The sequence below is a fragment of the Myotis yumanensis genome, unplaced genomic scaffold (genome assembly GCF_028538775.1).
Source record: "Myotis yumanensis isolate MYYU_CA2020_CCGP unplaced genomic scaffold, mMyoYum1.0.hap1 SCAF_2, whole genome shotgun sequence".
In the NCBI taxonomy this organism is placed as follows: domain Eukaryota; kingdom Metazoa; phylum Chordata; class Mammalia; order Chiroptera; family Vespertilionidae; genus Myotis; species Myotis yumanensis.
Window position 1 is genome coordinate 146815605 of NW_027223753.1, and position 144179 is coordinate 146959783.

Below are 144179 nucleotides of genomic sequence, written 5' to 3' on the forward strand. Positions count from 1 at the left end.
CACCATTCTTGTTGTGTTTATGCAAACATCAGGAATCTTAATTTGGCTTTTTGATAGCCATGGAGGAATTTTAAAAAGAAAAATCCTATTTCAATAAAAATTGTTAAAGCTAAAATGATTTCTTCCCCTTCCACCAGTTAAAATATGCCCAGTACAGGCCTCTAGCAACGGTGGAATAGAAGTGCAGTCCGTCTCATGATTGAGCCGGAAGTTCCAAGACAAAGGGGGGAATGAAAGGGCGAAGGCTACGCCCTCCACCTTCCCCCAGGGTAAGGGCTACGTCCTCCATCTTATCTTGGCCACGTGTTGGGCAAGGAGCTTCTTCACGGAAGTCTAAGACTCTGCTAGCCACACCCAGGAACGGGACATCGACTTGTGCCTGGCCAATCGGCAAAGCACAGTCCTTTCTCCTCCCTTACTCCAACCCCCCCCTATATAACCGGTCTCTGGGAGGGGTTCGGTCTCTCTTGGCCACTTGGCTAGCCGATGTGTCAGTGGGTCTGGTGGATGGAGAGCTCAAGCTAGCTTGAATACAGATTCTTATGCTTTTACATCGAATTGGCTCCCTGATGTGGTTTCTTGGGAATCTTGTAATCTGGGCACAACAATGCTAATAGTATTTATAACCATGTCAACACAGGATTTTAAGCACAATTAATTAGAATACTTTTATAACTTTGCTTTTTGTCAAAATAGTCATGTAAATATGGATCAAATTTTGATAATATTATTGAGGAATAGGGAAAGCCATAATAATATACCCATGAGAACTTAGCATAGTGAAATATGAAGTAAAAAAATAGGCTTATTGAAACAAAGGTATTTTACTTTCTGACTAAAGAGTAAATTGCACAGAGCTTCAAGGAGAATATTTTTGAAATCAAGTATGTGTATTTTTTTTCCTGAGGAATTAAGAGCAATTTTGGAAATAGATTTAATTTTATTGTATTTTTTTTTCATTAAAATTACCTATTAGTATTTTTATATTCAAACGAACTGCAATTTAAATATTCTTTAGTAATTTTATTAAGCTATTAATCATATGGATTTTGGTGTTCAGCCCATAAAATAGTAACTGAAAGCTTTTTTATAGGTATCCCTGGTTTATGCTTTGAGAGAAATAGATTTTTGGGGGATACTCTATATAGGTTGTATGTATGTTCTTTAGGAAAGGCATGGAAAAATTCAGTCATTGTTCCACAGTGATGGATGTTTCAACCAATATATCTAAGATTTAGAAGCTGGGTCCTTTCTTCATATTTATAACTTAACACACTCAGTCTTTAGTGACAAGAAATTACAGCAATATTTATATTCAGACTGCTTGATTTCTGGTGTCTATCAAATATTTAAAAAATTATCTTTGTTGGTTCTTAAATCAGAAGCAGTGTGGGCAAATGATCTGATAGTCTGCACAAGCTGAGTAAAATTGTTCCTTTTGTACTATTATTTATACTTAGATTTGTCCTTTCCACGTCAAGAATAGGTTGATATTTAGCAGTTGGTTTTCTTAATACTGTGGTGGTATGTGATGGTGCTAGCAATATTGTACTCCATTTAAGAAATTTCATTTATTTTTTGTATCAGAAACAAACAAACATGAATGACTGTGTTCCATCTTTCTAAAATTTGTGAAACTTAAACCCCCAATACTATATATATATATATATATTTATTCTTCTTATTATCCTATTAATCACCAGGTCTAAAATTCAATACTCATCTTTTTTTCCATTTATATATATATATATATATTTTTTCCATATTATATATATATTATATATATAGTAATATATATATAATATGCAGTATATATACATAAATATATATATATTTTTCCATATTATATATATATATATTATATATATATAATTACAACTGGTAAATATTGATATTATTGCTTTTAAACCTCAAAGCTATAAAGATATCATCTGTTTTCTTTATTCAGTGAGACTGTTTAAGCCATCAAAAATCGTACACCTATGGAAGAAGACAGTGGGGGGAGTAAGGGCAAAGGGTCGGGTGGGAACCGGATGGAGGGGAGCTATGGGGGGAAAAAGAGGAACAACTATAATAATCTGAACAATAAAGATTTAATAATAAAAAATAAATAAAGTAAGCCATCAAGTCCTGGCCAAGTGGCTCAGTTGGTTGAGTGTCATCCCATACACCCAAAGGTTGCTGGTTTCATCCCCAGTCAAGGTACATACAAGGAGGCAGCTGATCGCTGTTTCTCTTTCACATTGCTATTTCTTTTCCCCTCTCTCCTTTCCTCTCTAAAATCAGTGGAAAATCATATGCTTTGGTGAGGATTAAAAACATAATGATAAAATAAAATAAGCCATCAGTACAGTATATCTAAATAAGAAGCCATAAAAATAAAAATTTTACTTCTTGCTAGAAAATTTAGGATTAAAGGAAGCCAACCAGGAAGGTTTATAGACATTGAACCTTTATAGACTGACCCTAAAAATGCCACTGGGTAAAGACAGCTGCTTCTAGCTCTCTAAAGTCAGCTTAAAGAGTTTGTACTTGGTATCAAATATTAATTCTTATAGCTGTTGTTGTCTGTGATTGTAAATGGAAAAAAAGATGAGTATTGAATTTTAGACCTGGTGATTAATAGGATAATAAGGAGAATAAATCAGAAAATCGAAAGAGTATGTTTGTAGTCTGTTGTAACTTAGGCTCCTCCAAGAAGCAGAGCCTGAAATAAATATTTCATGCAAGTAGTTGATTTGGGGAATAGGGAAAAGGTAAAACGTGAAAGGATGGAGAGCTAATGCAAGGCTGTGTTGTTGAGTGGCTGTCCCTACAGGCAACTGGGGCTTGTCCTCATGGGGATGCTTTAAGAAACCATGTAGAAGGCCCTTCAGAATTGTTGACAGAGACACAGAAAAGAGGAGCAACATGACTCATACCGGCTAAAATTAACTCTGGAAGGTATTAATGTTTTCTTCTTCAGGATTCTTGCTAGAAACAGAGAATCCAAGCAAGACAGACACACAATACAGCTGAGATGAGGTGCCATTAAGAACACCTGTCCATAGCTTACAGTTGACTCAGCATTGGCCAGAGCTAAAATGTGGGCTGATGGGATATGAGAGGGAAATGGCATATGTCTAATGTGATGCCTATCTTGACAAATATTCAATTAGGTGCATCACTTGTTCTCTCTTAGCACCTGTTTCCACATCTTAAAAGAGGCAGGGCTAACCTACCCTGCCTGTTTCCTGGAGTGATCATCAAGGATTTGTGAAAGAACTTGGAAGCTATTTAAAGGACTACAAAACTGAAAGTTGTTGAGGATGTTCTAGAAATACAGGAAAAGCAGAGAACCACAAAGTCACTGAAAGAATCTAGAAGGCCATGATAAGCACCTATATGTTATGTGACAGCTCTGAAGCAACCAGAAAGGAAGACAAGCACAACTGAAGACAAATAGCATATCTAGAATCTTGGAAAATGTGTGACTTTAACAGATCAAATTATCTACTATCTGGGATATTAGGAGATTGTTTCTTTTTAGAAATAAGTATTTATTAAACTGATTTAGCAAATGTCTATTATATAAAGACCATTATGCCTACTCTGCCTCCCAGACCAATTTAGGATATTCTATATTTTATTGTATTTTTTATTGATTTAGAGAGAGAGCAACATTGATTCGTTGTCTACTTATTTATGCATTCATTGGTTGCTTTTTGTATATGCCCTGACCAAGATTGAACCTGTAACCTTGGGATGAGGCTCTAACCAACTGAGCTATCTGATCAGGGCAAGATCTTCTACATTTTAGTCTTATCCATCTACCTCTCAGCTTTGGAGCTCAAATTCATTGTCTTTGGCAATGTTTTGAAAATTGAAATACTCCAGTTAGATTATTAATTTTAGCCTTATTTGATATCTGAGGATTCAGCCAGTAGCTACTCTCCCATCCTCAAGTTATATGACATTGATACTTTTATTTCTTCAGAACTTTGCAAATTTAGTAAGTGTTAAGCACCAAGATTACTTTGAATTCTCCTCTGAGCCTTGTGCACATGCAAGGTTAACAATATTACATATGCCATATCTCCTCCCAGCAACTTGAAGATATTGTGAAGGAACTTTGTAGAGGAGAGACCAAACTGGTACTTGAAGTGCTAACAGATTTCAAAGCCAAGAGCTGAACCTCGGTAGGCAGTGGCCCCATGGACTTCCCTAATCTAGGGTCATAATGACTCATCCTACTTCTTTTCAGGTACCCTCTTCTGGAGTGGTAGTGACAACATTACAAGGGAAAGGTCCATAACCTAAAACTTCCTCTAGTCTTCAGCAGTGGTATAAATGTTGTAGTAACTTTCTCTGTGACATAAACTTCAGAGCATCCCTTATCTCCCAGCCTTAATTCTATGTTTACTTTAGCTTGCACAATTTATGCATAATAAATATCTTTGTGTGTATATAGTATTTCATACCCAAACCTCAAAAATGTTCAAAGACTATCTAGTTCTTCTGTTTTGAGATTCTGTGAAAATCTGTTCTCCCCATGGGTATATTTTTGGACCTTAGCTATTTCCTTAAACAAACATTAGAATGTCTATGATGTACGAGGAATTGTGTGGTGCTAGGAATTCAGAGGTAAAAGCTGGGATTGCCTACATCTTTAAAGGAAGTCCCAGTTTGATCCTATTTCATAATGGATCGTGTTCAATAATAATAAAAGTTGGCATGGGTGACTTTGGGGGTCCTGCAAGGGGGACAAGAAATTGACTTCTAGCCCTAACTGGTTTGGCTCAGTGGAGAGAGCGTTGACCTGCGGACTGAGGGGTCCCAGGTTCGATTCCGGCCAAGGGCATGTACCTGGGTTGCAGGCACATCCCCAGTGGGAGGTGTGCAGGAGGCAGCTGATCGATGTTTCTCTCCCATCGATGTTTCTTAACTCTCTATCCTTCTCCCTTCCTCTCTGTAAAAAATCAATAAAATATATTAAAAAAAAAAAAAGAAATTGACTTCTAGTGGGTAGTAAAAGATTCATCACTGATGACTCCTGAGTAGAAGAAGGAGGGCAAGAAAGATATGGGAAAGAAGAGGGAGAAGTTCCCCAGTATACCCTGCCCTCTTCTCCAAGTGTTTCCATGTGGCAGGAGGATACGGTAATGCATGAGGGCTAGAAAGCTAGGCAGGGCCACACTATCAAGAGCTTTGTGTGCCCTGTTAAGGTGTGGATGGCATTCTTTGATCCAGACCAAAGAGCCTATTGAAGCCCTGTTGAAAAGTCCATTGTCTTCATGAAGTACCTTTTGTTTAATTTTTGTTTCCATGTGTTCAACAAGCAAATATTAACTACCTGATATGTAGTAGGCACAATGCTAGTTGTTGGAAATACAGAGGTGGGAGAAGCATGGTTCCTAGTATCTATCTTACATATGTATGTATGTATGTGTGTGTGTGTGAGAGAGATAGAAGGAAACACTTAGTAATTATAATAACAATGTGTGATAATCCTATCTAATAAAAGAATAATATACAAATTAACCATCACTCCATGACAAAGATGGCGGTGCCCATAGTGGCCGGGGCGGAACACTGGTGGCATTGCCCAGCAACATGAGCCCAGCGCCCATGCCCTGGCCGAGAGGCAGGAGGGGAGGGGCTTATGGGATGCTGGGCTCACCTCGCCTCTGGCGACGTGAGCCCAGCATCTGCACCCGGGCTGCGCAGCAGGAGGGGAGGGGCCCCAGCTGTGCAGTGGGAGGGGAGGGGCCTTGGGCAAGAGGCCAGGGTGAGGGACACTGACATCATTGCAGGCTGGGCTGAAGGACCCCCCACCCCCTGTGCTCGAATTTCATGCACCGGGCCTCAATCTACACTAATAAAAGAGAAACATGGTAATTGGCGTACGACTGCTACCCTTCCCATTGGCTAATCAGCGTATCCTTATGCAAATTAACTGTCAGCCAAGATGGCGGCCAGCAGCCAGGCAGCTGGAAGCCAGCAGGAGGCTTGCTTGCTGTGGACTCCAACGTCCCCGCCTCACTAGCTGGCCTCTGAGCTTCAGTTGGAAACATAGTAACATTTATAGAAGATAAACAAAACTCCAGAAAGCTCCTGTCAGTCAGCCGGGATCTCAGAGCTGGAGTCGCAACATTGTTTCGAATACAGAAAATAAAGGCCAGAAACCTGCTTTCAGCCGAGCCTCAGAGAGAAAGCCGGCTCTCAGCTCCAGTGACAGCCATAGAAGGTAAATAAATGCCAGAATAAAAAAAAAAGAAAAAAAGGAGAGGTTTGGAGCTTCAGTTGCCCACCAGCCTGAAAACAGCCCTCAGCCCCTCACCCAGACTGGCCAGGCACCCCAGTGGGGACCCCCACCCTGAAGCAACAAGATGGCGGCTAATTTGCATACTGAAGGCAGGTGGCAGCAGGCAAGGCTGTCTGTGGTCTGGGGCCCGGATCTGTGACCCTGCCGGGCGGGATCAGCGGAGCCGCGAGGCCTCCCGGCACCGGGATCAGCGTGACAGGGGGCAGCGCCCAAATGCCCTGATTGCCCTGTGGCTCTGTGTGTGACAGGGGCAGTGCCCCAACCCCCTGATCAGCCCTGCGGCTCTGTGTGTGATGGGGGCAGTGCCCCAACCCCCTGATCAGCCCTGCGGCTCTGTGGGGGATAGAGGGCGGCGCCCCAACCCCCTGATCAGCCCTGCGGCTCTGTGGGTGATAGAGGGCGGCGCCCCAACCCCCTGGTTGCCCTGCGGCTCTGTGTGTGACAGTGGCGGGGCCCCAACCCCCCCACGGGCCCTGCTCTATGTGAGACGGGGTAGAGCCATACCTCCCCATCAGCCCTGCCCTGAGTGTGACAGGGTGTGGCGCCTCAACTACCCCCCCCCCCCCACGGGCCCTGCTCTGTATGTGACAGGGGGGAGCTCCTCAACCCCCTGATTGGCCCTGCTCTGTGTGTGACAGGGGGCAGCTCCCCAACCCCCTGATCAGCCCTGCTCTGTGCATGACAGGGGGGAGCTCCCAAAACCCCTGATTGACCCTGCTCTGTGCATGACAAGGGGGAGCTCCCCGAGGTTGGGAAAGATGGCGGCGATATAGGCAGACGCGTCCCAGGTCTTGTCCCGGAGCAAACGGAGTAAGCAGCTGAAACTAATAACACCCACCCCGAATTGGCAAATTTACTCAGCTGGTGAGACGGCTTGCAGCCTGGAAGGGCAGACCTCCCCTGGAAAGGTTAAAAACCAGGGATCTGGGCAGGAAAGTTTGCCAGACCTGAGCCCAGAGGGTCGGAGGGAGACCGCATGGCAGACAGCCGCGTCTCTTGGGACAGACACAGACCCTGACCAGGGTAAGGAGTTCCGCGGGTTTGCTGGCGCCAGGAGATTTGAGATTTGGATTTTGTGATTGCGGAGAACTGAGACTAAAGGGGGCATCCTGAGGAACTGATCAGACCATGCAGTGCCCATAAGAGAGGAGCGTTTCCCAGACCATGCAGTGCTGGTAAGAGGAGCGTTTCCCAGACCGGTAAGAGGAGCGTTTCCGCGGCCGGCCGGCGTTTGTCTGTTTCTTTGTTTTCACTGAACCCTGCTCATAGGACAGTTCGGATACAGACACTCACCTGTGCTGAAGAGAGGGTGAAGGTGCAGACGAGGGGAATCTGGGGAGAGGCTGAGGAAAGAGGGGGAGCCGGAGGAGGTGGCAGCGAATTGAGTGCTGAGACCCCCCTGGGCCCAGGACTGGGGCAGCCATTCCTCCAGAGGGTGGAATTCCTCCCTCCAGCCCCCCAGGCAAGGAGCACAGCCACACCCAGATTCCACCCTGTATGAGATAAAGGACTAAAACAAGCTGATTAGTCCCTGGGAGTTACCAGGGTCTGGCCTATAGAGGGATTTTCAGTCCCACCAACAACACAGAGCAGGGTAAGGATTAAAAAAGGATAGAGAAGCTGTATAGCCTCAGAGGCCAACCCAAAAACACTGCCACCCAGAGGTTGAGCCACAAACTGACTCTTAGGGGAATACAAATTAAGGCAGACTGGATCACAAATACGGCCTGCTTTAAAATCGGGACTGTGATTTGCAACACGGAGGAACAGTGTAATGCAGGCAGATTCAACACTCTCCTAAATACCTGGCAGGACTAAGGCGAACCAGGCTGAAGAGTGGAAGAGCCGAAGGACCATCACTACTGCAAATTTTTTCTTTTTCTTTTTCTTTTTAATTTTTTCACCTTTTTACTAAGAAATCAATTTTTTTTTTCTCTTTTTCTTCTTTTTCCATCACCTGATTTTACCCTTTCAATTACCACATTTTTGTTTTTGACCAGTATTGTTGCTCCTACCATTTTGCCATTTTTTGAAGTGCCATTTTATTTTCTCTTTATTTTCTTTTGGGATTAGTGTTCTCCATTCTATTTTCATCGTTCCTTTAGCATTAATTTTCCCTATCTCAATTCCACCTCTTTGCTAAAACCCTCTTCCTTACTTTTCCCCTTTTGGTGTCCTGTTTCTCTTACCCTATTTAAGGGTAAGACTTTGGTCCAGACTTTCCCAATTCCCTCTTTTTACCCCCTGTCTAATTCCACCCTACTTATATATCCTACTTCCAATCTACTGCTCTAAATCCTTATACACCTATTCTTTATCCTTCTTCACTTTCCAACCATTTTTTTTTCTCTCTTATCTTTCTATTGTTTTCTTGATTGTCGAATATATTGGGCTTTTTTTTTTTTTTTTTTTTTTTTAATTTGTTTGTTTGTTTTGTTTTGTGTTTTTTCTTCTTTTTTAGGACTGGTTGTGAGGTTGTTTTTCTTTTTCTTTTTCTTTTTCTTTTTTTTTTCTGCTGGTTTTTCCCTTCCCTCCCCCACCCCACCCCAGTTATTTTTGTGCTTCTGTTTTCCCTTACCCCTCTGGATATTATTGGTGGTTTGTAGTTTGCATTCATCTCCAGGGATCTGTTGCTGGAATTTGTTGAGATTAGTGGCAGTTCTATTGGAGTTTGCTCCTCATACGGGGAGTCTCTTCCCCACTTCTACTTCATTCTCTTTTTTCGCTCTCTTTTTTTCCCCCCTCTTTTTTCCCAATTCTATTTTTGCACTCCTTTTTTGTTTGTTTTTTTCTTATTTTTCTTTTCTGTTCTCTCTTTTATCTTCTTCTCTTCTTTCTCCCTTATCCCCTAATTCTCTTAATTCGGGTGGTCACCTTTATTTGGAGTTATTAATATTGTGAATATACTTGTGTTCAGTGCCTGGTACGTTGTGCCTTGCTCTGTTGTATTTTGTGCCTTTAAATCAACGCAGCAGATCCAAGCAACAGCAGCCCCCTGATCACCGCAGCCTCCTGATCACCACAGCCTCCTGATCACCACACCCTCTGTCTGTGGAACAGCAACTGTACGTGAAGCCTCCCCCCACCAGCCAGAAGAGCCAACACAGCTGTGAACAACACCCACCAGAGGAGCTGCTGCCAACTGGAAAGCAGCTGCTACCGCAACCGTCTGAGCAGCAACCACAACCCAAGGAGCCCCTGCCACCCAGGGAGCAGCCACTGAACACCTCAACATCTACATATGTCAGCGAGATCAAACATGGGTAGGCAAAGAAACCCCCAAAGGAAAGAAAAGGAGGACTCGCCAGAAAAGCAGCTAAGTGAGACAGAGATATGCAACATGACGGAAAAAGAATTCAGAATAAGGTTCCTAGAGTACATGCACCACATGTTCAAGAAGCAAGAAGAAACAGATGAAAAACTCAACTACTTATGCAAGAAGCTAGAAGAAACAGATGAAAAAATCAACAACTTAAGTAAGTCCCAAGAAGAAATGAAGAGTGACATAGCTTCAATAAAAAACTCCATTGAAAGTATCAACAGTAGACTGGGAGAAGCAGAGGACCGAATTAGTGAATTAGAAGACAAGGAAGCAAAACACACTCAAACTGTACGGCAAATGGAGAAAAAAATTAAAAGACAGGAGGAGAGCCTAAGGGAGCTTTGGGACAACATGAAACGAAACAACATACGAATATTAGGGGTGCCAGAACAACAGAAAGATGAACATGGATTAGAAAACCTATTCGAAGAAATAATATCAGAAAACTTCCCTGAGGTGGGGAAGAAAAAAGTCACACAAGCCCAGAGAGTCCCAAACAAGGTGAACCCGAAAAGACCCACACCAAGACACATCATAATTACCATGGCAAATGTTCAGGATAAAGAGAGAATCTTACAGGCTGCAAGAGAGAGACGGAAAGTAACATACAAGGGATCTCCCATTAGATTATCAAATGATTTCTCAACAGAAACATATCAGGCCAGAAAAGAATGGACGGAAATCTACAAAGTGATGCAAAGCAAAGGACTGAATCCAAGAATACTCTATCCAGCAAGACTATCATTCAAAATTGAAGGGGAAATAAGAAGCTTCACAGACAAAAAAGGGCTAAGGGAGTTTATCACCACCAAGCCAGCCATGCAAGAAATGCTAAAGGGACTGGTGTAAAAAGAAGAAATATCAAGCTCAGAAAGAAAACAGCCACACACACACACACAAAAAGAAATGGCTACAAACAAATACCTTTCAATAATAACTTTAAATGTAAATGGACTAAATGCTCCAACCAAAAGACATCGAGTGGCTGAATGGATAAAAAAACATGACCCATACATCTGCTGTCTACAAGAGACCCACCTCATTAGAAGGGACTCACACAGACTGAAAGTGAAGGGATGGAAAAATATCTTTCACGCAAATGGAAAGGAAAAGAAAGCTGGGGTAGCAATACTTATATCTGACAAAGTACATCTCAAAGTGAAGGCCATAACCAGAGATAAGGAAGGCCACTTCATAATACTAAAGGGATCAATACAACAAGAAGATATAACCCTGGTAAACATATATGCACCCAATGCAGGAGCACCCACATACATAAGAAAACTTCTGGAAGAAATCAGGGGAGAGATCGACAACAATACAATCATAGTAGGGGACTTTAATACACCACTGACATCACTGGATAAATCCGCTAGACAAAAACTCAGCAAAGAAACAGCAATCCTAAATGACTCACTAGATCAGATGGACTTAATTGACATCTTCAGAACACTTCACCCCACAGCTGCGGAATATACATTCCTCTCAGGTGCTCATGGGACATATTCAAAAATAGACCACATATTGGGTCACAAGCAAAGTCTCCACAAATTCAAGAAGATTGAAATCATAAAAAGCTTCTTCACAGACCACGATGGCATAATGTTAGAAATAAACTACAATAAAAACAACCCAAAATACTCAAACACTTGGAAGCTGAATAGCATGTTATTAAATATTGATTGGGTTACCGATGACATCAAAGAAGAAATTAAAAACATCCTGGACACTAATGACAATGAAAACACAACAATCCAAAACCTCTGGGACACAATGAAAGCAGTCCTGAGAGGGAAGTTTATAGCTCTACAGGCCTATCTCAAAAAACAAGAAAAAATGGTAGTCAATCATCTAACTCTACAACTCAAAGAATTAGAAAGAGAGCAACAAGAAAACCCCAGAGTGAGCAGAAGGAAGGAGATAATAAAGATTAGAGCAGAAATCAATGAAATAGAGACCAAAAAAACAATACAGAAAATCAATGAAACCAAGAGCTGGTTCTTTGAAAGGATAAACAAGATTGACAAACCCCTAGCCAGGCTCACCAAGAAGCAAAGAGAGAGGTCCCAAATAAACCAAATCAGAAATGATAGAGGCGAAATAACAACAGACCCCACAGAAATACAAATGATTGTTAAACAATACTACGAGCAACTCTACTCCAACAAACTGGACAACCTGGAGGAAATGGACAAATTCCTAGAAAAATACAACATTCCAAAACTCAATCAGGAAGAATCTAAAAACCTCAATAGGCCAATAACTATGGAAGAAATTGAAGCAGTCATCAGAAAGCTTCCAGCAAACAAAAGCCCAGGGCCAGACGGCTTCACAGGGGAGTTCTACCAAACATTCAAGGAAGAACTAAAACCTACCCTCCTCAGACTACTACAAAAAATTCAAGAGGAAGGAACGCTTCCAAGCTCATTCTATGAAGCCAGCATCACCCTAATACCAAAACCAGGTAAAGACATCACAATGAAAGAGAATTACAGGCCAATATCCCTCATGAACATAGATGCCAAAATCCTCAACAAAATCTTAGCAAATCGGATCCAGCAGTACATCAGAAGGATCATACACCATGACCAAGTAGGATTCATCCCAGAGATGCAAGGATGGTACAACATCCGTAAATCAATAAATGTGATACATCACATAAACAAATTGAAAGAAAAAAACCACATGGTCATATCAATTGATGCAGAAAAAGCATTCGACAAAATCCAACACCCATTTTTGATAAAAACTCTCAGAAAGGTGGGAATAGAAGGATCATACCTCAACATAATAAAAGCCATATATGACAGGCCCACAGCCAACATCATACTCAATGGACAAAAACTAACACCATTTCCCCTAAGAACAGGAACAAGACAGGGATGCCCACTCTCACCACTCCTGTTCAACATAGTACTGGAAGTATTAGCCATTGCAATTAGGCAAGAAGAAGAAATAAAAGGCATCCAAATTGGAAAAGAGGAAGTAAAACTGTCCTTATTTGCAGATGACATGATATTATACATACAAAACCCTAGAGACTCCATCAAAAAGCTACTAGACTTAATACATGAATTTGGCAAGGTAGCAGGATACAAAATTAACCCCAAGAAATCTGAGGCATTTCTATACACCAATAGTGAACTTTCAGAAAGGGAGATCAGAAAAACAATCCCATTTACCATCGCACCAAAAAAATTAAGATACCTAGGAATAAACTTAACTAAAGAGGTTAAAGACCTCTACTCAGAAAACTACAGGACGTTGAAAAAAGAGATAGAGGAAGACATAAACAGATGGAAGAACATACCATGTTCTTGGATTGGTAGAATCAACATCATTAAAATGTCCATACTACCCAAAGCAATCTATACATTCAACGCACTTCCCATTAAAATACCAATGGCCTTCTTCAAAGATCTAGAACGAACTCTCCAAAAATTCATCTGGAATAAAAAAAGACCCCGAATAGCTGCAACGATCCTGAGAAAGAACAAAGTAGGTGGGATCTCAATGCCAGATATCAAGCTGTATTACAAAGCCACTGTTCTCAAAACTGCCTGGTACTGGCACAAGAACAGACATATAGATCAGTGGAATAGAATAGAGAGTCCAGAAATTAGCCCGAACCAATATGCTCAATTAATTTTTGACAAAGGAGGCATGAACATACAATGGAGCCAAGATAGTCTCTTCAATAAATGGTGTTGGGAAAATTGGACAGACATATGCAAGAAAATGAAACTAGACCACCAACTTACACCATACACAAGAATAAACTCAAAATGGATAAAGGACTTAAATGTACGACAGGAAACCATAAAAATTCTAGAAGAATACAAAGGCAACAAAATCTCAGACATATGCCAAAACAATTTCTTCACTGATACAGCTCCTAGGGCAGTTGAAACTAAAGAGAAAATGAACAAATGGGACTACATCAAAATAAAAAGCTTCTGCACAGCAAAAGAAACCATCAACAAAACAACAAGAAAACCCACCTCGTGGGAAAACATATTTGCCAACGTCATATCTGATAAGGGCTTAATCTCCAAAATTTATAGGGAACTCATACAACTTAACAAAAAGAAGATAAACAATCCAATCAAAAAATGGGCAAAGGATCTAAATAGACACCTTTCAAAAGAGGACATTCAGAAAGCCAAGAGACATATGAAAACATGCTCAAAGTCACTAATCATCCGAGAGATGCAAATCAAAACAACAATGAGGTACCATCTCACACCTGTCAGAATGGCCATCATCAACAAATCAACAAACGACAAGTGCTGGAGAGGATGTGGAGAAAAAGGAACACTTGTGCACTGCTGGTGGGAATGCAGACTGGTGCAGCCACTATGGAAGGCAGTATGGAGGTTCCTCAAAAAATTGGAAATGGAACTCCCATTTGACCCTGTGATCCCACTACTAGGAATATATCCCAAGAAACCAGAAACACCAATCAGAAAGGATATATGCACCCAGATGTTCATAGCAGCACAATTCACCATAGCTAAGATCTGGAAACAGCCTAAGTGCCCATCAGTAGATGAATGGATTAGAAAACTGTGGTACATCTACACGATGGAATACTATGCTGCTGTTAAAAAGAAGGAACTCCTACCATTTGCAACATCATGGATGGAACTGGAGAGCATTATGCTAAGTGAAACAAGCCAGTCAATGAAGGAAAAATACCACATGATCTCACTCATTCATGGATAATAAAGACCATTACAAACTTTTGAACAATAATAGATACAGAGGCAGAGCTGCCTCAAACTGATTGTCAAACTGCAGTGGGAAGGCCAGAGAGAGTTGGGGGGCAGGAGGGAGGGGAGTAAGAGATCAACCGAAGGACTTGTATGCATGCATATAAGCATAACTAATGGACATAAGACACTGGGGGGTAAGGGAGGGTAGTGGTTTGTCAAGGGCGGGGGGGGGGGGGGAACGGATACTTATGTAATACCCTTTGTAATACTTTAAGAGGAAAAAAAAAAAAAAAAAAAAAAAAAAGAAAAAAAAAAAAAAAAAAAAAGAAAAAAAAAAAAAGGGGGAGCTCCCCAAACCCCTGATGGGCCCTGCTCTGTGTGTGACAGAGTATGGAGCCCCAACCCCCCTGATGGTCCCTGCTCTGTGTGTGACAGGGGGCAGCGCCCCAACCCCCTGATGGTCCCTGCTCTGTGTGTGACAGGGGGCAGCGCCCCAACCCCCTCATGGGCCCTGCTCTGTGCATGACAGGGGGTGGCGCCGCAACTTCCTTATCGACCCTGCCTTGAGTGTGACAGAGGGCGGTGCCCCAACCCCCCAATCGGCCCTTCCCTGAGCGTGACTGAGGGTGGCATCACAACCTCCCCATCCACCCTGCTCTGTGCATGGCAGGGGGCGGCGCCCCAACTCCCCAATCGGCCCTGCTCTGAGCCCGACCAGGGGCTGCACCTAGGGATTGGGCCTGCCCTCTGCCACCCAGGAGCAGGCCTAAGCCAGCAGGTTGTTATCTCCCGAGGGGTCCCAGACTGAGAGAGGGCACAGGATGGGCTGAGGGACCCCCTCTCCCCCCCGAGTGCACAAATTTTTGTGCACCGGGCCTCTAGTATATATATAAAAGCCTAAGTGACCATTATGACTGGTTGCTATGATGCGCACTAACCACCAGGGGCAGATGCTCAATACAGGAGCTGCCTCCTGGTGGTCAGTGCACTCCCACAGCCAACCTCCCGTGGTCCCCCTCCTCCCGCTCTGGCTGGCCCTGATCAACCCTATGGGGACTGGGTCAGACGGGCCCCGATCAGCCCTGATCGCTGGCCAGGCCGAGGGACCCCACCCATGCACGAATTCATGCACCGGGCCTCTAGTGATTATATCAAAGAGAGGTATTGTTAAACTTTCCCCCCACAGAGAGTTCCAGGAAGTGCTTACAAAGAAGACTTATCTGAAGCCCAGTTTGTTAAGCTTGGGTGTTCTAGCAAACAACTTCAATGAGAATTGTAAATGTGGAATTGTGTAGAGTTAGGGTTTTCTTTCATAGAACCTTCATCACCCACAGCAACCAGAAGCACACCCCCTCTTTTATTTTACCACTCGGCAGCAAACTAGAAAGGTTTGCTCTAAACATGAAGGTCATAGAGCAGTCCACTCCAGGAAGTGCCTAAATCATGCTGATGGTGAAAGCTGGCACCCATAGTATGGAAACCAGGGTGCTCTGCTTCCATAGGTAAACGTCTAGTTGCTCCATTATACTATCTGCTAATGGGCATTTTGATTTCTCGACTTGAAAATCTGCACTAACTCAGATCTGGGAGGAGTTTACTTTGAAACAAGCAGTGCTAATGACATCATTGGTTTCCTTTATCAGTTACTAGGTAGTTAACTAAACACACCTCAATGTCTGACTCCTACAGCATTTATCACCCCTCTCCTCACTTCACAATTCAACCTCCAGCTTATGGACTTAATGTTCCAATGAAGGCATAAATTTCTAAGTAAGGTAGGAATTTCTTTCTAAGTTGTTCCTACCTAGTAGTTAAATTTGGGCATGAATGAGTAAAAAAATATTGATTTTCCTTATTATCTTATTGTTCTGTTAAGAAAAAAAATTGTGACTGGTTATTTCAATTTATTTCATGTGAATATCTATAGTATATATGGCCAAAATGCTTAATAATGATTATTATTATTTCAGACTATTGATGTAAAAGACAAAATCTTTTCCTAATCATATCATATTATGGTATCTATAATAACTGTACCAAAAGTTTGGAGGTTCTTAAGGTAAAGTCCATGGAGAAGGCTCTGTCTAGTTTTAGCATGTGGCCCAACAGTGTGCTCTCTCAGTTGGCTTGTGCTGGGGAAGAGACTAATTCCTGGATTTAGTTTTCCTCCAGACACTTAGAGAAGGCCACAGCTGATGAATATTTTTATCAGTAACTTGGGATCCTGGGCAGCTCCTCCTTGCTGTGGTCAGTAGCCATTGTACATTGTATAGTAAGGCACAAAAGGTGTTTTTCTTCCTAAAGGGTGTCAATCAACTAAAAATTTAGAACATGGAAACGTTGTAAACAGTTCTGTAACAGCACTTTCATCTTTAAGGCTTTGAATAGATCTCTCTAACTGACTTCTAGCTCTCAACATGCAAACATTTCCCCTCCATCTACTGGAAATAAATACCTCTTCTCTAAGAGGCTCCTTAGTAGTTGCTGAGGGGCGACCAAAGAGTCCTGACTTATTTTAAGCTCTGGAAAGACCAAATTGCCTACTCAGGAAAAACTTCCAGTCTTTCTTACAGGGGAGACTGGCCCTTGGGTACACTTTCTAGGTTTCTGACCAGACTTTCAGGGAAAACTAAGGTCCAACTTTATTCTACTTAATTAGAACTAAGAACATAATGTCATTCTAAAAATTCTGCTATTGTGTTTTGTGGTGTTTTCTTTTTTTGTTTGTTTGTTTTTAATTTTGGGTCCTCCTTTTCCATACAATACTATCTTTCTGACACATGCACACCTTTCATTGGTATTCAGTTGTGGTATTTATGAATAAAAAAAATCCCTGTGATTTAGCCTAAATTAAAAGTTCCCAATACATATTTTAGGTCCTTGTTGACTCCATGATCTTTAAAACTATCTGGGTTTCTTTCTTTGGAGATAGACCTTGCCCTTGAAGGCTTTGTTCACTCTGAACATTCATTTCCAGCAGGTCTCTGTGATAGCTCACTCTACTGAATCCCTCGCTGCTGAAGAATAAACTGTGGCCAGCAGGTAGATTCTGATCATGTCTTTAGTTTCAGGATTTTTCTCTGTAAAACTCTTAAATGCCTCTTCAGATGCTTCTTTTTAAATTCTGGGTCATGGGAGATGCTCTTTCTTTGTTCTTGATCTTAGAATCTTGTAGTCTTTAATTGTACATCATTCTTTATCAGCCATTTAAACTAGTAATCCCCAACCAAGAAGATATTAAGATACAAAATGGAGATATAAAAATGCATGCTTACGAATTTATTACTTCTCCATGACCACCCAGGTTCTGTCCTACACACCATCTTTGACAAATGGGGTTATTTTCATCTGATTTAACCTAAATTAGAGGCACTGCAGACAATACTTTTGGAAGAGAAAAACCTTCTTGCTTTCTCTTTCTGTTCTGTCCTCTAGCTCCCTTAGCTGTAATCACTAGAATGTCCTGTCAATTATATAAAATCAATGTCACTAAAACTGACTTTGGTGATATTTCTATCTATAGGGGAGGTCTCTAGGGAGAGTCTTAACAGAATATTCAGTAGCTTTCCAGGTGTGTCCTTCCTTCCATGTGTTGATTCATCAAAATATGCTTATAGAGGGTACATCTGGAATGTACCTGATATAAACCATTTGCTCCTAAGTGTCCTTGGTTAGGGAAGATTTGTGATTCATTAGCTGGCTGTAAATGGCTCAAATTATTTGGTCTTGTTTAATTATTTTGTCTCAGTTTCCCTTATTCCATTTGTTAAGGAATTTCCCTAGCTTCTTACTATCCTGCATCATTAGGAATTTTTTTTCTTTTCTTTCTTTTTATTTTAGGGCTCAGGTATGAATTTCTATGTTACAAGATCTGTATATGTCACTGTGTGCCCACCACCCAAAAGGAAATTATTTCTTTTCTTGGAAAATATCACAGCCTTATAAAAAATCCAGTACTTTATTGAACGTTCTATTCCAAATTATATATTTAAACTTTACATATTGTTTTGGGACTATCTTAGTCATATATTTTTCTTTTAAACCTATTATGGTTAAACTGGGCCTTCCCCTTCATGCTGTCCCAGACCAACTCTTATTTCAGTCTGCACTTAAAATACTTTTTAAAACATTTTTCCATATTTAAACAGACTTTCTTAATTCATGTATTCTTTGAACCATTTCATTTAAGCATCTGACCTCTAAAGAATTTGTTATACCTTTTAATAGCTGTGTTATCTTTTTTAAAAAAACCAAACCATTTCATGATCATTTACCTAAAATTATGTAAGCCATTTTTACCACAAATTTTTCTTTAAAAATATGTTTTTATTGAATCTAGAGAAAGAGGGAAGGGAGAGGGAGAGAAATATTCATGTGAGAGAGAAACATGGATCAGCTGTCTCCTATACACACCCCAACTGCGGATCAAGCCCACAACCTGGGCATAAAAATTTTGATATAATTACAAAGTCTCTTCAAGCTATCTTCTAAGTCATGTAGGCAACAAGTTAAAGTAGCCAGGAAAGCTTTTTCATTAGTTTAAAAAATTATAAATGCAAATTAATACAAGACAAAGATGCCCCTCTTTTATTAGCAAAATATTTTAGATATCTAATGCCAGTGATCTTGAGGAGTGACAGCCACTTCCAAACATGGCTAGCAGCTATCTATATTACAAAAACCATTTTTGAAAGCAATAGCTTAGGAAATATAGATCATGTATAATTCTAGAGTCAATTTCAAATTCATAAATTGCTAAGATACAGTATAAAAAGTACCCTATTTTCAGTTTTAGTAGATTACTGGAAAGACCATCTCCTCGTGGGTGTAATGGAATAATTTCTAAGGGCTAAGATATTATTGGTTGTTAACTTTTTTCCTCCAAAATATATCATTTGCCTATGGGATCTGTAGACAATAAAATATGAATATTTCATATTCCCGAGTCTTTTATTCCTTTTGATTATATGGCAAAATGCTTTTGGCAATTTCTAAAACTCCATCTGGTAATTATTAGTAAGGGGGCCTCATTTCTGAATTCCAAGGCTCTTATAATCATGAAAACTTATTGTATATGTATGTATATCAAAAATTGTTCTAAATACTTTTATATACATTAATTTGTTGAATCTTCCAAACCCTCCAAAGGTTTTATCCCCTTTTCTGTCCAGTGCCACAGACCTAACAGCTAGGACCTGTATCCCAATAATTGTATTCATTACTGGTTTTCTCAACAAGATCAATTATGGTATATGTATAGCCCTCTGCCTAGATATTACCAGATATAGATAATTATGGTCTGTACTATACTCTCTCAATTGCTATCATTATTTCTGGAGAGTTAGCTAAGATTAGCTTTCATCTACACAGTTATAGATTTAATATTTGTCCATGAGTGATAGTATATTAAAAATATTTAACAACCTTTAAGGCTGTGGCATTAGCCAATGAGTGGAGACACCACCCAATCAAATGCACCCAGCATTAAAAACTAGAAAGATCAAATGGATATAAAGTAACTGGATATCAATTCACTCCATAACTAACTTGTCCAGGAATATCTGTGTGATTCAAGAAAACTAGCAGCTAATTTTGTCACTAGCTATGTACATCATGTTTAAAGATTGTCTATGGAAACAACTTTAAGGAATTTGCCAAGAAAACCATAATTACAATTGCAAAGCAAGTTCTTTTTACATCATACATTGTTTAATCTGCGCCCAGAAATTAGGGAGCCTCACTCCACCTGGGCTTTCAGTTCTCCTTAGACATTTTTTGTTCTATCACTTTTAGCTTAAAGAACCATTTTTTAAAAAATAGGAAGAAGCAAACAAAATAAGAATTCTACTGTCTGTTAGGTGTTAAACACATGCTAAGCAGTGGAGCCCATCCTTCTTCAGTACAAGTTCCAAATATGGCTTTGCAAAGCCTCTCTCATGCTCAACTCTTCTCATTAGCTTACCTCAAACTAGAATTAGTCTTTACTGACATTTTAAGTAAACCTGTGACTATCCTAATTTTGAATTAATCCTTGATAATACTTTTTAAGTTTGGTTATTCTCTTTTTAGGCCGACGCTTTATCCACTGAGCCAAACCAGCTAGGGCGGTTATTCTCTTTTTAAAACCTGAGTTTAGAGAAACTTTTTAGTCATAAAGCTTTCTTTGTCTTTTCTATCCTTTTCGGGAGGGAGGATGTAGAGAGGATTATTTGTGATACTATTGTTTGTGTTGAATTTGAGAGACTCCATCCATTATGTCACTTTTCATTTTAGGGACATTTACCATGAAATCATAGCTAAATCCTTGGGAAAGTTTAGAAGTTAGGTTTTTTTTTCTAAAGTCTATAGCAATGACTCTCTGTGCTCAATGGGTTGTTTTGCAAATAACATGATATTTTTTTATAAGCCCAATAAACAGCCAATTTTATTCTTCTTTTCAGGAGAGTGGCATTGTACTGTGGTTAATTTATGAGACAAATGCACTGCCTACCGCACTAAGAGGGCATCTTTGTACTGTGGTAAATTTAAAGACAGGTGGCATCCGTACTGTGAGAGGCAGTACCTTGAACATTAGTCGTACGCCTTGTCAAGCAAGAATTCTAATGAATGAATTTATAGAGCTTTTGTAGAGTAGGGCCTTTTATTTTTTTCATCCACATCCTCTACATCATTTATCTAGTGTTAGGTACCTGGAATGAATAGCTCCCTTTTGATAGTGAACATTCAGAAATTGCCAAAACCGGTTTGGCTCAGTGGATAGAGCATTGGCCTGCGGACTGAAAGGTCCCAGGTTTGATTCCGGTCAAGGGCATGTACCTGGGTTGCGGGCACATCCCCAGTAGGAGATGTGCAGGAGGCAGCTGATCAATGTTTCCCTCTCATCGATGTTTCTAACTCTCTATCTCTCTCCCTTCCTCTCTGTAAAAAATCAATAAAATATATTAAAAAAAAAAAGAAAGAAATGAGTCTTTTCTAGAACTCTGCCTGGTTACAAATTCTTGGTGCAACTCCTTTGAATTATAAACCGAAGTGTTCATTGCTTTTTCTTTATAGCTTTGACACAAGTAAAGATTTTATATTTGGAGGGGGGGGGGCGTATATACTAGTATATTCCTTTCATTACAGCTATGTATCCTAAAATACTAAAATATAATTCACACATTGCACCCTTACTGTATTAGTTATCTATTGTGTAGTAAATTAACCCACAATGCAGTACCTTAAAACAACAAAGCTTAGCTCATGGTTTCTGTAGGTCAGGAATATGCATACAGCTTAAGTGAGCACCGTGGCTCAAGGCCTTTCAAGAGGCTGTAGTCAGCAAGGGCTGCGGTCTCATCTGAAGGGTTGATAGAAGATTCACTTCAAGTTCACATGCATGGTTGTTAAAAGGATAAAGTCCCTTGTAGGCTGTTGGTCTTGAGAGAAAAAGGGAAAAAGGTCTCCTTCTATTCTGTGCTATGTGGGCCTCTGCATTGGCCATCTCACAGCATGGCATCTGGCTCCCTCAGCACAAGAGAGCAAGTGAACCCCAACAATGGAAATCATGTTTTTATAATCTAATCCTGGAAGAGGTATCTCATCACTTCTGCTGTAGTCTGCATTTGATAGGAGTGAGTCACTAGTCCTGGCCAGTGTGGTTCAGTTGGTTGGAGCATTGTCCCATGCACCAAAGATAGCAGATTCGATACCGAGTCAAGATGCATGTGGGAGGCAACCAATCTGTTTCTCACTCTCCGCCCCCGCTCTCTGTCTTGTCAATTAAAAAAAAATCAAAAAGAGAAGTGAGTCACTAGATGTTGCTTAGATTCAAGGAGGATAGAATTACATAAGTGTGTCAGTTTTAGGAGGCAGATCACTGGGGCCATCATACAGGTGGCCTCTGACCCCTACCAGGTGGAGCACACGTGTGTGCATATACGTGCCTGTGTTAAAAAAGGGGGGGTGGTTTCAGTCAGCCATGAGCTTACTCCAATAACTCATAAGAGGCCAAGAATGATAAATGTCACAATAGGAGACATGACATTGCTATGGGAGTGTAAACGAAAGTAGTTTGGAGGAGGATCTCAGGAAGCTTTATGGAAGACATTGGGTTTATGTGTGACTTTGAAAGATGGAAAGGGCTTTGACGGGTGGTGTCGACATAAGGCTCATCCCAGGTGAAAGAAACAGCATGGGCTGAGCACAGGACACAGTCAAGAGACAGGCAAGTGACTATGACCAGAATCCTGGGGTGTATGAAGACTAGTGCTGAAGGGTAGAAATTTTTAAAAAGATAACCTGAAACCAGATTTTGATATCTTAAATTTTATTTTGAAAAAAAAATTGAAATCTGTGGGTAACATGAATTTATTGGCTATTTGAGGAGGAGAATAAACGGGTCAAAGAGTATACCTGGGCCATGTTATCTGTCTTCCATGACATGTGGTATGAGGTTGATAGCAGGTGCTTTATACTAAGGCATTGTGACTTGCTATGAATTTGAAATAAATTATCCAATTCCTTGCCCCTCAACCTACTGACATCTAAAATGTACATTAGTACACATTTTATAGAATTATTGCTGGCATTGAATAAAGACATGTTTGTAATGTACTTAGCATTTCTGTCATAATGCCAACACTTGAGTGACATCTGTTAATTACAAAGTGAAACATAAGAGAGCTTCTTGTGTGTGTGTGGTGAAAGGAGTCTTTCTGAATACTCAGGCCATCTTTGTGGGTAACAAAAAGAACTTTCTAAGATTAATATTTTGTTGTTGACTTTGTTTACTTTATATGTCTGGGTTTGAATGCCCACTTAGAAGGCAGGAGCATCCAGAAACCACAGCTAACCTAAAATGTGGGGATGAAATGGTCACATCTGGAAATGCCCAAAAGATAATTGGCTCCTCAGCCTTTTGACCCTCATATAGCATGGAGTAGGAGGAGGATTGGCTTTGGAACAGGACTCTGTCTATTGCTTAAGTATCTTTGTGACTTCAAGCATTTCATTTACTCTCGGAACCTCCATTTTCTCATTTTATTTATTTATTTATTTATTTATTTTTTAAATAATTTTTATTTCTTGAAGTATTACAAAGAGTATTACATATGTCTCCTTTTTTCCCCCCTTGACATTCCCCCGGCCCCTACCCCCCAATGTCTTGTGTCCATTGATTATTCTTATATGCATGCATATAAGTCCTTCGGTTGATCTCTTAATCCCCCCCGCAAACCCTCCCCAGGCTTCCCACTGTAGTTTGACAGTCTGTTCAATGTTGCTCTGCCTCTGCATCTACCCCTGTTCATCAGTCTATACTGGTCCCCATTATCTGTCCCAACCTCACTGGAGCAGTCCCAACCTCACTGGGGCCGTCCCGACCTCACCTGGGTTGTTTCAACCTCACTGGGGCCGTCCCTACCTCACCGGGGCCGTCACAACCTCACCAGGGCAGTCTCGACCTCACTAGGGCCGTCTCGATCTTTCTGGAGGCATCCTGACCTCACCGGGGCCATCCCGGCCTCACTGGGGCTGTTTCGACCTCACTAGGGCCGTCCCGACCTCACTGGGGCTGTCCCAGCCTCACCAGGGAGACACGAAGTTTGGCCCTCTGTCCCCTGCCAGGCGGCTCCCCACCAGACAAAATCTCCAGGCGTTCCTTTTGGCTGAACATCCAGGATGCCTGCTTGGACTACACCCTCCACCAAGTGCACAAACTGCCTGTCTGCCGTCCCCCAGCATCCCACTCGAGACTGGAACCGGTGGGCGTGCTTGTGCACCTGCTGGTACAGCGGTTCCACATCGCCGGCCCAGCCAGGCCCAGCCCCGGCCTGCCCCAAACCCGACTTCACCCCCCGAGTGCGTCCCTCCTGGATGCTAGGAGCTGAAATCTGCAGCCTGCTGGGTTGGGCTCTGTACTTGGTGCCTCTGCACATCCTACTCAGTCTCAATGCTCTTCTTTCTATGAGAGGAGTTGAAATCTGCAGTTTGTTGGGTTGGGCTCTGTATTTGGTGTCTCTGTGCATCCTACTCAGTCTCAATGTTCTTCTTTCTTTCCTTCCAGTTGTAGAGCTTCCACTGGGCCAGCTTTCCCATGGTTCTGTATGATAGCTGTTTGTCCTATAGTTGGTAGTTTTGATGTTGTTGTGGGAGGCAGCACGCACAGGTCTCTTCCTTACACCGCCATCCTGGTTCTACTGGGTCTGCTTCTTGAGTGTGTCTCCCATGGGTGCGAGCAGTTGAAGTCTGCAATTTGTTGGGTTAGGCTGCAAAAGCGCAGGTGGGTCTTTTTGTGCACCTGGCACAGCTTGGAAGGGGATGTAAATTGATTAGGGCTGGGTCTCAGGGAGTCACCATGGCGGAGCAAATAGCACTGGCTGCGTCTCCACGGCCCCTCGCCTCTCCGGGACACCGGGGCTTTGCGTCCTCCAGTGCTGGCGAGCAGCTGTGTGACAGAGCCTCCCTCACTTTCTGATGGCTGCAAGGCCATGCCGCCTCTCCCCGTAGGGTCTGGTGCCTCATGATCCCGCCTGAACCAGCTCAGTGGATTTGAGAGTTTGTAAAAGCACAGGCATTTCCTCTTGTGCCTCTGGCACAGCTTGGATGGGGATGTAAATTGAGTAGGGCGGGGTCTCAGGGAGTCGCCAGCACGGAGGAAATAGCAATGGCGGCATGTCTGTGGCCCCTCGCCTCCCCGGGACACCAGGACTTCACGTCCCCCAGTGCCAGCTAGCAGCCACGCGTCAGAGCTTCCCTCGCTTTCCGGCCGCTGCAAGGCCCTGCTGCCTCTCCCCGTGGGATCTGGGGCCTCAGAGACCCGCCCTGAGCAAGCCCAGAGGATTCGAGGGTTCGTAACCGCTTCTGATTGAAAAAAAACCGCGCATCCAGTTGCAGCCCGCCTGGCGTGTGACTGTGTACATCTGTTTTTGGCGCCTCCGTAGCTCCCACTCAGACTCACTGCGCTTCTTTCTTTTCTTCCAGTTGTAGATCTCCCACTGGGCCAACTTCCACATGGTTCTGAGTGGTGGTTGTTTGCCTCATAGTTGGTAGTTTCAATGATGTTGTGAGAGGACAGTACGCACAGGTCTACTCCCTATACCACCATCTTGGTTCTCCATTTTCTCATTTTAAATGGATATCAAATAGGAACTTAAATGAAGACTATTATAGTGCATCTCCACAGAGAAGGCTCTCTTAACTCCTCATATTTTTTCTTTTTTTATATAAATATATTTTATTGATTTTTTACAGAGAGTAAGGGAGAGGAATAGAGAGTTAGAAACATCGATGAGAGAGAAACATCGACCAGCTGCCTCCTGCACACTCCCTACTGGGGATGTGCCCACAACCAAGGTACATGCCTTTGACCGGAATCGAACCTGGGACCTTTCAGTCCAAAGGCCAACACTCTATCCATTGAGCCAAACCAGTTAGGGCAACTCCTCATCTTTTTTAATGTAATTTCCTTGTGTGTGTGTGTGTGTGTGTGTGTGTGTGTGTGTGATAAATGAACCCAGTTTATTTTTTATTATTATTGATTTTAGAGAGAGGAAGGGGAAGAGAGACAGAGACAGACAGACAGAGAGAAACATCAATGTGAAAGAGAAATATCGATCAGCTGCCTCCTGCATGAGCCCTGACTGGAGATCAAACCCACAACCTGGGTATGGGCCCTAATCTGGAATCAAACCCCCAACCTTCTGGTGTATGGGACAATGTTCCAACCAACTGAGACACACTGGCCAGTGCAACTCCTCATCTTTTTAAGACTTGCTCTATAGATGTTCTAATTGAATTTTTCTTTTCTATGGTTTATACTCCATTAGCCCTGCAATCTAGAGAAGAGAGAGGGATTTCTGAGAAGGGAAAATCTCTGTCACCCCACCCCCCATAGATTTTCCTAAAGAGAGAACATGATGTATAATTGATGAGTTTATTATAATCATATTTTTTAATTCTGCCTACTTAGCATCACCTTATTTCTTCTTTTACTGTTTACCTTTGGTCAATATAATAAAATACATCAACCCCCATCTTCCTCCCTAAACTGAGTTGGCAGTATTTTTTAAAATTGAAAACTACGTGTTCCTCTGTACCTGTTCTTATCTAATTTCTTTTTTTTAAATATATTTTATTGATTTTTTACAGAGAGGAAGGGAGAAGGATAGAGAGTTAGAAACATTGTTGAGAGAGAAACATCCATCAGCTGCCTCCTGCACACCCCCTACTGGGGATGTGTCCGCAACCAAGGTACATGCCCTTGACTGGAATTGAACCTGGGACCCTTCAGTCTGCAGACTGACATTCTATCCACTGAGCCAAACCAGTCAGGGCCTTATCTAATTTCTTATACTTAACCTCTGCAAGTTAGAAGGATGACCATCAGGGGACATACTCCTGTTCCCTAACCAATTTAAAATCAGTATCTGTCAAGGACAGCTGTGTCCTGACATATGGTATATGCAGAGCATGTTACATATTACACATTTTACTAGAACAGGAGCATGGTGGGAAAATTTGAAAGCTTGGCTGAAGGAATAGATAAGAATTAAGCATCTGAAATCTGTGCCTCTGAAGATGCACGTGGAGGGACTGTACAGTGCACAGGGGAATAATCTCTTTGTTGCATGCCTTTGACTAGGGCTTGTGCTACAGTTGAAGGAAGGGGACAGACCCACAGCTTCTATAGAATCATTTCAAGGAGTGGCTGAGAGCTTCTTGCTCTCCCCAGGTGGTTCTGAGAATTCCCATTTCTTTCCTTTTGAACACAGGAATGCTCCTGGGGATTGCTTGAAGATTAACCTTCTGGCAATACTTCCCTCCAGCCTTTCTCTGTTTCCCTAAGTAGGTCCACACTCAGTAATGCAAATCTTTGGTCCCTGGAAAGTCATTGTGAACTTGGACTAGTTTTCCAGCCTCAGAAAGCATACTTCCACTTTAACAAGCAATGACTAATTCTTTCTGAAATTGGTTTCAAACTGTAGACATGTTGTATTGTTTAGGAAGGCTGATTATGGAAATGAGACCAGCCTTCTCTCTTTGACCTCAGAATTGTGTAGCCCATTACAAAAACTCCTAGCTGTTCTTAGGGAAAGAACTGTCCAGATGATATAAACAGGAGCCTACTTGCTTCAGTGACTCAAGTGTTGTTTGATCTCCAACTCCAAATGCACATGGTAGAGAGTAAGTGAGGTAGGGAGGGGGTATGGGAAGCTTTTCTTCTTCCATTCTTTTTAAGAGGATATGCACTTAATGTTCTTAATTAAAAGGACTTCTTTTTAATTTCCTCATAGAATTTTAAATAATAAATACTAATTATTTACTAAGTATTAATAAATACTTTAGGGATGTTGGTTTACCATGCATTTCATCTTGGGTTGCATTAAGTGCTGATTGGGAATAGTGGGCCTTTCTATCACAGTTTTATCTTTTTGGGAAAGAGAAAACCCAAAGCCTATTGAAATCTAAGTATGCTCTACCTGTTCTTCCCTGTCCTCATGACCAACCTCACTGTGAAAATATAAATTTCTTCTAATGTAACCACATCAATAGCTAAACATTGTTCTTAGAGATTTACAAACTGGCAAATTATATTACTAATCTAATTACATGTAAGCTAAGCTAGCAGCTCTGTAGTTATCAAGATTAATGTGACAACAAGGAAAAGAAATCTGTTGTTTTAGTCTTTTTTCAAAATAAGCTCAAGATGTTAAGTAGTTTTTGTAAAAAGACCTAGGAAGTATATAATAGCTTAAGTGAAAATGAGAGCAATTGGTGGAGTCAGGGCTTAGAAATCTTAAGATCGTTAGTTCAGTGGGAGGAGGGAAAGGATGTGATTGTTAGAATGATAGAGTGTTGTGTCAGGGTAGGATACTCTTGTTTTTAATGATATGATCTCGTTTTTATAATTTAAAAAGTTTGATAAAGTATCAATTGACATATAACATCATGTTAGTTGCAGGTGCATAACACACTAACTTGAAGTTTGTACATACTGCAAAATGAACATTTGTCATACATAGTTACACTTTTTTTTCTTGTAATGATAACATTTAAGGGGTAAGATATTCTGAGTTTGAAATTTCAGGGGTGGAACAGTTCTAGATGATAAGAGCAGGAATTCATCTATGAGGTGATAGGTTGAGTGAGGAAGTGACTAGTTTTGGAGTTCTTTTTTTTATTGAATTTATTGGGTCGACATTGGTTTACAAAACCATACAGGTTTCAAGCACACAACTTAAGAAAACATCATCTGCACACTGCATCGTGCACCCATTACCCCAAGCAAAGTCTCTTTCCATCCCCATTTATGCCCTCTTTGTCCACCTCCACCTACCCTCCCCCTTTTCTCTCGGGCTAACACCACACTTTTGTCTGTGTCTATTTGTTATTTATATGAGAGGTGTGTTTGTTTGTTTGTTGGGTTTTTGTGTGTGTTGTTTTTTTTTTAGTTCTTGATGTTTTTCCTCAAGAGTTTTGGGTTTGTCATCATATGGGCATCAAAGTCACTGAACAGTGGGGATGGAGCGGGAGACTGAGTTTTTGGTGCTAGTTTTAACAATCTATGGGATGTGGTTAGGATTTGGTAGATAATTGAGTGAGGAGCATAGGACAGACAAGACAGATAACCCAAGCCACAAGGCAGTCATTAAAAAACATTTCATATCTAATAAAGATGTAAAGAATACTATATCCCAAACCTATATGCCCCATCTATCTTAAATACAGCTGACATTCCCTTGGTTCTCTCCTGTGTAGAGACAAGGCACTTCAGAAGGAATTCAGGTTCTCATAGTGAGATCTAGAAGCCCTAGCGATACAGAAATGATGTAAAAGGACATTGCCAGCTTTATTTCCAGGTTCCAGTGTGAGAGGATATAGGAAAACTAGTCACCCTTTCTTAAGAAAAGGGAAAAGGGGAAATGGTGCATGGGGCTGAATCATGTTTCAGTTGAGGCTGACAGGTGGCAGGAATCTAAGCAGGTTATGGGTAAGGAGCAGTTTCTTGTCGAATGATGTTTTCAGGGGCACATGGATGAGATTTGAGAGTTGCTGAGGAAATAGGAGGCTTGTTTGAAGAGAAGCAGCACAGACCTGGGAAAGGATGTATAAGAAAAGATAAGTGTCTTGGTCACAGAGTGAAATGCCAGCATTTGCAGAGATGTGAAAGTGGGAAGGAACAGCTCAAGGCTTTTGAGGATAACCTGCCAGGAGGTTTGATTGCATTTCTTTGTGTCTTAAAGAAGAGTCTACAGGCAGCTGCTTAGCCAAAGACTTAGGTGCAAATTATTTATTAAAGTAGTGCTCCCAGGAGAAACCAATTAGGAAGTGGGGGAAGCCAGTGTGATGAGTGGGATGGGAACATCACCCAGCTGAGCCAATAACAAGCAGACAGTTGTTTGCTTGGGCTTCTGGGACACAAACTTCTCATAAAAAGATGCTGGCTGGGAATCCTGTTCTTTCTATCCAGAGTTTGAAGGTGCATAGATGTCAGGCCTGAGACTTTATTACCAAGAGTGTGAAGCCGACTGTATGTCAAGCAAACCCAGGGAAGGCAAAGCTGAGATGAGACCTGGTGAGATGAGTCTTGGATCAAACTGACCTGAAGCTAGAGTCTTTTCAGGTATGTTACTTAGAAAACTTCCTTTGCCATTTAAGCCAGTTTGTTCTTGGATTTTGTTGTGTTGCTTGCAACAGAATTGTAAATTCTCAAACACTTTAAGAATCCTGTGTATTTATCTAAATATGCTTTAATTTTGGGTTTGAGAGAAATAAAAAATGAGTGATAACACAAATATTTAGGTTTATCTTCTAACACATCTGAAATTTTTCATGGTATTATCCCATTGGAAAGGAAAGGAGATTATACATTTATAAATATTTCTTCTAAGTTATATCTTCTGATCTTGGAGTAAGTCTTAAAAATTTGAATGTGAAGAGACCTAGGGCCTCCAAACTTATTTTCCTCATTGAATTTAACTTTTTATTTTATTTTAACTTTTTAATCCTCACCGGTGGATATTTTTCCACTGATTATTTTAGAGAGTGGAAAAGAAAGGGAAAGACAGAAAGAAATATTGATGTGAGAGAAACACATCAATTGGTTGCCTCCTGTATGAGCCCTGATCAGGGCCCGGGTGGGGATGGAGCCTGCAACCGAGGTATATGCCCTTGACCAGAATTGAATCTGGGACCCCTCGGTCAACAGGCCAATGCTCTATCCACTGAGCCAAACCAGCTAGGGCTAGCTTTTTCTTTTATATGCAAAACAAGTTTATACCCTAAATGTGCTTTATAGATTGCATTTCTAATTCTTGTACATTCTTGTGCTTTTAGTGCTGCGTGCTCTGACATAGTTCTGCAAGTTGTCTCTGAGGAGTTTTTTACCATCCTTTGTCTTGCCTGTGAATTCCAGAGATGTGACAGCAGAAATAGGTGATTGAATTCCAAGTCTACTGTTGCTCTGTTTCCTCACTTTATTCATTTCCTTTTCTGACGATTCCAAGCACATCTGCTGTTTTCTGAGGCGTTTGCTTTCTCCTACAGTTATCTTCTTGCAGTTTTTTTTAAAAGATACTTCCTATTCAACTCACAATTCTTTCCCCATAGTATTCTCCCACCACAACCTGAAGTCAGCTCTATGTCCCTCCCCTGCCCTCAATTGTTCCAATGCATACACATTTGGTAACCTGAAGTGTCAGAAGTGACGTGTGCTCACGTGTTAGTAGTAAAGAAGACACACAGAAGGAGAGCTGTGTTTTAAAAAATATATGTGGTGATTGGCTTTCAGCAGTATCTCTGCTCGTGCTTAGCAAGCTCTATAGTGTTATTAGTTCTCTTTAGAAATCTTAATGCCTGTTTCATTTCCTTAGACCTGCAATCTTATTTTCATCTTATTCTTTCATTTATTTTGTTGGCATATGTTGTATTTTTTATTTGGCTGTAATTTAAGAAATTTTTATTAAGGAATAATTTTAGAATTTCAGAAAAATTGCAAGATTGTAAAACAGTTGCTATTTACTTTTACCCAGCTTTCTTTATGTTAACATCTTACATAAACGTGGTTCATATGTCAAAACTGAGAAATCAGCAATGGTAAAATCCTGTTAACTAAACTATAAATTTTATTTGGATTTCACTAGTTTTTCTACTGATTTCTATTTTTCTATTTCACCCAAGCCAGAATACCACACATTGCATTTAGTACTTGTCTCTTTAGTTTTCACTAATCTGCAACAACTTCTCAGTCTTCCCTTAGCTTTGGTAATCTTGACAGTTTTGTGGTGTAACAATCAGATTCTTTGCAGACTCTCTCTCAAGTTGGGTTCCTCTGTTGTTTGTCTCCTGATTAGATTGGCATGGTGGGTTTTGTGGGAGAGCCCCACACAAGTGAAATGCCTCATCACATTGGGGTACCTGACAGCAACACGTAATGTGAACCTTGATCACTTGGTTAAGGTGAAATCTGCCTGTTTTTCCAATGTAAAGTTACTATTTCCCCCCTTTTCATACTCCATTTGTTGGACGTGAGTGACTAAGTCCAGCTCACACCCCATGGGGATGGGAATTAAGTTCTACCTCCTAAAGTGGGGTGGTATATATTGTATGTACACATATTCTTTGGTAAGGAAAAATATTTAACAATTTGTAATACTCACCAAGGATATGTTTATTGATTTTAGAAAGAGAGGAAGGGGGAGAAAGAGAGAAACATCAATGTGAGAAAGAAACATCCATAAGTTGCCTCCCATATGAGCCCCAACTGGAGATGGAACCCACAACCACCCACAATCTAGGTATATGTCCTGACTGGGAATCAAACCCACAACCTTTTTGATTATGGGATGACACTCCAACCACCCAAGCCACCCAGACAAGGCTGCTTATTTGACCATTTATATGAGTACGGACTCAGAGTTTTAAAAATTCTTTGGGTTATAATCTGATATTATAATTAATTTTGCTTCTTAACATTTCCAGCTTTGGCCTTTAGAGGCTCTTTGAGATTGATGCCTGTGTACTGTTGACATCCCCCTACTTTTTTATTCTAATTATTACTTTCTTTCTCCCCTTGATCACCCTCCAAATTTGTACTCCCAGACCACTCATATTTACCTAGACTAGAGCAAATATATATTTCTAGGGAAATTCTAGGCTAAAATGATTTTTAAATATTATTTTATCTGCAGTTTTTATATTTATTTATAGGAAAAGTAAGTCTTACATAGACATAGAGCAGTTACATATTTTATAAATTGCTTTCAGGAGAAAAGTATCTGAAAAATACAAAATTCCTCAGAAGTATCAGTTAATACACTGTGTTATTTTCATCAATCATATTCTTTTGGAGTTAATAGCATATTGTTTTCTTCTTAATCGTTGGGGGAAAATCAGCTGTCTTAATTAATTTTTTTGAAATTTCTTGGCAAGTCAGTATAATTCATTTGGATTATCAAGAGAAACTTTACAGTATAATGGTCTGAATCTTGATTCTCAAAAGTTGTTAATCACTAATAATTAACTGCATCCCACATCCATATTGGCAGTGAGAATGAATTTGCTGTGTGTTATGATTGTGAATTTGATTTCTCATCTCAGCAGATATAGAATTGGATGCCTTTCTGCTGCATCTCAAGACTGATTGGAAAGCTTGAGAGACCATTAAAACTTTGGATTTGGGAAAGATGTGAATACTTGGCATATTGTAATTATTCGACTCTATGTCATCTGCCCCCGTATATAAGTTTCTTGACAACAGAACTTTTCTAAATGCAACATTTAACATGCACATTCAGTTATATTTTTTAACAAAATGAAGTTTTGGAAACTGTATGCTAATATGCCCACACATAAAGAATATTTCTTGCGTTAGTTTGCCATTCACCAAAATCCACTATAGATTTGGTAGAAGGTTATAGCTTACAGATCTTCTAAGTTGTTTTAAAGAAATATGGAGTTGGGAACACTTATAGAATTCTAATGTTTATTTTCCTCTGTTTACTAAATGGGACCAGTCTGAGTTTCTGTGCATAGTATATATACTTGAAAAATGTTTTCACTTATAGCAAAGAGGAATTTTTTTCAGTTATTTGATTTGCAAGTGGTAGAGAACAACACCTGGGAGGCTTTTCTCTCTTTGTTTCCTAATAAGCCTGCAATCACTTGTAAGTCCCTTGGGGCAGCCATTGTATAAGCTGTCTCTTGAGTAGTCCCAAGCACTGACACAAATCAACAAATAATTAAAGACACATGCAAATGTGCCCACTAAATTTGGATCTGTGGTTAAAACTTAATTGTTATTTAGTGAGTGGCAAAACATTTCAGGTGATGACTAACACTCTGCAAATGTCAAGTAATATCAAATATCGAGCATTATTTGCTCAGATATCTAAAGGAGAAAATGGAAATCCAAGCAAAGAAAAGGTCCTGCCAAATTGGCCTGTGCCAAGATTATTAATGAAATGCAACTCAGTCCTTAATGTTACCTTAAACAGATCTCCACTTTTTTTCTTATCTCTCTGCCTAGATTTAATATATATATTTTTGGAAATGGGTACCAGGAGGAGTGTATCTTTCATTGTTGGTCTCTTACACAGTTTGAGAACTAAAAGCTGAGTAGAAAAACAGTACATGATATGCATTTGATATAGGGTTAACTAAGGCCTGGCATAAATTTGATAACTTCTGTTTTAATCTAAAGAGATGTCTCTGTCCCCAAACTAGCTCATTCTATATAATGGAGAAAATGATGACACACTGCTGTTTTGGTAAGTGTACATGTCACTTGGTGTGAACAGAAGAGTGTAGATGTGTGCTATCATTGCCTGTGTCAGTCACCTGCCTAGAGGCACTTGTTCTCATTCTGCCTTTCCCCTACTCTGCTGAGCGTCACAAAAAGCTACATCTCCCTGACCCCCATGCCTTCAGTTTCTATGTAAGGTTAGCCAATAGGAGGCACCTGCAGAAAACTGGAAGGCAGGAAGGGAGAAACCAGGTTACTTTCCCCTTCTTACTTCCTGAGGCATCCCATCTGCATCCCTCAGGAGTTCACCTCCTTCCATACAGCCCTGACCTATAACACCACCTTCTTCCTTACCTGTTAGCCCTAAGGGTTATAGCCCCATCTTGTTAACTGCTAATCACTGGATTGCCTTACTCACCCTTGTTGTTTCCCATCACCCATGTAACCATTTTCCTGTAATTTCCTCTTTATAAAAGACCTATGGTTGTTGCTGTTTCCTGGATGGATCTTATAGACTATTTGCTACGTGAATAGACAGGTGTCAGTATGAGCAGTAGTCCCTCTTAATGTTTTGCCCAGATCCAGTTTGCTGTGCAGGTGCACCCGACTTCCAGCTGCTGTGACTGTTGGTTGATAATGGTTCGTGGATGCCCTCTTCAGAGCACATTCTTGCCTGGAGATGCCTGGAAAGTTGTGTGTCCTACCTAGACTGGCTCATGTCTAATGACTGACTAATTTGAGGATAGATGACTTAACCCCTTACCTCAAGGATGAACAAGTTTGTGGTGCCATTTTCATGCTCCAGAGTTCCTTGTGCCCTTAGTTGTACACCAGACTTCAATCAATGTTTGGTTGGCTCCTTTCCCTTGCCTTGCTCCATCCTACTTCCCTCACGTGCTTACGGCTTCCCTCAGAATCTGCGTCCCTGGCTTTGCTTCTAGGGAACCTGACCTATGAAAATATGTTTTACAGAAGAAATGGAGAAAATGTGTTACTCTGGTGAGATGGTTAAATGGAAATTGTGAAGAGAGCTTTAGTTACAGTTCTATTTGGTGATGGTAAGAATGAAAATAAAGCAATAGCTGAAAGTCTTTAAGAAATCTACACTTGTTGGGGGAACTGATTGTTCTAATACTAGAAAAACAGCACCTTATAAAAGTAAGATTTAGAAAGGTTCGATGTCGTAGGAAATAGATGATATTGTGCTTTTTTATTAGTTGACTGTGAAGCCCCAAAAGTTTTCAAGAGTAAAAATACCTGGGAGTGATTAGAAATGTAAGTCTGATCCAAGACTAAAATAATAAACTCTAATTAGAGAATTATATGAAGGCAGTTTTTCTCAGACTTGAGTAATATATACTTCTTATTTTTCAGAAAAAAATCTCTTTGTACCCAAAGTATTGGTGTAAATAATTTTTTAGTACAAAATGACTTTTTTTTTTTGAGCCACTGGTGCTACCTTCCAGGTGGTATGCCGTTTGGCCTTCAGTTGATAAAAGCATGTCACTTACATAAGTCTGCCCCTTTCCTTATTAACATGAAACACAATTGTCTAACTTGATGTTGAACAAAGGCAACATTGACACTGAAATTGTGTAGCAGCTCTTGAAAATGATCAACCATGATATCCAGGATATGGGTCCTTTTATTACAAAAGTGAAAATAAAGTTCCTAAATGACTTTTAGATCATGAAGAATACATCCTTGTACCAGCTGAGGGTGGGAGTGTGGTATAGGCAAAGGAAGGTGGAAGGATGAAACCTTGAGAGTGGCTGTCTCAGGCTCTGCTTTCAGGGAAACAAAGGCTGGTGCAGTGAGCAGGGATGAGGTTCAGGAGGAATAAAACAAGGAACAAAAGCAGGTCAACCCAGAGATGGATTATTGATTAGGTCACCGCCTTTAGTGACTGTTCAATTCTTTGGGACCTCCTGAGGAACATCAAAAAATGTGTTTCAGAACCATGAGCATTTATCCATCCTCTCCAGACCTACTATAGATGTTACTTCTCTTATATTTCTGGATTGTGTGTGTGCATGTAGAAATAGAGAGAATTCCTGTGGGTATTTCACTTCCCACTTCAGAACCTCTAGGTTAGTGGTTCTCAACCTTGGCTGCACATTAGAATCACCTGGGAATCTTTTTAAAATCCTGATTTCTGAGCCCCATCCTCCAGAAATTCTGTTTCTTTGTTATGGGGTGGGGCCACAACGGCAGCAGCAGGCAAGCAAGCTACCAAGGACAGGGGTGTAAGAGTGAGCACCTTCTGCCAACCCAGAACCTCTTGGGTGGGGCCACAACATTAGTAACAAAGAAACAGAATTTCCGGAGGATGAGGCCCAGAAATCAGGATTTTAAAAAGATTCCCAGGTGATTCTAATGTGCAGCCAAGGTTGAGAACCACTACTATAGGTGATGGTATAGTCCCAAGGCAAGGTGCCCCAGTCTTAATGCAGTTAGCTGCTTGAAGCCTTTGCAGAGCTAGTTGCTGGAGGAGGGCCAGAACAAGAGGTTTACAAAGTGGATTAAAGTTGTGCCCAATGGGTATCCACAGGCTAATGTGTTAGGGTTAAGGATAGCCACAGAGTGGTGAGAAAGTGGATCTGGAATAAGGTCTGGCTCTTGGTCACATTGAAACTAATCTCGGTGACCTTGGGCAGGTCAGCTCTAATTTACTAGTGTGGAAATTAAAGCTCAGGATGTTTAGGAACTGATTCCCATCATACCCCTTTGATGGGTTAAAATGGCTTTATACCAGCCGTTCCCTTTTATTCCCCTCCTCCAACGAAATCCTCCTTAATTTGCCAGGCACAACTCAAATGTTATCTTTGAAGGACTGTGGATGGCTTCACAGAGCAGTTATCACTTTCTTCAAGTGTCCATCATTCCTATCAGAAGTCTAGCATGTCCCTTGTTTAATGTATTAATCATATATCCTTTCATTTCTGCTGAATAAAAATGCACGGGACACATTTTTTGTCTTTTCCCCCAAAACACTATCAGATTGGCAATCAAACTGTTGAACTAGCAAGCGCCTATGAAAATGCATGATACAGAGAAAGAGATGAAGGGAGGAGGAAAAGGTGGGGTGGGCAGCCATAAAGACACATTCCACATTCTTGTGAGCTCCCACTCTTTATCACTATGAGCAAGGCAAATCCATGGCCCTGTCTGCCTTTTAGGTGAGGAAAAAAACATGTTTTCTCTACTTCCACATCCTTAGGTTTGATTTTTGCCATTCTATGGATTCTTTCCCCTTTTGAATATTTATTGATATTCATTGCTTCTAAGTTTTAAATAGAAGAGAATGATGGAGGTGACGGAGGTTGGCAGAAGAGGACCTTGCCCAGCTTCAGATGCCTTAGGGATGGGCTTGGCTGTACCCACGTCTCCTCTCCATGTCTCCTCTCAGAAGAAAAGCAGGGAAGACAGTAGAAAGTAAGGAGAGGTTGATAGAATGTGAAACAATATTTGTGTACCTACAATATAGCTAGGTATTTTACTTCATCAAGTTGTTGTGAGGATTAAAGAGACGGTTTGTATCCACTGCTACTCCCAATCTCCATTTTACTGGTGCAGAAACGGCTTAAAGACTCTATTATCAAAGTCATATAAGTAGTAAATGTTGGGGCTAAAAGTAAAAATCCCATCTGAATCCAGAGGCCAGGCTCTTGGCTGCTTGCTGCTAAAACACCTAACAGCAGTCTTGACGAGACTCAGGTGACCCCACTATAAAAGGAGCCTGCTGCTCCAGTTGGGACTTCCCTCCCTGCTCATCTGAATACAAAGGTTGCTATGCCTACCAAGAAAGATGCCAGGCTCTGTGCCAAACTTTTTCCAGCTCTTCAGAAGAACAAATGCTCTTATTCTCCCAGACGGGTTGGAAATGGTGCTTTGTACTCCCGTTAAGTCTTTCATCCGAGGCTCTCGCCTTTGAAATTAGATTAAAGGTGGCTCATCGAGTGTATGCCAGGAGCGCATTCTCTTGCCCCTCTGCCCTCAGAAGAGCCGTGAGTTTGGAACTGAGTCCTCAGCGTTCCATAAAAGTGCAGTGCACACTGATTGAGTGTATTCCGTAGCTCTGGAGACAAGGACGTTGGCACTTGAAAAATCCTCACCTATGAGAGCGAGTACATGGCCTCCTATTATATTGAATGGGGGTTATAGTCTCTTGGAGCTTAAGTGTGTGCCCAGGGTACATATTAGTGCACTTCCTTAGAGCTGTTAACCTCTCCTTTGCCACTTGACTGCTTCGGTTGTTCTTCCCAGGTAGTCAGTATTCCCTGCAGAGGCTGCAGGTACAGAGGAAGCACTTAGTCCTAACTGCTGCTCCCTCTCTGTGTGGTCTTAGGCAACTCTGTTGACCTCTGCTTTGGCTTATCTGTCACATGAGAGGATAAGGCTGGCTAGCATTCCAAGAGGCTTTCTACCTCGAGAATTCCAACCTGTTTGGATAGGCAAGCTATTAGATAAACTATAGGTTGAGTTGTTAAATAAACTAAGGCGATTTACTTATGACGGTAACTTTCTCTCCTGGAAAGCAGGGAGCTTGCCTCTGAGATAATGAAGCCCTGCTAGAGACCACAGGAGATATATAAATCAGATGAGTAATTAAACCAATTAGGGATTGTTAGCCTATGTACATTTTGTACCAAATCCTTTTTATTAGAATAAAATACAGAATTAGAAGTTTAATGGATATTTGGCCTCATTTCAAGTACTATTTACCAAACCAGATAGCTAGTTGGCTTGTTTTGAATGACCTACAATAAGCTTGTTTTCATGGGAGAAAAGAATCTTGATGCTTCCTCGAAACCTTTGGAAAATACATCAGCTGACTGTTGGCTTTTCTTGATATTTTAAAAGGGCATATAATAAGCTTAAATGTGATAGTTTTCTTAAAGTTTGTTGTTTGTTTTTAAACTAGAATGCTATACTTTGCATTTTCTTTTCTCTTGATCTTCAAACATCTGTCCCTTAAAACTACCTCCATTCAAAAGCCTGATCTATTTGTGTGGTTTGCTTGTGGTTGATGTTTATTTGGATAATCTGAGATAGCAGAAGAGGAATATATTTAATCATCTAACCTTTACAGTAAGGAACATTTGAAATGTCAGCATTTTATTTCAGGAACAGGTGAGCAATTGCGCTATAAGGCTTTTATTTATTTATTTACACCCTGCATCTTTCTGAAGAAGAATTTGAAACAGCTTATAATAAAGAGTAATATAATAAGAATAAATATGAAAGAGGAAACAGAGTCAACATTCCAACCACAAGAGTCAACATTATGGCTAAGATGGACTATAAACCTCTAAGATTCTTGGACATGTGATAAGGCAAGAACCAAATTATACCATCTTTAATCTTCAAAAAAGGAAGCAAGTTCTTATGGTTCAAAACCCAGATCTCTCAGATAACACATTATAGATGGGATGTTGGTTTAATCCATTCAACAAATATTTAAGCACCTATTATGTAGCCAGATCTGTGTCAGGTGCTAGAGGCAAACCTGTAGGTATGAGTGTTGTTCTTATGAAGCTCACATTCTATAAAGGTGATAAATACTAAATCTATTGATATATAACCTAGTATACTTTTCTTTTGTATCACTCATTGAAACATTTACAACTCCTAAATTCCCTTAATTGCCTTTGCCTTAGTAGACTCTGCCCCTTTCTCCCCAATTTGAGACCTGAAAGATGAGTCCGCATAATCCAGATGAAGAGAACAGAGGAGAATTTGGCGGGAGCACTAAGGGAGTCACTGTGCCCGGAGGAGAAAAGGAAAGAGGACAGTACAGAGGAGATGGAAAGGCAGGTGGTGATGGTTATGTCTGCAGTTCATCAATGCACTGGTCAAACTTTATTTTATTAAAGGAAGAATGTGGGTTTAATAGATAGCTTTTGTTGCTTGATGGATACTGGTCTTTGATTTTAAAATTACTATGCTCAGTGAATTACATATTTTAAGTCATCTTATTTTTTCAAATAAAACTTGGCAAACCTATATTGGGTCCCAAAAAACACCTTTGTGGGTTTTGTTTGTTTGTTTTGGTATGTAATTGGTCCATGAAATTGAAAGAGCTTGGAAACATTGGTTTGCATAGGACCCTCAACAAATGTGACTGGAAAAACCTGAGAATAATAAAGGTTTCGATTTGAAGTATGATCTAATGACAGAATTTCCTCATGGGACTCAGGTAATGTCCTCTACGCACATAAACCATAGCTGTGCTGGACAGTTATTCAGATTGAACAATGTACTAGGGCAGTCTGCTTACGGAGTGAGTGATATCCAGTCCTTGTTAATCTCATTAAATCATGTACCCTGGTATAATGCATAGTCTGCCTGGAAGAAGGGGAGCCTTTTTTCTTTTTCTTTTCTTTTTTACAGGGAGGCACTGTGGACACTGTCAACACACATCATCTTCCAGTGATGTAGCTTGATCCTAGGATAGAGCTTAACATGCAATTAGAGTTTCTGTGACATTTTTTCAACCAGGTTTATTTTTCAATGAGTATAAACTATTCTCCCATACCCTCTAGTAGGGTTTAAAGCAATAGCTGCTGTTAATTGATGATGGATCTATATGTTTAGAAATTAAGCTGCCAAGTGGAAATGTGAATATCAGTACTAGTAAGAAAAAAGAAGATATCTTCATGTCCCAGTCATGAGGCAGGTACTTTATTATTTTACACTAGAGGCCCGGTGCACAAAATTCATGCATGGGATGGGGGTTCCCCTCAGCCCAGCCTGCACCCTCTCCAATCTGGGACATCCCTCTCACAATCCTGAACTGCTGGCTCCTAATCACTCATCTGCCTGCCTGCCTGGTTGCCCCTAACTGCCCCTCCCCCCGCCGGCCTGATCACCCCTCACTGCCTCTGCATGCTGGCCTGATCACCCCTAACTGACCCCCCTGCTGGCCTGGTCACCCTCACCCAAACATGGTAATTAACCATACCTCCGCTACACTTCCCATTGGCTAATCAGGGTGATATGCAAATTAACTGCCAACCAAGATGGCGGCCAGCAGCCAGGCAGCTGAAGCGAACAGGAGGCTTGCTTGCTCCAGTGATGGAGGAAGCCAAGGTTCCCCGCCTGCTGCAGCCCGGCTCTGAGCTCCAGTCTAAGCAACAATGTTGCAATTATAGAAGCTAAACAAACCCCAGGTACCTGCTTTTAGCCAGCCGGCCTCGGAGCTGGAGCCGCAACAAAGTTTAAATTACAGAAGGTAAATAAATCCCAGAATAAAAAAAAAAAGAAAAAAAAGGAGAGACTGAGAGCTTCAGTTGCAGGCTTGGCCCACCTAAAAACAGCCCTCAGCCCCTCATCTAGGCTGGCCAGGCACCCCAGTGGGGACCCCCACCCTGAAGTGGGTGCGAGCAGCCTGAAAACAGCCATCAGCCCCTCACCCAGGCTGGCCAGGCACCCAAGCAGGACCCCCACCCTGATCCGGGACACTATTCAGGGCAAATCAGCCGGCCCCCACCCGTGCACCAGGCCTCTATCCTATATAGTAAAAGGGTAATATGCAAACTGATCCTAACAGCAGACGACTGGGAATGACTGGTCACTATGACACACACTGACCACCAGGGGGCAGATGCTCAATGCAAGAACTGCCCTCTGGTGGTCAGTGAGCTCCCACATGGAGGAGCTCTGCTCAGCCACAAGCCAGGCTGATGGCTGCCAGTACAGCGGTGGTGGTGGGAGCCTCTCCTGCCTCCTCAGCAGCACTAAGGATGTCAGACTTCAGCTTAGGTCTGCTCCCTGCTGGCAAGTGGACATCCCCTGAGGACTTCAGGGTGGCCAAAGGGATGAGGGCACTCACAGTCTCTCTACTAGGTGATTTGTCTCAGTATAAACTAAGCATAGTATTCTACCTCACATACTATGGTAGCCATGAAAATACTTGGGTCTCCTGCTGTAGGGAACATAATTGACTGGCATTGCAGCTCCTCTGGATCTGCTAATTCATTCACAGTGATGCCATGCTTCCCATAGCTGAGCACAGTTGGGGTATTAATGCAGGACCTTTGCTGCAACAGGAATGACTACTATGGATGGGTGACTTTGGCATAAGGACTTGTCATCAGATTGACTAAAACTTTCCTAGAACCTCACCAGACTGAAGTTCTTCCCACCACATCCTCCTTCCTCCCCTGTCACCTTCACATATCAGACCTTCATCAAAGCCTGAAGGTCCTCCTTGCCTTCTCCAGCTTTCTCCTCCTTTCCTTCATGAGTATGTCCCCCAATAAATCTGCAATAATCCTGTCTTGCCATCTGCTCCTCAGAAGTACACAAACTAATACACACATTTAGCAAGTGACCAAAAAGGGTGATAAAACCTGGTCATGTAAGCTTGGTTCAAGGGCTCCTGTCCCTTAGATACTTGAAGTTCCTTGCATGACAGGCTTACTAGAGGCAGACACTGAAATATTCTAGTGCTAACCACTCTTGTGGGTATGGGCTTCTATTATGCTCCTGTTCATACAAGAGCAGATGTGCTAGTGTTTCACCAAGGAATACATATTTTGAGCAGCTCCTATGCTAGTTAGAAAATCCTCCAATGCTGATGGAATTAGCTATTATTGAAGTACTTGGCAGTTGCTGCTTCTATAGCACAGATGCCTGGAGAGCATGCACTGAACAGGGTTTTTCAAATATTAACTAACCACCCCTGGGGAGTAAATTAAAATCAGTGCAAATACAGATCATATGGTCCATGCTTAAGTGTTTTAAAGTAAATTACAGTGGAATGTGAACTTTACCGACATCGGTAAATGTATCATATCTAATGATTGCATAATGGTCAATTACATGAATATTCCACTTATTGGAATCAATTCTGCAAGAGTGTTTTTGGTTCCTAACTTTTAAGCATTAGTTTTAGATTTAGCAAAGTATTTCTGTATACTTTGGGCACAATCCAACTCTTCATAGAATATATTTTAAAGTAGAATCATTGGGTCAGAATAAATGCCCAGTTTTAAAGTTTTTTATATTCATTGCCAAAAAGTCATTTAGGAAGTTTGTTCCAGTTTCTAGTCCAACTATTATTATATGAGTAGGCTTATTTCTTTTTCATTTGTTTTCTGCATTGTGAAATTATGTGTAAAATATAAACATTTAATCCAAAAACAATTTTAAAAAACACACCTTTGAGTCCTTCATCCAGGATATGAGATAGAACTTAAAGTCTTTCTGTATTTGCTGCTTCTCGGCTTTCCTCTCCATACCTTCCTTCCCTCCCACAGGGGACAAAAACAAAGCCAGTTCTGTGAGGGATTCCAGGAAAAAAGAAACTCAAAGTCTCTGGGTTTTAGGCTTCTGCTTCCTGGGAGTTTCCAAGAGGACGTTCTGGGGTGTTTAGTGGGTGAGGCCATGCATGCGTTCCAGGAAATTGGAAGCTCACAAAGTGGATGAGTCTGGGAGGTTGTAGTGGAAAACAGGTACTAAGCTTGTGAACAGCGGGAGGGAAGTGAATTGTGCTGGGTTTCTTGCCTCTAAGTTCACTGTGGCATTATTACAGCTCGAAGAACTAAATCAAAGGAAAAAAATTTGGTGGGATGAAATAAATGTCCATAGCCGATTCAGGCAGCAAGACCTGGAGGAAAGAGCAGGAAATTTATCAGCAAGTTGTCAAGATTACCACACTTCTTTCTGGGCTGGACTCCCCAGGGCGTTCATTCAGGTGTTAAAAAAACAAAACAAAACTATAACACCTTAGCTGGTTTGGCTCAGTGCATAGAGCATTGGCCCATGGACTGAAGGGTCATGGATTTGATTCTGGTCAAGGGCATGTACCTTGGTTGCTGGCTTGATCCCTGCCCTGGTCAGGCCATGTAGGAGGCAACCAATCAATGTGTCTCTTTCACATTGATGTTTCTCCCTCTGTGTCTTTCCTCTTCCCTTTCAATCTCTCTAAAAAATCAATGGAAAACATCATTGGGTGAGGATTAACAACAACAACAACAAAACCTATACCAGTCATATGTCCTGCAGCATATCCATCTACTCACACTTCTCCAATCTGGTCTAGTTTCCAACTAGCAAGTAGCATCTCATAAAATCTGTTCACTATCCTCCTAGGACTCCCTTCATTTGGAATTCATGTTCCTGTGCCATGTCTTTTTAAAAATTAATTTATTTTTAAATTATAGTTGACATACAATATTATATTAGCTTCAGATGTATAAGAGTGATTTTACATTAATGTACCATAGGAAGTGACCATCATGACAAGTCTAATAACAATCTGTCACCATTCAAACTTATTATATTATTGACTATATTCTCTATGCTGTACATTACATCCATGTGATTTATTTTATAACTGGAATTTTTTTTTTTACCTCTTCATCCCTTCATCTTTTTTACCTGTCTTCCCACTCGCTCCCCACTGGCAACCATCAGTGTGTTCTCTGTATATGAGTCTATTTCTGTTTTGTTTTTTTTTTGTTCATTTATTTTGTATTTTAGATTCAACATATAAGTGAAATTATATGGTGTTTGTCTTTTTCAATCTGATTAATTTCCCTTAGAATTATACTCTACATACATCCATGTTGTCACAAATGGCAAGATTTTTTTCTTTTTTTTATGACTAACTAGAGGCCTGGTGCACAAAAATTTGCGCACTGGGGGGGGGGGGGTCCCTCAGGCCAGCCTATGCCCTCTTGCAGTCTGGGACCCCTCGGAAGATGTCCACCTGCTGCCTTAGGCCCACTCCCTGGGGGATTGGGCCCAGGCTGGCAGTCAGACATCCCTCTGACAGCCCGGCAGCCCTCGGGGGATGTCCACTTACCAACAGGGAGCAGACCTAAGTTGCAGTCGGACATCCTTAGCACTGCTGAGGAGGCAGGAGAGGCTCCTGCCACCACCACTGTGCTGGCAGCCATCAGCCTGGCTTGTGGCTGAGCAGAGCTCCCCCTGTGGGAATGCACTGACCACCAGGAGACAGCTCCTGCATTGAGCATCTGCCCCCTGGTGGTCAGTGTGTGTCATAGTGACCAGTCATTACCAGTCTTTCTGCTATTAGGGTCAATTTGCACATTACCCTTTGATTATATAGGATAGAGGCCTGGTGCATGGGTGAGGGCCAGCTGGTTTGCCCTGAAGGGTGTCCTGGATCAGGGTGGAGGTCCCGTTGGGGTGCCTGGCCAGTCTGGGTGAGGGCCTGATGGGTGTTTGCAGCTGGTCACACCCCCTTCAGGGTGGAGGTCCCCATTGGGATGCCTGGCCAGCCTGGGTGAGGGGCTGATGGCTGTTCTCAGGCTGGCCATACCCCCTTTAGGGTGGGGGATCCCCACTGGGGTGCCTGGCCAGTCTGAGTGAGGGGCTGAGGGCTGTTTTCAGGCTGGCCAAGCACCCTGGCAACAGAAGCTCCCAGCCTCTTCTTTTTTTCTTTTTTTTTTTTTATTCTGGGATTTATTTACCTTCTGGAATTGAAACTTTGTAGCCTTGAATGGAGCTCAGAGCCGGCCAGGGTGGGTGGGAAGGTTGGCTTCCTCCATCGCCAGGGGCAACCCAAGCCTCCTGCTTGCTCCAGCTCCGTGGCCACGACCAGCTGAAAGCAGGTATCTGGGGTTTATTTATCTTCTATAATTGAAACTTTGTTGCCTTTTGCAGAGGCCACAGCCAGCCAGAGCAGGCGGGAAGCTTGGTTTCCTCCATCACTGGAGCAACCAAGCCTCCTGTTTGCTCCAGCTCCGTGGCTGCCGGCCACCATCTTGGTTGGATAAATTTGCATATAGTCGCTCTGATTGGCTGGCAGGGATGGCTTACGGTGTAGGGAAGGTACAGCAATTTGCATGTTTGTCTTTTATTAGTGTAGATATTTCATTGACTTCTTTATCCATTTATCTATTTTGGGGCACCTAAGTTACTTCCATATTTTGGCCATTGTAAAATATGCTGCACTAGCCTTGGTCAGATGACTCAGTTGGTATCTCTTTGTTGTCTTTTTTTTTATAATTGCCACTTTGACAAGTGTGAGGTGTATCTCATTGTGATTTTGGTTTGCATTTTCCTGATTAGTGATGTTAAACATCTTTTCATGTGTCTTTTGGCCATTTGAATGTCTTATTTAGAGAAATAATTCTATTCAGGTCCTCTGCCCATTTTTTAATTGTGTTGTTTGCTTTTGTTGAGTTGCATGAGTTCTTTATATGTTTTGCATATTAATCCCTTATTAGATGTACCATTTGCAAATAACTTCTTCCATTTAATAGGTTTCCATTATGTTTTCCTGATGGTTTCCTATGCTGTTTGATGTATTTTTCTTGGTTTATGCTTTTATTTTGGTGGAGAACATTTCAAGTAGAGTCTTAAAAAAGAATCTTTTTTCCCATGGTGTTCTGAAAGTGTGGTGTCTGTATGGGTATTCCTATCTACTTCTTCCTGTTCATTAAGCTTTTTTGAGTAATAGCTTCCTCTCATTCTGGGAAATTTTTGAATAATTTTCTTTTGTTTCTGTTTCCTCTTTATCCCCCTAGGTTTTCTGGAGTTGTTATCCAGTTTTCTTATACTTTTTCCCTCTTATTTTCTGCCTCTTTGTCTTTATGCTCTACTTTCTAGGAGATGTCTTTCACTTTATCTTCTAACCCTCTAATGACTTCACTTCTACTGTTCTCAATTCCAAAATCTCTTTTCTGTTCTCTTAATTTTGTATAGCATACTGTTATTATTTTATGGATGCAGAATATTTTTATTTCTCTGAAATAAACATGGCCCAACTGTGGGCCATGTTTATTTCTCGCACATGGGGAGGGGGAGAGAGTCTGACTAAGTCCCTTTTTTCCATGGTTTATAAAGGCTTCAGTTCTTTGTGCCTTGACTTCCCCTCTGATTGGTCACTATCCTCTCTGATTTGGTCACAATAGCAACTTCAGAGCTCAAACCTCAAGTGAGGTTCCCTCCTTCTTCTCCCTTATTGTTTCCCTTATTATTATAATATAATAATATTTTTATTATTATCTTCAGAGAATACAAATATTATTATTTGTATTTCAGTGAGTCTTAATTGATCTTTCTAATCTCCTACCCCCTGACACCTGCATTATTTACTCCAAAGTGCTTTTTTGTGAGGGAGATCAGTGTTAATTTCTATTATTCATGATAGGAGCTTTCCACAGATATTTGGTAATACCGGAATAGTTGCTTAATATTAAAAATCAGAGGGGGTCTACAAAGCTCATCAGAGCTCTGAGAGCTTGAACTGTGGGCCATGTTTATCAACTGAGTTCATATCACAATAGGGTGATCTAGATTGGGGGTAGTTGATTCTATAGTTGATTCTAACTTAATTCTGACTCTTACTTCAACTCTAATATTTGTTGGGATCATCAAATACCTTGCTTTTAGTTTCTCTAAAGAACAAGCTTCCAGATTTCTCTCAGTGTTGGAAGGGTAAATTGCCTAGCAAAGTTGAGTAGGCATAGGAATCTGGAAGTTTAGCTTCTTAAAGAGTAAAGTAGAGCCTGACTATATTTTTTTTAAATCTTTGACTGCTGAGAGCTTCCAAGACCCAGTTTATTCCTTCTCTTTCTGCCCCCTATTTGAGCAAGTTGATAAAAAAGCCAGGGCACTCCTCCTTTGGCATCAGAGGGAAGTTCAAACCCTTCCAGGAATGAATTCTTCTATAATTCCATCCCCTCTAATGATGATGAAAACTAGAGTCAGTCACTCACACTCTCTCTTAAGACACTCAAGCTAATTCTAGACCAGTGTGGGTGCTCTCCTCCTGATGTAATACAATATTTTCTTCTCCATGTGTGCATGGTGTCATCAGTCTAGACATCCAACCTGTCTGCTTGGGCTGGTATAGCAAATTACCATTGATGAGGTGTTTTAAATAGCAAATATTTACTTGTCACTATCCTGGAAGTTGGGAAGTCCAAAATGAATCCAGTGTTTGGTGAGGGTACTCTTCCTGTTTTGCAGATGGCCTTCTTCTCATTGTATCCTCACATGACAGCATGCTCTCTTCTTCTAAGGGCCCTAATCCTATTATGAGGCCCCATTTCCCAACACCATTACACTCTGTATTTGGGTTTCAGCATATGAATGGGAGTGGGGGTGCACAAACATGTAGTCTACAGCAAGGCAGGTACACAGCATTTGCATTGGATGGGTATAAGAAATAGTTTTCACAGAAGATTTTTAAAGCTAGTCTTCCTTGCACCACCTGTTTCAAAGGCAGTTCCTTTGACTTTTGAACACTCTGTGGTATAAAATAGTTGGCTCTCACATTTTCCCAGTACCAGCTAGAGAATAGTTTTCTTAAGTATACTAAATCAGTTAGTATTTACCCATCTTTCTCTAGTTCCCAAAATTAGAAGCATGCTTTTAATTTACTTTGATTGATTTCAGAGAGGAAGAGATAGAAACACCAATGATGAGAGAGAATCATTGATCGGCTGCCTCCTGCATGCCCCCCATTGTGGAGGAGCCTGCAACCTGGGCATGTGCCCTTGACTGGAATTGAACCTGGGACCCTTCAGTCTGCAGGCTGATGCTCTATCCACTGAGTCAAACCAGCTAGGGCTCAATCTACTTTCTTAATCCAGAAGTCCTGGATGGCTAATTTCATACCTTGTCAACAATGGTGTTTCATTTTTATTTATTGCTTAATTTCTGAAATATACACTGTATGTAGTTCTAATTGCTCTGACAACTCAGATTATCCATGTTATTAGATTCTGAACTGCTCTACTGTACCTATGACTAGAAAGCCTAAAGTACAATTTCATGATTTGTAGCAAATTCATAAATTCAGCCATTTGGTTTTTGCTAAAATCGCTTCCTACTTTTAGTAGCATTTCATTGAAATGCAGATGGAAGGCTTCTACCAATATTCCAAAAACAAGATAAAAATGAAAATGAATCATCTATACCTATCTCTACTCCATCTGTGTGAGGCAAATGAAAATAAAATGGGAAAATTGAATTGGAACCTGCGGTGTTTCTCTGGGCAGGATGGTTCCCGGGTCCTTGTCCAGGTGGAGATGAAGAATGAAACCACGGACAAAAGGTGGTATAGTAAAAGGTGTAAATTTATTGAGAAACAAGCACAGACTCGCACATGTGGAGGGGGAGAGAGTCCGACTAAGTCCCTTTTTTCCACGGTTTATAAAGGCTGCAGTTCTCTGTGCCTTGACTTCCCCTCTGATTGGTCACTATCCTCTCTGATTTGGTCACAATAGCAACTTCAGAGCTCAAACCTCAAGTGAGGTTCCCTCCTTCTTCTCCCTTACTGTTTTCCTATTCCCTTTGGGCTTTCTTCTTTCCTCTCTGAATTAGGGAATTCCTTCTCTTTAATCTGTAAATGTATATTTTCTGCAGCTCCCAGCTCCCTTAGTCTATGGAAATATACCTTCTGCTGCTCTGTAGCCCTGTGCTTTTCCATGGACCCCTTAATTCCTCAAATTTCCTAAACCTGCCTATTTCACCCCTAAAAAATCCCTTTCAAAAATACAATAGATTTATGGGTGTCTAGTCAAAATAAGAGCCACTTCTCTTCTTGGTTATAAAAATTTGATCCAACTTTTGAACAAATTTAACAATGATTTAAAATTCTTGGCTATTACTGCTAGATTTAAATGAAGATTTCAAAATTCAATTGTTAATTTGAAAATAATGATTTCATCAAATAGTATCCCTGTTTTTTTTCCCAAGTTGATTTACAGGTTAGTGATTTTTTTATTAAAAATATAATTCAAAGTTATTTTCAAAATAAAACCATATAGGTGAAAATTATCCCCTCCTTTTCATAAATACCAGAGTCCTTGTCTTCCCTTTTAGAGGCAAAGGACCAGATTAAAATTTTTATGTATGTCTTAAAAATGGTCTGCGTGAATATGTGCAAGTATGTGAGCTTTTTAATATGAACAAAGCAGAGGAAAAGGGAACTTAAGAGAAGGGGAACGTTTTGAAGACAACAGGATGGCTGGTGAGCTGGGAAGACCCCAGACTGATTTGGCTCAGTGGATAGAGCATCGGCCGGTGGACTGAAGAGTCCCAGGTTCAATTTGGTCAAGGGCATGTACCTCCATTGCAGGGTATACTGGATCAAGATTTAAACAATAAAGCTGAGGGGGTGCCAATTTAAATTCACAGGAGAGATTAAAAATGGTGGCAGAGTAAGTGGATGCTGAGTGGACATCCTCCCAGGAACAAAATGGTACTACAACTAAAATACAGAAAATCTTCCTGAAAAATCAATGGAAAACTCAGAAGAGAAGCCTGACACCCAAGGACTGAAAGTAGTGACCACATAGAAACTAGTAGAAGGGGCGAAGGTGTGAAAGGGCTGGCCAGGCGCCCACAGAGAGCAACTGAAGTCCTGGAGAGATACCTCAGCTGTGAGGGGTTGCCACTGAGAATTCTGAGATATAATCCCCAAGCTGGGCCCCCCAGCAGAGAGCACCAAAACTGAGGAGGGTACCCACATAATATCTGGCTGTGAAAAGCAGCGGTGTGCTGTCTGCCAGGGAGTAACAGCTGAAAATTCAGGCACCCTCTTAAAGGGCCAATGCACAAAATTCCTTGTGGAGCCACACACCTTGTCCTCTGGCAGAAGGAGGGTGAAGTGGACTGGAGCTGTGAAGGCAGAAACCAGGACTGAGGACTTGGGGGACAGAGCTCTGAAGGCAGACACCCCAAGTTTCCTGAGCTGATTCATTCCCTCACACAGTGGAGGGAATTTACATCTTTCCCGCATCAACATCTGCATTGCCTGGGGGGGGAAGACAGTTGACACACCCTATTGGAAAACACCTTGCCCTGAGGCCACTTAAGAGAATAAAAATAACAATCAGCCTCTAGGCAGAAGCAACTTCCCCACCTGTTGAAAAAAACTCCTGCCACACCTGAGGATGATTGCCTGGGGGCAATTCAATTCAGAATGCTATCAGTCTGTAGGCAGAGGCAGTCCCTGGAGGCTTGAGTCTTTGCCTGTTCTAACTAGTCAGCAACAGCCTTTAACACTGTCCTGCACTAAAGATTGAGAGGTATAGAGGATCTACCTAATACATAGTCACAAACCCAAACAGAAAGCCAAAATGAGGAGACAAAGAAACAACTACCAAATGAAAGAACTAGAGAATTCTCCAGAAGAACAGATAAATGAGGCAGAGATAAGAAATTTATCTGAATCATAGTTCAGAGTAATGATGGTAAAGATGCTCAACAGCATGAAAAAAAATATAGTAACTATGAAAAGAACAGTCTGAGATAACGAATGACATAACACATTGGAAGAAATACACAGATTAGAGGAAGCTGAGGACGGAATCAGTGAATTAGAAGACAGAGTTGAAAATATGACTCAATCAGAAAACCAGAAAGAAGAACAGTTAAAAAACAGGAGGACAGCTTAAGGGAGCTGTGGGACAATGTGAAACATAACAATATTAGAATAGCAGGTGTGCCAGTAGAGGCAGAAAAGGAGAAAGGCATAGAGAAGGTGTTTGAAGAAATAATGGCAGAAAACTTCCCTCACCAGATAAAGGAAAAAGTCACACAAGTTCAGGAGGCATAGAGAACCCCAAACAATAAGAACCCAAATAGGCCCATGCCCAGACACATCATATTAAAATGTCAAAAATTAAAGACAGCCCTAGCCGTTTTGGCTCATTGGATAGAGCATCAGCCTGGGTACTGAAGAGTCTCAGGTTTGATTCTGGTCAAGGGTATGTACCTTGGTTGCAGGCACATCCCCTGTAGGGGGTGTGAAGGAGGCAGATGATGAATGCTTCTCTCTCATCAATGTTTCTAACTCTCTATCCATTGCCCTTCCTCTCTGTAAAAAAATCAATAAAAAATATATAAAAAAAATTAAAGACAAAGGCAGGAAGAGAAAAGAAAACTGTTACCTACAAAGGAGTTCCCATAAGGCTGATACCTGATTTCTTGTCAGAAACTCTACAGGCCAGAAGGGAATGGCATGAAGTATTCAAGGTAATGGAAAGCAAGGAGCTGAGACCAAGATTACTATATTCAGCAGGCTATCATTCATAATACTAACAAGTGCATACTATTGCTGCTGTTCAGTATCTTATTTCAATTAACTATATATGTCTATACTATATATTTCTAAGATTATGCCATACTAGAGGCCTGGTGCACAAAATTCATGCACTCGGGGGGTGAGGGGGAATAGGTCCCTCAGCCCAGCCTGCACCCTCTCACAGTCTGGGAGCCCTCGGGGGATGTCTGACTGATGGCTAAGGCCCACTCCCCACAGGAAGCGGGCCTAAGCCGTTAGTTGGACATCCTTAGCACTGCCACAGAGGCAGGAGAGGCTCCCTGTGGGAGCACACTGACCACCAGAGGGCAGCTCCTGCATCGAACATCTGCCCCCTAGTGTTCAGTGCACATCATACTGACTGGTCATTCTACTGTTTGGTAGATTTGCATATTAGGCTTTTATTATATAGGATTAGCACATTTATATTCCCCCTATATTTTTATTGTGTGTGGAAATGAAATAAAGACAGGGAATTTCACAAAATCTTATATAATAAAAGCCTAATATGCAAATTGTCTCTTCAACCAGGAGTTCGACTGCTCACTATGATGTGCGCTGACCACCAGGGGGTGGCGTGAAACATGGCAGGCATTGGCAATACGGCACTGGCAGTGGGCAGCAGTGGAGGCGCTGCTGGCCCTGATGGACCCTGATGAGAGCAGGACTGTGGTGGGATGGTGGAGCGGGTGAGCAGGTGGCGCCAGGCCATGGCAGTGTGAGCTGGGCCCAATCACCGTGCAGATGGTGACCAGTAGCAACGGCAGGGGATGGGGCCGCCCTCTGGCTCCCAGGCACTGAGGGAACCAGACAGGAGCCCAATCGCCCTGCCGATCACCCCGCCGATTGCCCCACAGACAGCAACCAGCAGCAGCAGTAGAGGGCAGGGCCACCACCTGGCTCTCTGGTGCTGAGGGAGCTGGGCAGGGGCCTGATGACACAGGTGGAAGAGGACACAGGGGGGCCCAGGTGCTGCCCAGAGGTCAGCTGAGACCTGCCCTTCCACACCAGATGCTCATACTTCAATTGCCAGCCAGGCCTAGGGACCACACCCATGCACAAATTTCATGCACCGGGCTTCTAGTACCTATATATAAGTGAATCAGCACAAAAGCCCATCAGGTTACCACCTGGTGAGCCAAGTAGTAGAATATCCTTAACCATTCATGTTCCCTCCAAAATTACTACTATCTCTCTCTCCCTCAAAGGCAACCTCTCTGAACGTTTATGGTTACCATTTTCCCACTTTGCTTTAGTTTTGCTACCTAAGTATGCATCCTTAAAAGCCTTATAGTTTAGTTTTGCCTGTTTAGAATTTCAGGTCATTGGAATCATTCAGTATGAATTGTTTCATGTCTGGTTTGCTCAATGCTTTCTACTCTACTCTTTGTCCCACCTATCTTGTTTTTTCTCTTCCAAAATTTTCCCCTTTCTGGTCTTTACTGCAAATCATTGTTCTATTTTTTTTTCCTCTACTACTTGGAATTTACACGTTCTTTTGCAGTTATTTTACAGATTAATCAGAAGATTATGACATATATTTTTCGTTCTTAAAGCTTTTTATTAATTGATATTTTACCCTCTTCATGGAAAAGGCAAGGATCTTAGACTCTTTTAACACTACGGTGTCGGGTGAATTTCCCGCCAAAATATAAGATGGCACGGGCAATTATTTAGGTTTCCCGCGCAAAATCAGAATTAGTTTAAAATGCCTATATCTTTTGAAGTATGGGTTCGATTGAAATGAAATTTTCGGTTTCTTGTGTAAAAAATGAAAATTTATTCAATCACAGACATTTTTTTATCTATTCAGTACATAAATAATTCGATATATATAAACTAAATACGAAAAACCCAAAAAATACTTATTACCTAAAAATATACACATATTTTTAAAGTTTAAAATAAAATTTTCATAATAAATCAAAACAAATAGAAATTAATAGTTTTTTAGCGTATGATATTTTTCAAAACACGCCCCTTTATGTAGAGGTATATTGCAAAATTTGCACATGTAGCGTGTCTCACTGCGCAATTTATGAACGGAACATACGCGACACCTTCTCAAAACGTTTTTCTTTTTTCCACTTCCGACAATTGCCTGTAACGTATGCTTTCTCATGTCCATCGATAGCCTGCATGGTGGATCAGATGTAGGTGGTTTAACCCGCATTCCAGAAGTAGACGGTACTGGTTGAAGGTCTGGAACAATGTCCATGTCCTCTGGAATATCATCCGTCAACCAGTGGATAGCTGTTTGTTTCAAAAACATTTTAAAACCCATTTTTCTTTGCCTCACTGATTTGTAAACTGCATAAGAATTAAATAATGCGCAATTTATCATATACATTGCCAACCTTTTTGTCCATTTGACCATCCTCCGCAATATCGAATAATATGAAAGGTATTGGTCGGCCCGGTCAACACCTTTCATATGTTTATTGTAGTCAATGAGTGCATTCGGTTTGACAATTTTCTTTTTTGATGTTCTGTCAATATTCTGACTTTCTTCCATCTCCGCAGAATGAATCGAAGAAATCAGGTATACAGGCTTTTTTGATTGCCACACTTGTAACAATATATCATTTTTCCTTATAAATTTTGTTTCACCTTTTTTCAAAGAAATTGTTTGAAAATCTTTAGGTATACCTCGATTTTTCCGGATTGTTCCACATATTCTGAATTTGTTTTTCATAAGTGCTTCACAATTTGCGACGCTATTATAATAATTGTCCATATATATATGGTACCACGAATCAGTGTATGGAGACACTACTGTTTGTATCGTTTCCAATAATCGCTTTCCTTCGCCGCAATAAATTTCCATGTTACAGATATATCCTGTATCACTTTCGCACAACAAACGAACCAATATTCCATATTTAACGATCTTGCCAGCATTATATACCCTAAAGAATAATCTTCCCCTCCAAGGTACGATCCCTTCATCTAGTGATAATTGCTGATGAGGTTTGTAAATATTTATAAATTTAGGCACAAAATAATCTAGTACTGGTCTCACTTTGCAAAGTCTATCTGATTCATTTACGATATCCGCATTATTATTGAAGTGCCAAGCTTTCCATATCTGTCGGAACCTGTCTCTCGTCATCGTTTTACCAAAATATGGCGTCTCCGTCCATGGCTCCGTGGTCCAATAGTCATCTCTTCTATCTTTGCGCACCTGTCCCATGAGAACAATTAACCCTAAAAACTTCTTCATCTCTTGAGGGGTTATATCTTTCCACTTTAGGCTTTTTTTTTGAAAGTTTGAAATTATTCCTATTTTGATTATAATACCTGTTTGACTCCTCTACAAGAAATTCAAAAAAATCATCTCCGATAAATAATTTCACGGCATCTTCTATATTATTTATAACAGCATCTGTGTTTAATCCTTGATGCCCTAAAAAATCTTCTAAGACCGGTGGATTATCAACATGCGACCATTCTTCTGTCCCGCCTTCTATATCTGACTCTGAGTCAGAGCTGGAGCTCGAAATTCTTCGTCGCCTCAATGTCCTGGGACGCACCATTACTTCATCATCACTAGAATCTTCATCACTTGTACTCGCATTTTCAAGATCGCTATCACAAGAATAATTGGACAACTTGTCTGCACAAAACTCATCATCACTATAGTCTGAATGCTGCGACATTCTAGGTTAAAGCAAATAAAAATAATACTAACTGAAAATAGCGGTACTCCGATAGATATCTGATATAAAAAAATAATTATTATGCGAACACTTTGCGGAACGATTTTATTTTATTTGGTTAAAAAATTCTATATGAATGTCTTTATCACAATATATTTAAATATTTAAACACGTAATAATATTCACAAAACTCAAAACTAAAGACGTCCGGACACAAGAAGTATTTCTCAATAACTATTCTCTTTGCATGGTGAGATATCCAGGGATATCGGTTATAAAATGAGAAAACAATACATTGGTACCCTAACGGTATTGTACTCGACCAGTGCCATAAAGTGTTCTCTACTTACAAGGGATTTTTATGATACCTATTACCCCAATGGGTATGAAACGGTTCGCATACGCAGGTAGGTATCTTTGTGAACGGCAAACAAACAAATATTTGGTAATACGCAGTTACAATCAGCCCGAGTTTACACGTTTCCCGCACTCCACCGCAAATCTATATGAACCATGAACCGAGTTAAGAGGGCTCCCGAGGAGTACGCGCAATTCACGCGAGCCGACTTAACTCGTTTCCTGCAATCCAAGTGTTAAGTACCTCAATTCCTTTTATTTCCCCTCTAAACTTTTAAGCCATCATTGTATGTCCTTTAATCCTGCTTATATTTTAAACATTATCATAGTAATCATCATCATTGTTAGTTCACTATTTAAATTTGCTTCATAGTCACCTTTTAATTACTCTTGATTTCTTTCTGAATCTCAGCTTTCACGTGGTATAATTTTCCTTCTGCCTACAAAGCATGCCTTTCGTGTTCCTTTTAGTGCTTATCTACTGAATATAAATTCTGTTTGGAGTGCCTTCAAATTGTTTATTTCACTTTATTCTTAAAATATATTTTTGCTAGCTTTATAATTCTAGGTTGAGTGTTATTTCCTTTCAGCACTTTGAAGATATTTTTTTCTTATCTTCTGGCTTCTATTGACTATTGAAAAGTTAGCTGTCTGCCTAATTGCTGCTCTTTTGAAAGCAATCTGCCTTTTATGTTACTTCTGACCCGTTTAAGATTTTCTCTCTTTTCTGGTTTTTAACATTTTAGGATGAGGTACTTGGTTGTTTTCTCTTTATATGTATCTTCTGGTTCTAATGTTTCCTGTTTTTCCTCTCTTTGCTTCATTCTGGATAGTTCTTTCTGACCAATCAATAGTCCAGGCTACTGATTGTTTAGCTGCCTAAACAGCTGTTAAATCAATCTATTAAATTGTTGCTTATTTAACTTATAGTTTCCGTTTGGTATTTTATTATGGTTTTCAATTTTCTACCAAAATTCTCAATCACTTCTTGTCTCCTTGAACAAAATAAGTATGATTATTTTAAAAACTTCAACGTCAGAAGTGCTTGTGAATTTTATTTTCAGTTATTTCTGCTTGTTTGTTTGTTGCTTTGTCTCTGAGTTCCTGGTTATTTTTTACTGTGTGCCAGACATTGCATTTTCAAAGATGTTGCAGAAATAATTTTTAGCTTGAAATAACATCTACTCACAAACAGGACTTGTGTATGTGTGTTGTTTGGGGTGGGGGGGGGTGCATATGTAGTAATAATACTCAGTGATCACCTTGATCTAATTTCTTCCACAGCATGTAGAAGAGTACAAATGCTACACAGGATGTGATGGTAATGCCTCTTTTGAAAGATACTAAAGTACCTCCTAGGGTATTTAGAGATACATACAATCAGATTTCAATATGATCTGTGCTAGTACTTTATTTAACACTTTCTCTGTACCAGGTAGTATTTTAAGTGCTTATTAAATAAGATAATTTTTACAGTAATGATTATGAGATGGATATTATTATTGTCCCTGTGTTACAGATGTAAAACTGAGGCAGAGAGAAGTTGGTTATGTGGCTTTAAATGGAACAGCTGAGCTTTGGATCCAAGTAATCTGGTTCCAGAGTCTCTGATGCTAACTGTCATGGTAGAGTGAGAATATGCTTTAGGGGGAAAATGCCGGTTATTGTTTATGCCAATTCCTCTGAGCTCCCTTAGCTCAGTTTCTGGCTGCTAAATGTATTGAACCAAGGGGCAAACACCCTTAATGTGATTATTTAAATTAAGTTTTTGTCCAGAGGCAAGTTTTGTGAATTGTCACCAGGCTAAATTAATGAAATTGGTTTGGTAAGAGATGATACTGTTGAGAGAAATTTAGACTTTGAGTACTGTGTTATTCTGAGAAATAGAAAATTTTGGAATTATGTGGGGAAGGGCAGTTAAGAGCGGTGCCAGTACATTCGACTTTGTCTAATTATAAATTTAAGAATGCTTATCTATCTGTCATTTTGGCAGTGGTGCTAGATGATAACAAGAAATCACAATAGGATTATTATATGGAGGAAGAGACTCACTGGGAGAGACCCCAATTTTGTAAACTCACTGCTGTGGTTCAGAATTGGGAGGGAGCAAAATTGTGGGTTGATTGTGTGGTCTCTACAGACTACTTAGTACTAAAAGCAGCAAGTATGGAGAAACTGCATCTTGGAACTCAGAATCTCAGCTGATTCATGTGTGAGATTTGTTTATTGTGTTCTTTTCACAATGACTGCTCAGCCTGCTTCAGCTTGAACAGTTGGCTCAGTACCCAGAGAGTGTTTGATTCGCTAACTTAGGAAGCAAAATATCATATACTATAGCGGAAATTTACCCTGGATAAATGTAGATCATTTAGTCAAATTGCTATATTCTCAACATGTTAAGGCTTCCTTGGGAGAAAATGCCTTAAGAGCTTTCTTAGAAACACAAGTAAACAGCACTTATTTTTTAGGAAACCTGAAAAGCATGACCTAACTTATGATTCAGGACCAGCCAACATGACCTTGGAGGGAAAGATGCAATAAAAAAGAAAATGACCAGAGTAAGGCATGAAACCAGTCCTATAGAGGGCTTTTATGAGTCAGGACTCCTGGTTGCAAGTGACAGAAACCAGATTCAAATCAGTTTCATCACAGCCATCAAGAGAGTGGGGAGGGGGACAAATGACTGTCTTGGGCTGACTACATTGCACATCAGTATCAATTTAAACTTGTTGGCTGGAGAGAGTTCCAAAATGTTTTCAGCAGGCCTAAATTTACTTTGGAGAGTTCTGAATTTAAATGGGGGGAAAAAGGAATGCGTTATTGGCTCATGATGTTGAAGAGAATAGGCATGACACTAAGGCATGACATTTGACTGGGTCCAGAGGCAAAAAAATTACCACCGCTGCCCTTGCACCATACAAATTGCCTCTGCCCTCTGCTCTATCTTTGTGGACTTATTAACTCCTACTGCATGTGTGCTTTTCCTGTGGCACTAGGGGAGAAAGATTCAGGTATCTTTCACTCTTTCTCGGTTAGTCAGGTCTGGGATAATTATTATATTGGTTATCTACTGCTACATGACAAATCATCCCAAAACTCAGCAGTTTAAAAACAAACATTATCTCAGTTTCTGTGCATTAGGCATCTGGAAGATGTTTAGCTGGATGGTATGGCTCAGGGTCTCTCATGGGATTGCAGCTAAAGTGTTGGCCAGAGCCATGGTCATCTAAAGGGGCTGGAGAAACTGCTTACAAGCTCATTCACCTGGTTGTTGGTTGAAGGCTTCAGTTCCTTTTTAAAAATATATATTTTTATTGATTTCAGAGAGGAAGGGAAAGAGAGATAGGAACATCAATGATGAGAGAGAATCATTGATCGGCTGCTTCCTGCATGCCCACTACTGGGGATCAAGCCTGCAATCAGGCATGTGCGTTGACCAAAAATCAAACTGTGACCTTCTGGTTCATAGGTCAATGCTCAACAACTGAGCCATGCTGGCCAGTCAGGGCTTCAGTTCCTTGCCTTATAGCCCACTTTCTCCACCCCCAAGGCTGTTCACACAACATGAAGCTGGTTTCCCCCAGAGTGAGTGATCAGAGAGCGAGAGAAACCAAAACAGAATTGCAGTTCCTTTTATAACCTAATCTCAGAAGTAAAGTATTTTTTCTGCTATATTCTATTGGTTCTACAGACCAACCCTGGTGTAGTGTAGGAGAGGATTATACAAGGTCACTGAGGGCCATCCTAGAGTCTGGCTGCTGCAGGTACTATAATAGGCAGAACTCAAAGGTGGTCTCACATTCTTGCTTCCTGGCATACACACTCTTTATAACCCCCTCCGCTTGCATGTGGACTGGGTGTGTGGATATGATTGGCTAGCCACAGCCTTGATGAGATTACACTGTATGACAAAGGTGAAGAGATTTTGCAGTTTTGAGGTCATCAAAAAGGAGATTATTCTGGGTGGGCCTGACCTAACCAGTGAGTCCCTTAACAGAGGCTCAGAAATGTGAAGCGGTGACACTCTCCTGCTGGCCTTAAAGAAGCACACTGCCACATTGTGGAGAGGGCCATGTACCAGGGAGTGGTGGGTGGCTTCTAGTTGCTGAGGAACTCAGCTGCAAGAAACCAGATTCTGCCAGTAGTCAGTTGATACAGGGGGGTCCGCGGGGGTGAGGCCGAACGGAGTCCTAACGAAGCATGCCCGACTCCGGGGACGGTTCAGTGACGCAAATCCAACTTTATTGTGTGAGTGCAGCAGTATATATAACATTCCAGACCAATCAGAAGTTTACAACATCCATAGGGCAACCAATAGTAGGAAAGACCAGGGTACTATGTGGGGGCTCCAGGGGGTCTTCTCAGGCGGGCGATGCCACTTCCTGGTGTGCCGAGGAAGCCTGTATAGGCGGAGTGTGCTCACGCCATTGCATCTGCCGCAGCACTGAGATAAATCTCCTGAGCTCTTCCCACATCTCCCCCTTCTTTTCTTATTAGCGCCTGCTGGACGTGTATGATCATGGCTTGCTGAGCACTTAGCTTATTGAACATGTTGTATAAACAGCGAAATAATACTATTCCTATGGCAAATCCTACTATCATGACTCCCCAAATGAGGAGGTTGGCTGGGTTTAACCAGGAGATTAGACAGCTGAGGGCATCACTTAAGAAACTAAACTCAACGGGTTTCACTCAGGTATTACTGCATGAGGTGCTAGGTATATCTACCCTTGTCCCGGGGCAGTCCCATTATCTAGAGTCCACTTAAGGAGGTTAGGGCTACTGCTATCAGCCCATACTGTCCAGTTCTATGGCAATGAGACCGGTTCCGCTCCATCACAGGGTAAGCCCACAAAGCAGTCAGACACTTGGACAGCGGGGAATTGTAGGCTGTTGGCGCTGACAGGCATGAGCACCCTTGGATGAGGTATGGCCGCCCATACATGTTGTGCTCGCGCCTGAGAGTTCACTGTTATGAAGGCACACATTAATAGGAATAATGTCCCTTCTGACGCATTGCCTTCTGGTGCCATGCGTGCAGCTTGATCCTGTAGGTTCTTGAGGGCCTGTCGGTGTCTTGGTTGCCTCCGCTGTCAGGGCTGGTTGTCCTCTATGGTCAGGTCCTCCATTTCCTCTACCGGGGGTGATGGTGGTGGTGGTGACGGTCTACGGCTCATCGCTGGTGGTGCAGGGTTTGATGTTACGGGCAGGAATCCATGCGGGATTTTTCTCACCTTCTGGAAAAATACAAGCAGACCCTCTCCCTTGGGTTAAGAGTGGATCGGGGCCCTTCCAGGCTCCGGTTAGTGGATCTTTCCATCGGACCAAGGGGAGAGGTGTTGGTACGTCCCTGAGACCTCCCCAATGTTTGAAAATGGGAGGAAATGTTAGAATGCACTGTTATAAAGGAGCAGTGGAAGCCGGGGACCTGGATGGTTGGATAAGAAATAAGACACTGTGCTGGCTTAACTTCTTATTTGTATTGAACCTTAATTCTTGCTGTTTTTCTGAATATTCTGGTTTAGCTTAAGAAGTGTCCAGCTACCCTGTCCTGCCAGGCTTGGAGACTGAAACTTCACTTTCTTTCAACATTTCTCTTTTCCTTCTCATCACATACATAACCTTCACAAATTTTACACTTTCAAATTAGCCTTCAAACCTTCTTTCTATGTCCTTCAAAAATGCATAACCATGCCTCAGACCTTCCATTAAGTATTTCTCTTACTTTCAAGAAAGTATATATACTAAGAGCTGGTGAATTAAAACACATCTAGCAATCAATGTTTCAGTATTGTATGCTATTTTAAAATACTTAGATGTTTATCATTTAACCCAGCAATGCTTCATTTTGGAAAATTATGTATAGTTATATGAGGTTGGAGAAAATGCAGGGGAGGGAGGAAGCAGGTCGCACAGCCTGTTCCCAATTTAATTTAACTAGAACTTTAAACTTTTAGCTGGCAAGTTAAACATTCAGCATTTCTTTAGATTAATAAAAGTAGGTGCTTCCTTTCTCGTGTAATCTTAAGTATATTGTATTAGTCTAATTTAGTATTGGAAGGGTTAAAGAGAAGAAAACTGGACAGAGATAAGTTTGTCTGCCAGCAGCTAGGGTCCTCGCATACCTTAGATAAGCAAAAATCAACAAAGAACTCTCTCTCCCTGCTTTCCATGGCAACCTCCATGGCAACGGCCCCCCCCCCTTTTTTTTTTTTTTTTTTTTTTTTTTTTTTTTTACTTGGGGGCCGATGGGCAGTTAAACTTTTTGTTCGCTCTGCTAGGGGAGCGAGGGAGTGACTCCGGCAGGAAGCCTCCTGGTGAGACTTCCCTGCTTTCACCTCGCTAGAGGTTTTTTCTCTCTCAGTTTCAGCCTTCCTTGAGCTTTGAGAAACTTCTTTTGTCTTATCGAAAACAGCCCAGGAATCTGTGGGGGCAGAGGGCTCTGGAGGGGAATAGGGAGGTAAAGGGTCTTCTGTTCCCCCGCCCGCACCGCCGGTGGCGGAGAGCCAGGGGTTAAATTCTAAAAGAATTTCCCATAATTTCTATAATTCTTTTTCCGTAACTTTTACTCGTCTACTCTGTAACAGCGCATGGAGTGCCCGAGCCTGAGGGGCTCGGACTGAGGGGGGAAGGTTACCCATTGTTACAGAGGTGCACTCACCCGACCTTAGGCTTGCCTGCCGACTTTCCTTTTGATCCGGGAGTCCCTGTTCGTGGCGCCAGCTGATACAGGGGGGTCCGCGGGGGTGAGGCCGAACGGAGTCCTAACGAAGCATGCCCGACTCCGGGGACGGTTCAGTGACGCAAATCCAACTTTATTGTGTGAGTGCAGCAGTATATATAACATTCCAGACCAATCAGAAGTTTACAACATCCATAGGGCAACCAATAGTAGGAAAGACCAGGGTACTATGTGGGGGCTCCAGGGGGTCTTCTCAGGCGGGCGATGCCACTTCCTGGTGTGCCGAGGAAGCTTGTGCAGGCGGAGTGTGCTCACGCCATTGCATCTGCCGCAGCACTGAGATAAATCTCCTGAGCTCTTCCCACAGTCAGTGAGCTTCGAAGGGGACTCCAGGCCTCAGACGAGGGAGCAGCCCTGTTCACACCTGCACTGCAGCCTGAACACAACATTCAATTAGGCTGTGTCTGGACACCTGACCTATGGAGATCATGAAATCATAATGGCATGTTGTTTTTATCTATTAAGTCAGTGGTAATTTGTTATGCAGCATAGGGAACTAATAAAGGTACCTACCTGCGAAAGGTAAAAGACAGGTAGTTGTCATCTGTCAATATCTCCTCATGTTGTGAATTGGGATGAAGATCCCTAAGTAAAGAAAGATGCTGTTTGAGAAATGAGGGTTTGGCATGAGCTACTAGGCAAACCAAATTTAACTCGCAGAGTTTATGATAATATTTCACACCTGGGGATCCCACCATTTCAAGGATTTGAATCATCCATCAAACAATATTTAAAACAGCTCAAAATGTGGTCTGTGTATGATCTATAATAGAAGTCTCTGGAGTGTTAGTTAAGATATAGATTCCTAGGCCTTGCTCCAGATGTATTGACTCATCTCGGGCATATAGTTTAGAGTTATGAATTATTTTTATTTATCATTTCATAGATGTTTTGATTCTGAAGATTTTCAAAATCAGAAAAAAGCTGAACAGCTGTCAGGGATAGGGGGATTGGGAGATTAGATAAAATAGATGAAGGGATTAAGGAAAAATAACCTCATGGATACAGACATCAGTATAGTAATTACAGAGGGAAAGGGGGTAGGGGCAGGTAGAAAATTAGATAGGGGGTACAAATGGTGACAGAGGGAGACTAGACTTCAAGTAGTAAACACACAATACAATATACAGATGATGAATTATAGAATTGTACACTTGAAGCCTATATAATTTTATTAACTAACCAATGTAACCCCAATAAAATCAATAAAAATGTTAAAAACACAGAGAAAAAAAGAAAAAAGCTGAAGTGACGTAGAGTGAACACGTATACCTTTCACCAAGATTCATCAATTGTTAATATTTCACTCAATTTTTTACTTTTCATATACATAATTACATACATGATTTTACTGCTAAACCATTTGAAAGCAAGTTACAAAAGATCATGACACTTTACCCATAATCACTTCCATACATATCTCCTACAAATGACATTATCTCATATAATCACGTACCCTTATCACACTGAAGAATTGAAACATTGATATATCACCTAATATGTAATCATTTTTTTTTCTAGTAGTCCTCAAAATGACCTTCGGATTTTTGCTTCTTAAAGTTTGATCCATAAACTAGCAACTTAAGCATCTCTGTATTTTGACAGGAATCCAGTGATTCATACACACATGAGTTTGAGACGCCTGTAGCAGTTGTTTGATTGAAGACCTAATCAAGGATCACATTGCATTTTGGTTGTCAATGTTTTCTTTACTCTCTAACATCTTTAAACTGAAATAGTCTATGTGGTTTTTTTTCTATTCTCTCTTTCTGCTCCCATCCCCCTTGCCTCTCTTCCCTCCTTCTACCTGGCAAAAACAATGTGTCAAGTTTTAGAATTTTTCCATGCTTTTGAAACTAACCACAGAACACACATAAGTTTTCTGGTGTGAAGTGATACAGCAAAATGTAGAGGAGTGTGGTGGCCGGTGACATCCGCAGGAGTTGGCTGAGGTTTCATGAAAAACATGGACTTCTGTGGATCCTGAAATCACAAATGCTGTCTGTAAGGCAGACAACTTGTGGGGATAAGCATGAGGCATTTGGGAAACCAAGTTAGTTGGTTTCTCTTGAGTGTCTAGTTCAAGAAACAAAGAAAATCCATTTGAAAGGCATGTTGCAGCCAGATTCATGAGCAATCAGAAATCTTAATTAAAAAATAATTTCCAGACTCATTAGAAAAATGGAGGCAATCTAGCTGTGAACAGTAAAATTATATCTGGGCGGTGAGATTGGTGAGTTTTAATTTTTCTTATATAAAAGTCTGACATGAATTATAAATTTTATATGAGAACTTCCCAATACATTAAATACCAATCCAGCATTCACTTTATAAATAATTACAGTAATATCCCATATTTTATTTCCCCATTTTGTTATTTTAATCTTCCCCCTATTATTGGACATTTAACTTGCTTGCAATTTTTCACTGTAATATAAAGCTTTGTTCATACATATATTATATCTCTGATTATTATTATTTTTTTATAATAGAGTCCTAACAGGGTTACTGGGCCAAAACTCACAATAGACTCCAAGGGGGAAATGCGATTCCCTCAGAGGCACTGGCTGTGCCATCATTCTCAGTCCTTCTCCCTAATCATTCTGACCCAGGAAGAGAGCACCTGGATTCAAGCTGGCAGCCCCCAAAAGATGTGGAGACCTGACAGACAAAGGCAGAAAAGATGGGTTTGCAGCTGGGCTCTGACATTGCACTGCTCCTCCTCCTGTCCTTCCTGAAGTGTCTGTGCAGCCCCTGCTTGAGTCACGTGAATAACCTTAGACTCCTTCCCCCCAAGTCCATGTTTTGCTTGTTATTCTGGGTTTCTTTCTGTTGCTACCAAAAAATGAACCCCCAACTAATACTGATGGTGGCTGCAAACAACAGATACCTAGAGAAAGATAGTATTTGAAATTAGCCATTGGATTGTGCAGGGTGAAAGGCAGTGTGGCTCCCTTCTACGTTCTGGGACAGAAATGTGAAAGCTCCTGGTAAGTGGTAGCCAGATATCTCATCCATCTCCCACCCTCAGGCAACTGGGCATCTCATCAAGGTGAAGATCTGGGTGTCTGTTAGCAGTTTCCAAATGAAGAGAATGAAGCTGAGGAGAGATCCTGACCCCATAAATTATGAAGTTGGTCCTGGTGAAGGTCACAATCATTAAGTGGAGGTGATATGATTCAAACCTAGGCAACCTCGCTCCATAGCCTTGGTTCTTAGCCACTCCATTATACTCCCTTGCCCAGTGTATATAACAAGAATCTGTATATAACAAGATTCTAATGCCAACTGCCCCTACCTATAGAGTTGCCTGAAATAGCAAATAAAAACACAAAACTCCCAGTTAAATAACCAATGAGGGATTTGATTTAGTATATGTATGTCCCAAATGTGTCTAAGACATACTTGTATTAAAATATTATCTGAATTCAAATTTAACTAGGTGTTCTATATTTTGTCTGGCAACCATACTTGGCCCAATCTCTTATCTCTCTTTTTCATTATTGCTGTCTTTATAACAAAGGTTAATTAAAATTTAGCACATACATGCCTTTGAGGGTACAGTGAAGAAAATATTTTCAAAGGAAGTTTCAGAAATTGAGATCCACTGAAAGTGTTGCTATAGTGCTCACCTATATTCAGTGAGCTAGTCTAAGCAGCCAGCTTTAATTAAAAGTTTGATGGCTTGGTGAGTGCAGACCATTGCTGTATGCTGTGCTAATTGAATTCCTTCCCCTCTGTCATTCTTGGGCTATGCACGCTCTCAAGGCCTGCAAGAACTAAAAACATTAATTTGGACATATGTGTATATGCACGGCATACCTCCCTCTCGTGCATTAGTTTAGACCAGTGGTTCTCAACCTGTGGGTTGAAACCCCTTTGGGGGTTGAATGACCCTTTCACAGGGGTCGCCTAAGACCATTGGAAAACACATATATAATTACATATTGTTTTAATCACTATGCTTTAATTATGTTCAATTTATAACAATAAAAAATACATCCTGCATATCAGATATTTACATTACGATTCATAACAGTAGTAAAATTACAGTTATGAAGTAGCAATGAAAATAATTTTATGATTGGGGGTCACCACAACATGAACTGTATTAAAGGGTCGCAGCACTAGGAAGGTTGAGAACCACTGGTTTAGACATATGTGTATGTGCATGGCATACCTCCCTCTCGTGCATTAGTTTGGACATATGTGAATGTGCATGGCATACCTTCTGGTCTCCTGGAGCTCAGAAGAATCTTCTTTCCCACAAGAGGTAGATTGCTGAGCCAGGCTGCAGAATTCTTTAAACATGCACATTGCTAACTGTCTCCATGGGCCAGGACTGCAGAGAAGAGAGATGAGATGAAAATGGGATCCCTAAACTCAGCAGAGTTAGGAATCAAGCTCAAGGCGAGTGATTGCAGACGGCAAGGGGTGTGGTCAGAGATCTGAAGGCAGTGCAGTAATCAGGGCACAGGAAATAGTCAGACACGCAGCAATCTTTGGCTCAAATTAAACATGGAATCTTCAGAAATTATATTGATGAGCCAGCCTTTCAAGTCTATTTTTTGTTTGTTGGTTGTTGCTTTTTTACTTTTTTTGATACATAAAAAACACACACCACAAGCCTTTCTTTCCATTGTCATCAGTGTTTGAAATGGCTAACCCAAGGAACTGGATGAAAATAAGCTATGAATATCCTCATGTACATCTTTCAAGCTTTTGGATATATCCTAGGATGTGGTATTGCTCTTGATAAGTTATTTTGAAGGTATGGGCTATGCAAAAAGCTGTCATTTGGCTCTCCTATTCTAAACAGACTTTACAAAAGAGATGAAAGAGCTAATTTGGGGATGCTAAAAGTTTCCAAGGATAAGCATTCCTATTATATACTCAGAACAAAGTGTGTTAAATATAGCCCCACAGGGACTAGCCTGTTCATTCTTAGTTGACAAATAGGTAGGTTTTCTGGGAAAATAGCATCCACTTTAAGTATTTACAACAGAGAGTATTTAATGCAGGAAACCAGGTGACTGAGAAGTTAGAAAATCAGAAGATAGTGAGGAGCTTGGTAAACAGTAGGAAGTCACTTCTACTGTGTAAGAATTTAGTGCTCTGGCCCTAGCTGGTTTGGCTCAGTGGATAGTGTCGGCCTGTGGACTGAAGAGTTCAGTTCCAGTCAAGGGCATATGCCTGGGTTGCGGCTCAATCCTTAGTGGGGGGCTTGCAGGAGGCAGCCAATCAATGATTCTCTCTCATCATTGATGTTTCTAGCTCTTTCTCTCTCTCCCTTCCTCTCTAAATTAAATAAAAATAAAAGAATTTAGAGCTCTGGGATCCCAGCAATGAGGTCACCTTCTGGAAGCTGGAACCCTGGCACATGTGTCTGATGGGAGCTTGAGCCATGGAAAGATTAGCTGGAGCTGGTGCCAGCAAAGCTGCCCAGCATATTATTCTTTAATCAGGTGGTGGTTCTTATTGCAACTGCTGTCCATATGTTGTCTCCTCATTGGAGCAAATTAATGCAGTGACTGAGGCAGATCTGGATACTGAATGGTGCCTGTGGCTATTCCTAATAAGAGAATTGCAATAAAAGCTCCCAGATTGTGGGATCTGCAGGCTGGTGCCAGTCTGCAAGCTGTTTATTACTGGTTCATGTTGCAAAAATAGAGAGTAAGTATTTAAAATTATTCTATGAAACTGGTATCAAAATTTCTATGCCTATTGTATGTAATAGTTAAAAAAAATCAAGGCTTGCATTTTATTTTTTGAATTTTCATTTTTCCAGCAATTCATTTTTATTGCATTTTCCCAATGAATTTTTTCATGTCAGATTAGAAACAAAAATTTGCTATTCATTTACTACAAATGATTGAAAAGCACTGGTCTTGATGAGTTGAGGCTTTGTGAAATCTATTATTACTCTTGGATATAGCAGCTGTGTGTAACTTCAGACCACTTCCCATTGTGAAGGAGGTGAGTGAACTTGCCATTGTTCATAGAGTATTTGGGTGGTGGTTGCATCTTTGCCTATTCAGGAACATGAGTGTGTGTGTGTGTGTGTGGCGGGGGGGGGGGGGGGGGGTAGGGGGGAAGGAGAGCAGCCAAAGGTGCATGGCAATTTTCCAATGAGCTTACTGTGTAGCTTATATCCTATTGCCCTCTCTTCTTCCCCTGCCATAGCTGGCATTCCCAAGAGTAGATGTAATCAATGTTTGGTCTTTCCCATTTGGACATTAGAACAGTGAGTGACCTACTCAGGTGGAAGTTGAGTGGAACTGAGTTACCATAAAACCAAACCTAAGAAGTCTCCAGGGTTCCTGCACAGGGTTCCCATTTTTCCTGGAATTGTGTGGGCTCTGCTCTTTTTGTAGCTTGGTTGTTCTTCCTTCCATTCTGGAGTTCCCCAATAATGTCCTTCTAATAAATTTGCCTCTTGCTTAAGTTTTAAATCTGTTGCTTCTTGCTAAGCCCACCTTAAGTGGTACAAAAGATCTTGCAATTTTAAATGAATTTTGATATGTATTGCCAAATTGCTTTCCAGAAAGTTGTATATGAGTGTATACCATCACCAATGATATGAGCAATGGTCTCCAAATATCTTTCTTAGAACTGACTATTCAATGTATTTATCTATCGATCTGTCTATCTATCTACTTCTTTGCCATTCTGCTCAGTTGGAAACGGGATCTTATTTAGATTTTTTTCATATCTTTGAATATTATTGAAGGTGAATTTGGCACTTTTCACCATTGTCAGGGCACTTTTATATGCAAATTAAGATAACCAATTTCAAATTATCTTGAGCAGAAAAAGATTTTGTTGGTACACATAAAATGGAAAGATACTGGAGTAGTTTATAGAATTAAGGAGTGTGGGGACCAATGATATGAGGCCATGCTTATTGGGGGCACTTATGTCTGCTTTGGTGCACTCACCTTCTTGCCATCACAATCCACCCTCAGCCTCTCTGTGTACTCCTCATCACTGATTGATTTCTGTCGAACAGTGCTCTGCATGTGGCAGGAATTATTGCTGCCAGTAGTTCCAAATACAATATCCTAGCCTACAAACCTAGCAGAAAATTCTTCTCACTTAATGTCCAGTAGTGCTTTGGCCTTTCTTGGATCACTTGCCCACTCTTGGAATGGGTTGCAATGATTCACCACACCAGGATTATTAGCCTATCCTTGGTTGGGATGTTAGGGTAGGACAGTGTGACCAGTAGTGATTAACAGTTTCCCTGGAATGAAATGAAATGAAATGGGGAAGGAAGTTTCCTCTGAAGGGTAGGTTGCTGAGCAGGCAGAAATGTTCCCTATACATCTAGCAGGAGTTCTTAAAATTTTAGCAGATTGATTTCATGTTGAAATCGATGTTTGAAGAAAACTAAGATGGCAGTGGTATGTGGGTGGGGTGAACATATAATTTATCACCCAAACTGGAACACTTTTGAAAGTGAAAGAGACTACTATTAATGGAATGGACATTTACCCTATTTGGAGAGCTAAGTGGAAGCAGAGAGGGTATTTGGGAATTATTGCACTAATCTCTTTTTTGACCTGATAGGTAAAGGTCCAATAGTAGTTTATATGGTTTTAAAACCATCATCGACCACTTGCTGAGAGAAAGTAACTTTTTGGAATCAGGGCCAAAGCTCAGGAAAAGGCAAGATTCACAAAAGGCTAAGTCTACATTGGAAGGAACCATTTGCTCCTTGACAGTTGGTTCTCAGGAGAATAACCTTGGGGTGGTGAATCACTAATGTCACTTCTGAGGTTTCATAGCAGTGTGGTTCATAGCAGGTCTTGAAATCCTGAGCCTGATGTAATTTAAAGTCTTGACTTTGCCATATGCCAACTATGACCCTGAACAAGTTACTTAACCTCTCTAAACCTCAGTGCCTCCATCTCTAAAATGGAAATTATAATATTTCACATGATGGTGTTTTAGACTTACCGTGTATATAACATTACTATATGCTTAGTAGCAGTGAAATATTTTCTGCCAATACTACCAAAAGGGGGAATGAAATGCAGGAGAAAAAAATTATTGTTTTGTTTTGCTTTGTTTTGTTGGTTAGTTTATCTTTTCAGCAGATAGGACCTCCTATAAACATTGCTCATAGCAGTCCTTTCATCCATCCTTATTTATTCACCTAATGTGCTCTTCTAATATGCCAATTCCTCCCCCACAAATACAGAAACACCCTATTTCTGTGGCAAGAATGGAGTAGCTAAATGTCTTTCATGGTTTAAGAACATCTCTGGGTTTGTCACTGGTGTCCCTGGGGCCTGTCAGAAATGATTTCAGGATTGGTAGAGGGAAGAGTCTGGTTCACAGGACTGTGACCAGTATGTAATGAGGCAATAGATATAGCCCCAGATACAACTCAGAAGGTAATGGTAAGTGGGAATTAGAGTCATAACAGAGAGAACAACAGGGTCTAGGAATGTTATTCAGCATTTGTAGGCATGGAGAAAGTGGGATAAGGGATTGGGAGTAGGAGGGTTAGAAAGGCTGAGGTCTAGGGAAAGGTTAAAGGGGACAGAATTGATACAGGGAAGAATTGCCAGAAGATGGATTTGGTAGAGTGGAGTGTAAATGAGATATTTCCTATTTCTCAAATAAGGTGGTAGCTAATCTTTGGAAAGTAAGAATTGGAAGCCAGTACAAGGAGAAGCAGGGTCACCATTCCACTGTGAATCATGCTGGGCCTGGATTTCACTGCCTGACCAAATGGAGACACTGGCAAAGATGCTGCACTTTTAACAATCCTCCCTCAGCATTGGCTGGTGTCTCTCTCTGTTTGCCTAAGTTTGCAAGTGTCTTTACTGAACCCACACCCCCACCACCCGCCTTCCTGTAGAATGTCTAGCTATAGAAACAAACAGAACTGAGCAGAGGCTGACCTAGCAGGTGCATCTGAGCAGCTCCCTCTATGAGTGAACCAATGACCTCATGTGTCTGAATGAGTCAAACTTATGTACTCTGCATTTGAACAGTCGATAGGCCAACTAAAAGCTTTTCTGTTGTCCTTTGTTTAGTTTTCACTTTATAAATTTCACACCAACCTTATAACATTGAAATGCATAAAATTATGTTGTGACATTGAATTTATCATTTCTACAAATATACAAATCCTAGTTGTATACTATAAAGTTACTTTACTACTTTACAGACTTATTTTTAAAGGCCTCTTGAAAACAGGTATTTTATCGCTTCTCGGCCTTTTGGCTAAGATCAAGTGAAAACAGGTATTTATTCTTTTCTCTTTGAGAGTAAGAAGGAAGAACAGGGGCTCTGGAGAGTCAAATAGCTAGCCAAGCTCTTTTCTAGTTTTATAATAGAAAACTCCCCTATCTGCAAGATTATGCTTCAGTTGAGAATCAGTGTTTTCCTTTTAATGTGGACACTAAAAAGAAATAGGAAATTTAAGGTGAATGTGGTTCTGCTGTTAGAAATCTTCCTATAAAAAGCATAAGGCGCATTAAGCTTGCTACAAACTTCCAATGGCTCATAACTAATGTTTGTTTTAGCTTCACAATTACAAGTTGTTTTGTTAACATTAACAAGCAAATGAATGTCTCTAACTTTGCTCTGTTAAAAGATAATACAATTCCTTTCAGTATATTTTTTTGTGGTGAAAGGAGAGATTGTTTTTTTTATGGATTTATTTTTGGAGGCAAAAATGGAACCTACTTCCTATGTCAGTAGCTCTTCATCAGGTAAATGTTATTTTTATTTTGTGTTACTTGGAATGTTTAGACACACTTGATGGTCCAACTCACAGCAGTGTAAATTAATAGGAAGTCTAAAAGTAAAAGATCCAGAACATACAGCTACAGGGACTCAAAAATATCATATCAAACCCAGGTTCTTTTTATCTTCTTGCACTATCATCCTTACTATGTGAAATTTTCAGTCCTCCTACTTAATTCCTCACATCAGTAGGATGGCTGCTGCAGCTCCAGCCATCAAATCAATACTCAAAAAGTAGAGCAAAGGCATTTGCCATCAGGTGCTGCTTTGGCATCTATTGCTTTTATGACACAAAGGTTTCCATAGAAATGCTTCCAACAGACCTTTGTTTATGACCCACTGTCTAAAAACAATCTCAAAATGTTCTTTTTAAATTTGATTTTAAAAATTTAATTGAAAGGTCCCAGGTTTGATTCTGGTCAAGGGTATGTACCTTGGTTGCGGGCACATCCCCAGTAGGGGGTGTGCAGGAGGCAGCTGATTGATGTTTCTCTCTCATTGATGTTTCTAACTCTCTATCCCTCTCCCTTCCTCTCTGTAAAAAGTCAATAAAATATATATTTTTAAAAAATAATATGAGGTATGCCTGTAATTTATTTTTGATACAAAGCAATGAAAGAGGGTGTCCATGCTGTCCTGCTTCCTCTGGACTCTAAGTTAGAAAAGAGGAAAAAGCAGACATATTTTAATTAGACTTCAATACTCAAGAGTCCTGTAACCATGGTTAGTTGCTAGACTCAATTTCCAAGAAATTTGGGAAGTTCTGTCTGGCTTGCCTAAACCCAACTCTTCACAATGGTCACTACCCAGCACCTTCTTTCCCAAATACAGAGGATACTTACTCCCATTCTGAGCCAGTTGTGGTCATCTTGTTTTCCCTTTTCTGGAGCCTTTCCCGGTTCTCCTTTTAGCTAGAGGTGGTCGGTCCTGCACAGCACTGGGCAGAAAAGGAGCTGCGTTAGCGAGGAAAGAGGAAAATGGTGGTGGTGTCTGTCAGTGTCCTTTCACGTCTTATCTACTTCACACTATAAAGTTTGCTTTTAAATGGTTTCCTGTCACATTTACTTAGTTGATGCTTTCAGACTGGCTCTGTTTATTCATCTGCTACAATCCTATGGTGTGATTTTCCGAAAACACAAATTTGACTTCATCAGTAGCTTCCTATTTCCTTAGCGTAGCTTACAAGAAAGGTCATTATCTAGCCCTTGCTCCCCTCCCAGCATCTTCCCTTCCACACGGCTTGCTTGATATTTATTTTCTCTCTTGCAGCTGTCTAACTCTGTCCTGTTGTCTGGGTAGAATATCTTCCCTCCCCGCACTTCCCTCTACTCTTCCTCACAGGCCAGTTTCTCTTGGCCTTTCAAAACTGAGGCTTCAAGAAGCTCCCCTTCCTACCCTGTCCCCTCCAAGCTCCAGTATTTTTCTTCTGTCCTTTGGTAGCACCTGGTGGGGGTCCTTATAGCTGCCTGTATCTCTGTGCTATACCTTATTTGTTTATATAACCCATCTCTTTTGGCACCAGACTGAGATTTTGAGATTAGGGACTGACTCGTCCCTGTATAGTTTGTGACCCATAGGAGAGCTTCAATCTGTATATTTTTAATGGCAGAAAAGATGGTAGGCTTGCTGGGTGAGAATGGATTCTCCACAAGGAAAGCTCTGGCCCTATTTCCAAGGAGGGGAGGGTAGATGTGAAATATTCCATGTCCCTTGTGTCTCAGAACTTGAACATTTTCTGACTCTAATTTAGGAATGGGTTGTGAGTAGGAGGTAGGGCTGAAGCAATGGTGCTTTATAAGCAAAAGTTATTTGGCAGAACTGACTCAGCCGTACAGATAACTCACTGGTACAAAGCCAGCCTGATAACTGCTCTGCTTTGAAATGACCCACTGAGCCATGTGCACGGGACTCGGCCAGCCTTTTTTTCTTGTGCACCAGCTGGTCGGGTGAGCTACAGCTTTAAATTCTACGGACTGAAAGCCACTAATTTAGGTGTACACAGGCACAAGCACATGCCAGAAAGCAGTCCATTAGAAAGCATCACTTAATAAAAGCCGGGAGTGGTGCGCTGCCAGGAATAAGTCATGTCGAAATTGGGTTTTCTTCACACGGAATCCTTGATTCTGATCATCCATTGCAGGTCAATCCACCCTACCCTCTTGACATGTAGATACAAGGAGGGGGTCTTTACTTATGGATTAGAAAGGAAGACCTAGGGACTGAGTCGGGATGGTTAACCTCATACTGGGGAAGGAGGAACACTGTATATATCACTTATTATGCCATATGCTATTTAAATGTAACAACTGTGACCCCCATAGCATGGGATTCTGATATCAGAAGTCGGTGATGCACTGAAACCAACATGAGGGAGAGTCCATTGTAGTGGAGCCCAGATTCTATAACCTTCATGCACTGTGGCTCCCCCTCTGTGTTAGAGAGACTTTGTCTCCCATTATCTGTGGTGAAAATTCATCATATTTCAGAGCTTTTATTGCTTTAGTCAAAATCCTTAAAGCTGACTCACTTAGGCCCAGTAGCTGGTATGTTTTTTTTTAAAGGTACCGAAATTATATATTTTGATTGTTTTTAACATTAAAATATGAAAATGTCCATTATTTTCTCACTTTCTGAGTGGAGGGCATGAAGGCTTTGTTCTGAGTAGGGGGCCCGCTGTTTGATTTTCTGAATTATCTTTCTTGCACAGACTACTAGTAAATCAATAATGCACCACTCAACATTTCCAGTTTTTGTTTCTTGAAAGCACCCAGAGACCTTTGCATTCAGATTGTTACAAAAGACTCCAGCTCCTTCTAGACCTTTGCAATTTGCTTTCGGTCTTTTGCTTTTGTCCCTCCCACACCTAATCCAATACCAGAATCCAATACCCTCCCTCTTTGTGCCTGGCTTTTATTTAGCCTTCCCAAAGCATTCATCTTATTCATCTTAGTTGTCACAGAAACACCAAGTTAGACTGGCCCTCTGATTTAATCAACTAACATAATAGTTAGTTAAAATTATTTAATGATGATAACACACCAAATGGATGGATATAGAAGTACGCAGACACAGCAAACTAGCTTCCCAGAGGCACCCGTCGTGCTGTGAGCCTCTCTTGGTGTGTTTTAAAGAGGGAGAGGCCACTAATTCCAGAAAGCCTTGGCCTTACATCTACACGTGCTCAAAACTCACTTCACTTAATAGTCTTGTTCAATTGCTTCCTGCCTTTATGTTTTCAACAAATTGCAGGCCTTGTTAACCCTGGCATTTTCTCTTGTCTGTTGTGTTGGCTTTACACGTTCTTGCTCAAAAACAAGCAAGCAAAAAGCAAAAAACCCTTTCTGTTCAGCAATATATCCTTTTTTGCATAGAGCACTGTTGAGGAGGATTACATAACCTGTCCTTCTGGCAAGAAGAAACATTTCATGATCGGAGTCTGAACTGGAAAATCGCCCATGGAGGCTCAGTAGGGCCCTGGTCCCTCCTATATACTGTGGTTTCCTAACCACGTGCTTTGTCTGGGGCTCTGCTTCTAAGATCCAGCACACCAGAAATGAGTATTTGTGGATAAGTAATGAGGGAATATTTTCAGGAGAAACCTGTAAGGAAGTGTGGGAAGCCGGATGGGGCAGAGATAGAAGCTAAGTGAGGATGTGGCTCTGAGTGAAGTCTCAGTCTCATTCCCACTGGGGGGGTTTGGGTGGGGGGGGAGTCTGGACCATGGGTTGTCTCTTGCCTTGAAGCCATCATTGGGGTAGGCAGTGGGGAAGGAGTGTAACTTTCAGAACCATAGCTTCCACCACCTGAGAGCAATCTGCTGAGGAAGGTTCCAGTACGTGAGCAGGTAGCAGTAGCTGAGCAATATGTGCATGAAAACTGAACTGATAAAGTGACCACAGGGGGTCTGAATAGGTGATTAATGGTCTGCCAATATACATAATATCAGATAATAAATGTGTCGCGTGTTTGAAATAGCTGCTTTCATTGGACCCAATGTATGAGCCTCTCTAGATTTTCTTGGCCTTCCCTGATTCCTGGCCCTTCAACTGGTTGAACAGAGAGGCCTTGCCCCAGGGCCATTGCCTCATTTCCAACCCTCAGCAGCTGACCCCGGCCCCGGGGAGGCTGACTTCCAAATGGCCTCCATTGTACCCACCTCGTGGGAGCTGCAACAGCCACAGAGTCCTGATGTGACCCAGGGACACTCACAGAGGCTGTGGTTCCTCCTGCCCCATATTTCCAGACTCCAAGTGCCAACTGTGAGGCATGATATCTGGCTTCCTCAGTGGCTGTCCCGAAGGGCCAGGTGTACCACCAGGAAGGACATGAGCACTAAAGCCCCATGGGGAAAACCAATACAGAAAACCTACAGGTAAATGCCTTTTGCTCTCTTCATCTGACATTGTTCTGAGGTGCTATGGCCAGTGTAGAGGATGCTGGAGGCCTTCCCTTGTGATGGGGCAAGTAGCCTTGTTTTCTGTTCTAAAATTTTAGCCAGCAAGGCACAATCACCTCACACTGCCTTTCCTTTCTCCCCAGTGTCTCTTCCCTTTTCCTTCACTCCTGCTGCCCTGGCACTGTACCTCTACACCACTCCCAAAATGTACCAGCACATACCTGTAACCTGGTTCCAAACAAACAAAGAACAACTCCCCCCACAAAAATAAAACAGCCTGGAGCAAACACAGTACCCCTAGAATTTCAAAGTTTCAACCCAATATATAAATCCTTAAGTGGCAGATTTTCACTGTAAAACATCAGGGGAGTTTTGTGTTTTTTTTTTTTGAGTAAAATGAGAATGATCCTAAAATTGCTCTTTTGTTCTTTTTTCTATCTAAACAAAGTCAATCCTATTAAAACCTAAGTGGATGCCGAGGAGACATCCCCAGGCTGCTACAAAGAGTTTTCCTTTTTGTTATGACTTCTTTCACAAACGGGCTCTGTGCCATGAGCACTGTGGAGAGGCAGTGAATTAAAAAGCGATGCAGAGAATGTAGTTCCCTGGAAGCTGCTCTTCCTGAAGGAATTCATAATGGGAACCGGCACGATGCGAGTGATGGGAAACGCTCTTGTATTTCAAAAAGAGAATTGACTTGCACGGTGGCTCTGGTCACACTGAGGCCAGCAGTTAGGAGACCAGAACTAGTTTTGAGTGTTCCTGAAGTGCAGGCGAGAGAACCTGACCAGAACACAGTGAAGTTGTCATCATTGTTACAATTAGTGCTGATGGCTGCAGTCAATTTGGTCTGGAGCTCTTAAGATGGGTACAGGATAGCTGTTCTGTTCTCTTTATTATATGCTTGTGGAGTGACCTCAATTTTCTTTTCTGTCTGATTGGCCTTAGCATCTGGTTTTCTGGTTGCTGTGTTTTATCACAGAGGCCGCCTCTCTTTGTTTCCCCTTGCCCCACATCTGGAATCCAGCCAAATGTACCAGAACAAGATGCTTCTGACATCTGAAGCCTTTGTAAGGGTGCTGATTGCAACTTGGGTAACTTCAGTTTAATCCAAGGTGGAAGATTTCTGCTGCTTTTGGGGAAGAAAATTGATGTCTAAAAATAAAACTTAGGCATAAAATAGGGCCAAATACTCATTCACTGCCTCACTTAGCTGAATGCTGAGATTATTTCAGCAGCACTAAATCAAGCACTTGTGTAGAAGAGGTTAAGCATGGTTGTTTTTTTTTTTTTTTAAATCCAGAACAGTTAATCTTAGATGGTAAACTGACTACTATAATTTGTCATTTTTTCAAAAGACATAAATTATGTAGTTCTCAAATGCCTAATTTTCAGCTTATACTTATGCTGACCCCTGAATTTGAGCACTGTATTCACTAGTCTTTTGAAATGTATGTTGTGGGTTATTATAAGAGTGGCTGGAGGGATAGGCAGGACAAAGGCTTGGTAGGCTGGGGTTAAGAATGTGGATCTGGGGGGAGGAGAAAATGGCGGAGGCTTAGACGGACGTGTTGGTGCTTTGTCCCGGACCAGATAGGGGCGAGCAGCTGAAACGGGTAACAATCAGCCCGATCAAGCTGGGGAGGTTCAGCTGAGAGACAGTCTGCAGCCAGGAAAGACAGAAAACTCCTAAAAAATGCGGATGGTTAGAGATTGAGGCTGAAACCTCCCTCTGGGCGCCAGCGCAGCGGCGAGACCGCGCCATCTCAGGCAGCGTTTACCAGCATCCAGAGATCGGCTACTAACCCGGAGGCAACGATTCGCAAACAGCGCGACTGCAAGAGCCAAGGGGAGACCTGCACCCCTCCACGGAAAGATTCAAGCAACAGCGGCCTCCTGATCACCACACGCTCTGCCTGGGGAACAGTTGCTGCGTCTGAAGCCTCCCTCCACCAGCCAGAAGAGCCACCACAACTGTGAACAGCACCCATCAGAGGCCCTGCTATCAACAGAGGAGCCGCTGCTACCACAACCGCCCAAGGAGCAACCACAGACCGAGGAGCCACTGCCACCCAGGGAGCAGCCACTGCCACCCAGGGTCCAGCCACTGAACGATTCAACAACTAGTAATGTCAGTGAGATCAAACATGGGTAGACAAAGAAACCCCCAAAGGAAAGAAAAGGAGGACTCGCCAGAAAAGCAGCTAAGTGAGACAGAGATATGCAACATGACGGAAAAAGAATTCAGAATAAGGTTCCTAGAGTACATGCACCGGATGTTCAAGAAGCAAGAAGAAACAGATGAAAAACTCAACTACGTATGCAAGAAGCTAGAAGAAACAGATGAAAAAATCAACAACTTAAGTAAGTCCCAAGAAGAAATGAAGAACGACTTAGCTGCAATAAAAAACACCATTGAAAGTATCAACAGTAGACTGGGAGAAGCGGAGGACCGAATCAGTGAATTAGAAGACAAGGAAGCAAAACACACTCAAACTGTACTGCAAATGGAGAAAAAAATTAAAAGACAGGAGGAGAGCCTAAGGGAACTTTGGGACAACATGAAACGAAGCAACATACGAATAATAGGGGTGCCAGAACAACAGAAAGATGAACATGGATTAGAAAACCTATTCGAAGAAATAATATCAGAAAACTTCCCTGAGGTGGGGAAGAAAAAAGTCACACAAGCCCAGAGAGTCCCAAACAAGGTGAACCCGAAAAGACCCACACCAAGACACATCATAATTACCATGGCAAATGTTCAGGATAAAGAGAGAATCTTACAGGCTGCAAGAGAGAGACGGAAAGTAACATACAAGGGATCTCCCATTAGATTATCAAATGATTTCTCAACAGAAACACATCAGGCCAGAAAAGAATGGACGGAAATCTACAAAGTGATGCAAAGCAAAGGACTGAATCCAAGAATACTCTATCCAGCAAGGCTATCATTCAAAATTGAAGGGGAAATAAGAAGCTTCACAGACAAAAAAGGGCTAAGGGAGTTTATCACCACCAAGCCAGCCATGCAAGAAATGCTAAAGGGACTGGTGTAAAAGAAGAAATATCAAGCTCAGAAAGAAAACAGCCACACACACACACAAAAAAGAAATGGCTACAAACAAGTACCTTTCAATAATAACTTTAAATGTAAATGGACTAAATGCTCCAACCAAAAGACATCGAGTGGCTGAATGGATAAAAAAACATGACCCATACATCTGCTGTCTACAAGAGACCCACCTCATTGGAAAGGACTCACACAGACTGAAAGTGAAGGGATGGAAAAATATCTTTCACGCAAATGGAAAGGAAAAGAAAGCTGGGGTAGCAATACTTATATCTGACAAAATACATCTCAAAGTGAAGGCCATAACCAGAGATAAGGAAGGCCACTTCATAATACTAAAGGGATCAATACAACAAGAAGATATAACCCTGGTAAACATATATGCACCCAATGCAGGAGCACCCACATACATAAGAAAACTTCTGGAAGATATCAGGGGAGATATCGACAATAACACAATCATAGTAGGGGACTTTAATACACCATTGACATCACTGGATAAATCCGCTAGACAAACAATCAGCAAAGAAACAGCAATCCTAAATGACTCACTAGATCAGATGGACTTAATTGACATCTTCAGAACACTACACCCCACAGCTGCAGAATATACATTCCTCTCAGGTGCTCATGGGACATATTCAAAAATAGACCACATATTGGGTCACAAGCAAAGTCTCCACAAATTCAAGAAGATTGAGATCATAAAAAGCATCTTCTCAGACCACGATGGCATAATGTTAGAAATAAACTACAATAAAAACAACCCAAAATACTCAAACACTTGGAAGCTGAATAGCATGTTATTAAATATTGATTGGGTTACCGATGACATCAAAGAAGAAATTAAAAACATCCTGGACACTAATGACAATGAAAACACAACAATCCAAAACCTCTGGGACACAATGAAAGCAGTCCTGAGAGGGAAGTTTATAGCTCTACAGGCCTATCTCAAAAAACAAGAAAAAATGGTAGTTAATCATCTAACTCTACAACTCAAAGAATTAGAAAGAGAGCAACAAGAAAAGCCCAGAGTGAGCAGAAGGAAGGAGATAATAAAGATTAGAGCAGAAATCAATGACATAGAGACCAAAAAAACAATACAGAAAATCAATGAAACCAAGAGCTGGTTCTTTGAAAGGATAAACAAGATTGACAAACCCCTCGCCAGGCTCACCAAGAAGCAAAGAGAAAGGTCCCAAATAAACCAAATCAGAAATGATAGAGGCGAAATAACAACAGACCCCACAGAAATACAAATGATTGTTAAACAATACTACGGGCAACTCTACTCCAACAAACTAGACAACCTGGAGGAAATGGACAAATTCCTAGAAAAATACAACATTCCAAAACTCAATCAGGAAGAATCTAAAAACCTCAATAGGCCAATAACTATGGAAGAAATTGAAGCAGTCATCAGAAAGCTTCCAGCAAACAAAAGCCCAGGGCCAGACGGCTTCACAGGGGAGTTCTACCAAACATTCAAAGAAGAACTAAAACCTACCCTCCTCAGACTACTACAAAAAATTCAAGAGGAAGGAACACTTCCAAGCTCATTCTATGCAGCCAGCATCACCCTAATACCAAAACCAGGTAAAGACATCACAATGAAAGAGAATTACAGGCCAATATCCCTCATGAACATAGATGCCAAAATCCTCAACAAAATCTTAGCAAATCGGATCCAGCAGTACATCAGAAGGATCATACACCATGACCAAGTAGGATTTATCCCAGAGATGCAAGGATGGTACAACATCCGTAAATCAATAAATGTGATACATCACATAAACAAATTGAAAGAAAAAAACCACATGGTCATATCAATTGATGCAGAAAAAGCATTCGACAAAATCCAACACCCATTTTTGATAAAAACTCTCAGAAAGGTGGGAATAGAAGGATCATACCTCAACATAATAAAAGCCATATATGACAGGCCCACAGCCAACATCATACTCAATGGACAAAAACTAACACCATTTCCCCTAAGAACAGGAACAAGACAGGGATGCCCACTCTCACCACTCCTGTTCAACATAGTACTGGAAGTATTAGCCATTGCAATTAGGCAAGAAGAAGAAATAAAAGGCATCCAAATTGGAAAAGAGGAAGTAAAACTGTCCTTATTTGCAGATGACATGATATTATACATACAAAACCCTAGAGACTCCATCAAAAAGCTACTAGACTTAATACATGAATTTGGCAATGTAGCAGGATACAAAATTAACCCCAAGAAATCTGAGGCATTTCTATACACCAATAGTGAACTTTCAGAAAGAGAGATTAGAAAAACAATCCCATTTACCATCGCACCAAAAAAATTAAGATACCTAGGAATAAACTTAACTAAAGAGGTTAAAGACCTCTACTCAGAAAACTACAGGACGTTGAAAAAAGAGATAGAGGAAGACATAAACAGATGGAAGAACATACCATGTTCTTGGATTGGTAGAATCAACATCATTAAAATGTCCATACTACCCAAAGCAATCTATAAATTCAACGCACTTCCCATTAAAATACCAATGGCCTTCTTCAAAGATCTAGAACGAACTCTCCAAAAATTCATCTGGAATAAAAAAAGACCCCGAATAGCTGCAGCGATCCTGAGAAAGAACAAAGTAGGTGGGATCTCAATGCCAGATATCAAACTGTATTACAAAGCCACTGTTCTCAAAACTGCCTGGTACTGGCACAAGAACAGACATATAGACCAGTGGAATAGAATAGAGAGTCCAGAAATTAGCCCGAACCAATATGCTCAATTAATTTTTGACAAAGGAGGCAAGAACATACAATGGAGCCAAGATAGTCTCTTCAATAAATGGTGTTGGGAAAATTGGACAGATATATGCAAGAAAATGAAACTAGACCACCAACTTACACCATACACCAGAATAAACTCAAAATGGATAAAGGACTTAAATGTACGACAGGAAACCATAAAAATTCTAGAAGAACACAAAGGCAACAAAATCTCAGACTTATGCCAAAACAATTTCTTCACTGATACAGCTCCTAGGGCAGTTGAAACTAAAGAGAAACTGAACAAATGGGACTACATCAAAATAAAAAGCTTCTGCACAGCAAAAGAAACCATCAACAAAACAACAAGAAAACCCACCTCTTGGGAAAACATATTTGCCAACGTCATATCTGATAAGGGCTTAATCTCCAAAATTTATAGGGAACTCATACAACTTAACAAAAAGAAGATAAACAATCCAATCAAAAAATGGGCAAAGGATCTAAATAGACACCTTTCAAAAGAGGACATTCAGAAAGCCAAGAGACATATGAAAACATGCTCAAAGTCACTAATCATCCGAGATGCAAATCAAAACAACAATGAGGTACCATCTCACACCTGTCAGAATGGCCACCATCAACAAATCAACAAACGACAAGTGCTGGAGAGGATGTGGAGAAAAAGGAACACTTGTGCACTGCTGGTGGGAATGCAGACTGGTGCAGCCACTATGGAAGGCAGTATGGAGGTTCCTCAAAAAATTGGAAATGGAACTCCCATTTGACCCTGTGATCCCACTACTAGGAATATATCCCAAGGAACCAGAAACACCAATCAGAAAGGATATATGTAACCAGATGTTCATAGCAGCACAATTCACCATAGCTAAGATCTGGAAACAGCCTAAGTGCCCATCAGTAGATGAATGGATTAGAAAACTGTGGTACATCTACACGATGGAATACTATGCTGCTGTTAAAAATAAGGAACTCCTACCATTTGCAACATCATGGATGGAACTGGAGAGCATTATGCTAAGTGAAACAAGCCAGTCAATGAAGGAAAAATACCACATGATCTCACTCATTCATGGATAATAAAGACCATTACAAACTTTTGAACAATAATAGATACAGAGGCAGAGCTGCCTCAAACTGATTGTCAAACTGCAGTGGGAAGGCCAGAGAGAGTTGGGGGGCAGGAGGGAGGGGAGTAAGAGTTCAACCGAAGGACTTGTATGCATGCATATAAGCATAACTAATGGACATAAGACACTGGGGGGTAAGGGAGGGTAGGGGTTTGTCAAGGGCGGGGGGGAAAAAAGGACACTTATGTAATACCCTTTGTAATACTTTAAGCGAAAAAAAAAATAAATAAAAAAATAAAAAAAAAAAAGAATGTGGATCTGGCCCTGGCTGGTGTTCTCAGTGGTTAGAGCATCGGTCTGTGCACTGTAAGTTCTTAGGTTCGATACCCAGTCAAGGACACATACCTGAGGTGCAGGTTGGATCCCCTGCCCTGGCCAGGCACCTGCAGGAGGCAACCAATCAAAGTGTCTCTCTCACATTGTTGTTTCGTTCTCTTTCTCTCTTTCCTCCCCCATCCCTCCCTTTCATCTCTCTAAAAATCAATGGACAAAATATCCTCAAATGAGGATTAACAACAAAAAGTGAATGTGGATCTGAGTGTGGTGGGAAGCCACTGGAGGGATTTAATGAGGAAGATGTCACAGAAAGATTTATATTTTAAACATATGACTCTTGGCTGCTATATTGACAATGGGTTGTAAGGAGGCAAGAATAGAAAAGGGTAACCAGCCCGGTATCTATTTTAGATATTCAAGTAAGAGATGATAGTGTTTTGGAGTAGGATGGTAATGGTGGGGTTGGAGAGAAGTGGACAAACAATGGAGATTTAATAATCCATTAGCAAAAAAAGGTTGGTTAATGGATTATATACGGGTCATGAGGGAAAGGAAAAGTCAGGGTTGATTTCTAAGTTTCTGGCCTAAACAACTGGGAAGACTTGGTGTCAATTGTTGAGATGAAGACTGGAGAAGGAGCAGGGTAATTTTTGTTGTCATGTTTGGGGTAGGACAGGGAGCAACAGTAAAGGGAATGAAATGGAAACAGGGGCTCATGGTAATTCTGTGATGCCTATAAGGAATCTAAATGAACAGCTCAAATGGGTAGTTGAATATCTGACAAGTTTGAGAATCCTTGGCATACAGATGGCATTTAGAGTCATGGAATAGAGGAACTCACCTAGGGAGAGAATATAGAGAAAATATAAGGCCCGAGAACATCCATATTTCCACATAAATAAGGCTAGCTGGGGCGGAGGCCTAGGAGAGAACTATGGGGGAACAATAGTGAGGAAGGGAAAACTGGAAGAATGTGGTTGTCCAGAAACGAAGAGAAGAATCTTCCATGTGGAAGGTAGCAGCGGGTTATGTTGAATGCTGCTGTGAGATGGATAAGATAAGAACAAATTGTATCCACTGTTTTGAGCAATATGGAAGTTCTTGGTCACACTGACAGTGGCAGATATGACATGTCATGCAGATGGGCCCAGAGTGGATGGAGGGGAGATTGTAAAGGGGAAATGAGGATGGCTATTTAAACAATTATTTTAAGAGTTAATAGCCCTTAAAAATAGATGGGTAGCTAATCAAACATTGGAAGAGAATATTGTTTTTTCCTATGTTCTTAAGATGGGATGTATTGGAGTGTTTATGCTTATGGGATTGATCGGGTAGGGAGAGAGAACATGGTAATACAGTAGAAAGGGGATATAATTGCAGGGATAAATTGCTGGATGCAAAAAAAAATATGTGGGATGAGAGCAAAAGTGAAGGGTTTGAATTGGAAAAGAGGAGGCTGAATTGGTGGTAGGGGGATGAGGGAGTATCTGTAATTAATTGTAACTAATTAATGAAGCAAGAGCACCAACTGAAATGGAGATTGGAAAAGGGAATGTTGTAAATTTCAAGAAAAGGTAGCAACTATTGGAGTCATTTTGGAGAATGGGAAGTGAACAGGAAATGCCCTAAACGTACATTAAACAAGTCGGATTTGATTTTTGCTTGGGAAGTGACTGATTAAATCTTAAGTTGTTTTTTTAATAGCCTGTAAAGGTAAAAACAATTATTACATATTAACATTTGTTCACAGTAGGAAATTAGTTTAATGATTACTGGTAATCTTACTATTCAGAGATAATCATTATAATATATTTTTTAATATGTTATACATGCAAATACATCTACAGGAAGAAAAATAAAGGTCTTATTTTAATAACTAATACAATTTCATAAGTTTTTACTTTGCCAAGCATTTTAGGTGTTGCTCTGAGAAAGATAGAAGCTATTGGAGTGATAACTGTGTCATATTGCAAATGTTTACTCTAATTGTATTTTAATATGTTTGTGCTGCTTTTCCAATTTTTATGTAGATATATCTATAATTGGAAATGTACAGTCATGTTAAAAAGGCGCTCTTCCAAGGATATGTACCAATTATTTTTTCTACTATTTAAAATGTAAAAATGAAAGTATAAATTATTAATCTACCAGCTTTTAATTTGATTAAATGTAATGAAGGAACCTAATTTTATTTTTAGAATAGTTTTAATTATACTTAAATTTCATATCCTATAATAAATTTAGAACACAACCTTACACCCTAGTCAAATAGCTCAGTTGGTTAGAGCAGCATCCCAATATGCTAAGGTTGTGGGTTTGATCCCTGGTCAGGGCACTTAAAAGAAGCAACCAATGAATGCATAAATAAGAAAGCCCACTGCATGGGAGAACATATATGCCACTTTTATCACCAATAAGGGTTTAATATTCACATTTACAGGGAACTCATATAACTTAACAAAAGGAAGATAAACAACCCAATCAAAAAATGGGCAACGGACCTACATAGGTACTTTTCAAAAGAGGATATTCAGAAAGCCAAGAGCCATATGAAAACATGCTCAAAGTCACTAGTCATCCCAGAGATACAAATCAAAATGACAATGCAGTGCCATCTCACACCTGTCAGAATGGCTATCATCAACAAATCAATAAACGACAAGTGCTGGCGAGGATGCAGAGAAAAAGGAACCCTCATGCACTGCTGGTGGGAATGCAGACTGGTGCAGCCACTGTGGAGAACAGTATGGAGTTTCCTCAAAAAACTAAAAATGGAATTCCCATTTGACCCAGTGATCTCACCTCTAGGAATATATCCCAAGAAACCAGAAACACCAATCATAAAGGATATATGCACCCTATGTTCATAGCAGCACAATTCACCATAGCTAAGATCTGGAAACAGCCCAAGTGCCCATCAGCAGATGAGTGGATTAAAAACCTTGGCACATCTACACAATGGAATACTACGCGGCAGTAAAAAAGGAGTTCTTACCATTTGCAACAGCATGGATGGAACTGGAGAGCATTATGCTAAGTGAAATAAGCCAGTCAGAGAAAGATAAATATCACATGAGCTCACTCATTTGTGGAATATAATGAACAACATAAACTGGTGAACAAAAACAGATCTAGAGACAGAGAAACATCAATCAGACCATCAAACCTCAGAGCGAAGGTAGGGGAGGGTGGGGGTAAGGGGGAGAGATCAACCAAAGGACTTGTATGCATGCATATAAGCCTAACCAATGGACACAGATAACATGGGGGTGAGGGCATGAGTGGGGGGTAAGGGGGAGATAAGGACACATGTAATACATTAATCGATAAAGAAATTTAAAAAATAAAAGTTGTACGAGTTAAAAAATAAATAAATAAGTGGAACAACAAATTGATGTTTCTCTCTCTCTCTCTCTCTCTCTCTCTCTCTCTCTCTCCCTCCCTCTCCCCCCTCCCCCCTCTTCTCCCCCCTTCTCTAAAATCAATAAAAGCACAATCTTGTAATGGTAGAGCTCCCAAATGATTTACTTACAATTTTCTTTCAGAGGTTTTTAAAATAAATTACTACATATTGTTCTTTAAACAGGATATTTGTTAAAGAGTAAAAATTATCTATCATCCCATCACCAGAGAAAATAAGTTGTACTTCACTTATTTGAAGTGACATTGTGTGTATACATTTTGCCATCCATATTTTCTCACTTTTTAAAGCTTTTGAAACACTCTGAAGCCATGACTTTAATGGCTGCCTTATGATCCACACTATTATTGAACATTTAAGGATAGGTTTCTAGGTTTTGTTTTAATTGCTTTTTTATGTGTCATTATAAGCAACATCATAGTTAACATCATTGGCATTTAATATTTAAATTGAATTTTGTTTTAGCATATTTGCTGTAAAAACAGTACATGTCAATTGTATAAAGCTTTAAAAATAACAGACAAAGCCTGGCAGGCATTACTCAGTGGTGGAGCATGGATCTATGGACCAGGAGGTCGCTGTTCGAATCCCAGTCAGGCACATGCACCAATGAGGGGGGCAGGCAGAAGGCAGCCGATCAATGATTCTCTCTCATTATTGATATTTCTATCTCTCTTTCCCTCTCCCTTGCTCTCTGAAATCAATAAAAATATACTTTAAAAATATAACAGACCAAAAAATTATTATCCAGAGAACTACCCTTGGATGTATTCCAAATCTTTTTTCATTCCACAGCCATTTTTCAGTACCTGTTGCTCTGAGAAAGATGGAAGCTATTGGAGTGATAACTGTGTCATATTGCAAATGTTTTCTCTAATTGTATTTTAATATGTTTGTGCTGCTTTTCCAATTTTTAGGTAGATATATGTAATAGGAATACGCAGTCATGTTAAAAAGATGCTGCTTTTGATGTGACACCTGCTCTCCACAGTTAACAGTCTAGTGAATATTTAGTCATATGTCATGTCAGTCTCCAAAGTGCAGAAATGTGTGTGCTTTTAGAAAGGAACTGTGCTACTTAAAAGTTGCATTGTAATCTAATTTTCTCCAAGAAGATAAGAACTCCCTTCCATGCTACTGAACCGTCTTTTAGGATCAGCTTTAATGGTTGCAGAAGAATTATCTGTGTGGATGAACCATATTTTATTTTACTAATCTATAAATAGTCAGACACTTTCTTTTCCAATTCCTGTTTGCTCTTAAAATCCATAGAATACATGTTTTGCTTCTTTTGAATAGGATAATTAACATGACCTCCACAAGATGCCGTCTCTCTTCCTCATTCTTATAATATCTCTAAGCGGATCTCAAAGTAAGTTCCTTTGTAATATACCCAAGTGTTAGTCATTTGTATATTCAAGAGGAACATGAGTACACAGCTCAAGGTGGCTGTTTCCTCTCTAGCCATAGCATTGTGAACTTTTCTAAAAGATCAGTTAATGAAAAGTCTGCGTGAAGATTAAAAATCATATTTTTCTCCTGCCTACTATGATTAAAGCACTTCTAATCTGTTATCTGCTACCAGAAATAAAATCACTAGAAAGGCAAGTTTGATTGATTGGTTGATTGATTTTTTTATTTTATTTTTTTAGTGTAAGCTTGGTACTTACTCAACACTTGACAGAAGGCATTATCAGCTTTGCTAGGTACTGTGACAGGCATTTTTAATTAACTGATAAAATATCAGAGGTGCTTAGTAGAACAATTAGCGAGGTCAACAAAACCACTCCTTTTCTATCCCATCTTTCCATGCCTTTCTCTCAGCATAATACCACATCCCTCTAACACTTTGTACAGAAATAAACAATCTCACTGAGGAAGAGAAGTAGGACATGGCAGAGTGGAAATAGTGCCAGAGGAAAAAGATGTGACAGGGCCACATGAGCACCCAATTCCCCCATCTTTGGTGGCCTTGCCCAGAGTCCAAAGGAGTTTACTACATTGTCCATAAGCTAAGCTAAGCTTTTCAGTCCTAATATCATGGAATTCATATATAGGGCACTCAACCTACTGATCAAAGAACCTGGATTCTGGCTTCAATGATTATGAAGTAGCTAAGTATATCTTCTTTGCAAAAAACCTTGATTTTGATAAGTCCATTTGGTTTTTAAAATCAACTTCTGAAGTGGAAAATTGGACTTCCACATTTATATTCAGAATATTTATTTACTAGTTTTTATTAACTCATGGAATAGCCTGAGAGTTGTCCCAAAACCAAAATAAATGAGTCACTTCATTGCCCATTTTGGACTCCTCCTTCCTGTGTGCTCCCTCACTTGAAACTAATGTCTGCATATTCCTAACAGATTTCTGAACCCAACAGCATCTTCTATGTGCTCAAATATTTCCTAGCTCAACCAAGTTAAGCATGTTCTAATCTTTTAGGGCCTGCTAGCTCCAGATAGATGGATAAACTAATTTGTTATTGTTATAGTAGGTGTTAAAAGTAAATGTGTTCAGGGAATAAAAATCAATAGGAGTCTTTTATTACATAATATACATAATTTCCAGTAACTATAACAGGCCAGGATCAGAGGAGAGATGAGATTATTGATCAAGGGGGGAGCAAACTAATATTTCTATGCTTTAGGCTGTTGACAATTCTCATAGCTACAATGAATCAAACAGATAGTCTATTAAAATTGCAGTAACTCAAACACGGAGCTTCATGGCTTGTTTCTAGTAATTAGACTAGCAAGAGTTCTTGATGCTGTGTCTGTTAATGATCAGACTGTTGACCTAATATAGTTCTTCTAGGTAGTCCTAATATAACCCTTGATAAGCACCCATCACAAATTCTCTTCATAACGGCTCTTCATTTTATACACAGTCTTTCCAGCTTTCTTCATTCATTTTAGTACTATGAGTGAGCAAACAGTCATTGGAAGACTTGAGGAAGATGTAATTCTCCCTTGATCATTTGAGGGTGGGTGAAAAAGTCATAAATCACTGGAGAATCAAGGTGATGTTTATACGTACTACAAAGACAGTGATCATCTGGGAAAGCAAGATCCCAGATACACAACCAGGACACCCTCTTCCTCAGTGAAATTCACAGTGAAAATGCTTCCCTACCTTTCAGAAGATTAAGCCATTTGGATGAAGGGATTTAATTGTGCTATGTGGAAACAACAGCTAGAAAAATCACAAAGTGGTCCTAGAGGTGGGAGGTAAGTATGCACGTAAGATTTTACAAAACATAACAATGATATAATTCCATGTTTTTCTGAAGTGTCTTTTTCTTAGTTTGATATACTAGGGGCTTCCTAAGTCAATACATAAAAATAGACCTCATTTTTAATGAATAATATCTCATAGTATAGACATGCCATAATTGACACACCCATTCTCCCATTGGTAGATATGCAAGCATTTCCAGTGTTTTACATTGCAAGAAAAAAATTGAGATTAACATCCTTACACTAAACGCAGAGAAATGATCTGAAGAAAAAAAAGTGTCAGATGTAAGATTTTAATGCATTACTTCCATCAACATTATAAGAGCATCCACTTTCCCCTTAGTCTTATCAGTACCTAGTACCATCAATCATAAAATTAATGCCAATATGATATCTTAAAAATATTGAATTATTGACTTAAATTGCACTTTTTTTCATTTCTGAATGAAAACAGAATGGCAGCAATGGACACTGGAAAACAATGAAAATGCTCACATGAAATTGTACAGTTAATTTTAATATTATATTCAGTTAACCCTTGGAGAACACAGGGATTAGATGTGCCAACCACCCATGCAGTTGTAAATCTGCGTAAACCTTAAGCCAGCCCTTCACACTCATGTGTTCTCAATGGCCAGTCGACCCTTGAAGAATGTAGGTGTGAATCCTGCAGAGCTATTGAAAAATATCTGCAGGTGAGTGGACCCATGCAGTTTATACGCACTGTGTTCAAGCATCAATTGTACTTACCTCTTGCCCATATTAATTGTATTTATCTATTCATTTATTTATTGGAGAAGGGGCATTTTCTAATGCGTTGTTTTACCCAGCACTGTTCCTTCTCCCTCTGTCCTATTTAGCTGCGTCAGACCTTGACTCAGAAATCTAAGAATAATGTGTAAGCAATGTCAAAATGACTGAGTAGTGCAACCTGAGGAGTGCAGAGTGCTGCATGAGCGCTAGTTTATAGACTTCAACACCCACATTTTGGTTGCTCAGCGAGGCTATTAGATTTCATTCTAGTGTTCTTTCTAGAGAATTGAGATCGCTAGTTGCCATGTATCCATGAATGCCCTTTTTTTCACTTGTAGATAACCACACACAATCTTACAGTTCTACAGTTTTTGTTTTGTTTTTCCTTTCAGTGACTGCCAAGTTTTGCTCATAAAGCTTACCTTTCCATTGCATGGATATTAAAATAATAAATGTTCTGCAAAGATGGCCTAACAAGAAGCTAATGATGACAGTTCCCAAAAGCCCTTCTTTCTCCCCCTTCACTTTTGTCACACTGGCGATAAAGTATGAAAAGAGGAACACAAACAGCTCCGTAATAGGTGTCGTGTTAAGTGTTTATCCTTGTCCAGTTCGTACATGGCAAGTGAACAATACACCTATCCCTGAAGGCAATATGGAAGGAATTGGGTCTTTTGATCTTTTTTATAATAAGGGTAAATATCATAGGATCAAATTTATTGTATGAATGTACTATTGAAAATCCATTGCTGAAGCAAACATGGACAGGGAGATGGACAATGAAAGGTGGGCTTCATGGGGCTTTCTGTGTATATGTGCTATGTCCGAGGGTTGGGGGGATGGGGAATGATTTACAGGACAGAACAGAACACAAAGGAAAGAAAATGCATCTGTGGCTGTTACAAGACCAGGACTGGAGTCCCCAGTATAATATTTACTGGCTATTTTACCTTAAGCAATGAATCGTTTTTACTTCTGAACATTAGTTCCTCATTGATTAAATCGAAGTAATTCTCACCTTGCTAGGTGTTAATGAAAACATTTGTGAAATGGAAATTAGCATATTTATTCATAAATACCAATGTATGTCTCTATGGTTTATTCTCTAAAGAGGATTTTCTACCTGCATTGTACTTTGAAAGGTTAGAGGAGAAGGAAAGAATGCTTGCTTGTCTATTACCAGGTCCCAACCTCTGATTCTTGCCAATCTTTCAACTAAACAAAAGTTAACTAATTAGTATTATGGTTTCTCTTTAGTTTCTCTCTTTTTTAAAATTTTTTATTGATTAAGGTATTACAAATGTGTCCTTACCCCCCCATTGTCCCCTCATCCCCCCCCTTCTTGCCCTCACCCTCACCCCCTGTTGTCTGCATCCATCGCTTATGCTTATATGCATACATACAAATCCTTTGGTTGATCTCTACTCCTTACCCCCACCCTCCCCTACCTTCCCTCTGAGGTTTGAGCATCTGATCAATGCTTCTCTGTCTCTCGATCTGTTTTTGTTCATCAGTTTATGTTGTTCATTATAGTTCACAAATGAGTGAGATTGTGTGATATTTATCTTTCTCTGACTGACTTATTTAACTTAGTATAATGCTCTCCAGCTCCATCCATGCTGTTGCAAATGGTAGGAGTTCCTTCCTTTTACTGCAGCATAGTATTCCATTGCATAGATGTGCCAAGGCTTTTTAATCCACTCATCTGCTGATGGGCACTTAGGCTGATTCCAAATCTTAGCTTTCTCTCTTTTTAAAATTATCTTTATTGTTGAAAGTATTACAGATGTCTCTCCCCTTCCCACCCACCTCCATGCCACTCTCACCCCCTCCCCAGGCCTTCACTGAACTATTGTCTGTGTCTATAGGTTATACATATATGCATATAAGTTATTTGGTTAATTTCTTCCTGCTCCCCCTTCCCTCTGAAATACATCAGTCTGTTGCATGCTTCTATGTCTCTGGGTCTATTTTGTTCATCAGTTTATTTTTTTCATTGGATTCCACATATAAGTGAGATCATGTGATTCTTGTTTTTCTCTGACTGACTTATTTCACTTAGCATAATACTTTCAAGGTCCCCCCATGCTGTTTCAAAGGATAAGAGATCCTTCTCTTTTATAGCTGCATAGTATTCCATTGTGTAAATGTCCTCAGCCTTTTTATCCATTCATCTACTGATGGGCACTTGGGCTGTTTCCAGATTTTAGCTATTGTTAATAATGGTGCTATGAACATAGGGGTGCATATATTCTTTCTGATTGCTGTTTCAGGCTTCTTAGGATATATTCCTAGAAGTGGGATCACTGGGTCAAATGGCAGTTCCACTTTTTCTTTCTTTCTTTTTTTTTTTTTTTTTTTGAGGAAATTCCACAATGTTTTCCACAGTGGTTGTACCAGTCTGCATTCCCACCAACAGTGCACTAGGGTTCCTTTTATTCCACATCCTCACCAGTATTTGTTGTTTGTTGATTTGTCGATGGTAGCCATTCTGGCAGGTGTGAGGTGGTACCTCCTTGTCATTTTTAATTTGCCTCTCTCTGATGATTAGTGACTTTGAGCATTTTTTCATATGCCTCTTGGCCTTCTGTATGTCCGCTTTGGAGAAGTGTCTCTTCAGGCCTTTTGCCCATTTTTAAATTGGATTGTTTGTCTTCATTTTGTTGAGTTGTATGAGTACTTTACATATTTTGGAAATTAACCTCTTATCAGATGTATCATTGGCAAATATGTTCTCCCATACAAAGTTCTCCCTTTTCATTTTGATGACAGTTTCCTTTAATATGCAGAAGCTTTTTATTTTGATATTAGAGCCCCAGCGCACAAAATCGTGTGTGGATAGGGTCCCTAGGCCTAGCCTGTGATCAGGCCCATCTTCCACCCATTTGCCAGCCCTGGGTCCTGACCCGCCTCCACCGCCAGACACCAGGTTCCCCTCACTGGCCCCGAGTCCCGGACTGCCACCACTGCCAGCCACCCAGTTCCCCTTGCCAGCCCCCCACCTCACAGTGACTGGTTGAGCGGTCATTCCGGTCATTACACTTATGGTTGCTGGCCTTTTATTATATAGAATAGTCCCATTTGTTTATTTTTTCTTTTGTTTCTCTTGCCCTAGGCCATATATCTGAGAAAATTCTGCTATGTGGGATGTCTGATATTTTGCTGCCTATGTTTTCTCCTAGGATCTTTATTGTTTCAGGACTTACATTTAAGTCTTTTATCCATCTTGAATTTATTCTTGTGTATGGTGTAAGTTAGTGGTCTAGTTTCTTTCTTTTTTTTTTTTGCATGTAGCTGTCCAATTTTCCCAACACCATTTATTGAAGAGACTGTCTTTACTCCATTGTAATCTCTTGCCTCCAGTGTCAAATATTAATTGTGCATTAATTGATTTCTTTGGTCTCTTCATGTAGTATTAGCCCATTAATCTTTATCAATACCTTCATCATTGCATGAGCAGTTTTTAACACTCCTTCCTCTCATTTATTTGAACAAACCCAAACTCTGATCAATCTCTGTATTTATAACCTACTGTTTATGAAAAATTAATGAGAAGAAAAATTTATTTGATACTCTTTATCCAATTCTAAGGAAAAATATTGTTTTATATTTCATTAGAAGCAACACAAGATTTTTCTGTAAATCTCCATTATATAGGGAAATCTCCATTGTACAAGATTTTTCTGTAAATCTATTTTTCTGTGTTTCACATTCTCAAGATGCCCACTGAGAAGATACTAAAATTATAAGTGCTTTATACCTTTACATGATTTGAGTGCTAAAGGCATGGTCACCCAATGTCCATTTTTCATCAGTCAGGCAGCAATGGATACATGGAAAACAATGCAAATGTTCATATTAAATTGTAAATATTTTCTATGGGAAATTGTATTTTCTCATGTTTATTCAGAATTGAGTGTCCTAAAGCACCAACAGGTCCTTAGGCTCCATGCTGTTTGTCTTGTTGATGATTTATTATATGCTAAGTAAGGGTTGTTGCTCTCAGACTGTGAACTTAAGGACAAGGGCTCTTATTTCTGCATCTATAGCATCTAGTATAAACCATGTAAAAATAAAATTCAACCAGGAAGGGTGCATACAAAGGGAGCAATTAATTCTATTCACCATGGTTGGGTATGCATGGAGTAAAGAATATATGCCTAAGGATGTTGAATAAGAACAGAATTTTAAACAAGTTGTAGGGAATTTCAGGAGAACATAGGCATTCCAGGTTGGAAAAAAAAAAGATGCATTATATGCAAAAGCACAGGGGAGTAAATATTACTGGCTTTATGCAAGTTTAAGTGTTGACAGCAAGGCTAAATTACCAAGAGATGAGCCTGGAGAGTGCGGGAAAACAAGATGAAAGAACTTCTATACCTTGTGAAGGAGTTTGACCAGGGTCCTGGCAGTAATGAGAAATCAAAGAAGGATTAGAAACATCAGAAAGTTCCTGTACTTGAATTTTAGATGATTTGGGGGGCATATTCTCTTGCAGGTGGATTAAATGGTAGGGGAATCTAGAGCCCAAAATAAACAATCCATGGCAGCCCACAGAAGTCAGCCTACAAAACTACAGAAGGACAGAATGGGGTTCAATCATGGAGTGGGGAGAGGCAAGCCAGAACACCCAGCACAGTTCCTGCTTCAAAAGAGTTCAGGCCACGGGGGATTAACACACACTTGGAAATGTACTTCTTATGTACAAGAAAAGAACTTTGTCTAGAAAGAGAGATTAAGAAATGATTGAGACCATAGAAGTAACAGACAACTAGGGAGTAGACAGAGTGACAAGAGGAGAATCCTGGGAAACACCAGCATTTGAGAAGCCAACAGAAGCAGAACAGTGAGTTTAAAATGTTGGTAACTGGAAGCAATGTTAATATTGGGTGCCCATGCTTGAGTGCTCACTGTCAGGTGGTAGGAGTTAAAACCCAGATGGTGTCACCTCCTTAGCTGGCTTCAGGGCTTTAGAAATTAAGAGGGGACATATATGTTGACTCTGCGAGCTGAGCATCTTCAATTCCTTTTATCACTGTGCCTAATATGTTCCTTAGGGTCCAGTATTGGGGAAGCTGAGGCTCTAGGCACAGTAGGAGTTTGGAATTGGGGCTCTGCTGGATGCTGGGGAAGCACAGTCTGTGAACCTGGGAGGGAGAAGCCACCAAAGGAATTTGAAACACTAAGTGGATGCCTGATTCAGCTCATTTTTTACCTCTGCTGATAGCTAAATGCCAAAACTAATTATTTAAAATATTTCTAATTCACTATTCATAGTGGAATGTGTACTCATGAAGCTGACTTTCTAAGTGGGTTGATTGATCCCCTTACCCTTAAACTATCAACTTGACATCATGGGAGACCATGGCACTCTCTTTTTATTATTTAATAAAGATATTTGAGTCAATGGAATATGGTTTAGAAATATTTATATCATATCATCCTACTTGTGAAAATTAGTAGGAATAACATACTTGGAGGCTTGGTGATTCTTTGTAATAAGACTTTGAGATTAAGAACCGAGAGCTGTCTTTAGGTTAAGTGGTCTTCAAATAGATAAAAGCTTCTAGACACTAAGTGATAATACTTCCTTGGTAGAGCTGCCACTTTGAGAATACTGAAAACTGGGATGTGAAGCTATTTTTCTCTAAAGTAGAAGTGTCCATTTTATGTAAAATACAGTTAAGCTTGCATCCTAATTTTAAAATGCTGCCTCATATTGGATTCACTTTGGAGTGTAGAAAAATTATCAGGAAGAAATGGTCTGCAGACCACACATGGCCCATCTTTCTAACCACAGGTCTAAGTTTCAGTTTATACAAAGCGAAGCCTTAGACCAATCCAGCTTTTCTGAATCTTTTCCAGGTAAACTTGGTCAGTTGAGACTTGAGGAGGGTCTGCTCAAACTCCTCCCTACTGCCCAAACCTACCCCAGGCAGAGGTCTGTAGGAGGAACTACCCCAGCAGGCAAGAGAACAGGGCAAATAGTACCCATAATTTTACTTCACTCTTTCAAGAAAACTTGGTTTTCTATTCTGAATGGCAATTTTCTACTTGCTGCCTTTTCCAGAACATGTTGCAACATTTGAAAAGAAGGCCCAGATAGGGCTGCTTGTTATTCCTAGAGTTGAGATCTGCTAGATAAAGTTTACACTAAATGGAATGAAATTAAATAATTCTTGCTAAATTTTGCTGCTGAATCAATATGTGACCTTGGGCAAATCTTTCCACAGATGGGGGAACTAAGATCACAGATAAAGTAAGAAGAAGCTAACCTTGTAAGATTTCCTTCAGGACGAAAAATATGCATATAAAAACACTCTGGAAAGTTAATATTTCTACTTAATTACTCCTTCTTTACATGGGTATTGAATTTCACATTGACACAAATACGTGGAGAGATTAATTTTTTTATTTTAAAATATTAAAAGTGTGTTCATTAAAAATGAGATCTATTGGGTAAAGCTGTTCATCTTTAAAAATAGCCTAAAACATTTATCCCCCTGAATTAGGCTTTGTGCTCTAATGCTTGCTTACTACATTTGGGTAGACTTTAGATCACAAGGTTAGCAGGTTCTGACTTTAGTAACATTAGGGCTCCAAGTTTCTGCTTTCCAGGATCCCCACTTCCTTTAATACTAATTACAATTCTGGTACTAACGAGGATGCTGGGAAAAGTTCAGGCTTCTCCAGTTATTCCCGAGGAGCCTCAAGTACTATATATTGTCCCTGTGGTCACCTGTAACCTCTCACTCAATACCATGGCTCCTACTTAGATCTTCCCATCACCTCTGCACTCCTTATCACTATTTCCCTAGGAATCTGTCTTCTCCAAGCCAAGGGTGAACTGCACCCTCTCTTTATCCCTCAAGAAGAACACTGGGCTGAGGCTAGTTTGTAGTCATAATTATTCCTTTGGAAAAAAGTGCATTAGTTCTCTTATCTACACTAATAAGAGACAAAGATGCTAATTGACTGTACCTTTGCTACGCCCCAAGCCACGCCCACCAGCCAATCAGAGCAACTCTATGCAAATTAACTCAACCAAGATGGCAGCCAACAGCCACGGAGCTGGAGCAAGCAGGAGGCTTGGTTGCCTGGGCGATGGAGGAAGCCAAGCTTCCCACCTGCCCTGAGCCAGCTGTGGCCTCCACTCATGGCAACAAAGTTTCAATTATAGAAGATAAATAAATCCCAGATACCTGCTTCCAGCCAGCCTCCACTGGGAGCTTGGGGCCGTGGCCAGCCTGCAAACAGCCATCAGCCCCTCACCCAGACTGGCCACACCCTCATGGAGTGAGGGTCCCCACTGGGAGGCTTAGCCAGCCTGAAAACGGCCCTCAGCCCCTGACCCAGACTGGCCAGGCATCCCAGCGGGGATCCCCACCCTGAAAGGGCTGTGGCCAGCCTGCAAACAGCCATCAGCCACTCACCCAGGCAGGCCAGGCACCCCAGTGGGGATCCCCACCCTGAAGGGGCTGTGGCCAGCCTGCAAACAGCCATCAGCCCCTCACCCAGACTGGCCAGGCACCCCAGTGGGGACCTTCACCCCATGAGGGTGTGGCTAGCCTGAAAATAGCCCTCAGCCCCTCACCCAGGCTGGCCAGGCACCCCAGTGGGGACCCCCACACTGAAGGGGCTGTGGCTAGCCTGCAAACAGCCATCTGCCCCTCACCCTGGCTGGCCAGGCATGCCTATATAATAAAAGGGTAATATGCAAATTGACCCTAACAGCAGAATGACTGGGAATAACTGGTCACTATGACACACACTCACCTCCAGGGAGCAGATGCTCAATGCAGGAGTTGCCCCCTGGTGGTCAGTGTGCTCCCACAAGGGGAGCACTGCTCAGCCACAAGCCAGGCTGACAGCTGCCAGTACAGCAGTGGTGGTGGGAGCCTCTCCCACCTCTTCAGCAGCGCTAAGGATGTCTGACTGCAGCTTAGGCCTGCTCCCTGCTGGCAAGTGGACATCCCCCGAGGGCTCCTGGGATGCCAGAGGGATGTCTGACTGCCAGCTTAGGCCCAATCCCCCAGGGAGCGGGCCTAAGCCAGCAGGTAGTCATCCCCTGAGGGGTCCCAGACTGCGAGAGGGCACAGACTGGACTGAGGTACCCCCCCACCGAGTGCACAAATTTTTGTACACCAGGCCTCTAGTCCTATATAATAAAAGAGAAACATGTAAATTGACCGTTTGCTCTGCTATGCTCACCAGCCAATCAGGAGTGCATATGCAAATTAACCAGACAAAGATGGCGGGTTAATTTTCATACACAGGTGCCAGGCGGAGAGCAGAGCGGGAGAGCCAGTGGAGAGTGGAGCAGCTTGGGAAAATTGGCTCCCCAAGCTGCCAAACGGAGAGCAGAGAGGGAGAGCTGGCAGCTTGGAGGACTTGGCAGAGTGGGAGATCATGGGACGGAGGCAGAGCAGGAAGGGAAAACCAAGATCGCAGGGAGCACCAGGAATTCTGGGAATAGTAGTTTTGGTGGCAGATGGGTCTCCTAGACACTAGAGCAAAGTGAGCCTGGAGCAAGTTACTATTGCGGTGGGGGGTGGAGGGAAAGCAAAGGTGAGAGACATAAGTAAAATCAGAGTGTCTAGGAAAAATTAAAGGGAAGATACCCCAAAACTTCCAGGAAATCACCAATGAAGCAAAGAAAAAAAAATGCCTCTATTATTCTGTGAGCAACAAACCAAATTGAGTTGGGTTCTCAGACAATTCGCTCATATGACTGCAAAGACAGACAGAAACTCCCAGATTGGAGAGGGCTCCCCTGAGGGCTCCCAGATTGGAGAGGGTGCAGATTAGGCTGAGGGACCCACATACCCCACAGGGCATGAATGTCGTGCACCGGGCCTGTAGTCACAATATAAAACAACAGAAACTTAAATGCATAATAGACTCATTGCCTCTCAAGTTTTCAGACTTTTTCTTTCCTGACTCCCACTAAGCCCCTAATTCATTCAAATGACAGCTTTTGCAGGTTTCCCACAATAGAGACATTGAGACTGGTAGGTATTATTTATGCTCATAAAACAAAACAAAAACAAAAAACACAACTCTCTGGTCCAGACAGGGCTTGTCTTTTCACTATGAAAAGTGTTTTTACTAATATGAAATTTGCCTGCCACCCTCATGGCAGAAATAACTGGTTTCAAAAATAGTAAGCATACTCTACCCACCCACTTACACATTTTCTTTATCTTTTGGTAATGCTTCTTCTAGCTTATAGACTTTTTTTATTTGTTTTATTTAGAACCAAGTCAAAGAACAGCCCTCTGAATAATCATTCTGTCTTCAATGCTTTGGGAGATTTTGGTGGTACTTAACATCATGAAGTCAAGAATATGCATCTATTTCATCAAAGATGATGCCTCATGGAAGATTTAGGTTCTGTCCCTAGGTATTCAGCTTGAGGTATGACATTCACCTGCACTTTCTGGGCATGTAAACAGATCTGAATTTTCTGGATAGTCATTTTGTAAAATTTATAAGAAATCTTTTTAAATGCTCATACATTTCCAACTACTTATTTTAATTCTTGGAATTTATTCTGAGTTTAATAGTCTGAGACACACCAAACTATATAGAAGCATATTTACTACAGCATACTACCATTAATTCCAGTCTTTCTATTTCAATAAATAACAGAGGATTGGGTAAAATAATTTAGCATCACATGTTAGTTAAGGGTTTTTTGTTTGTTTGTTTGTTTTTACTAAAAAAAGATTAAAAAGTAAATCTGGCAGTAAAATAATGCCCATGGTGGTACCGATTACCTTGCGTTGAGAAATAGCTGAAAAGAAATAATCCAAAGCTTTAGACATGGTTGCTTTTGGAGAAAGGTTGCCCTTCTCCGTCACTCACCTGCCCAGGCACTTTATGGACTCCTCAAGTCCCTGGGCTCTTATTTTCTTTTTCTTTGAGCTTTATTTATAGTAGCCACTTCTTGAAATAGCATTGTCCTTTATGTGCCATTTATTTTAATCCTTTTTAAATTTTTAAAAATGTTTTCTAAATTTTCTGCAACAAACCTAAGTTACTTAGAGCAATTTTAATGATATATTAAGATGCCATTGTCACAGGACTTCTTAAAAGACTTCACTTTTATCAGCAAAATTAGATCTGGAAAAAACTTATTTCCATATTTTGTAGAACAGGAAACTGGAATGTAAGGTGTTAACTCAAATGCTAAGGAGGCCTGTGATACAGACTTATGTCCACCTAATATGACCCAGCTAAGTAGCAGCCAAGATAGATCTGGGCCCCAAGAAACTCCCTTATTCCATAACTCCCTTGAGCAGGTTCTGAGTGTCTGGGAGGTTGAACTAGATCCCATGTCTCTTCCCCTGGTTGATATCTGCCTGTCATTTCTGTGGAAGTTAGAGGGTTTGGTCATAGCAGAAACCATTATTGAAGGTAAGATTTTAAGAGTGACAGTGAGCAGGAGTTTCACCAACTTTGCCCTGTGATTCTACTAATATGCAGGCTAGTCCCCTTACTTGTTACTCCTATTCCTTAGCTGGCAGGAAATATTGGATGTGGGCATAGGTCAGGTCCTACCAGCAAACACCTGGCTCACTCAGAACTGTACAAATGGAGCACAGAAGATAGTGCATTCCCCCAGAGGTGGGAGCAGCTGACTCACTAGCAAAATTAAACTTGAAGGGACAAGGAAAAGGAGAAGTTCCCCAAACGTGGAGAGTCACATTAAAGCTGCTGTCATGGTAGGAGAGTGACCTTCACCTGAAGAGCACAACCAGACCAAGATGACCCTAAAGGGAGGGAGCTGGAAGAATAAACACCTGATTTTAGTCTTCCCTCCCTATGATCTCCACCCCACCTGGAAGCCAGAGGGAAGAGAGGCCCTGTAGATAGAACCCATCCAGGTGAGCTTCCCATGGCAGAAAGCAGGATGGGGTTCAAATGTTTTCCTTTTCAATTATTCTGTTTAAAATACCATTAGTCTAGGATAAACATAAAGTATACTAGATTTTAGAAAGGCCTAGAGGAAAGGCCTTTCTTGAGAAATGCCATTGTACTCTTTTTTTCCTTAACCATCACCTCTTTGGCTATTTTCCATTAAACAGTTGGTAGGAAACTGGCCAACAATCCTAAAGAGCCGGGAATTCCTGGCCTGGTTGAATTGGCTTTATCACCACTTTGGAGCACCTTAATGAGCCATAGAATTTACTGCTGTTTGTTTCGGATGAGGTATTTTTGCACGGAATGCATTTTAAATACTGTTTGTTGAAAGAGAGATATGAAAGGGGGAGTAACTGAAGTAACTCTAATAACCTAATTACAGACATACCTCATTTTATTGTGCTTCACAGATATTGTGCTTTTGCAAATTGAGGGTTTGTGGCAACCCTGTGTCAAACAAGTCTATTGGTGCCATTTTCCCAACAGCATTTGCTCATTTCATGTCTGTGTCACATGTTGGTAATTCTTCCACTATTTCAAACATAGTGCAAACGTAGCTTTTATCAGCCCAGGGAAACCCAAAAGTTTGTGTGATTCAGTTTATTGTGATATTTGCTTCATTGAGGTGGTCTGGAAGAGAACCTGCAGTATCTCCGAGTTGTGCCTATATACTGATTTAGGAATAAGGGAGAATGAATGTTTGCAAAGATTTTAAAGTTTTTTCTCTCTTTTCCTGTAGAAAGAAGTTCTGTCTCTACTGATGAGAGAGCTAGTAATGCCAATAATGAAGAAAACACAGTTAAGAGATTTCCTTTGTCAAACCACTTATAGTACAAGAATCTACACTAATAAAAGAGAAACATGGTAATTAGCGTACGAACGCTACCCTTTTCATTGGCTAATCAGTGAGTATATGCAAATTAACTGTCAGCCAAGATGGCGGCCGGCAGCCAGGCAGCTGAAAGCGAACATGAGGCTTGCTTGCTTCAGTGAAGGAGGACTCCAACGTTCCCCGCCTGCGCTGCTGGCCTCTGAGCTGGCAGTTTGAAACTTTGTAACAAATATAGAAGCTAAACAGCCATCGGGATCTCAGAGCTGGAGTTATACATTGTTTCGATTATAGAACGCAAACAAACCAGATATCAGCTTTCAGCAGCCCAGGCCTCAGAGCTAGAGCCAGAGCTAAAGCTGGCCCAGAATAAAAAAAAAAAAAGAAAAAAAGGAGCGGTTGGGAGCTTCAGTCAATCGCCACCCTGAAGGCAGCCCTCAGCCCCTCACCCAAACTGGCCAGGCACCCCAGTAGGGTCCCCCACTCTGATCCAGGACACCCTTCAGGGCAAACCAGCCGGCCCCCAGACCTCTATCCTATATAGTAAAAGGGTAATATGCCTCCCAGCACCGGGATCAGCGGAGCCGCGAGGCCTCCTGGCACCGGATCAGCGTGACAGGGTGCGGCGCCCCACCCCCACCCCACCACACACACACACACAGGCCCTGCTCTGTCTGTGACAGGGTAGAGCCATAACCTTCCCATCAGCCCTGCCCTGAGTGTGACAGTGGCGGCGCCCCAACCCCCTGATCGGCCCTGCTCTGTGGGTGATAGAGGGTGGCGCCCCAACCCCCTGATCCACTCTGCTGTGTGTGTGACAGGGGGCGGTGCCCCAACCCCCCAATCGGCCCTACCCTGAGCATGACTGAGGGTGGCATCGCAACCTCCCGATCCGCCCTGCTCTGTGCATGACAGGGGGCGGCGCCCCAACTCCCCAATCGGCCCTGCTCTGAGCCCGACCAGGGGCTGCACCTAGGGATTGGGCCTGCCCTCTGCCACCCGGGAGCAGGCCTAAGCCAGCAGGTTGTTATCTCCTGAGGGGTCCCAGACTGCGAGAAGGCACAGGCCGGGCTGAGGGACCCCCCTCCCTTCCCCCCCGAGTGCACAAATTTTTGTGCACTGGGCCTCTTAGTACTACTATAAAAAGGTAACTGATGTTTTAACTGATTCACATATTGTCATTCAAGAGACTTTTATAGAGTAAAACAAGGCAGGAGGCATTGTTGTATAATATAACAGAAAAAAATACCATTGGGTTTTTCCCAATGTATAATTAGACAGGCTCTGCTTGCTTAAATAAGTGGTTGCTCTTCTCATCTCCTACTGTTATTTGCAGAGAATGGCACTAGGCATATGAGTGGTCCCATGTGCTTATTATTCTGATGGAAATGGGGTTGTATAGAAATGAAAAGAAATATAGAAAGATAAAGTGAAGAAAAGCACACTACAGTTTCTGCCCAGACTCAGATTGCTGAGTTTTCCAGCCACTTCTAGGCTCCTTGGGGATTGATAATTCACTTATGAGTCACAGTTAGATTGTTCACTCCATTTTTGTTGCAAACCTTTTATTTTTTTAGTTCCATCAATAAGAGCCAAGAATCATAAACTGGTTATAAACTCAGGAACATCTAGCAGGGAGATGAAAATTGACTGATAAAACCCAGACTTCATAACTACTTAATTTATAACTATATCATGGATCTCTGATTAGAGATACAAACAATAGCAAAACACTACCATCATTAAATACCTAAGATAAAAATGATTATTCTGACACAAAGACAGGTCTTTAGAGTCCATTTATCTTGGGTCTAGGCCAGGTGTGGGCAAACTTTTTGACTCGAGGGCCACAGTGGGTTCTTAAACTGGACCGGAGGGCCGGAACAAAAGCATGGATGGAGTGTTTGTGTGAACTAATATAAATTCAAAGTAAACATCATTACATAAAAGGGTAAGGTCTTTTTTTTTTTAGTTTTATTCATTTCAAACGGGCCGGATCCGGCCCTCGGGCCGTAGTTTGCCCACTAGGCTCTTTCAGAACAGCTAGCCAGTACAGGAAATGAAGTGAAAACAGAAGTGTGACAACACGTCATAGGCATCCTCAGTATCCAAGGACTTCATCTCCCTTTCCTCCCTAGGATTCCAGCAGTGTCCTGCCACCACCAGACGATTTTATCATTGCAAAGACTTGTAAACTTTCTCTTTTCCAGAATCACGTTCACTCTCCAAGACCTAAGTATCATTCACTGACCACCTACCTGCATCAAGATTATAAATGCCTGGATGCCAATTCAACTTAGTAAACAATTGTCTCATTCATGTACATTCTTGCTGCAATCATCCCAGGGGGCTACAATGAGGATCCCACCAAGAATGTGGAAGGAATGTATCACTAAGAACTGATTCAAAAATCTGATCAACTAATGATGGGTGAGAGAGTGGGTAGGAGCAGAAGTCAGCTTAAATGAAAAGGTGAAAAACAGAATCTGTAAACTAAGGCAATTGATTTGCTAAGGTATTAGACTCTAGTTTTATATGGTTATGTCTGTTTAAACAACTAGATTTAGTATGCTGAGTCTCAGAACCCAAAGATTAAGTATCTCAGTATCTCTAAGACTGCTCTATCAACCCAATAACTGCCACCTCTGGAATTGGGTCATAGCTTCCAACACCAGATTGCATAGCTGAGTGACCCCAGCTCTGAAGATAATTTGACTCACTTGTCTGGCGCATTCATATTACTTGCTCATCAGTTTTTTTTAATAATTTAGGTTTCCATATAAATTTTTATGCAAGGAGAGAATGAATAGCCCAGCTGACTTGATGATCTATTCCCCTTAATTTAAATCAAGAAAGAAAAAGCCTAACCAAGATTTTTGTGACTTAATCAAATGTTAACCCTATAGTTTACAGGAGAAAACCAACTCTCACTTGTGTGTTAATACTACTGGTCCAATTTTCTCTATCAGCTGGCCTTAACTTCACAATATCATACCTTGTGCATAGTTTTATTTAATCTTATTTGTTTTGACATGATGACAGGTGTAAGGTATTAAGAATGCCATTGTAAAGGAAACCTTTATAAAGAAACACAGGACACTTTGTGAGAAGGAAATCCTCAGAACTGCTGTGGTCCTCCTCCAGTGATGATGAGGACAAATTTGAAGACCTAAGCCAACACACTGAGGATGGCAGACCAGAGAGAACTTGAGTGCTTCAGCACTACTGAGCACCCGAATCAATCTTAGAGCCACCTGTAGGAGTCAGTGTGGGATCAGAGAGGCAGATTGATGAGAAAGACAAGAAATAAGGATTTATCATAAGGATTCAGCCTTACACATTGTGGGCACTCCCCCGTCTGCCTCTGGTGCTGGGCTTGAAGTCGCTCTAGGTCAGCTGTGCTAGTGCTCAGGAAGGAGAGTGGGACATGGAGAGAGGAGAGTGATGACAAAGGGAATCCATGCCTGTTGAGGGCCTCCAAAGTCCCTGCCGTGGGGGCCTAGCAAGAGAGGCTGGTGCCCTTTGCCATGGAGCCCCACACATGCCTGGCCAAGACTCTGAGGCTGAAGAGGGAAACTGACAGGAACTGGAAGAGCTGTGGGTCCAGAGTTGTTGCTGACCTCTGGTAGCTCACCATTTTGGGCCTGGGCTAGTATTTGCCAGCTACTGACCACATGAGCATCCAAAAAACAGATGCTCCTTCCTGCTGCTTCTCAAATCTGGTGCAAATTCCTCCTGTGCCTAAGTCCAAGCCCGAACCACGCAAAGGAATTCTGGGAAATGTACCTCTAACCTAGAGAAACTGACACAATCCAAAACTACCATACCACCTATCACTGAGTGTCCTGTGTGAGAAGTGGCTTCAGTGTTTAAAGTCTACACCAGCATGTAGCTTCCATGTGAGTCAATTAAAAAGGTTACCTACAAGCGCAAAGTGCCTAACTGTGACTATATGTAGATTACAGTGCTAGTGATAAATTTATCAACTCCCACCATCAGCGCCTAAAAATATAGTCTTATTGATTAGGGATGTGTCAAGCAAAGTTCACTAACTTCAGTCATAACCATTTGCTAACATGCTCTAGTCACCATGGACTATCACTGGTCTAAAGATTTATCCAATGAATATTACTCATTAAGAGGCAATATGCACAAAGAACAAATATTCACTCATTTGTTAACTTCAGAATTTAAAAAGGTCATTGCATCTATTTAATCTTTCATGTGAAATGTTTACTTGTATTTGAGGATCAAAAAATCCCCATTAACCTTGGAAGCAAGGAGATTCCCTTTAATAATTACATTTTTCTAACCACTCTGTTTAATGTTTGTTTCAAATACAACTCAATTTTTCAGCCATAAAATGAAACTCTCCTTGTACTTCCCCAGCTACTGTCCTCCATAAGCAAGAACTGCTTATTTTTCATGAACCTGAAAAACAGTATCAGTGTGTTCTATGAGATTCCTGTGACTTTCATCAGTGGAACACACACCCAGGACAGAGCCCAGTCCTTTCCAGAGGTGAGCAGGCCTCAGCCAACTCTTCATTCGCTTCAAAGGGAGGCAGAGAATTGGAGCAATTACCTGCATTGTAGAAAGCAGACACCCGCCAGCAATTCATACCAAGGGTGCTCTTGGTCACTCAATCTCCCACCCCGCCTTGCCAGTGAAGGAAGAGTCTTCTGCAGACGATCCCGTGAGGGAAAATCTCTGTAGCCACATCACCAATGTGCTCCACAGCCCGACATGCGATTCTATCAGAAAACCTTTTCCTCCGCTTTAAGACAGTTGAGAGATTTCCAGGCTTTCCTTCTGTGAATGGGAAACAATTAGTCATCGCCGAGGATGCTTTTCCTATTCATCTCTGGCCTCTCAGAAGAAGCAATTTCTGCTTTGCTCATTTAATCTTTGTTGGAAATAACTGTGACAAAGTCTAATACTTTACATCTGCTTTGGAGCCCTTTCAACCTCCTGCAGCTGAGTGCAATTGCAGCGCATGGGAGGCATTTCCCTAAGCAACCCATGATACGGGGCTGCTGGGCAGGCTCTGCACAGAAGACCCCAAATCCAATGCCATAACCTTCTCAAATTGAGGCCAGAGTTCACACCATTTCACTGGACCTCTCCACCGAGGCCTTGTCCCTGAGACAGCTATGCAGGCACCAGTAAGAAACCTCTGGAGTCTGCCAGTGACTCACGCTTCTTATATTTCGATCTAAACATAGGCACTATACCAACTTTTAGTCTCTGCTTCAAAAGAGGTCCTTTTGACCTCACTTAAGGTACTATTTACTGTTGGCAACCCTATATATTTATTTGGCAGGGTTATGAGTAATTCTTTATAATAAATAAGAATGAAGATCAGACATATACCAAAATTTTTTTAAATGAAATGATGGAGCCTGTCTGTGCTAGGCATTGTGCTAAATGCCTTATAGGCCTTCTATGAAGGATAGCCAATCTCCTGCTTCTCCTGCAGCCAGATCTCATTTTTTAAAAGTGTATGTTCCTTGGAAAATCTATGAGGAATCTGAGGCCCTGACTGCTGTAGTCTGAACGTTTGTGTGCCCCACAGATCCACATGTTGAATCCCAACACCCATAGTGATGGTATTAAGTGGGGTTTTAGGGAGGTGATTAGGTCATAAGGTTGGAGTCCTTATGAGGTATCAGTGCCTTCATGGTATCAGTGCCTTTATTTTAAAAAAAGACCCCAGAGGGCTTCTTCCACGTTTTTCTCCATGTGAGCTTACAGTGAGAAGAGGCCATTTGAGAAATGGCCCTCACCAGGTTCCTAATCTACCAGCACCATGGTCCTGGGCTTTCCAGACTCCGGAACTATGAGAAATATGAGATGCCCAATCTCCGGTGTTCTGTTATGGTAACCTTAAGAGTCTACAACACTGACCCAATCAAGCCTACAGTTTGCTGTTCCTTGTCACTCTACCACTTTGCTGGGGAAATTGGGGCCTCCACTATAGGATCAGAACAGCAGTTTATGGCTCACAGAGATGTAGAAAGTTTTCTTTTCTGTGATTTAGGCAGAAAGCTAGAAAGTAGCACTCTTACATGTATTCTCCACTGCTTCAATTTTAAACCTGAGCCCCCAGGTCTCCATATACATACAGCACAAAGTCATATACTTATCTACCATAGAAACAGTCCACTTAGAATCTCAAGCAGATCCATCTGTGCCTTTTAAGTCATCTTTTTTCCCTGGGCTCCTGACTATTTTATAGAAATGAATTTAGGCCCTGGCTCTCAGAGCCTGCAAGTTAAGCTAGAATTAAGCATTTGAGAAGTATAAATACAGTGTGCATCCCACTCAGATGCTTAGCACTTCCTACTACCTGGACCAGTAGAATTTAGTAAATATGGGAAGGTTTTATTAGAATGTGTTTTTTTATATTACTGATTTTTAGAAGCATTTAAAGAGAAAAACAAGAAATGTCTTAAGAGTTAGAACAGGGAAAAAAGGGAAATCTGTAATACTTTCAACAATAAAGATAAATTTTTTAAAAAAGAGAACAGAGTTGAACATGTGACATACCTTTTTTCCAAATTCTTTCACTTTAATCTTGACTTTATTGACTTGAGATTCTGCTATCTCTGCCCTTTCCTTAGCTTCATTCAACTCACATTGCTGCTTCTTATACTTGGAAAGATATTGATTGGCTTGTGCTTCCTATAAAAATAAAAAATGGGGGGAAAAAGAAATCTCTGTGCCTACATAGTCATATTTTTTCTGCTCTGACATGAGAAAGTTGAAAAATGTGTGAAGGGAATCTAAACTTCTGTGTATTGAATGGAATATCATATTTCTGTATGACATATAGGATTCAGACTTTCCAGCAGGCATGAGATCTATTTTTATAACTGTTTTTCCCTGTAAGTTTAGAACATGGTCGGCACTTTCCACCAACTGGATGTAGTCCTCCGGCATGCACAAATTTGGTATGTGATAGAATGACCAGGGTTGTTTGTTTTCTTATCAGTTCAATATTATATTCTACCACTGGGTAGAGGGGGGGGGAGGGAGCCTTTACAATTATATTGGTCAACGGATAAAAGCTATAACAGTGTTTTAGCCCAAATCATTTAAATAATCAATTTGAAACCCCTAAAGAGATATTACTAGGTATAATCCAATATATATATATATATATATATATATATATATATATATATATATATGGCACTTATCTCCTACATTCCACATAGCTATGGATACTAACCCAAAGTTGGCAGATACATTTCAAGTGGTAACAGTTCTGTGCACAGTCATGTCCAGGCTCATCAGAAAAAGGACTGTGAATTGCATTTGTGCTTACTCAAGGTTTTAGGGTGAGGAAGGCCCCAGGGTGATTACCCAGCCAAAAATGTGCCATCCTTACTTAATACCATGCTCTTACTTGGCTTATTTCTTGCACTGTACATGTTTAGGTATAATCACAAAATTGAGGGAGAGAGCTCTGGCTCCCTGGAGGGAAAAGTAGCACAAAATTTTACCATGGGTGATAATTCTAGCCTGAGAAAAACCAGAGAATGAGCAGACTTGAGCTGAGCTGCTTTTCTCTGACAAGCTGCTCACCTAGCTCAGGGCCCCACATCTCCATTAATCAAAAACAACTGCTGGGAAATCCATGAGGCTGCAACCGCCCCAGGCACTTACCGCTGCCTCAATTTGCTGCTTGTAACTTTGCACATTTAGCTGAAGATTATCCATCAGAGTCTGCATCCTGCTCAGATATGTCTTGCCTTCTTCTGCCTGAAATGCATAGGTATGTATGTGAAGGTGATTTGAAGGACCCAGCAGTGTGTATTGGAAGTAGCCTCATATGAGGAACTAAAGCATAAGGAAACTTTGTTAAATGCCATTCATATTAGAGTTATGACTGGAAAATGGGTTTAACTCATGCCAAGTTCTGAGAAATTAAGAAAAACACAGCTCTAAGCAATGACAGTCATTTCTCCTGATTCACCACAGAACTTCCAGCCATTGCTAAAATGGAAGTTAAAGCCACTAGTTTTAATTTGGTCTTCGGTCCTCCCATCCCAACCAAGCTACATCTCTGCCTATGGTTTTTCAGTCACCTCTCTCCCTCCAATCAAACCAAATTTTTTTTGAACTTTCTAATTGACTGTTGGCTTTTGCTAATGGAATAGGAAAGGTAGTTTTCTGTAGTTTTGGTGTGGACATCACCAGAAATAGTAAGGAAAATTCCATAAGCTGTGAGGATGTTGTTGTATGCATTCTCATTGCTACCATTGCAATCCAAACTTGAGCTGGAGGAAGGAAATCTAGTGAGATAGTGTTTTTGCAGCTGTGCTCCATGGAGACTTTGGATATTCTGAGGAGAAAGGAGGGAATAGACAAGCAGGTAGATAAGGGTCAGCAGGTCCCCCCTTTCCCACACCCTTTAAACTCGGATATCTCCCCATTGAGGCTGTTGAACTTCCCAAAGAAGAAGGTATCTCAACCTTTGACATTTACTTAATCAAGACCTACCCCTGTTGCTCAAATGTTTTTTCCTGGATCCATCTTACTTATTCCATCAAATATCAACTACTTAAATAGTGTTGGAAAAACTGTACAGGCATATGCAAAAGAATAAAACTGAACCACTACCTTACACCATACCAAACATGATCTCAAAATGGATTAAAGGCTGAAACCATAGAACTCCTGGAAAAAAAAAACATAGGGAGTAGGTAAGCTCTTTGACATTGGTCTTGGCGATACTTTTTTGGATTTGACACCAAAATAAGGGCAACAGAAGCAAAAGTAAGTAGAACTATATAAAACTAACCCCCCCCCCCCCCACACACACACACAAAAGGAACCATCAACAAAATGAAAAGGCAAGCAATAGAACAGGAAACAACCTAAGTGTCCATTGACAAGTGAATAGATAAAGAAAATGTGTTCTGTATATACAATGGAATATTATTCAGCCATAAAAGAGAAGGAAATCCTGCCATTTGCAACAATTTGGATGGAAATTGAGAGCATCATATTAAGTGAAATAAGTGAGTCAGAGAAAGACGATATGTGATCTCACCTCTATGGAGGATCTAAAAAACTGAACTTATAGTATAAGAACAGATTGGTGGTTGCCAGAGGCAATGGGAGAGAGGGATGGGATGAGGTTGAAAAAAATAGGTGAAGGTGGTCAAAACGTAATAACTTCCATTGATAAAATGAATAAGTCCTGGGAATGTAATGCACAGCCTCGTGACTATAGTTAACAATACTGTATTGTATATTTGAAAGTTGCTAAGAGGATAAGTCTTAAGAGTTCTCATCACAAGAAAAAGATTTTAACTGTACAGTGATGAATATTAACTACACCTGTGATAATCATTTCACAGTATAAACATATGTCAAATAAGTATGCTGTACACCCAAAATGAATCCAATGTGATATGTCAATTATATCTATAAAGCAAAGAAACAAATATAGGTTCAACCAAACTGTTTCTATTGCCTAGAATGCTCCCTCTCACCCCCACCTTAAAGTAAATCTGACAGTAGATAACTAATTACTAATTTTCAGCTTACTAAGCCAGGGACCATTATTAAGGAATAACCTGATGACAATGAGAAAAGTCCATTTTAAAAATAAAATCTCTTTTCTGTTTTCATCTGCTTATCCCACTACCTCTCAGCTTTAAGAAATTTGAAGATTCATAGAATTCTGTGTGAATAAAAAGTTCTAAAACCAACAGAGCTCTAATGGCCTAAAATCAATTTGCTGAGGTCAATAAATTTACTGTGTGGTGAAGGAGGCCACACAGAAGAAAACTGAAAATGGCTAGACGTGGTTGCTGATGGTAATGTTCTTCCCATTTGGGAAGGCAAGCCTTTGTTAGGCCTGGGTTCATGTGCATCTCACTCTGAGGCATTAAGTAACTGTGGGAACCAGGGTTGTGCACCACTCAAATTTCCCCTCAAGAAACTTGCCATTCAGCTGTGAGTAGTTTCCTGAAAACTGCCAACTGCAGTGCTTCTGGGATCTGCCATAGCATTTGAGGTCATAAACTCCCCAGGCAGCCACTACCCACTACCGATAAGTAGGCACCGCACAGTTACTAGGGTCTGAAGAACATGGGACTCCTAGATGGGCAATATTTGTGCTGAAGACTTGCTCAGAGTAGCACTGCACTATGAGGCTCCTTCTGTCCAATCCTCCTTCCTTCATCCTTTCCCTTCACAGGTGTCAGACGCTACTGTGGCCTGTAGGCTTTCTCAGCCTGAACCCTGTTTGCTCTCCTCTCTATCTTTCCCAGGTGTTACCTCCAATAAATCTCTTGTGCTTCTAATTCCATCCTGGCATCTGGTTCCTAGAGGACCCACCCAAGCCCAAATTTTGTTTCCTCCAAAAATAAAGATGCCATCTCTATAATCTACACTAATAAAAGAGAAACATGGTAATTGGTGTACGACCGCTACCCTTCCGATTGGCTAATCAGCGTATCCTTATGCAAATTAACTGTCAGCCAAGATGGCGGCCGGCAGCCAGGAAGCTGGAAGCTAACAGGAGGCTTGCTTGCTCCAGGGACTGCAGACTGCAACGTTCCCCGCCTGACTTGACTTGCCGACCTCTGAGCTGGCAGTTTGAAACATTCTAACAAATATAGAAGGCCGGGATCTCAGAGCTGAAGTTATACATTGTTTCGATTATAGAACCGAAACAAACCAGCAGCGGAAGCCTCAGAGCTAGAGCCAGAGCTAAAGCTGGCCCAGAAGAAAAAAAAAAAAAAGAAAAAAAGGAGCGGTTGGGAGCTTCAGTCAACTGCCAAACTGAAAGCAGCCCTCAGCCCCTCACCCAGACTGGCCAGGCACCCCAGTGGGGACCCCCACCCTGAAGGGTGTGTGACCAGCTGCAAACAGCCATCATCCCCTCATCCAGGCTGGCCAGGCACCCCAGTGGGGACCCCCACCCTGATCCAGGACACCCTTCAGGGCAAACCAGCCGGCCCCCAGGCCTCTATCCTATATAGTAAAAGGGTAATATGCCTCCCAGCACCGGGATCAGCAGAGCCGAGAGGTCTCCTGGCACCAGATCAGCATGACAGGGTGCAGCGCCCAAACCCCCTGATCGCCCTGTGGCTCTGTGTGTGACAGGGTGTGGCATCCCAACCCCCTGATCGGCCCTGCTCTGTGTGTGACAGGGTGCAGTGCCCCAAGCCCCTGATTGGCCCTGCTCTGTGGGTGATAGAGGGCGGCACCCCAACCCCCCCCCCCCGCACCACGGGCCCTGCTCTGTGTGTGACAGGGTAGAGCCATAACCTCCCCATCGGCCCTGCCCTGAGTGTGACAGTGGTGGCGCCCCAACCCCCTCATCCGCCCTGCTCTGTGTGTGACAGGAGGCGGTGCCCTAACTCCACTATCGGCCCTACTCTGTGCGTGACGGGGGAGCTCCCCAACCCCCTGATGGGCCCTGCTCTGTGCGTGACGGGGGGCGGGGGGCAGCGCTCCAACCCCCTGATTGGCCCTGCTCTGTGTGTGACAGGGGGTGGTGCCGCAACCTCCCCATTGACCCTGCCTTGAGTGTGATAGGGGGCGGTGCCTCAACCCCCCAATCAGCCCTACCCTGAGCATGACTGAGGGTGGCATCACAACCTCCCAATCTGCCCTGCTCTGTGCATGACAGGGGGCAGTGCCCCAACTCCCCAATCAGCCCTGCTCTGAGCCCGACCAGGGGCTGCACCTAGGGATTGGGCCTGCCCTCTGCCACCCAGGAGCAGGCCTAAGCCAGCATGTCGTTATCTCCCGAGGGGTCCCAGACTGCGAGAGGGCACAGGCTGGGCTGAGGGGCCCCCCCTTCCCCCCCGAGTGCACAAATTTTTGTGCACCGGGCCTCTAGTTAGATTTATAAGGATTAAATAACATCTGCCCACAGGTCCCTGACTATCAGAAGCAGTCGAAGGTTAAAATTGAGTAGGTGGATGAAGAGTGGGGGCAGAAAACCTGTCTTTACCTTTTCAACAATTACAAGTTTCTGATCTTACGTCTTGCAGCACATTTTTCTAGGCAGCAGAGAGAAAAAGTAGGATGGGATTCTAAACGCTAGAAGGGCATGTGAGGGGAGATAAGTGCTCAGTGGGATTGGCCATCAAACAGTTGTGGATGGGGTCACACCTGATACCCTTTCTAATGTAGTGGGATCTCCCCAGAGGATGTTTGCTAGGAAAGGAAAGCCATATTCATGTCCCTTTCAAAGTGACATTTTTAATTGGCAGCTATGAAGTTCTATCGGAAAACACCCTGCATCATAGTCCTGATGATTATTTTGATATTAAAAGAGGGCAGACTCAATTGACACAGCATCCACCTTGAATCTTTTAAAACCTGGTACTGATATTAAGGAATGTAGAGGGCTCTCTAATGTCTCTTAAACTTAAGGATTTAGACTAATATTTGCATAAAATAAGTGTTCAACAGCTGTTATCTGATTTGATGGCAGAAAGTCATTGCATAACTGAATGGATACACTCTAATTATTGTGCAGACAGTTGGAAGAAATTAAGAAATATAACAGTACCTGGGGAATACTAAGATTATTGCTATGAAGAAACAAAGATCTAACATGATAGAACAAGAATGCAGTGCTTGGAACAACAGTATTCAAAAATAAAAAAGCTTTGGTGTTTTGTTCTATAACACCAAAGAAAACAGTAAAAATAATCCATAGGAAATAAAAAAAAGGAAAAACTCAGACATTATTAACAAGTACTGTTCACTCCCTCACATAGGTGACTTCCCCCACCCCCCTCAAAAGAAGAGCAGAACAGCACCTCCTTCACGTTCCCCAGGGATGTGCTGCCTGAGCCACACATACCATGGCTCACCCCGCAGTGGCTTTGCTATACCTGCATGGCCTAAAGAAGTGTCAGACCAGCTCGTCTTCAGAAAGAACCACTTACTCAGTAAAGACGAGCTGCACAAGTAGCTCATTTCATCTTAATGAGCCCAAGGCGATGCTTCTGAAGTGCTCAGCTTTCTGATCAACACTATTCTTCCAGCTGCAGAGAGGAAGACTTTGATGCCTCTAACAACAACAGTGTCCCCTCAGGAACCAGGGTCAGGACGGGCAGACCTTGCTTTAGTGCTGCAGAAGTGGCTGCAGACATGGGAGCCTAGAATGAGTTTCTTTTCACTGACATAAGCTGTATTGTGCAGGAGAAAGGGCCAGAAAGTGACCTCTGCATCTGTTTTCAGCCACGGAAATATGTTCACCTACTCTGTGCCAGGAAGATGCACAGAGTGTCAGACAGACATACAGGCCTCTGCTATCATGGAATCTCTGTCTACTCCACTTGAAGACAAAGGAAGAAAGGGTAGAAAAGAAAAAGAAAAATGAAGGATTTTATTGTTCCTTTAGAAGTGTATTAATGACTGGTAGGAAGTCTGCCCCCCTCTTTTCAATTAGTTGCCTGAGACCGATGTTAGTCAGCAGGAAAACGGAAAGCTTTGGAGGCCTCTCGTTAGCAATTTGCTATGTGTTCACCTGGCACCAGCACCAGATAGAGTCCTCAGTGGCCTCGAGTGTTTGTGCCGCTAGAAAAGAGAAGTGCAAATGTCCCCTGCTCAATTTAGTCAGCGTCCCATGTAACCTGCTGGCTGGGTAGCCACCCATCTCTGCCAGTCACTTCATTTACACATTGTTCCCACTCATGCTCTCACAGGAAGGAATATTTCTGAAAGTGCTGCAGGCATTATGTGTGAAAAAATAGGAACAGTATAAATAGCTTTTTACTTCTAATTGCAAATTGCCGCTCACATTTGGCTTCCTGAGAGCTCTGAAAAGGGACCAACCCAAACCACTAATAGCATGGGGTCCCTGGAGGGTGAGTCAGTGTCTACCACTGAGGGAGAGTGAAGATGGAGAAAGAAGTGCAGGAGACCTGGAAGGCCATGTCTGGCTTGATGGAGCCCATTTCTCCAGGACAGAGCCCAGCTGGACAGACAGGGGGTGCTTTCCCCGCGTACCTGGTAGGTCAGCTCTTTGATGCATCACTCCAGCCGGAAGGCTCCCCTCTATGCCTCTGCATTGCGACAGATTTCACCTTCCAGTTCACCTTCCAGTTCACAAACCTGCAAACAATCGTGATCTCAGACCACAGGCTGGCCAGAAGCAAGCCGGGCTGGCATTGTACTGGCCATTTGGCATGATCACTTGAAAGAGAGCAAAATCATCAAGGGAAGATGTGTCTGCTCTCTTTCTGGCAGTGGTTAAGCAGGGCAAGCCCTCTTGGAAAACTGGCTTGCCAAAAGTGAGTTGGCTGAATTAGGTGAGTCCACTTAAGGACTGTTAGACTGAGGACGTGAAAGGCTAATGCATACAGAGGTGACAGCTTCCCCTCTTAGATGACATAATTACACATACACACACTTATGAATGAATGAAGGCATGTAAGCACATAGAGAGGATAAACTATACAGCACAATTTGAGGATTCAGCCAACACACTACCTAATCCTAAACTTCTCTCTCCATGTTCAGTCCTCTAAAACTCAAACCCTGAGTCTATGCCACACATATGTCACACACAGCCCCGCTTTGTAGGAGAGCTATAGTACAGACTAACAATCTGTAGCCTTCTAGAGTTAGACAAACAAGGTTAACATGACATTCAGTCAACAAATATTTAATGCCTACTACACACCAGACCCTAGGGCTAAGGATACAGCCAGGAATAAAACAAAAATCTCTTCCCCCTGAGTGTACATTCTAATGAGGGGAAACACAAACAAAACAAAGTAACATATAGTGTATGTTAGATGGTGATAAGTGATTTGAGGTCAAATAAACCAGGAAAGAGGTAGGGAGCTAATGGGGGAAGGGTGTTGCCTGCTCTTTTCTTGCCCATGTGTTCAGGGCTTCCTCCCTGTCTTCTTCTTGAAGCAATGCCACCTTCTCAGACAGGCCTTCCTGATCACCCTTTAGCACTGCAAAGCCCAATGCCCTGAGGCTAAATGTGCCTGGAATATCTGACCTCATCTCTGACTCCCCTCACCTCCTCCCACCCTTTAGCCACTCTGTCCTTGTTCTTCCTCAGAGAGATATGACAGGGGATGGGCAGACAGCAGGCCTGCACGTTCCTTGTAAATGAAGCCTATTAAAAAGAAAAACCTTCCGGACCACTGTCATATAGGAACATAACACACAATTCCATCAGTTGGAACATGAGACTAACAGAGTCTACCCTTTACGATTTTGTTGTGTATTTTTTTAAAAATATATTTTATTGATTTTTTACAGAGAGGAAGGGAGAGAGATAGAGAGTTAGAAACATCGATGAGAGAGAAACATCGACCAGCTGCCTCCTGCACACCCCCTACTGGGGATGTGCCCGCAACCAAGGTACATGCCCTTGACCGGAATCGAACCCGGGACCCTTTAGTCCGCAGGCCGACGCTCCATCCACTGAGCCAAACTGGTCAGGGCTGTTGTGTATTTTTTTTAATATATTTTTTATTGATTTCAGTGATGAAGGGAGAGGGAGGAGAAGATAGAAACATCAATGATGAGAGAGAATCATTGATTGGCTGCCTCCTCCACACCCCCTACTGGGAATCAAGCCACAACCCGGGCATGTGTCCTTGACTGGAATCGAATCCAGGGCCATTCAGTCCACAGGCTGATGCTCTATCCACTGAGCCAGACTAGCGAGGGCTGTTGTGTTTCTTAAGTGATTAAAACACCTCAGGGAAAAATCACTTTATTAAAGCAAATCCTAGACATCATGTAACTTTACCTATAAATATTTCTTTATGTAATTTTAATAAATAACTAGAGGCCTGGTGCATGAATTCATGCACCAGTGGGGTTCCTTGTCCTGGACTGTGGGATTGGGCCGAAACCCACTCTCCGACATTGCCCAAGAGGTCCTGAATTGTGAGGGGGTGCAGGCCAGGCCGAAGGACCCCACTGGTGCACGATTGGGGCCGGGGAGGGATGCAGGAGGTTGGCCAGCTGGGAAGGGACTGCGAGAGGGCTCCAGGGCATGTCCAGCCCATCTGTCTCAGTCCTGATCAGCCAAACTCCAGCAGCAAGCTAACCTACCGATCAGAGCATCTGCCCCCTGGTGGTCAGTGCATGTCATAGAGAGTGGTTGAGTGGCCTTAGCATATCATTAGCATATTATGCTTTGATCGGTTGAACGACTGACTGGATGACTGGACACTTAGCATATTAGGCTTTTATTATATAGGATGCTATTGTGATTTTATTTTAAAGAAAGTCAATTGTAATTCTTTAGTATCATCTGATATTTAGGAGCTCATTGCTACTGATTTATCATTAGTTCTAGGCCTCAATAGTGAACAAACAGCAATTGGAAATAAAATTAAATCTTGTCATCTTAAATTTGAGTTAGAAATACTAGTATCATTTGTCTTTTTAGAAAAAAAAGGCATATTCTAAGTTCTTTGATTTTATGCCTATGTGCTTTTTCTTTATCCTAAAATCCTTGGTTCTTATATATGTTGTTGAATAAATAATTATATTAGTATTATTGCTAGTAGCAATAATAATATCTTATTTTGAAGCTATGAGTGCAGTTTGCCTCATTTGCCATTTGCATTTTTTTTTTTATCCTTAGATCTACTTCGTGAGAGATGGACAAACAGCACACTGTTCACAAGTCACGGGGTCATTGTTCTTTGTGTTCTGTGCCTCTCAGCTTGATCCACAGTTAGCTTCGTTTGCTTCCATTTGTGTTAAAATGTTAGGGATTGCTTTGTTTTATTTTCCTCTTTGATTTAAACTTTTTAATTATGAAGCATATAAATATTTTATATGATTTTGCAATCAAACAACAAGGTGCATTCAGCAGGTCCAACTTTTATCTCTGCATCCCCCTCCTTGAACAGCTGTTTTTATTAGTCTTTGTTTTATCCTGTCACCATTTATTTTTTAAAATATAGGCATATGTGCACAAAACTTCATATTTCTCCCCTTTCTTTCACAAAAGATTGTACACTCTCCACATTGCCTGCACCTTTTATCATCATACTGTAGGCATGGTCTCCAGGACATATTATAGAGCTTTTCCTCATTCCTTTTAAAACAGCATGACTATATGAATGTGGTACCATAAATGCACATTGGTATTCCATTGTATGGGTATACCATAAATGAGCAAAGGCAATACTTTACTTTTCAGAGGCCCTTCTGAGCCATCAAATCCCAGTCAAATATTCTTTCCATCCTGTAGCATTTGTCACATGACCTGTACAGAGTCACTGAAATTGATTCAATAATTTTAAAAATCCTATTTTCAAGATAGGTCTTTCTATTTGTTTTTAAGCTCCCTGAAGGCAGGTACTATATCATTTCTGTCAGCCCTTACTATATCCTCACTCTGTCTTTCTTGATACTTGATTTAGTTGTTTCCCTTCTCTGGCTGTTAGGAAATGGGCTGGGGAAGCAACAAAACCAAGACTGTAAGAGAGTGTGTGGAACAGGAGGTCACCTGGCTCTGGAGAGTCCAGAGCTGGTGTAGGTGAGTGGGAAGAGATGCATTTCAGGTAGCAGGAAGGGGGAAGGCAGATTTAATCCAGTCCAAGAGAAATGGCCCAAAGTCAAACAAGAAAGAATGAAACACTGAAATCTGACCCTCTTAGAGATCTGAAAACACCAGAAGCAAAAGTGATGAGGGAGGTATGGATTATCTGGTGTTATTCCAGACAATATGGACTTGAATTGGGAATTGTCAAGACCCCATGATAACCCAGGCCAACTTCTACCCTGGATTCTAGTTTCTGGATTTGCTTTCTACTCCCCATCAGGGCCATCTGTTCAGTTTCATTCAGCCTTTTTTGTAAGTCTTTGTCTGCTCCATATTACTTCTCATCTTCTACAAGTGGGCATTGGCATCTTGATCCTTCTTCAGTTCTTCTGACATGTTTGCTACCTAGAAAAGCAGGAAAAAGACAGAGATCATCTGGTAGCCAATTGATTTTAACATTTCTACCCACAGTCTTCAGTTCTTGATCTAACTAGATGTCATGCCTTGCTTCTGTGTATGTAATCTCTTCCCATCAGGCTCTCCCGAGTGTCTGTGGCCCTCAGATTTATGAAGAAAAGGCACTCAAGATAGCAGCAGCTACTAAAGAAATCAGGGTGAGGGGTGGCGGAAACAGACAAAACATGAAGTACCTTATGGACATTATTACCCAACACCCTATGCTAAAAGTAAGATGAGCCACTGAAACAACAACTTTTTAAAATTTCTAAAAATTGATTTCAGAGAGGAAGGAAGGGAGAGGGAGAGGAAGAGGGAAACAAAGAGAAACATCGATGTGAGAGATAAATCTCAATGGTTGCCTCCCATATGTGCCCTGACAGGAGATTGAATCCGCAACCTGGGTATGTGCCCTGATGGGAATCAAACCCATGACCTTACAGTGTGCGAGACAATACTCCAACCAACTGAGCCACACCGGCCAGGGTGAAGCAAGAACTTTTCATTGAACAAAGCACTGAGGCATGTCCTGTAACATCATGCACCAGGAAAAAGTGTGGAGTGCCTATGAGAATCTTTTTCACAACCCACTTCTATGATTCTATGATTCACAACTGCAAACAAGTTTAGGCTCCAGGAATTTGGCAGCAACAGCTGTTCTGCATGCCAATAATCTGGCACACGGTAGGTTAATTCTTGCTTGTGAAGCCTGCTTTTGGCTTTGGCTGTATATACAAGGGCTTAGTGTCTTGATGCAATTATTAAGAACTGTTTCCTGAATCTCTCAGTGCATTCAATGTAAGAACACTATCCTCCCAGGCAAAGCTTCTCTGTCTATCAGGTTACCAACCATCTGTATAATTTAAGTGTGAGACGTCTATGCAGATGGTGAGGGCAAAGAATAAATTACGAAGGCTGTTCTGGGCTGTTATGTGAGGTTGGGCCTCATAGCTAAACTACTGGAAAATTCAAGGGTGGTGGAGGTAGTGAGTTCATTTTTCAACTTAGTCAAGAAAATCTTCAAAAAGCAAAGTTAAGCATATACAGTCTTCATAATGTATGACTACATAAATTTACCAAGCAGATCTAGAAGCTCTTTTTATTCCTTTCTATCTATGTGGATTTGCATAAATGTTAAGCACATTATTTTTCCCTTGGCCAAACATTTTCAAGCTTTCACACCCCCTTCCCCATCAGAGAGCAGAAGCATCTGCCTTGATGCAAAATGGCGAGTGACAGGCATGCTTCTCCTTTCTTCCAGATCGTACAGTGACCAGGTAGCCAGGTTGTGGTGAAAAGTTTTGTTCAGCTCCCCAAGGGCGAAATAAGTCAGGCAAACACAGACACTAGCTCTTCCCTTCATTTGAATTTCAAATGACAAATGTAAAATTGAATTGAATATCTTGTCTCCCTCCCCAATTCCCATACCCTTTTCAGCAAGAGGAGCAGCTTCCATTCATCCAGCAAGGTCAAAGCTGCCGCCTAGGGTGGGTTGTTTGGACTACACAAAATCACCTGATGGGGTTGGGGTGAGTGGAGGCTGAAATCAAGCCCAAGCCCACTCAGCTGGGACCTACAAGGCTGGTTCCACCTTCTCCCTCCACCCTCCTTCCTGAATTATTTTTGGTGAGCATTTTCTTCTGCTTATCCTTTGAGAGGAGTGCTGCATCTGCCCACAGAGGGTGCCCAGAGGGTGGCCTTTCTCCTGTTCCCACAAAGGTGCAGTAAAGACTGGGAGGCAACCCTGAGCTTAGTGTCATTGAGGAAAAGCACCGCCCTCAATATTTTCTAAGTTGTAAATAAAGAAGGCACACACCAACCCTGAAGCTCCTCTTTATCAACCTATTCTGCTACATGAGCAGTAAGTAGTATGGCTTGTAAGAATTAAGTGAAATAAGCATTTTTTTTTCCCAGAGCATAGTCATAAAACCGTTACACTCTCTAGCAACATAGCTATTTGTAAGTAAACACAGGAAGAATTGTTTCTACACATTAGATATATTGATTCACAGCACTCAGTGGCTTAAGTTTTTTTTTTTTTTTTTTTAAATCTCCTGCTTTCATAAGGTTTTGCTTATAGAAATTCAACTGCTCCTTTTCACTGCCTTAGGGAGGTTGGAGGGGAGGAGTTAATTGGCCTAATTCTTCAAAATGGGAACAGAGAGCAGAGGGGTGAGCTAACCTCCTCCTGGCTGTTTGGAGAATCAAAGGAATCCTTTTTGGCTGCAACATGGCCTCTGACCAGTGGCTACTGCTCCAGTCAGCTCTGGAAGGCAGGAGTGAGCAGGCAGTCAGTGCACCCACCTCAGCGGCTGTCTTCTTGGCCTTCCCTTCTGCATTTCGACACCTCCACATAGCCTCTCTGGCTTCCTTCTGCATCCTGGCAACATCAACCTCCAGTTTCTTCTTCTGGCCAAGGAGAGTTGTATTCTAAGGACAAGCAGCCGTCTCCTTAGGCAAGTTGAGACCAGCGATGCAGACACAAGCTAATATGTTTGGGACAGGGCTCAGGCCAAGGCTGAGCTTTATTCTAGTCAGCCACAGTCACTTCAGCAACATCTCCAACCCCAGGAGGCCAGGTTAGAAAAGCCTCTTGCCATCAAAGGCATACTTGAATGGAAGCGATTTCAACCATTCAGTAACAAAGAGATGACAGCCTGAATCAGAAAGGAGAAATGGATCCAGGTAACCTACAAGCCGGGGACACGTGTTTGGTTTTCAACTTGCTGCACAATGTTTTTCTGCCTGAGCTCTTTGATGGGGTAGAACAAATGTCCCAGGGCAGAAGTCAGGGTCAACTGCAGACCTTTGGGGAGCAGGAGGCTGGGGAATAACACTCAGTGTCCAGCACGATGCTCCAGGAAACAATAGTCTTCCTCTTTATCTACCTCCCTTTCCTATGGGGCTTTGCAGTGAGGAGGTGGGAAGAGTCTTTGAGATGAGCTCCCCCCCCCCCCCCGCAGCCCCCCCCCCCCCACCACACTGTGCGGGAGAATCCTTTGTTCTGTGGTTGGTGCTGTCCTAATTCTTTCCTTCCTGGGGTGTGACAAGAGGCTGGAGCTCCTTTTGCTGCTATTTGGTCCACCTTTGAAGCACAGATTTTCTGAAGGTATGAAACCTGAGCATAGAGAGTGTGTATAAAAGGCACGAGCTTTCTATTTTTTATTTCTCCTCACTGTCCTTTCACTTTCCACCAGCTAGTGTCTCTCTCGGTGGCAGGACTGAGCCTTTGAAACAGAAAGAAAGAGATTCCTGCCCCCACAGGTTCCTCCCTGTTTCCCTGGTGGCATGAAACATCTCCATCAAGGCTGCCATCCTCTGTCCTTAAGGGACAGCCAGGCTCTGGGCACCCCCAGGCTTCCCACTGCCTTGGGTGCGGCCTGGGGTGGGTAAGTGTGTTTTTCTGGAGTATATTCTGGATGCTCACTGCACTTTACTGGGAAACGACGTCTTTGTATAGGAAGCTAAAAGTGATCTGTTTGTACATAGACTCAGCTAATCTGTGAGAGAGATAATGGTTAAAACCTTTGCAAGCTGAGCCCCGGCCAGTGTGGCTCAGTTAGTTGGAGTGTCATCCCATACACCGAAAAGTCACAGGTCTGATCCCTGGTCAGGGTGCCTACAAAGCAATGTTTCTTTCTCTGTCTCTCTCTCTCCCTCTCCCTTCCTCTTTCTAAAATTAATATAAAACCATATCCTCAGTTAAAGATTAAAAATAAGTTTATGAAAAAAACCTTTTCAAGACGAATGACTCTCTAATTGGTTCTTTTTGGGAAAAAGCAGGGTTAAGGGGTATTGTGTGGAAAGGTAATCTAGATAGTCACAGATCTCCCCTCCCAGAATGCCAATTGTGTCCCCACTGAGAAAAAAGGAAGTATAAACCAGAGAGTACCAGCTGGAAGGCACTACAACCAGATCGTGCCTACAGTTTGGCTTTGAAAAGGACACATGTAATTAGCCAAGGATAACTTTGGCCTCAGAGGTTTGTTTTAGAGGTCTGAGAATTCAGAAGGGCCTAAGAAGGTTGCATAAAAGTTTCATTATGTTGTGAGAAGACTGACAGTGTTCTAGTCCTTGCAGGGTGTCCCCACGTGATTTTCGTGGGGGAGGGGTCCTTAGGTGCATCATAGTGTCCCCTAGATATGCTGGGTGGAAGGTAGTGCCTAGACCAGGAGCATCACCTGAGAGCTCGCTTGATTCCTGGCTCCCACCGCAGAACTTCTGATTCCATAGGTCGGAGGTGAGACCTGAGAATTTGCATTTTTGTGGTAGCTTCTCTTACTCACCTACATTTTCAGAAATGTGCCCTAGAGACCAGCTCTCCCTACTGCCTAATCCTCCCACCCCCCATCCATCTCCTCCTCTCTATGTGTAGTTGATGGATGGCCTCTCCTCTCACTAGGCTAGTGGTTTTTCTTTTTTAAGATAGTGGTTTTTCATCATATAGGGACTCACTGGCGCATTATCTACACTAATAAAAGAGAAACATGCAAATTGGTGTCACTTCGCTATGCCCACCAGCCAATCAGAGCAACTATGCAAATTAACCCAACAAAGATGGTGGTTAATTTGCATATGAAGGCACAGAGCCAAGACTGAAGATGACTGAAGATGGCAGTGGCCACGGAGCTGGAGTGAGCAAGAGGCTTGGGTTGCTCCCAGTGACAGAGGAAGCCAAGCTTCCCACAGGCCCTGGACTGCACTCAATGAGGGGCTGGGGGCCTGGGCTCCACTCAAGGAGTGGCTGGGGACCTGGGTCACTGGGGGCAACCCAGGCTTCCAGCCAGCCCTGGCCTCTGCTTGAGGAGCTGGAAAAAAAAAAAAAAAAGGAGGGGCTGGGAGCAGCCGGAGCAAAGAAGCCAAGCCTCGCTGCTGCAGCCAGACCAAAGGCCTGGGTCCCGGGTGCCAGAAGAAAACCAGTGCCGGCAGCCAGGGGAAGGAAGGCCTATTGTGCGAATCTTCATGCAATGGGCCACTAGTTAGTTATAATATGCATAGCAAACAATTTGTTACCAATAGCTATTAAGTACTACAGATAGTGAATGATTTCATTTTTAAAAAAATGATATACTACTTTATAAGAATCCCACTCATTTTATTTAGATCAGCCTTTTTGAGATCGTTGATGTGAGTTATACTGCTGGGAATCACACGTCACCTACAGGCTGTTTGTTCTATTCCACATGGTATCCAAACAGGTTTGTGTCATGTGCATGGACACAGCAGCCAAACTGTAGGCACGATCCGGTTGTAGTGCCTTCCAGCTGGTACTCTCTGGTTTATACTTCCTTTTTTCTCAGTGGGGACACAATTGGCATTCTGGGAGGGGAGATTCTTTGTGATGTAGGATTATCCTGCACCTCGAAGGAATATTAGCATCTCTGGACCTTTCCCATTAAATTTCAGTGGCACTTCCCAGTCGCTGTGGAAACCAAAATGACCCTGCAGACATTCCTAAATACCCTAGAGCATGGTAGTTCTTCCCCTAGTTGTTTTCATCTACCCTTCATAACAATCATGAGAGTAAACTTCCTAAAATATAAACCTAACAACTTCACTTTCAGCTACCTAAAATTTCACAGCAGACCCTCATAAGGCACAAAACAGAATTCAATAATCCATTGGTCTCAGACTCAAGGTCCCTGGTGACCTGACTCTTACTTAGATCATTTCTGATGATCTGTCCCATCCTGACCCCATGCTCTAGTGAGTATATCAGTTTCCCTTAACATTCCCAATTACCTCTTCTCCCCATGCCTCTGCCCTTGGCTCCCCTAAGCCTAGGATGATCAGAGAAGGCTGTCTGTAGGGATGTACATCATGAGAGTCACACTTTTAGGATAATAGAGACATTTTGTATCTATACCATGTATACCTGTCCAAGGAATGGTGGGTGCCCTAAAATGTTTGTTGAATGACCCATTTACTATACACAGTTGTCCTAACCACTGTGACTTTTTTCCTGGTTCTCTAAGAATGGCAAATATTCTAAGAATTCTTGCTTTGCATCACTTACATAACCTTCAATGAGAAGCCAAAGTCCTGACAGCACAGCAGCAGCAACTCAGAACTGTTAGCTATCTCTGGCTCTGAAGCAGGAGGTTTTTTTGCTAATGTTCTTTTGTTGTTGTTTTAATCCTGGAATGCTGGGGAACATGTGGCTTAGAAGAGGCAAGAAGTTCTGGAACACTAGGGAATGTTCATCGCTCTCTCCCTAGCGTCCTGTGAATGCCCTGACAGTCCATTCTTCTGGCACAAGGCTTAGTGTTATGGGTCAAATTATGAACCTACCCCAAAAAACATATGTTAGAGTCCTAATCCCCAATACTTCAGAATGTTACCTTATTTGGAAATAGGATCTTTGTAGAGTAGTCAAGTTGAAGTTGTCAGTGTGGGCACTAATTCAAAATCACTGATGTCCTTATAAAAAGAGAATATTTGGACAGAGACAGATGCTTACGGAAGAAAGATGGTGTTAGGACACGCAGCGAGAATGCCATGTGAAGGTGGAGGGTTGAAATGATGCATCTATAAACTAAGGAACATCAAAGATGGCTAATAAACCATAGGAAGCTAGGAGATTCAGAGGGTGCATGACCCTGCCAACACTTTGGTTTCGGTCTCCTGGCCTTCAGACATGTGAGAGAATACATTTCCATTGTTTCAAGCCACCCAGTTTGTGGAACTTTGCTCCAGCAGCACTAGGAAACTCATACACTGGGGAATAGATAAAGAGTGTGACCACTCCTCTGAAGCCAAAGGCTCTCTCTGTGCCTCACATGCCACACCCAGAGTTAACATGGCAACTGTGCATGGCCACAGGCTGACTCGTGTGTGTAAACCACTGCCTTTAACCAGCTGATGCAGGTAATGGGAAGAGTTTATGGGCCCCACCTGGGTATGGAAAAGATGGATTCTTTCCATGGCTTCCAGGAGCTCTTCCTCCGCCAGCCTGCGCCCACATTCTGTCTGCTCTTGCAAGGACCTCAGTTCCTCCAGTTGAGACTGGAGAAGAGAGTTGTGCTGCTGAGCCATAGCCACCTGCTCCTTCAGTTCACTATTCAGGTGTGTGCTGTCGTCCAGATGTACCCACAGGTCCTGCAAGAGAAAACATGGGCCAGGGGCATAGGGCCCTCTGGCTTCAATGGAATCTGCACCTGTGCATGCATGTTCTGATGAAAGCTCCACCAACTTAAATTTAAGCATGTTCCCCCTCTCTTGAAGGGTTTGATTTGTTGTCCCCACTTTTATTGCTCAATACAATCTGTTGCTTGGTTGGCTTCCATGATCAGAGGCATTCCCCACCCCCATATGACAACTTGAAAATACCTTGATTTCAATCTGAAGTTGGCCCAGAGACGTGGTTGCCTCTGACACCCGCTGGTTGGCACAGCTAAGCTGGAGTTCCATCTCATTGAGGTCCCCTTCCATGTTCCTCTTCAGCTGGGTAGCCTCAATTCTGCTCCTGGTTGCAGAATCCAGACTAGACTGCAGAGAGTCAATAGCACACACTGCTGTTTCCTCCTAATTTTAGAATAACATTCAGGGGGAAAAAATCATGCACCTAAATTAAGAAAGGTTACCTGCTGTGTAAATAACAGTTTAGGAAACAGAAGAGCATTAAAATTCAAGACAAATTCTGGGTAATTAACAAAATGAGTCTAAAGGGTTTTCGGTTTTAAAACACAGAGGTTGAAGGGTTTGGTGAATGAGCACGTGTCTATCATCACAGACTGAGATTCCCAGGCCAACCCCCTGGAAGAATCAAGGGAAGCACTAGAATCTTTTGGGGGGTTCCTGTGGGGCTAACTTAGCCTTGTCTTAAGATCTCCCCCAAAGAACAATCTATGGCAATTATCTATATTTTATAAAGTGGCTAGGGGTGAAGGAAGGATGCTCTTTCAGACAGCCATAGTATTTAAACACTTTCAATGATGCAAAATGTCTGAACAAGGCAAGAAGGAGCTACCCAGGTAGAAACAAGTCTTGAACTCCACCAGTGCTATTCCAATGGCCTCCAGAAATTTAACTTTCCTCAAATAGCCTGGTTATCTCTCACTGGGAGTGTGAGAGACAACAAAGGATTGTCTGAGAAAGCCAACTGCTGTGTGATTCTGAATTACTTCATAAACAAAGCCCTATGCTGAAATCACACTTGCAAAGTGACAGAAGATTAGACAATAAATGTGTGTTCAGGAAGGCAATGAAAAAAGTTTGGGGAAATCATGCCAATCATTTCCCATCCCTTTTGCAGTGAGTTTGGGACCATGTAACTGAATTCTTATGGACTATGGGTAGAAGTGTTTACAAGCCTTGCCAATACAAATTTTTTCCTCGTGATCCTGTACTCTCTCGTCCCCATCCATGACAAACTTGGTGGCCACATATGGAAAGCCATAGCATTACAAGATGGGAAAAACCTGGAAATGACTTTGAAGAATAGTGGCCTGCTCTCTACCCATACTCCATGCTGGACTCAGACCTAGAGCAAAACAAACAAACTCTGATCATTTGAGCCATCGAGCTTTGGTGGCTGTGTTTAACGGCTATAACTAACATGTGCCTTGTTAAACTCACCCTATTAAAGAGGGCTGAGTGCTGAACAGATAAGGCAAAAGAGAAAAGAGCCTTTCTGTTCTTCTTCATTAAGCCTGTCAGCACAACATTCTCATCTTGGGGCAGAATTAGGTTGCACATTGAGTTGTCATTGAGTTTATGTCCTGAACTCTGAGGCCAATCTATCTGAAAGGCGGACAGCCTACAGGGGGATAGGGGTGTGGTCAGGGTTTCTGATTGGGTGACAGATGGAAGCACCACTTTCCATGACCACCCTTCTCTCCATTAGGAGGAGCAGGTCTCCGAGTAGTTAGTTATGGAAATATATGGGGAATAACTCTTTCTGGTTCCAGAACTAGCACCTCTCCTCCGCCAAGCCCATGTTCCTGGTTGCCACATGCTAAGGTCAGCCTCTCATGCCTATCTTTAGGTCCTGGGCCTTTGTTCAGTTCCCAGATCAGAATCCTATTGGGATGTCAGTATATAAATTAATAGAGACTGCTATGACTAAATGTTGAAGTCATAACCCCCAGTTCTTCAGATGTGACTGTATTAGGAGATAGGACCTTTTGAAGAGGTGATTAAGGTCAAATGAGGCCATGAAGATAGTTCCTAATTCAACCTGACTGGTATCCTTATGAAATGAGGACATTTGGACACACAGACACACCAGGAACGCACACCCACAGAAAGGACACAGCAAGAGAATGGCCATCTGCAAGCCAAGGAGAGAGGCTTCAGGAAAAACCAAATTTGCTGACACTTTGACTTCGGATGTATAACTTTCAGGACTGTGAGAAAACAAATTTCTGTTGGTTAAACCACCCAGTTCATGTATTTTGTTATGGCAGCCTGAGCCTATAACTCCTACAAGGACACACACACTCAACATCACTAAAAGGTTTAAGACATCTCTCTGTCTTCCATTGGGGAAACTCATTTTTGCCACTGCTGACTCTCCTTACACAGGAACACTAAAGCATCCCTAGTTTGGTGTCAAAATCCTCTATACAGAGATACGTTCTGCTTAAGCAGACAAACTGAATGTTTCAAGCTGTCCTTTTCCCATAGTTGTTTATGAAGCCTCGTAAGTGCCTCTAGACACATAAAAAGTGCTGTGGTTTAAGAGACTTGGATATGATGCAGACCTAGAGAATGGCTGCTAGACAATCACCACAATTCATGCAGAGTCAAGATATCTTTACAAGGAAAACTCCCCCAAGTAGATTTTTTAAAGAAAAATTAAGCTCTCAGGACTAAGGCATTATGGTGAAAAGTTCCTTTCCCCCACCTCCAGAAATGTAAAATACAATCCGAGGAAATAAACCAAATGTAAAACAAAACAAACAAAATTTAATCTTAAAACTTGAAAAATCTATAGACAATTCAATAGGTCCTTTCTTTTCCCTTGCAATACTGCTTATCTGCATCAGAGAAATGTAAGATTTTCCTTAATTTCAATTCATATGATTCAGCTTTAAAATTATTAGCAAGGCATTCTGTTAACTAAATGCCATGTCTGAGTTTGAGATCCTGCTTTTTGTAGACATGCTGAAATATTTTACTTAAAAATAAGAAGAGATTTAAACATATTCTTCTGGCAGAGACTCAAACAATACAAGAACTGAAGTCAGGTGGTGCATACAACTTAAGACCACGAGGCAAAGTGTGATATTATTGAGTTCACAGGAATGGACCACATGGAAGGAAAGGATGATGGAACATTACTAGATACCTGAGGCTAGAAGGCAATGGTGGGCACACTATGGGTTATGGGCCAAATCTGGCCATGCCATTTGATTTCCAATGTCTATGACTGCTTTAAGCTACTACAGAGTTGAGTGGTTGTGACAGAGCCCTGATGGCCTGCAAAGCCAAAAATACTTACTATCTGCTCTAAACAGAAAAAAAAATTGCCTAACCTTTCTACAAGTGATCGAACCAAAGCAAACAAATGCATTTTGACAGAATAAGGAATGTCAGTGCATCATTCCCAAAAGCTCCTTCCACAGCACCTCTCTGGGTCTCTCTGGGAAACTAGCACTCCGGTGTCGGGTGAATTTCCCGCCAAAATATAAGATGGCACGGGCAATTATTTAGGTTTCCCGCGCAAAATCAGAGTTAGTTTAAAATGCCTATATCTTTTGAAGTATGGGTTCGATTGAAATGGGTATGAAACGGTTCGCATACACAGGTAGGTATCTTTGAAACAAATATTTGGTAATACGCAGTTACAATCGGCCCGAGTTTACACGTTTCCCGCACTCCACCGCAAATCTATATGAACCGAGTTAAAACGGCTCCCGCGGAGTACGCGCAATTCACTCGAGCCGACTTAACTCGTTTCCCGCAACCCAAGTGCTAGCATACAGGCCAGGCGCACCCTGGCCTAGGCCAGTGAGAAAACCCTCACACATTTCAGCATGTCTTTGAATGCCCTGGGTTAGGAGGAATATAATTGGTGATCCCCGAAGAATCAGGACGTACCTGTTTTTAACCCAATCTCACGCCTTGTGGTAGGACTTCACTTACATGGCAGTTATGGCCACCAGGTGGCCTGTAAGCTGGTCCTTGACATCAGTCCTCCTTTCCTGGGTCTGGGGTGGAGAGGATCAAAGCCAGCCACCAAAGCTCTTCCCCTCCATCAGTGACTACATTGTCACCTCCCTACTCTAGCTAAGCTAATTATAACATTTGCAGAAAATAAAGAAAAAACAAAAAAAAAAAATGGCCTCTCAGCCATAAAAGTTTAGGACGCCTTGGCTAGAATAGCTGACACATTGTCTCCTCAACATTATGTGCTCAGATATCTGCTGAACATGCAAACCCAGTGGCTCATACATTTCACCACCACAGGCCTCCAGGCCCAGCTCACTCAGGTCTGTCCTCACGGAGAGAATGAAGATTGAGCTGAACAGTAGAGAATGAGGTGAGTGAGTTGCCCAGTTTGGAGCCGTCAAGGTTTTGCCTTTGCCTCTGAGTCTCTCTCTTGCCTTTATGGTCCCTTCAGCTCCCTGGGTCCTGTCTCAGAGGCCTCCTTCAGTTTCTGTGGAGTCACCTATGGTTTATGTGGACATAGGACCTTGAACCTCACCTGGGCCTCATGCAATATTTCCCTTGAGTTCTATAATTTACCTGGGTTATCTTTGATGGCTTGAAATCCTATGCTTTGCTCAAATTTTCCCCTCACATTCCATTGTTCCCTTAATATCCCCTCCTCTCCTAGCCCTGAAGTCAGATTATACCAAGGCATTCTGATACAATTCTGATACTCACACGCATTCCATGCAAAGGGAGCCTGGGATGCTATTTGTGAAATTTTGTAAGACATGCTCATCTTTCCTTTCCGGGTGTACCTATTATAGTGATTATGAGTCATTAACTAAAACCCATGAATAGCTCACCCCTCCCTCCAGCCCGCCCCTTCTTTTTCAGCCCCTTCTTTCCCAGCTCCTATCTAGTCTTCTGCTCTTTCTTCTCCAGCCCTAGCTGCTTGGTTCTCCGGCTTCCTTTGCACTAAGATAATTACCATCGGGGAATAGCTCTACGACATTCAGATGGACCTGATGAGATGCAGACTCTCTGAAGATTCGTCTTTCCTTAGCTCGGTTTATTAATAGGCACAGGTTTGACATTACCTGAAATGAGGGTGTGTGTGTCTTTTTAACTACACAAGGAGACATTCGTTTCTGCTCCTCATGGAAGGAAGTAGGGCAAATATCAAGGCCCAATATTTTTGCCTTTCATCAAAAAATTTATTTTCACCACTGACACAGAGCCTCTTAAGTAGACCAGAATTTATCACCACAGTCAGTCCTAGAGAGGAAAGTGCCGATGAGTGAGAGCACAGACAACTCAAAGCACACAAAGGCCCAAATTTGGCTTGACATCCTCCTTTTTAAAAATGGCCCCCTGTGGGGTTTTTGTCTGAAAATGGGCTAGGAGAAAGAAGCCAGTTCAATAGTACATGTTAACCGGTTTTTGTTTTTTTATTAATGTTTAACAAATGCACTGAAAGCAAGTTGCCAGTTGAACCTCAGACTCCAACGATTTTCTTGCTGACACATGGCATTGACTTAGGGGAACAGATCAGATAGATAATATAATCATAGTTAATTCCATGTTTATAATTGTGCCTTTGATCTATAGAGTGTGAAGTGCTTTGCCAACATCAGCTTACTGATCTTCCTTACCACCTTCTGTGACATGTATGAGGCTGCTTTTATCCCCCCACTTCACTGAGAAGCTAAGAAGTGAAGTGTCTAAAGTCATCAGCTTGCAATGATGAAGTCGGGAAAAGAGCCTACCACCCACGAATCCTGTCTAATTCAGTTTCCTGACTATTAGGATGCAGCTGCTTCAACAGGGATTCATTAAGCAGCTTAGCTCTTGGCTTCTCCTCTCCAAACGAATGGCCACAGGTACAGGCAGGGGCTTTGTGAAAATTTCGCTCTGATATGACATTAATTTTAATACACAGCATCACATTTTTAGTTCTTTTCCTCCACTGCATTTCAGTTTCTTGGGTACCTAAGAAAAAGACTTTTTTATACAAAGACTCAGAGAGTATACACAGTAATTGTATATATAATTAAGTTTTTCGTGAGTGAGTATTTAAGGTTTGTATGTGAATAGAAGCTGCTCAAGTGTAAACAAAATTATAAAAACTGACACTAATTGTGTAGAGGTATTTCTTAATAAGTAACAGTGGTGAGCTTTCTAGAAAGATTCAAGTTAGACTGGCTAAGTTTCTTTGATAATGTTCCATCAGGGGTCATAAAAGTAGCCACGCACAGTGAGTTCTGTTCAATCAAGAGTTCTGAAATATGCAACTCTTGCTTATCAAAATAATCTTCAATACCTAAAATTTTCTATTTCTTCATCTTTTTCTGAGAGCCTTCTTTCAAGTTCAGCTTTAGTATCTGAGAGTTCAAACTGGAAACAAAGATTCTTGCTTTCATTACATTTCAGAGCTCTCTGAAACATATAAATAAAAAGCACTAAATTAAGTCCACTTTTAGACAATTTTTTTTTCTTCATAAAAGGTATGTCACTAATGTAGCTCTTTAGAGTTGCTGAGAAAGACCTAAGTTCACATCAGGTCCCTGAAGTTGGGAACAGGATGAAACAGTGGTTCATTTTCTCTGTCATGTTGTGGTGGGCCGTTAGACAGACATGAGCAGAGCAAGGAGGATGGGCCCAGTACAGGTCACTGGGGTGGAAAGCCCCGGTTACCTAGCAATGGGGAAACCTGGGAAAACAAGGACTTACCTTTCCTCCCCCAGCATATCTCTGGTCAGGCAGTTTAGACCCCTGACCTTTCATATGCTGGTCATGGGGTTTGAACTCTCCCCTGACTGCCTCCCCTAGCATGTCGCAGTCATGTGGCTTAGACCCCCTTGCAGGGGGAACACATAAGGGCCTGGAGAAGAGCCCTTAAGCATTAAGCCCCCAGGACAATGAGGTTCTGACCCACATCAAATACATCTAGGCCTCAGCTGTGTTTCAGCTCCAGGCCCAGAAAAGCAGCAAAACCAGACAAGACACTGACACCGCTGCCTCAGGACTAGCTACATTGACTAATAAATAGCCCCTGCCCTGGAGCTGACCCATCCATGGCGACACACCTGGAAAACTGATGAATAATCTATTGAGATCCTTCCCAGGGGTCTCCAAGATGACAACTCAGTGCGGCTCTCTCTACAGAGCACACCTAGGCTTTCCCCTCCCTGTGCCAGCCATAACTTCCCGCCCTCCCCCCACCCAGGCACTTATTCCTTGCCTCTCTCTTTTTCCTAAATTCCAAGGGCCTTTCTTTTGTCTCTGGCATTCATTTCCTAAAGCCCCCCCTCCCACCTTTTTTTTTTTTTCTGTAGCTCACTTCTTCCACCTCTGTGACTTTCTAAATAAACTGTCTCTTATAGTTTGAGTCCTGGCTCTGAATTCTTTCTTAGCCAGAACTCAAGTACTGAGGTCACTGAACTGAGGTCTTGGTCTGGCTCCACCAGTGTAACACTTGGTGCCGTTTCACTGCCAACAGTCATTTAATAGCTCTGACACTCTTAGGGTTTTCAGCTGTAGTTCAAGAACTAGAGTTCTAAAGCATTTTTAAAATACAAAGTTTCAATCTTGTCTATGACTATATTCAAACCTTTAAATTTATTACTCAACTTTTTATAATCTATTCCATCTCTGGGATGAATCAATAAAAGTATCAAACTAGCACGAGGATTCTACCTGGAATCTTTTAATTCTGGATATCACAGAGGGATAGAGTAAAGGTTGAAAGCATTCAGAGAACAAGAAACAGAATGGTGCCCAAATACTGTCATATGAAGAACAACAAAGGAATTTAGGATGCATTTGACACATACATACAGTGTGAGCCATTATCACCATAATTATTACTACTACTTCAAATGGATTGCTGTGGCAGGTAGGGAGATCTCCTAGTCCTCTGAATATATAAAGATAAGGCAATTACTACCAGGGTTATTATAAAGGTCATTTGAGTTTTAAAATGTGGGCTTGACTAAAATTTAAAAACCTGTTCTAAAAAAATGTATATAAAAGACAAAAAAAACGCTTGGAAAATACTTGGGGGGGGGGGGGGGGGTACAGGGGCCCTGGCCGGTGAGGCTCCGTTGGTTGAGCATTGTTCTGTGCACTGAAAGGTTGCTGGTTCAATTCCTGGTCAGGGCACATGTCCAGGTTGCAGGTTTGGTCTCTGGTCGAGGTGTGTGCAGGAGGCAACCAATTCATGTTTCTTTCTTGCTTCAATGTTTCTTGCTCCCTGCCTCTCTCTTCCTCTCTCTATAAAAGCAATAAAAACATATATTTTTTTATTGATTGGAGTGATGACAATCTATGGTCAGTTAATTGGCAGACATTCGTGAGAGAAGGAATAATTTTTATGGTAGTTTTTTTGAGGAGTGGTTAGCATGTACCACAAAAAGTAAAAAGTAAAACTGAATAGGAGTTTCAAAACAAAACTAAGAAAGATGTTAGAAATTTTAATATGGCTAAGGTCTCTCTGCTCTTCTCCGAACACTACCTTCAATATAAAATAAAATAAATGAAAAACAAATGCTTGGATAGCAATTTCCTCCTAGGGAACGGTACCCTTCCTTTCTTCGGGGGAACTGCCACCTCTCACCCTCCAGATTGCACTGCGAGTGAATCTTTGTAGGAGGTGACCTGGGATAATTTGAGTTTTGTGACTTCAGAGATAATCTGATAAAGTTTCTCATAAAGGCTCACCCAGGAAAATAAATAACCCAATTTTACAAATACATGTCCAAGTTGATGAAGTATTTATGGATGTGGTTGAAGAAAAAGCTTGAGAAAATGTGAATAGAATAGAATGCCATCTAGTGGTACTAAATGGTATGAGCGCTATGGCCTTGGTAGTTTCACCTTAGATGCTAGTCAATTTAATATACCAAGATGTCTATATGTTCTACAGGACTACAGGTACTTCTGAACAATTATATATCTCAACAGATTGTCATGGTGCTTGAAACTTCTACCATAGAAGTTAACTTCTCTGCGTTAAGGTGGTAGCTTTAGAAAGTCCCTAGCTAGAATGCCCAGGGAACCAGCCGAAGGGAGTAAGTAAATGAGACAAGGTTTACCAATTTTACAAGAACCAGCTTTGCTAGGGAACTCCACACTGCTAATTGAAGGATTCTATATAAGATGTGGGTGACTTTGGGAAACAATTATGCATAAAAAGGCAAGAGCTGTGTCAAGTGCTGTCCACTTGACATCTCCACGCACAAGGGTAATATGAACACAGCTTCTGTCTGGCAGGGTTCTCACAGAAATGTCTTGGTGAGATAAATGCAGTACACACTGCTTGGCACAAAGCAGTGCTCTAGAGACTAATTTCCCACGATCACACTTCCAAACGGCCCTGACTAAAACTGACTGCTGTGTCTTCTAATAAAAATCATTGTTTCTATTGGAGGGTGAGTGGGTGGGGTGCGTTTTAGTGGGAGTGGGTGCTCATTCCAAGGGTGGTTCAAGCAAATGAAATTCAACCGTGAGAATGGAGGTATTGCAGGGCTAATTAACTACTTAATGACTGTGACAGGGGGACTACCTTTTTAGTTCACCCTCTTTGACAAAAGGTCTTCTCAGCAGTCCTTTCAATCACACCTAGGGATAAAATCAGAGTTTTTCCTGAATTTTTAATCTATGCCACTGAAAATATTCCTATTCAACAGCCTGCACAAAAGGAGCTTTCAGAAACAAATTACCTAAAGTTTTAGGGGGGAAATAAGTGTTTTGATTGATATTGTTTAGAGAGGAGAAAGTATGAGGATATTTATTTTCAACATTCAACAAATGTTTACGGAACCTCTACTACTCAGGAGGCGATATTCTAGGCCAGTTCTTCCCAAATGTTAATGTGCACATGAACCACCAAGGGATCTGGTTAAAATGCAGATTCCGGTTCAACAGAGCCTGGGAAAGGCCTAACTGTCTAAACATCCAGTAAGCCTCCCCTTCCCCCGATGATGCCCATTTTGAGGTTTGAGTATGAGGGTCTACGCACTGGGTATGCCTAGCATGTTGTGAATAAGTGTCATTGGGTTGTTGTTGTTGCTGCTGGAATGCAGACCTTCTGCTTTATCACAATGATAAAAATCTTGTTTACTACCTGAAGGTAATACCTGCTTCTTCCAGCACCACCTGGACTTCAGTCTTCTCTTGTTCAATCTCTTTCTTGACCTTTTCCATTTCACTTAACTTCTTGTTTTCTTCTCTCAGCTGATTTGTCAGATTAGAAATCTCTTCTGAAAGGGAAACATAAAAGAGCAAAATTAAAGCAACTGTGGTAGGCAGCTAGACAGATGTGAGCAGAGCAAGGATGATGGTACAGGTACAGAAAGTCACCTAGGTGGAAAATCCTAGGTGCCCAGTAACGAACAATTATAAGGTGGGACCTTGGCTGTAGGGTGACCTGTCCTCCCTCAGCATATCGTTGGTCACTCTATTTGGACCCCCTTGACCTTTCCTCTCTAGAGATAACATCTAGGCCTCAGTTGTATTTCAGCTCCAGGCCCAGAAAAGCAGCAAAACCAGACAATGAAGCCAAAGTTGGCCTCAGGACCAACTGCATTGAATAATGACCCTCTGCCCTGGCACCAGTCAATCAATCAGTGGAGACCACAACCCTAGAAGGAATACTTGGAAAGCTGCTGAATATTCCACTGAGATCTTCCCCTGGTACCTCCTCTAAAATCTTCTTAAAACCCTTTAGGAGGAAGACCCAGGGTGCTCTCTCTCCTGGGAGCCTGCCAGGGCCTTCCCCACCACTTTCCCTCTCCCCTATGCCTGTCACCATACCCTCCTCACTTCTAAGCTCCAAGGTCCCTTCTTTTGCCTCTGTAACTTGTTTCCTGAGCTTATTTCTTCTAGCACTCACTTCTTCTATCTCTGTGATTTCCAAATAAATGTTCTCTTATAGTTTGAGTCTTGTCTCTGAATTCTTTCCTAGCCAGGACTCAAGAACCATGGTTGCTGAATCAAAGTTTGGTCTGACCCCATGGACCTAACACCTGGTGCCATTCCCAAACTGTGGTCAACAGAACCAGTCTCAGACCCATGATATCAAATCAAGAAGACTGTTCTCAGAGATCCACTGGCACTGTCATGCCATCCTTGGTAACTTGATGGCAAGGCCACCACTGGCACATAAGGGACCTTTGAATTAGGAAAAGGTATCTCTTTCTTCATTTGCCAGAAAGTTGCCTACAGTGAGTATAGTGCTTCTTACAGGGTTGTGCATTGAACACCTCTCCAGTTTCACAGGGAGGTCCTGCTGGCTGGAGCAATGCCAGATTCTGCCTGGCGGTGCTTGAATACAAACCTGGAATCCCACACTTCCAGTGTCGGTGCTTAGCTATCAACACCAGTGACTGCTGTTTTGTCAGCTGCTGCTCCACACCAGGGTGGGTTTCTCAAGCATAAGCTGGGTCACTGTCTGCCAGAAGCCAATGCAATGAGCCAGGTAGACCAAAGAATATGAAGGAGCACAAGCTCTTGAGGGTCTGTGGCTAGCCTCTCATGAACACAAGCCTTTGACAGAGTAAGGCATCCAAACCTCCACCCCTGATACTGTCATTGTCAGTTCTGCTTTTTTGAGGAGGAAGCCTCAAATACCTAAGAGGTACGAAGAAGGGCCAAGTAGCTCTTGGAATTACCCACAGTCCAGGGGCAGTAGAAGGAGCTCAAGAGCTTGCCTCTCCTCTGGTTCTGAGATCCTGGGTTGTGGTGTGATGTGAGAATTTTAAACAGTTATAAAAACAAACCCACTGAATAGCAATTCTCATAATAAAAGGGTAATATGCTAATTAGACCAGTCAACCAGACATCTTTCGGACGTCCGACTTCCTTCCAGACAGTTAGGGGGCAACCAGGTCAGCAGGGGAGCAGTTAGGGGGCAACCAGGCCAGCAGGGGGGAAGTTAGGGGGCATCCAGGCTGGCAGGGGGGCAGTTAGAGGGTGATCAGGCAGGCAGGTAGAGTGATTAGGGGTGATCAGGCAGACCCGCAGGGGAGCAGTTAGGGGGCGATCAGGCTGGCAGGGGAGCAGTTAGGAGGCAGCCAGGCTGGCAGGGGAGCAGTTAGGGCGCAGCCAGGCTGGCAGGGGGCAGCTAGGGGGTAACCAGGTTGGCCAGGGGGCAGTTAGGGGATGATCAGGCAGGCAAGCAGAGGCAGTTAGGGGTGATCAGGCAGGTAAGTGGTTAGGAGCGAGCGGTCCTGGATTGTGAGAGGGATGTCCAACTGCTTCTTTAGGCCCAATCCCACACAGATGAGGCCTAAACCAGCAGTCAGACATCCCCTAAGGGGTCCAGGATTGGAGAGGGTGCAGGCCTGGCTGAGACCCCTAAATTGTGCACAAATTCAGTCCATCAGGACTCTAGTGTGAATAATAAATCCTTCTGTGATAAGCTCTTTCCAGAAAAGGTGATCCCAAGTTTCTCTATTGACCATACCTTAGAACAGTGATGATGAACCTATGACACGTGTGTCAGAGGTGACAAGTGAACTCAATTTTTTGGTTGATTTTTCTTTGTTAAATGGCATTTAAATATCTAATCTAGTAATAGACAAACATGGTAATTGACGGTACCTTCGCTATGCCTCCCATAGGCTAATCAGCGTGATATGCAAATTAACTGCCAACAAAGATGGCGACTAATTTGCATACTTCAGGCAGGGAGGGACAGCACCATCCCACTTGTCCCGCCACCATCTGGGCCTGCTATTTGTGACCCGGGGCAGTGGGGTGGGACAGCACCATCCTGCCTGCCCTGCCGCTATCCGGGCCTGCTATCTGTGACCCAGGGCAGTGGGCGTCCTGTGTGCAACCTGACCTGGGGTGGCCGGGCGGTGCAGCAGCGATCCGCTGGCCTGCCTGGGTGTCCCATGTGCGCCCCGACCTGGGGCGGCGCCTCAAACCCCGGATCGGCCCTGCCTGTGCACGACCCGGGGAGGCAGGGCAGGCACCAAAGGATCGGGCCTGCCATCTTCCACCTGAGGAGCGGGCCTAAGCCAGCAGGTGGTTATCTCCCAAGGGGTCCCAGACGGTGAGAGGGCACAAGTGGGGCTGAGGGACACCCTCCCCCGCCAGTGCACAAATTTTTGTGCACCAGGCTTCTAGTATAAAATAAATATCAAAAATACAAGTCTTTGTTTTACTATGGTTGCAAATATCAAAACATTTCTATATGTGACACAGCACCAGAGTTAAGTTAGGATTTTTCAAAATGCTAACACATCGAGCTCAAAAGGTTCGCCATCACTGCCTTAGAATCACTTGGAGATCTTTAGAAACAGGCCTCTGTCCAAACCCCACCCAGACCAATCAGCACTGGCCTCACTGGGAATTTGTTAGAAATGCAAATTCTCAGACCCCCTCCTAGACCTAATGAATTAAAAACTCAGTCAACTGTTTTAACAGCCCTCCAGGTGATTTTGATACAGCTAAAGTTTTCTAACTACTGTTCCAGCACCGTGACCTGGTCATGGATATAGGTCAACATAGAAAGCAGGTTTTATTCATGCCTCCAATAGTAATGAACTTGCTCCCAGGGCATCTCAGTATTTTGATGCACATCACAGTTGGTACTGGTGTAAGCTGGCAGCCTCTTTCAAGGGCTGCTTGGCATTATCTCAAAATTTAAAAATTCACTCCTTTAACCCAGTGATTTCGTTTCTATGACTCCATCCCACCAAAATATTTTTACATGTCCACAGGTATATGAACACGGATGTATAATATAGAATTATTTATAATTATTTGTAATTGTGAAAAACTATATTGAAAATGATTAAAGGCTACTTAAGTAAGCGTTAGTCACCCTTATAAAATACTGTGTAACTATAGATAATCATGTGGTTGGTCGCCATGCAAAGAATCACAGGCACACGGGAAGGTGGCACAGCCCAAGACTTAAGTGTGTACATGCCAGATGCAAGCTCAGATCTGCTACTTGTTGACTGTGATTTTGGACTAGTTCTTAACCTATGTGATTCAATATAGTCTGCATTTTACAGATTAAAAAAACTGACACATAAGACTGTTCTGAGAATTAAATAATAAATAATTGTATACAAAACAGTGCCTGGCATGTAGTATAGGCTATAAAAATATTTGCAAATTAGAAAATATATTGATAAATGAAAAAATAAAAGGTGTAGGATAATGTGTAATGTGAATAAAAATTACATGCATGAATATATGCATGGAAAATCTTAGTAAGGCTATGGATATAAAAAATCCTTAATTGTGGCTTCCTTTACATAATAAAATTGGGAGCTAAAGATAGAAAAGTATTCTTATTTTTAGAATAAAAATAATATCTGTAGCAAAAAAACAAACAAACACTTTTTAAGTATAAAAAAGTTAAAACCTGAGTGGGAACATGTCAGTGTTGAAGTGTTGGCCCACGGAGGACAGCCTTACCCTTGAAGCCCCAGAGGTCCTTGCTCCTGCTCTGGCTCCAAGCCCAGCTCAGACCTTGTAGGGAGTAGTTCTCACCCTGGAGGGTCTCCTGGCTCACAGTGCTCTTCTCACAAGTGTGCCTGAGCTTGTGGAGCTCAGTGCTGAGGGCCTGGGCCTCCTCCTGAGAGGCATCCAGCTTCGCCTGAGATTCCTCGAGCCTCTACCTCCAGCCATCCAGGCATATGTCAAAGTGCTGCTGCTTGTGGTCCAACACGGCTGCTGTGGAGCAGGCCTTCCCCAGATCCCATAGGGTGTCCCCCAGGTCGAGCTGCAGGCGGAGCCTGGCCCTTTCCAGGAAGTCATTTCTGGCATTGGCCACCCCCCTGGCTCCAGCAGCCTCCTGCAACCTAATCGCTAGCTTGTTCTTGAGTGAGAGAGACCCAAATGGCAAGTGGAGCCACAATCCTAAAGAGCTCATCCAGTTTGTACTTGACTAAGGATAGCACTTGGGGATAAAATCAGGTGGCTTAATAGTATGAAGCAGAAGCAGCTTGGGTCTGAAAATGACCTCCTTGTACTTATAGAACCCAGATGTCTCCTGATCACTGCCCCCCACTCCTGTATCCATGTGTCCTTTATTTCCCCTATCCCTTTCCAACCTGGACTTGGAACTGGGGATCTCTGAGTCCCTGTAAGTATTTGCTCACCCTAAACCTTAAATAAGCAACAAAGCATACTGATGACTTCATAAGAAACGGGAGAAAGAGAAAGATTGCACTGAACATTCCACCAACAGGAAGCAACTATTAAAAATCCTTAGGCACATCCAGTCTCTAAAGAGCTCCTTGGCTATGTTGCTTCCAAAGAACATCTGTTGGCTCTCTCCTGCTCGTTCTCTCTCCCTCTTAAGCAGCTCCTAAATGGCCCAATTTATCTCTTTTCTCGGAATGTCTTTTCTATCTCAGCTCCTCTGCCCAAATTTATACACCCCAATCCATCCAACTGTTAAACTCATTTAATAGATTCCACTGCTCTTAGGGGGTACCTCAGCCCCTATCTGCATCTCCTGAGATGGGGTGGTTTATTAAGGTGCCTCTTCCACCCTCTACACAAAGTGGGGCTTTTGAATGGATGAAATGTGTTCTCCAGCTCACATTTCCTGCATATACTTCTTAGATGAAAGACACTACGTACCATAGCTTCTTCTCATCTACTGGGTTTTTAAAAAATTTTTATTGAATTTATTGGGGTGA

The 144179-nt window shown here is 41.8% G+C and overlaps 1 protein-coding gene and 2 long non-coding RNA genes across 3 annotated transcripts; 2 read left to right on the plus strand and 1 right to left on the minus strand.

Moving 5' to 3' along the window:
* Positions 1 to 16027: 16027 nt before the first annotated feature.
* On the plus strand, positions 16028 to 105793 carry LOC139002130 (uncharacterized). The gene is made up of 4 exons (XR_011470125.1): positions 16028 to 16116; positions 100941 to 101101; positions 103350 to 103474; positions 105650 to 105793. It is a non-coding gene; the product is annotated as an uncharacterized lncRNA (long non-coding RNA).
* Positions 60335 to 63153, minus strand: LOC139002129 (uncharacterized). The gene is made up of 2 exons (XR_011470124.1): positions 62776 to 63153; positions 60335 to 61351 (listed from the first exon to the last, which is right to left on the minus strand). It is a non-coding gene; the product is annotated as an uncharacterized lncRNA (long non-coding RNA).
* Positions 89016 to 92646, plus strand: HHLA2 (HHLA2 member of B7 family). Its single transcript, XM_070407333.1, is given in 5 exon segments — positions 89016 to 89064; positions 90583 to 90783; positions 90786 to 90903; positions 92150 to 92377; positions 92379 to 92646. Coding segments are annotated over 5 exon segments (864 nt in total).
* Positions 105794 to 144179: the final 38386 nt, after the last annotated feature.